The sequence below is a fragment of the Neophocaena asiaeorientalis genome, unplaced genomic scaffold (genome assembly GCF_003031525.2).
Source record: "Neophocaena asiaeorientalis asiaeorientalis breed wild unplaced genomic scaffold, Neophocaena_asiaeorientalis_V1.1 scaffold417, whole genome shotgun sequence".
Taxonomy (NCBI): Eukaryota; Metazoa; Chordata; class Mammalia; order Artiodactyla; family Phocoenidae; genus Neophocaena; species Neophocaena asiaeorientalis.
Genome location: NW_020175387.1, coordinates 1174931 through 1319109, shown reverse-complemented (window position 1 = coordinate 1319109; position 144179 = coordinate 1174931). Strand labels below are relative to the sequence as shown.

The 144179-nt window shown below is 38.0% G+C and overlaps 2 protein-coding genes across 2 annotated transcripts in view; both read left to right on the top strand.

Annotated features, from left to right (window-relative positions):
- Nucleotides 1-13335, top strand: part of ELOC (elongin C) — an 18001-nt gene extending 4666 nt beyond the window's left edge. The window contains exons 2-4 of the mRNA XM_024765750.1: nt 4500-4553; nt 6490-6633; nt 11499-13335. Coding sequence (XP_024621518.1) covers nt 4550-4553; nt 6490-6633; nt 11499-11689 — 339 coding nt within the window. The 5' untranslated portion in view covers nt 4500-4549 and the 3' untranslated portion in view covers nt 11690-13335. The remainder of the gene's footprint in view (nt 1-4499; nt 4554-6489; nt 6634-11498) is intronic.
- A 22082-nt stretch (nt 13336-35417) lies between these two features.
- UBE2W (ubiquitin conjugating enzyme E2 W) lies at nt 35418-111025 on the top strand. Its single transcript, XM_024765740.1, has 6 exons — nt 35418-35465; nt 76619-76710; nt 83806-83908; nt 93157-93312; nt 96523-96598; nt 105578-111025. Exons 1-6 carry the CDS (start codon nt 35451-35453, stop codon nt 105589-105591), a joined length of 456 nt encoding a protein of 151 aa, XP_024621508.1. The 5' UTR covers nt 35418-35450; the 3' UTR covers nt 105592-111025.
- Nucleotides 111026-144179: the final 33154 nt, after the last annotated feature.

Below are 144179 nucleotides of genomic sequence, written 5' to 3'. Positions count from 1 at the left end.
TTGCCTACTTCACTCATTCCCCCACCCCCTCCCCCGTGGCAGTCACTGGTTTGTTCTCCTGTATCCATGAGCCTGTGGTTCGGTTTTGTTGTGTTTGTTCATTCATTTTGGTTTTTAGATTCCACATATAAGTGAAATCATGCAGTTTTTGTCTTTCACTGTCTGGCTTATTTCACTTAGTATAATACCCATGTTGTCACAAATGGCAAGATTTCATTCTTTTTTATGGCTGAGTAATATTCCATTATATGAGTAATCTTGTAGTGTGTATGTGTGTGTGTATCATATCTTTATCCATTCATCTATCGATGGGCACTTAGGTTGCTTCCATATCTTGACTATTGTAAATAATGCTACAGTGAATGTAGGGGTGTGTGTATCTTTTTGAATTAGTGTTCTTGTTGTCTTTAGAAAAAATACACAGAAGTGGAATGGTGGATCCATGGTAGTGCTTCCATGCTGTTTTCCATAGTGGCTGCACCAATTTACAGTCCCACCAGCACTGCGTGAGGGTTCCCTTTTCTCCACATCCTTGCCAAAAATGATGATAGCCATTCTGACAGGTCTGAGGTGGCATCTCGTTGTGGTTTCAATTTGCATTTCCCTGGTGATTAATGATGTTGAGTATCTTTTCATGTATTTGTTGGCTGTCTGTGTGTTGTGTGTCTTCTTTGGGAAAATGTCTATTTAGGTCCTCTGCACTTTTTTTTTTTTTTCGGTACGCGGGCCTCTCACTGCTGTGGCCTCTCCCGTTGCAGAGCACAGGCTCTGGACGCGCAGGCTCAGCGGCCATGGCTCACGGGCCCTGCTGCTCCACGGCATGTGGGATCTTCCCGGACCGGGGCACGAACCCGTGTCCCCTGCATCGGCAGGCGGACTCTCAACCACTGCACCACCAGGGAAGCCCATCTGCTCATTTTTTAATTGGGGTTGTTTGGGGTTTTTTTCATGTTGAGTTCTTTATATATTTTGGGTATTAACCCCTTATCAGACAGATTGTTTGCAAACATCTTCTCCCATTCAGTAGGTGGCATTTTAATTATGTTGATGGTTTTGTTTGCTGTGCAGACGTTTTTTACTTAGTTTGATGTAGTCCCATTTGTTCATCTTTGCTTTTGTTTCCCTTGCCTGAGGAGGCATATCCCAAAAAATACTGCTAAGACCAATGTCAGAGAACGCACTATGTTTTCTTCTAGGAATTTTACGATTTCAGGTCTTACATTTAAGTATTTGAGTTTATTTTTATATATAGTATGAGACAGTAGTTCGGTTTGATTCTTTTGCAGTAGCTGTCCAGTTTTCCCAACACCATTTATTGAAGAGGCTGTCTTTTTTCCCACTGAATATTCTTGGCTCTTTTGTCATAGATAATTGGTCATATAAGTGTGGGCTTATTTCTGGGCTCTCTGTTCTGTTCTGTTGATGTATGTGACTGTTTTTTACATACTGTCTTGATCACTGTAGCTTGTAGTAGTGATTTGAAATCAGGGAGCATGGTACCTTCAGCTCTGTTCTTCTTTCTCAAAATTGTTTTGGCTATTCAGGGTTATTTTTATATATTTTTTTTTCCAGCAGAAAACGTGAGGTTAATAGGTGAGAAATCCCTTATTTTACTTAAATGACATCAGCCTGTACCTATCATTCTAATCTGCTTTTTAAAAAATTAACAGTTTATCTTGGTATTTCCATGTTATTATATACATAGGTTTAACTTATTCCTTTTCACTGCCCCATAATATTTCAAAAGTATAAATATACTATTTTTGTTTAGTATCACCCATTTCCCCTTCCCTCCAAAACTTGGTACTTAGCAAGTTTTAATGTTTTAGTTTTCTTATTACCATTGGGGTCAAACATTTTTAAACAGGTCTAGGAGCTATTTGTATTTTTTCTTCTGCTATTTTTCTAGAGTTCAGTGGGGTTTTTTTTACATTTGGTTCTTTAAACTGTAGTGTGTCTTTGTGAGTGATGTCAGTTAGACATCTAACCTTATTTTTTCCAGGTAAATAACCAATGTAAAAAAGCAAAAAGATACAAAGAATAGATTTGCAGCTGTTGCTCTCATCTACTTAGCTAATCCAAGCAAGTCAGCTGAAAAACTATTAGAACTAATAAGAGTTTGTGAAGATCATGGAATACAAGCTCAACTTACCGAATTTAAAAGGTTTTCTTTGAAACACCAGCAATAACCTTTCAGAAAGTATAATCGAAAAAACAGATCCCATTCATAATGGGAACTGTAAAGTACCTAAAAGTAGACCTAATGAGAAATGTGTAATAACAAAATGTGGACTTGCCCAGCTCCTTAGCAAAAACATGTTTATCACACAATTGTAATTAAAACAGTGGGGATATTGGTCAGGTATAAACAGATTGATGGAACAGAATACAGTCTAGAAATCCATGTAGTAATATAGTATATGATAAGGGTAACATTTCAAATCAGAAAAGGGATGGGCTGTTTAAAGATCTTTTCGGTGTTCAAAGATACTAGGATAAAAACTGATTTCAGTGTAGGCCCTAGGTTCTAAGTATTTGTTAGATAATAAAAATCTAAAAAATAAAAAACTATAAAAAAGTAATGTTTATATATAACACTCTAAAAGCACAGTGACATCAAGCCTTTGTTCATGTCTTCTGCCTGGAACTATTCTCAACCCACTGTTCAACCACTTCCTCTTACCTACCTAATTCATATATACCTAATTCAGTTATGGAGTAGATGTTCAGATGTTCACACTGAGATTTTGTAGCCCCAAACTTAGATTTATATAGGTTATTTGTGGGTTAAGTCCAAATTTAATCATATTTCAAATATTTTTAACTTCCACGTAGGAATCAGTGTTTACTCCTAATGGTTAGTGTTGATTTACTCTTTCTTTGTTAGTGATGGGGAGCTCCCTCCCCCCACCAACCTTAACCCTTGTGTAAATGATGGAATTGATTTACTATATTAAGAAGTCTGTAGAAAAACTGTTGCTATCCAAAGGGCTTCTAAGGTGTGACTTTTCATGGTTGCTTAGCTACTGCTAGTTAGGTAAACAACCTGGATGTTTTGCTCTGGAGATTTTCCAGAGAAAAGTTGGCACTTGAAATCCTTCTTCTTCTAGCTTTTCTAGCATTTTTTTCCTTTTTTTTGTGTTTTAGAAGGAGTACAAAGCAGTATGAACAGAAGAAAATAATAATTACTGATAAATTTTTTAATTGCTTACTACTATGACCAAAAAATGACAGAGTACTGTTTTTAAATTTTAGATAACTATCTAAGGATTTATATCAGCACCTCTCAGCAGTAGTGGAAAAGAAGTTTTAACAGGAGCCAGAATTTGTTACCATGGCAGTATGGAATAATGGAAGGGAGCATGGGCTCTAAAGCAAACCTACCCAGGTTTAAATTCTCATGTTGCCACTTAAGCTGTAGAAGCCTTGAGCAGGTAGCAGCCTCCTCATGTTTTCTCATCTCTAAAATGGGAATGATAATTCCCCTGTGGAAGTGTTGTTTTAAAATAAGACAATGTATGCAACGCATTTAATGCAATGTTTACACTCATTTAGGCCCTCAAATGGTTGGTAAAAACGTTACATTGCCCCTGCTGCCTTTCTCTCACATTAGCCATGGTACTTTAAATACCTCCCTACATGCTTGGGGAGTGTTCTAGACTAACATTTAATTTTTCCCCTGACTCTGTCAACACCTGGAGCATTCAGCCTCTCTATACATGAATGATGTTTTTTAAGGTGAGGGATTACATAGGTTTATTGGTCAGGAATTTCTTAGAGAACAGGATAATTAGGATACACTGTTTTTCTGATAATGACATAAAAAATAATATTCGGATAAAAAAATCCTCCTTCGAAGAAATGCTGTTAAAATACAAATTACTGAAAACATGAGCTCTTTTCCTTTGGTAGTCATTTCTTTCGTGAAATTTAAGATTTCTCAAAAATTAATTTTTTTTTAACACTTCATTGTTAAATCTCAGAACTTTGGTAGCCTCTGTGCAGAAGGGATGGAACAGTAAAATGCATTATAGATGTGTACACTTACATAAGAAGAGGGCAAGCCTCACCTTTTTTATTCACAGGAAAGCTACTTCACGTCCTTGGATTTATCATGTTGTCATTCATTTAGCAGATACTTGCTTTAATGTTTACCAGTATCTAGTAGCTATAGTATACAAAGATGATTAAGGCCAAGGGTGTCTCCTTCAAGTTCAGTTCAGCTCCTAAGGAACAACATATGTGTTTTTAAACTGTTGTCAGAAGAGTTACCTTAAAAAGGCGGGGGGAAAATCTGTATTTAGACTTTACTGTCCTGGAGGTGATCATCTTCTCTCAGATGTTCAGAAACTTGATACTGTTCCATATTGTGGTGGCTGGGAAACTTACATAGCAGAGAGAGAGAGTCCTTGCACTTGTAACACCAAGGACGTATTAAAAAATAATGGGAAAACATGTTATTGTGGCATTAATCTCAATATAGTATTGTTATATTTCAGGAAACTACTAAAGTTCCTGTGGACTCAAAGTAGAATTTCATAAGAACATAATGGGTAAGTTATATAAAAGTCATTTTGTAGTTCAATTAGTTGAAGCTTTCTTCTCAAAGATAGGCCTTTGAAGTCAGTGAATGCAAGTAAGAAAGTAGAGTAGACTGAAATTAGTTGTTTAAATCAGCAGCTTATGTTTATTATATATTTCTGAAAAGCAGATCAGTAACATTATTATGCCAAATTTAATTTGTGATTGCTAGTTATTGTACCTTAGGAAATTAGAAACTCTCCCAACATACATAGAAGGTGGTTTCTCTTGCCAAAAAAAAAAAAAAAAATACTGGAAGTATAAATTTAAATAATTGATAATTTTTATTTTTGTTCTCAGGTTGGCAAAAACTGCTAAAAATCTGTACTCTTGAATAGTCTATAATTAGAAGTTACATGCATCTTTATGAGTCCCCCAGCTTTTTATTATGAAAAATTGCAAGAATAATACACTATAGCCTTCACTAGTTAACGTTTTGTCATATTTGCTTTTCCTGCGTGTATACGTTTGTATGTTTATATACCCACATATACACACATAAGCTTTTTTTTTCTGTTCTATTTATTAATTGTACATGTAATACTCCACACCTAAATGCTTAAGCATGCATCTCGTAATTCAGTCCATATTCAGAATTTCAGTTTTTTCAATAGTGTTCTTTACAGTGGGTTTATTATTTTTAAATCCAGGGTCCAATCAAGGATTTACTTATTGCATTAATTTATCTCTTGTGTTCTTTAAACAGTTCCCTACTTTTGGGATTGGGTGAGGAGTGAGGTCTTTCATGACTCATTTAAATTTAGATTTGTCTGAGTATTTCCTCCTCATTAGATTCAGGTTAAACATTTTTGGCAGTGGTAGTACATAAGTGACTTTGATATTTGTTAATCTCAGTTTTAGGAATTTCTAAATTAATAACAAATGAATGAGTAAATGGATGTTTGTAACTGAACAGTACTTCAGCTTCATCCTCTGTACTTCTCCTTGCTAAGTCTTCCTAAGTTTTTAGAATAAGCCTTAAGATATTTTCTTTCATATATTGATACCATAAAAATTAAAATTCTGTCGGTACAAAATTGTAAAGTTATACGTGTGAGAAAAGATCTTAAAGGGTTGTATAAAAATACATACTCCCTCAGAAAGTTACGTTGAGCCAATTCCTGTGGCTGAAGCCGGCATGGTGGCATTGGGGATAGCTGGTAGCTACCTCACCTCTACTTTGAATTTTTAGAGATTGATTATTTGTCTGTAGTCATTGTTTCAATATTCATGCAATAATTTAAACTGGGCAGTAAAATTTTTTGATCATTTTTTTATGGATCAAGAGTAAAATGCTAAAAAAAAAAAAAAAAGAGTAAAATGCTGAGTAAAGAAGGCCCTAAATTTCAGAATACGGGGCTTGTCAGAAGTTAAGCTCACATGGCATATGAACGTTTATTCATAAACACACTATGCATCTTACTTTAAAAATGAGTATTTCAGGTCATAGAATTAAAGTTTTACTATTTGAATATTTTCTTTTAGTCTTCAAATTTAAATGTGCTGCTGTGTTCACAAATTGTTAATACTTCCATGAAAAATACTGGTAAATTTTCATCTAAAGTAAACATCCTTGGGAGTTCCCTGGTGGTCCAGTGGTTAGGAATTGGCGCTTTCTCTGCTGTGGCCCATTTTCAATCCCTGGTTGGGGAACTAACATCCCAGAAGCCATGTGGCCAAAACTTAAAAATAAAAATAAATAAAGTAAACATCCTTGAATGTAAAGTTTATTCTGATATTGGAAAATATTTAGAGAATAATAAAATAAGGAGTTAAAAAGTTTAAAATCTTGGTGGCTATTACTCTCCAGAAATGTTTCTGCTCTGAGTTATTCAGATACTAACCTTGGTAAACCTGTTTATTTTTAATAAATTTTGTGATTCAAAAATTATCTACTACATACTTTAGATGGAGAAGAGAAAACCTATGGTGGCTGTGAGGGCCCTGACGCCATGTATGTCAAATTGATATCTTCGGATGGTCATGAATTTATTGTAAAAAGAGAACATGCGCTAACATCAGGAACAATAAAAGCCATGTTGAGTGGCCCAGGTAGGTACTTTTCTTTATTTCCTCTTAATATATCCTCACTTTTTTAATGTTTGATGAATGTGTTTTCAAGTTGAATTAAATGACTCATAACATTAAAAGAAAGACAGTAACTGTTCTAACATTAATTACTGCATGGTTATGTTGCATTGGGAAAAAAGTGGCTTCTGCTACTTCCTGTTTTCAGTTATTTACCATAGTTTCAATAAAACCTAATTGATTATTTTGTAATAGGAAGGATCCCTATGTTTCCATGGTCAGTTCACCACAGAAGGACTCTGGTGATTTTTGCTCCTGGTTACATGTAAAGTTTACCTATAGAAGTTATCGCTTCCCACATATCTACTGTTCCCATTCTACCTCAAGAAAATTTTTCTTGAGGGTTGGAATTTCTGGAGCATAGGGTAATTCTGTGTTTAACTCTTGGAGGCGCTGAACTGTCTGCACAGTGGCTGAACCATTTTACGTTCCTGCCAGCCGTGTACGAGGCTTCCAGTTTCTCCACATCCTCCCTGACATTTGTTATTTTCCATTTTTCTGATTGTAACCATCTTAGTGGGTGTGAAGTGGTATCTCATTGTAATTTTGCTTAGCAATTCCCTAATGACTGATGAAGTTAAATATATCTGCTTGTGCTTGCTGGTCATTTGTATATTTTCTTTTGACAAATATCTGTTCAATTTTGTTGCCCAGTTTTTAATTGACTTGTCCTTTTGTTGTTGAGTTTAAGAGTTCTTTATAAATTCTGGACACTTTATAAGTTCTTTATAAATTCTGAACTTTATTAAGAGTTCTTTATAAATTCTTTATACCTTATGAGATAAATGATTTGCAAATATTTTCTTCATTCTGTAGGCTGTTTTTTCTTGATAGTATCTTTTGATGCACAGAAGTTTTTTATTTTGATGAAGTCCAATTTATTTTCCCTTTTGTTGTTTCTGATTTTTGGAGTCCTGTCTAAAAATGCATTGCCAAATTCAATGCCATGAAGATTTACCTTATGTTTTCTTACAAGAGTTGTGTTTTAAGCACTTACATTTAGGTTCTTGATTTTAAGTTAATTTTTGCATATAGTGTGAATCAGCTTCATTCTTTTGCGTGTGGACATCCCATTACTGTTTGTCAGAGAGACCATACTGAATGGTCTTGGCATCCCTGTTGATAATCAGTTGACCATAGATATGTAGGTTTATTTTTGGGCTCTCGATTTTCCATTGATCTATGTATCTGTGGTTATACCAGTATCACGCTGTTTTGATTTCTGTAGCTTTGTAGTAAGTTTTGAAATTGGGAAGTGTGAGGCCCCCAACTTTGTTTTTCTTTTTCAAAATTGTTTTGGCTATTTCGGATCCTTTGCAATCCCTTTTCTGTATCTTTTACTATGGAGATTTTAGAACATACACAGACTTGGAGAGAATAGCATAACACACCTTCCCGTACCCATCAACTAGCTTCAATAGTTAACATTTTGCCAGTTTTGTTTTGTCTATTATCCTAACTTTTTTTAAAAGAGTATTTCAAGCAAATTCCTGACATTAGGTTATTTCACTTGCAAAATCTATGATAGTCCCCCTGCAACCTCCCCCCTGCTTTTTTTTTTTCAGACTATCAGTTTTACTAGAAACAAAGTTATTTGTATAATGTCCACATCCAGGTTATACTTAATCTTGTGTCATCTTGTAAATTCATAATTAGAACTCTAGAGCCTTGAACAGAATCCAGTTTATCTTTCTAGCAAGAATACTTTATAGGTGGAACTCTTGTAGTCCTATTGTATCACGTCTTTTAGCAATGTCAAGACTGATTAGTGGGTTCCATAGTTATCAAGCTGATTTGTCCATGAGCAATTCCCCAGTCAGACTTTCATATAATATTTAGTTTTAGCATTCACTGTGATTATTGCTGAGATTTACTTCATTTGGAATTATAAAACAGAGATTTTCTAATTCTGTAATTTCTTCTGCATTTATTAGTTAGAACTCTCCTATAAAGAAGAACTATTTGGTTACGCTGAAATATAGTCTGTACGGGAAAGAAAAGATAAATGCTTGATTTTTTTTTCCCCTTTACATGCAATTTTTCAGAGTAAAGAATTGGTTCTCCAGCATCCTCCAACAGTAAAGAGTGTTTGTTTTGTTTGTTTTTTTTTGCATATATACTTTTTACTGGATATTTTTCAGTCAGGTGCAGTCATTCTTACTGATGCTCAAACGGCTCCATTTTTATGCCAGAAGGAGCACATCAGGTTGGCTCCTGTGTCCTTTTGACACAGTTTTATTAGCCTTGAATAGCTATACTACTTTCTGTAATAAAAAAATTTCTCAGGTTCATTTTGTACATTATTCCTCAATCCTAAAAACAGCCATTCATTAAAGAGCCCTGGGGTTTGGGGGGGTGGGTTTTTTCGGTTTGATTTTTTAATGGAAAATGGTACTTAGATACCCCACTGTGGGTGCTAGCAATACTCATTGCTCCTGGGTTGAAGTGCTTTTAGACTTTTCTACTGGACAGAACTAGGATGTACTTTAGGGGAAAAATCCCGATGCCAACAAAATTTTAACTGAAAATTGAGATTAAAGGATTTTTACAAAGTCTGATCTCCTTTAATTTAAAAACAAGAGTTTTATCTTTGAAGCATCAAACTTTCGGCACCAAACTAATGTTTGCATGAAAAGGAATGAAGTACTGATGCATGCTACAAGGTGGATGCACCTTAAAACATTATGCTGAGTGAAAGAAGCCAGACACACATTGTTGTATACTTCCATTTGTATGAAATATCCAGAATAGACAAATTCATAGAGACAGAAAGTAGAGGGGAGTTCCCTGGTGGTCTAGTGATTAAGGATTTGGTGCTTTCACCACTGTGGCCTGGGTTCAGTTCCTGGTCAGGGAACTGAGATCGTGCAAGCTGCGCAATGTGGCAAAAAAAACCCCAAAAACATAGAGAAAGAAAGTAGATTGGTGTTTTCCAGAGGCTGTGCAGTGTGGGTTTTATTTGGGGTGGCGAAAATGTTTTGGAACCAGATGGAGAGGATGGTTGCTCGGCATTGTGAATGTACACTGACTTGTACATCTTAAGTTGGTGACTTTTATATGAATTTCTTTTTTTATTATTATTTTTATTGGAGCACAGTTGCTTTACAATGTTGTGTTAGTTTCTTGCTGTACAGCAAAGTGAGTCAGTCATACGTATACATATATCCACTCTTTTTTAGTTTCCTTCCCATTTAGGTCACCACAGAGCATTGAGTAGAGTTCCCTGTGCTCTACAGTAGGTTCTCATTAGTTACCTATTTTATACATAGCAGTGTATATATGTCAGTCCCAATCTCCCAATTCATTCCACCCCCTCTTTCCCACCCAGTAACCATAAGTTTGTTTTCTACATACGTGACTCTACTTGTTTTGTAAATAAGTTCACTTGTACCCTTTTTTTTTAGATTCCACTTGTAAGCGGTATCATCTGATATTTGTCTTTATGTGTCTGACGTCACTCAGTATGACAGTGTCTCAGTCCATCCATGTTGCTGCAAATGGCATTATTTTCTTTTCTTTTGGCTGAGTAGTAGTCCAATATATATATGTACCACATCTTCTTTATCCATTCATCTGTCAGTGGACATTTAGGTTGCTTCCATGTCTTGGCTATTGTAAGTAGTGCTGCTATGAACATAAGGGTGCATGTATCTTTTCGAATTAGAGTTTTCGTCTTTTCTGGATATACGCCCAGGAGTGGGACTGCTAGATCATATGCTAACTCTATTTTTAGTTTTTTAAGGAACCTCCATACTGTTCTCCATAGTGGCTATACCAACTTATATTCCCACCTGTTATACGAATTTCACCTAAAGAAAACACTAATGTTTGTCTAGTGTCAAAGGCTTAATAAGTGCCTATTGGTAATATTTCATACATACATTTAAGAAAGAGTTTTCGTTATTGGCAAACAAAAATTTACCTCATTGCTATGAATTATCTGCTGAATCCTTCTTTCCTTTCTCCGCATCCCATCCTACTCCCAACCAATAGACAATTACTAGAAAACTTTTAAAATACTACATTCTCAGAAAGTACATTTTTCTGCCTTTTATATTCAGTGCACAATGCTCGTGCTAGACTGCCAAGAGAATATTTTATCCCAATAGTAAAGAAATCATAGAGCTAAAGAGATGCTGAGAGATCACTAAAAACAGTTTATGAACTGTTACTAAACAAAGGGAGGAAGTAGCTTATGAGAGCTCATTAACATGACCATATTTTTAAAAACTAAAGGGGAAAACAATGCATTTACTTTCTTGAAAAGATTCTTTAAGGATAGTGTTTTCACTTATCATTTATATTTACATGACAGCATAGCACAGAGCTCCTGCTGGTCTATAAATACTTAATTCCCTAGACTGAATCGTTTTAATAAAGATTTTTTTTATGTTTCTACTCAGAAATCTACATATTTCATTTGATGCTAGTTGGGTTTATCCTTTTTGCATTATATTAGTTTTGCTAGGGCTGCCATAACAAAGTACCATTGACTGGATGGTTTAAACAGAAATTTATTTTCTCACAGTTTTGGAGGGTGGAAATTAGAGATCAAGGTGTTGACAGAGTTGGTTTCTTCTGAGGTCTCTCTCCTTGCCTTGTAGATGACTGTCTTCTTCCTGTGTCTTCCCATTGTTGTCTTACCTCTGTGTGTCTGCAGCCTCATCTCCTATTCTGATAGGGATGCCAGTCATATTGGATTAGGGCCTTAATCACCTATCTCCAAACATAGTCACATTCGAGTATTGGGGGTTAGGACTTAAACATATGAATTTTGGAGGAACACAGGTCAGCCCATGTATCACGAACAAATTCCTTTTCTTTTCCAGGTCAATTTGCTGAGAACGAAACTAATGAAGTCAATTTTAGAGAGATCCCTTCACATGTGCTATCAAAAGTATGCATGTATTTTACCTACAAGGTTCGCTACACTAACAGCTCCACGGAGATTCCTGAATTTCCAATTGCACCTGAAATTGCACTGGAACTGCTGATGGCTGCAAACTTCCTAGATTGTTAAATAAAATAAATTATAATAAACTGTTAACTTTTTTCAGTATTTAATACCTGTAGTTCAGTTAGTAATTTTTTCATATATAGCATGTCGCCTGTGTGCAGTTGAACCTTAAAGTTCGTTGCAAAGCAGATTACCTTCTGTTCTTCTGCATAGCAGTCAGAGTTGAAATCTGTTTGCTACATCAACAAATTAAGGACATTTTCACAAATTGAGAAATAAACGAATATGCCAATTCGTAGGTGGTTTTGCTTTATCCTTTGGATGTGATTTTTAAAATTAGAGCAGTGGTGAAATTTAGGCATAAATTCAACACGTTCTACAGGTAAATAATGGGGCTACATATTTTTATGTTTTTAGTGTTTTTTTAAAAACCTATTCTGATCTTATAGCTGTCATTAGCATTACTAGAGTTATGCAATTGCATATAATTGCATTATAAACATGTTTATAACTTAGCCAAAATATTGATTTTTATAACTGTCAAAGACAAGAGAGTTGAAATTTCTTATGTGTCTTTTGATAAACTGCAGTATTGTTTAAGTATATCTTGTCTTTTTGTTTATTGCTACAATTTAAGAACTTTATTTAAAATCAATTTTGGAAGGTTACTAGGTACAGCTTTTGGAGCAGAGACTTTTTGAACTTTAGCCACATGGTCAGCAAGTAGACTACATGACTTCAGTTTCATGTGCATTTTGGCCAATCCATTGTATAAAGTTTCCTTTGCAGTATTCATTCTTACATAGTCCCTTGTTGTGATTACACTTCTCATTATTTAAATATGTTTTAAAAGACTCACTAGGAACTTTTTCATCTAGATCCTAAGAGCAAGACTTCTCTGACAATTCCAGTCTTCCTCCATTCAACTGAAATATTATAAAATAAGAAAAACGTGGAGAGATGCAGTGCAAATCTAATAATGCACTTTGATGTAGTATATTAATTATCTTCTATTAATTAAAGTATGTCCCACTAGATATGATATCCATAATCTGGGCCTTCTACTGAACTCAAACTTATAGAAGAGGTCATTCAACTTTCACACTAAGACAAAAACTGTTTGAAGAACTATAATAGAGCGTCTCTGCTTAGTCATGGAAAAAGAAGCACTAGAGTTGGGTTTATTATTGTCTCTATCTTAGTAGTAAAACAAAGCTGTTATTATAGGGTCTATAAATTTAAGTCTTCAGCTTACTTCTTTAAGACTGGTTCAATATGGACCAGTTTTTCTGGAACCTGCAAAGACCATAAACAAGATCAATAAAAGTAATTTTTCCTCTTAGAAGACCTAACATTGTTATTGAAAGCAATTAAATATAAATGTTAGTTGCATATATTTTAGTAACATCTTAAGACATACTGTTACATATTTTAGTATAGAATTATCAAGTACTAGAATTATATTCTGCTACTTGGTGACAAATAATGCCAATTATAAACCTAAGTGGTGATCTTAAAGGTCAAGGTGATAGCTAGAATACAGTTTAACTTTGATCCATTTTAGTAGGTTACTTTATATGTTAGGTCCAGAAGTTACCTTAAGTTCAAAATATTGAAATAGAACTGAAAGATTAGGAAAAACTGTATAGCTTGCGGCAAATGATACTTGCATGTTAATAAAGACTATTGACTGAAAGGTTTGATGAACACTTGGTGTTTGATCTTTTTAGCCTTAATTTTCTCTTTTTCTGAGGATGTATGAAACTATTGGCTTCAGGACATCTTGCCATATGATTGAATAGCAGGAATTTTTATTTGGTTCAATTGAAGAGGTGATTTTATATAGCATTGAGACCTTAAATAGTTTTCTGACACTTGGTGATTAGTTTACTTTTTGAATTATGTGCAAATCTACCCAATACTTTTTCTGCACAGAAAATAGTACCACAAAATCCTTTGTTTTATTCAGTTACTATTTCATTTTTGTATTGTCTAGATTATTTTATGCTTTTTAGACTGCTTATCTTTCATGCAATTATTATTGGCAGATAAGTCTCCTTTTGAAGAGCTGTTAATATTGAGGAATACAATCTACTATAAGTAAATTCAGCTCATATTAAAAGAAATACATTTAGAGACATCTTGCTATATATGGAGCTGTCATCTTAGCTGTGGGTCGTTTTGCTAAATTTATCAATTATTTCAAAATGGTGCAGGTATTCTGAGAAATTATATAAAGTTGCTGTTAAAGATTGAAGAGTGTTTAAAGCTAGTAATTCCTATCTGTGTAGAGGAAAATTCATACAAATTAACAAAGCTTGGTTGTATTTAGACTTAGCAGTGCTAAGCTGAGCTTCTGTTTAGTTATATCTAAGTTTGGTAAAACACATAAGATCTGGAAATCAATAGACGCAGTTGATTTTATATATGGTGTTTCATTTGCAATATATAAATCTCATTTAATTCCAGGCTAGTCATATTTGTGCTAAGTCTTTATATTCCTATTAGGCTATAATAAGAAACTCTTAAATATTATATATTACACCTAATGGTTTGTTGGTTTAAACAAATATTTATTAGTCTAGAAGTATTTTGGTATATCACAGCATCAAACTAAGAGTTAAAAAGTATAAAATCTTGTGCTAATAAGCCAAGTTATCTTGAACAGGTGACTGGTTCTTCATTTCACTTCTAGGAAATTAAGGAGACTACACATCAATAGGGTGATGTTTACCACATTTTTTAATGAACGAACAAGATTGTGGATATTGCTTAAATCTAAGATTGTAACATTACAGATGATCAGATTAGAAGAATTATAAATGAGAAAAAATGCCTTTCTTGCTGCATCTTTTAAGTAGCAGTCTATAAATTTCAGCTTTTGCTACTTTTGATTAAGCATTAAATATTACACAGCAGTACTAAATACATTAACTAGATTAATTTAGATACTTGTTTTCTATTGCCTGCTATATAAAGAAAATTCAGTTTTAGTGATGGGCATCATTAACTTCATGATACAAAGGGAAATTTATGTGCAGTTTTCATACCAGTATATGCAATGCCAGGTCAACCGCAAACTCAGTTTTCATTTATGCTCTAATATAGTATTTATCCTGAATTAGCTACATATGTATTTTCTTTATTTACTCCATATTTCTTTATCTGAAAACAGAAGACTTTTGTTTTAATGCCCTATAGAATATTCAGTTTCCTTTCTCCACATTCCCTTAGTTGCCCACCGGCCCCCCTTCCTATACACACACTTATCTTCTTTGGAGAAATGTCTAAGGTCTTCTGCCCATTTTGGGATTGGGTTGTTTGTTTTTTTGTTATTGAGCTGCATGAGCTGCTTATAAATTTTGGAGATTAATCCTTTGTCAGTTGCTTCATTTGCAAATATTTTCTCCCATTCTGAGGGTTATCTTTTGGTTTTGTTTATGGTTTCCTTTGCTGTGCAAAAGCTTTGAAACTGGGAAAATTTTAATGTTGCTTTGAGATAGAACTCATGGTCTTAATCACCATATTGTTCTATAAGTTTTGTGTTTATGTTATTATTCTAATATAGGACACAGTTGCATCAGTATTAGGCTTGTCTCCCCCTCTTTATAGTACTAGATGCTTAGCATCATTTTTAATACAAAAATGTTATATTTATTTAGGTATATATTTATATGCTAACACCCTTATTTGTGATAGCATCTATTGCTTCATTATTTAGAGAAGCATGTATAAGATGACAGCTTATAAGAAAAATTCAAATTTCATGTTTTTTTATTCAACCAGAATTGTCTAAAATATTTTAATTTGAGCCGCCTTTTACATCATGAAGTAAAGCTTGTGATTAATTCTGCCTATGCATACCAACTGGCCCAGATCAATTGTTAGGATTTTTTAAATACATCAGTAGAATTTTAACTATAGGCGTATTAAATGTTGATGCAAACTTATCAAATATATTTTCCTTTTGAATCAGTATAGTGTCATTTCTGCTCTAGAAAACTTCAAGGATCTGTGCATCCATCTCAAGTATAATTTTGAATTGTAAAGTACATTTTCTTCAGACCATCAAAGAAAATTTTTGTTTTTCCATAATTTCACTCAGCTGTTTTTGAAAATGCATGTTTCCTTAGTTTCTTACAGCCACCATTTGAATCAGCCAATATGTTCCTTTTTGATACTTGTTTTTTGTTTTAATGAGGAGCCAAGACAAAAAGTTACGGTAATCCAAGGTCACAAGCTAATTTATGGTGAGATTCTAGATCCAGATCATAGTTCAAATTAGAACAAACATGGTGCTTAGATTCTAGAAACACCCTATGAATGGTACATCTAGAAAAGATGTTTGTTAAGAGTACTGAAATAAATAATATACAGAATATTGAAATGGTGGAATTGGGATAGGGAGTTAATGCATGAGATGGGCTTATAAAGTAACAAATGCCTTTTAAAGTATATAACATTTCTATCCAAATGAACATCATCCTTAGTAGGGCGAGTGTTGCTCAAAAATGTTTCTGGAACTGACTTCAGAGCTTATAATAAATGTTCTTTTGAATAGCCTCAGTGGTGGGAGATGCTTTTCTTTGAATGTTTTGCAACAGTCAATGAATGTTTTTGATCCAAACCTACTGAATAAAGATGAGTGGCCAGGCCAGGTCAGGAAGAAGATACATAATTAAAGGAATTAGAGTAGCTTTCTCATGTAGCCAGTAATCATGCCAGGAGCATGACATGTCACAAAACCAAATTTAAGAAAGCTGCATCAGAGTTGTGATTCAAATGGGTTTTATAAAATTGCTACCTTACAGTGTAAAACATCATCTGTGTTACTTTGTTCAGAGTAGACAAGGTTTAAGCCTTGTGCCTCCAGCAGTTTGGTTTCTCTGCAACATCATATTAACAGACAGTTTGGGAAATTCGCTGGCAGTCCAGTGGTTAGGGCTCTGCACTTTCACTGCGGGGCCCAAGTTCAATCCGTGGATGTGGAACTGGGATCTCGCAAGCTGGGCTGCACGTTCCCCGCCCCCGTCCCCTCCCCCCCAAAAAAAGACAGTTTTTCTGTTACCGGGAAGAGTATGATCTACCTGATAAAGTACCATTCCGCCCTTAAATACTGAAGGAACTCTCCAATGAAAACTTACATTCCTAAAGAGATGAGTCTATGAAGTTACTTTGACTGGTGGAATGGCAATAGTAAAGTCATAAAAAACCAAGAGCTAATGAAACCACAATTTAAGTTATGTGATTGTTCTTAAATGGAACTCTTTTTCTTCTTTTCCTAATGGCAATTTTTGCCTTATCTTCTAAAAATTAGATTGTAAGAAAACAGGAATAAAGAAGGGAATTATTTCATATTGTGAGGGGGTGTTGATCTCATTGTCTCTCCCAGTCTCTAGCAGGGTGCTTTAAACATGGTAGGTGTTCAATAAATCTTGACTTGAAACAAGCTCATTGGTGTGGAAAGGCAGTACCTCAATCATATTCCACTGGATCCTTAAGTTTTATGTCTTAACTAACGTTGAAATAAAATATTTGTCTGAGCCTAACTGCAGATGTCTGCACATCATCTAGTCTGCCATTTGCAGGGGAGAATACTGAATGCGAAGGCAGGAAAGCTGGGTTCAAGATTGTTGTTGCTGCACCAGATTCTTGGTGTTCTCCCATGAAAAATAATAGCAGTCTCTGAACAAACATTTCTCCAAAGAAGATGTACAAATGACGAACAATACCTGAAAATTTGCCCAAGTCATGAGGCATTAGGGAAATGATAATCAAAACCACAATATATTTCACACCCCGTAGATAGCTATAATAAAAAAGATGGACATTAACATATTGACCAGGATGTGTAAAAATTACAACTCAACCTTGCAGGTGGAGATGTGAAATGGTGCAGCTACTGTAGAAAATAGTTTGGTGGCTCTTCAAAACGTCAAACCATGTGACCCATCGTGGTATAGGCCTAGGTATATACTCAAAAGTACCCGTTGGAAGTTTTTAAACATCAAAATAAATAGCCACAGGGCTTCCCTGGTGGCGCAGTGGTTGAGAGTCCGCCTGCCGATGTAGGGGACGCGGGTTCGTGCCCCGGTCCGGGAAGATCCCACATGCCGCGGAGCGGCTGAGCCCGTGAGCCGTGGCCGCTGAGCCTGCGTGTCCGGAGCCTGTGCTCCGCAACGGGAGAGGCCACAACAGGGAGTGGCCCGCGTACCGCAAAAAAAATTTAAAAATATAATGAATAGCCACAGAGAAGAAAGTTATGATTGAAGACTACTCTTTAAAGAAAGGATAGAGTAACATTTTATGAGGTGCAGCTATCCATCCTAAGCAAATTCATAGCCTTTATTATATATGAGAGAATGAGAAAACAAACCAAGCATTAAATTCAAAGTGTTTGAAACTAATGCCAACAAAATCAGGATGAAAGAATTAACAAAAATAGCAAAAACAATTAGAAAATAGGAATTAGTAAATTAGAAGGACATTTATAAATAGAAGAGCTGGTTCAGAGCAGTAGAAAAACATGGGACATATCAAGAGAAAAATGAGGAAGCAAAAATATATGGATGAGATAGAAAAGAAATACTCAACATTTGTTATGAGAAAGTTAATACCCCAAAACAGAGAAAAGCTCTTAAATTATAAGAGATTATTATTTATACCAAATTTTTAAATTGTGATTGAGTGATTTTCTAGGAAAATAGAAATTATGAAAATTAAACCAAGACAAAATCTGAATACATCAATAACCATGAAAGGAAAGTGAAGTAGTTGTCAAGATATTTCTCCCAAAGAACCGTAAGACTAGATTATTTTTTTAATCTTCACGGAGCGTGATTCACAAAGATAGCAAATTTCTAAATTCCTGTTACAAAGTTAGTATAATACTGATATCAAATTCTGAGATAACAGACTTAGAAAAAGAAAATCCTATAGGCCTATACCACAGGTATATAGAGACAACAATCCTAAATAAAATACTAGCAATCAAATCCAGACTGTAGTCAAAGTGTACTACACCATAACTAAATGAGGTTTATTCTAAGTAAACAAGGATTGTTTAAGGTAAGAAATTTTATTGATATAAATTTACTGGAAAAAATGTAGGATCATTTCAATAGAGGTTTAAAAATAATTTGGCAAAATGTCATTTCTACTCCTAATTTTAAACTAATACACTACGAGTAGAATGTTTCATTTATTATTTTAAAGCAACATTAAGCTAAAGTTATCATACTTAACAAAAAACATTTATCAAAGGTGCTCTCATTGAAAATGAGGACCACTTAACAAGTGTGGGTGAGGATGTGGAGAAAAGAGAACCCTCATGCACTGTTGGTGGGAATGTAAAATGATGCAGCCACTAAGGAAAACAGTATGGAGGTTCTTCAAAAATTAAAAATACAACTACTGTATGATCCAGCAATTCCACTTCTGGGTATTTATCCAAAAACAAAACCAAAAACACTAACTCAAAAAGATATATGCACCACCCCCCTGTTCATTGCAGCATTATTTACAATAGCCAAGATATGAAAACAACCTATGTCCACCAAAGAATGAATGGATAAAGAAATTGTAGTATATAAATACAATGGAATATTATTCAGCCTTTAAAAAGAAGAAAATCTTGCCATTTGCAACAATATGGATTGACCTTGAGAGCATTAAGCTAACTTACATAAGTCAGAGAAAGACAAATACCGTACAATCTCACTTATATGTGAAAACAAAAACCCAAGCTCACAGATACAGAAAGCAGATTGGTGGTTGCTAGAGGTGGGGGGTGAGGGGTGAGCAAAATGGGTGAAGAAGGTCAAAAGATACAAACTTACGGGGTTTCCCTGGTGCCACAGTGGTTGGGAGTCCGCCTGCCAATTCAGGGGACACGGGTTCGTGCCCCGGTCTGGGAAGATCCCACAAGCCGCGGAGCGGCTGGGCCTATGAGCCATGGCCGCTGAGCCTGCGCATCCGGAGCCTGTGCTCCGCAACGGGAGAGGCCACAGCAGTGAGAGGCCCGCGTACCTCAAAAGAATAAAAAAAGATACAAACTTCCAATTATAAAGTAAGTCATGGGGATGTATTTACAGCATGGTGACTGTAGTTAGTAATATATTACACACTTGAAAGTTGCTAAGAGAGTTAATCTTAAAACTTCTCATCAGAAGAAAAAAGATTTTTCTGTGTATAGTGACAGATGTTAACTAGACTTATTGTGGTGATCATATTGCAATACACACAAATATCAAATCATTCTGTTTTACACCTGAAAATAATGTTACATGTCAACTATACCTCAAAATTAAAAAAAAAACATGAGAATACTTGCTATCAATACACTATTTAGCATTTCTTGGAAATATCCAGACATTGCTGTAAATTTTTTTTATGTAGGTATAAATACTGGAAGAGAAGAGACAAAAATATCTGCAGGCAATATAGAATCTCACAGGAAAATCCCAAAAGTCTCAACTGAAAGATTCTGAAATCTAAAAGAGAGAAGTAGAAAATGCAGTGGACATTTGTAGAATCTTTTCTTTTCTTTTCTTTTGGCTGCACAGCATAGAAATCCCCATCCTGGGTTTGGGAAATACCCTTATCTAAATTCAGGTGAAGGGGGCATCCCCACACCCTGCTACAGAAATCAAGAGACTTCTTGGGGACTTCCCTGGTGGCGCAGTGGCTAAGACTCTGTGCTCGCAATGCAGGGAGCCCAGGTTCGATCCCTGGTCAGGGAACTAGATACCACATGCATGCCACAACTAAGAGTTTGCATGCCACAACTAAGGAGCCCATGTGCCACAACTAAGGAGCCCACCTGTCACAACTAAGACCCAGCACAACCAAATAAATAATAAATTTTTTAAAAAGAGACTTCTTCCCTGCCTCCTGACTGCCAGGGCACAGGAACATGACCAAGGAACCCTCCACATCCTTCCAATAATTGCCTTCTCTTTTCTACCTAGGCTTTCTGTTGAGAAGTATAACTCCTACAGAAATTGATATTAAGGGTAGGTTGCAGGCAGCAAACCCTCCAGAAAATAGAGGAATCTAACTGTGATTACTTTGCCCAGGTAGGGCCCAAAGTGGTGGCAATTCCACAATACTCATAAATGGGGATCTGAAATCAAACAGCTCAGGAAAGTTAAATAGCTATTCAAGTTATTTCTTGCCTGTTGAGGACAGGGCTTTGGATGATTTCAATGCACCTATGGAAGAATAAGATGGAAGACATCAAGAATTAATGGTGTGAAACACAGAAGACCCCAGAATAGCCAAAGCAATGTTGAGAAAGAAAAACGGAGCTGGAGGAATCAGACTCCCTGACTTCAGACTATACTACAGAGCTACAGTAATCAAAACAGTATAGTACTGGCACAAAAACTGAAATATAGATCAATAGAATAGGATAGGAAGCCCAGAGATAAACCCACACACATATGGTCACCTAATCTATGACAAAGGGATAAAAAACTAAAAATAGATCTACCATGTGACTTAGCAATCCCATTACTGGGCACATATCCAGAGAAAACCGGAATTCAAAAAGGTACATGTACCCCAATGTTCATTGCAGCACTATTCACAATAGCCAGTACATGGAAGCCACCTAAATATCCATCAGCAGAGGAATAGATAAAGAAGATGTGGTACATGTATACAATGGAATATTACTCAGCCATAAAAGGAACAAAATTGGGTCATTTGTAGAGATGCAGATGGACCTAGAGACTGTCATACAGAGTGAAGTAAGTCAGAAAGAGAAAAACAAATATCGTATATTAACGCATATATGTGGAATCTGAAAAAATTGGTATAGACGATCTTATTTACAAAGGAGAAATAGAGACACAGACATAGAGAACAGACGTATGGATACCAAGGGGAAAAGTGGGGGTGGGATGAATTGGGAGCTTGGGATTGAGATATATACACTATTGATAGTATGTATAAAATAGATAACTAATGAGAACCTACCATATAGCACAGGGAGCTCTACTCAGTGCTCTGTGGTGACCTAAATGGGAAGGAAATCCAAAAAAGAGGGGATATATATATATATATACATGTATAGCTGATTCACTTTGCTGTACAGTAGAAACTAACACAACATTGTAAAGCAACTGTACTCCAAAAAAATTTAAAAAAAAAAAAGATGCATGCACCCAATGTTCATTGCAGCACTATTAACAATAGCAAGGACATGGAAGCAACCTAAAAGTCCATCAGCAGAGGAATGGATAAAGAAGATGTGGTATATAAATACAATGGAATATTACTCAGCCACAAAAAGAACAAAATAAAGCCATTTGCAGCAACATGGATAGACCTAGAGATTGTCATACTGAGTGAAGTAAGTCAGACACAGAAAGACAAATATCAGGTGCTATAGCTTATATGCGGAATCTTAAAAAAAGGGGTAAAAATGAACTTATTTGCAAAATAGAAGTAGAGTCACGGATGTAGAAAACAAATTTACGGTTACCGGGGATAAGGGGGAGAGGGATAAATTGAGAGATTGGGACTGACATATACACACTACTATATATAAAATAGATAACTAATAAGAAGCTGTTGTATAGCACAGGGAACTCTACTCAATACTCTATAATGGCCTATATGGGAAAAGAATCTAAAAAAAAAAAGAGTGGATATATGTATATAACTGATTCACTTTTCTGTACACCTGAAACTAACACAACATTGTAAATCAACTACACTCCAATAAAAATTTAATAAATAATTTTTTTAAATCTAATGGAAATAATTTCAGGAAAAATTAAAAACTCATCAGTTGATATTTTGTTCTGAACAAAAGCAAAATGTACTAAACTCAGTTTCTGATTTTATCTTACCACTAGCCTGTACTCCAATTATCAGTTAAAATGACTAAACCCTGTTTTCAATTAAAGAAAACAAAAAAGAATTAACGGTGTGAATTTATAGCCTGAGAAGTGGAATGTTTGCTTTTCTTTTTTATTTTTTTGGCCACGCATGTGGCTTGCAGGATCTTAGTTCTCTGACCAGGGATCAAACCCGTGCCCCCTGCAGTGGTAGCATGGAATCCTAAACACTGGACCACCAGGGAATTCCCTGGAGTGGTTGCTTTTAATGGTACTGGATGGCTTAAAGAAAGAGGACAACCTCAAATCCCACAGATTTCAAGGCATGGTAGAATTCTAGGAAATTTCTAGTATTCTGTTATTTAACCACAGATAGCTTTCTGATTACTGTAAAACCAAACTTGAAGATTGATCCAATAAGCCGAATTAAAATGTCAGTTCAGTTAGTGTCTGGTGGTTATATGTCTACCATGTAAAATTTAAGATATTGATTGAGAAAAGGGTGGTAACCTAAAAAACTGAACAGGGATCATATTGAACCCCTCATGACCCTCCTCAACAGTTAAATCAATCTGCCACCATCTTTTGGTAAGAAGCAAGGACTCCCTTATACCTGGAGATACCTTCTGGGGAGAGGTAATTCTCACCTCACCTGCCGTTATTTCAGAGTAAGAATACAAATGGATCCCTGGGGACTCCCAGGATTCAGCATCAAAGTTAATGGAAGATTACTGCCAACTCCATAAAGACAAGATCACCAGGAGTTTAGATCCCTCAGGAATAAAAGTTTAAGTCACGCTACTGGGTAAAAAACTCCAGCCAGGAAGTTTACTGGCTGAAGGCAAAGGAAACAGTAATGGAAGAGGAAAGTCATAAAAACCTGCTTTGACCTTACTACCCGTTGTAGAAATGACAATTACAACCTTTCCTTTATATTCTTCCCTGCTATGCCCTGTGTATATTTATATGTGTTAACTACTTTCCTTTTTTGTTTTTCCCACCATCTCCTTTTTCCACCACTATTTTATTTAGGTCTTTTGGAGGTTTAACTTTATAATTAGCCCTTGAGGGGATCACAAGAGAACTGGACAAGAAACTGATATTATTTAGAGAACTCAGATTTTTTTTTTTTTTTTTTTCGGAACGCGGGCCTCTCACTGTTGTGGCCTCTCCCGTTGCGGAGCACAGGCTCCGGACGCTCAGGCTCAGCGGCCGTGGCTCACGGGCCCAGCCGCTCCGCGGCATGTGGGATCTTCCTGGACCGGGGCACGAACCCGTGTCCCCTGCATCAGCAGGCGGACTCTCAACCACTGCGCCACCAGGGAAGCCCAGATTTTTTTTTTAATTCAGTAATTGGCAAGACAGTTGCTCCTTTTCAAGAAAAGAAGGGCTAGTGCTTATTTTTCCCAGTTTTACTGAGATATAATTGACATGCAACACAGTATAGGCTTATTTATCCATTCCACTGTTGATGGACATTTAGGTTGTCTCCAGTTTTGAGCTGTTACAAAAAATACTGCTATGAACTTTTTTGTACATGGTTTTTAGGGCTCATATATACACATTTTGTGTAAAAGCCAGAAGTCAATTTGCAGTTTCATAGGGAATGCATATGCTTGGTGTTATACGTTTTCAGCTAACGGTTTCCTAAGGTGGTCGTACCAATTTATGCTTTCACCAGCAGTGTATGAGAATTCCAGTTACTCCACATTCTTACCAACCAACACTCAGTATTGACAATTTTATTTTAGCCATTCTAGTGGAGGTGTAGTTGTATTGCATTTATTTAGATATTCTCACCCATGCACCTGATGCTCAATTAATCTACGACAAAGGAGGCAAGACTATATAATGGAGAAAAGGCAGCCTCTTCAATAAATGGTGCTGGGAGGGGACTCCCCTGGTGGTCCACTGGTTAAGACTCCGCACTTAATAAACTCAAAGTGGATTAGAGACCTAAATGTAAGACCGGGTACTGTAAAACTCTTAGAGGAAAACATAGGCAGCAAACACTCTTTGACATAAATCACAGCAATATCTTTTTCAATGCATCTCCTAGAGTAATGGCAATAAAAACAAAAATAAATGAATGAGACTTAATTAAACTGAAAAGCAATAAAAACAAATAAATGAATGAGACCTAATTAACTGAAAAGCTTTTGCACAGCAAAGGAAACCACTAAACAAAACGGAAAGACAACCCACAGAATGGGAGAAAATATTTGCAAATGATGCAACCAGCAAGGGATTAATCTCCAAAATTTACAAATAGCTCATGTGGCTCAATATCAAAAAAACAACCCAATCAAAAAATAGGTAGAAGCAACTATACTCTAATAAAAATTAATTTTAAAAAATGCACGGAAGACCTAAGTAGGCATTTCTCCAAAGAGGACATACAGATGGCAAAGAGGTACGTGAAAAGATGCTCAACATCGCTAATTGTTAGATAAATGCAAATCAAACTACCATGAGATATCACCTCACGCCAGTCAGAATGGCCATCATCAAAAAGTCTACAGACAATAAATGCTGGAGCGGGTATGGAGAAAGGGAACCCTCCTACACTCTTTGTGGGAATGTAAATTGGTACAACCACTATGGAGAACAATATGGAGGTTCCTTAAGAAAGTAAAAATAGCGCTACCATATGATCCAGTAATCCCACTCCTGGGCAAATATCCAGAGAAAAACATTGAAAGGATACATGCACCCCAATGTTCATTGCAGCGCTGTTTATGATAGCCAAAACGTGGAAGCAACCTAAATATTCATCAATAGATGAATGGGTAAAGAAGATGTAGTACATATATACAATGGAATATTATTCAGCCATTAAAGAGAATAAAATTAATGCCATTTGTAGCAACATGGATGGACCTGGAGATTATCATACTAAGTGAAGTAAGTCAGACAAAGACAAATATCATATGATATTGCTTATGTGCAGAATCTAAAAAAAAAAAAAGATACAAATGAACTTATTTACAAACCAGAAACGGGAATTCCCAGCAGTCAGGGGTTAGGACTGCGCACTTTCACTGCTGAGGGCCCGGGTTCAACCCCTGGTCAGGGAACAAAGATCCCACAAACTGCGAGGCAGGGCAAATTAAAAAAAAAAAAACGGACTCACAGACTTAGAGAATGAACTTACAGTTACCAGGGGGAAAGGGTCGGGGAGCGGGAGGGATAGATTGGGAGTTTGGGATTGACATGTACACACTGCTATATTTAAAACAGATAACCAGGGCTTCTCTGATGGCGCAGTGGTTGAGAATCTGCCTGCCAATGCAGGGGACACGGGTCCAATCCCTGGTCTGGGAAGATCCCACATGCCGTGGAACAGCTAAGCCCGTGAGCCACAACTACTGAGCTCCCACTTCCATGAGCTTTTGCTTAAATGATTCTAAAATTTAGGACCACATTTTCCCTTACCCAAGGATTTTTTTTTTTTTTTTGCAGTACGCAGGCCACTCACTGTCGTGGCCTCTCCCGTTGCGGAGCACAGGCTCCGGACGCGCAGGCTCAGCGGCCATGGCTCACGGTCCCAGCCGCTCCGCGGCATGTGGGATCCCCCCGGACTGGGGCACGAACCCGTGTCCCCTGCATCGGCAGGCTGACTCTCAACCACTGCGCCACCAGGGAAGACCCCCAAGGATTTTTAAGACACTAATTCACTGTTTGCTAATACTAAAGTGGAGGATTCTGATGATAAACTGATTTTGTTCTTCTTGATTTTTTTAAGGCAATATTTACAGTTTTTCTTTTTTCTTTTTTTTTTGAAGTATAATTGACTTACAATATTATCTTAGTTTCAGGCATGAAACACTGTGATTCAAAATTTTTATAGATTATACTGCATTTCTAGTTATTATAAAATATTGACTGTATTCCCTGTGCTATACGATCACCACTCTTTATGTTTAAATTCCAGTATTTTTATTAGGCTATGTCTCTGCACTGATTGAGCTGTATTACCTTTTCAAAATTTTCATTAAAACACACTTTTAACCTTTCCATCAATTTTTATGATAAAAACTTTCAAATGTTGAGAAAAGTTAATAGTACAATGAACATCCATATGCCCTTTACCTAGATTTAGCAGTTGTTAACATTTGCCACATTTGCTTTGTCTACATCTATATCTATTATTTTATCAGTCAGGATTCTCCAGAGAAACAAAGCCAATAGGATATATCCATATCTATCTTTCTATCAATCTGTGGTTGTATATAGATATAAAGTTCTTTTTCTCTCTTTCCTTCCCTCTCTCTATAGATAGGTAGATAGATAGAAATATATAAAACAAGATTTAGTTTAAGAAATTGTCTCATGCGGGACTTCCCTGGTGGTCCAGTGGGTAAGACTCCACGCTGCTCCCAATGCAGGGGGCCTGGGTTCGATCCCTGGTCGGGGAACTAGATCCTGAATGCTGCAACTAAAAGATCCTGCATTCTGAAATGAAGATCCCGAGCGCCGCAACTAAGACCCGGTGCAACCTACATAAATAAATAAACAAATATTTTTTAAAAATAAAGTCAACTGGATTCTAGATGTACTCATCTACAAAGTACAGTTGTCCCTCCTTTTCCCAGGAAATTAGCTCCAAATGACCCAGAAGCCCCTGTGGATACAAAAATCCTCCAATGCTCAAATTGCTTATATAAAATAGCATAGTACAGGGACTTCCCTGGTGGCACAGTGGTTAAGAATCCACCTGTCCCTGCAGGGGACACGGGTTCGATCCCTGGTCTGGGAAGATCCCACATGATGCAGAGCAACTAAGCCCGTGCACCACAACTACAGAGCCTGTGCTCTAGAGCCCGAGAGCTACAACTACTGGGCTCACATGCCGCAATTACTGAAGCCTGCGCGCCTAGAGCCCGTGCTCCACAACAAGAGAAGCCACCGCAATGAGAAGCCCACGCACCGCAACAAAGAGTAGCTCCCGATCACCGCAACTAGAGAAAGCCCACTCACAGCAGCAAAGACCCAACGCAGCCTAAAATAATAAAATAAAATAAAATAAAAAGTAAAAAAAACAAAACAAAACAAAAAAATAGCATAGCACAATATGGATACTGTCGGCCCTCTCTACCTGCAGGTTTCACATCTGCGGATATGGAGAGCCAACTGTACTGTCACAGCAATACCTTGATTAGTGTTTGATTAAATAACTCGGTACTATAGCCTAGCTGAATTGACACATCAAGTTAACTATCAAAATTATCTATGTGGGACTTCCCTGGCAGTCCAGTGGTTAAGACTCCACGCTTCCACTGTAGGGGGCACGGGTTTGATCCCTAGTGGTGGAACTAAGATCCCGCATGCCATGAGGCGCAGCCAAAAAAAAAAAAAAATTATCTATATATTTCTCTATATGTCTATAGCTCTCTCATTATATAGAATACATATACGTGTGTGTGTGAAATTTGCAATTCTCTGAAAGTTGCAGAAATCCTGACACTTCACCCATAAATACTTGAACATATTTCTCCTAAGGACTAGGTTATTCCCCAACATAACACAATACAGTGAGGACAAGTTAATTCAACTGATTCGATAACAGTAAAATTTCCCAAACTGTTCTAATAAATTTTAAATCTAGCATTTATTGAAGATTATTTATTGCCTTTAATTGTTTTGTCTTTTTATTTTTCTTTAATTCCAGAGCCATCCTCCACTTTTTTATTTTTTTGGTCACACTGACATTTTTGAAGAGCCCAGGCCAATTGTGTTCTAGAATGTCTCACAGTCTGGATTTGACTGATTGTTCCTTCATGATTAGATGCAGGTTAAAATTTTAGTCAAAGAATACTAAATGCATAATGCTATATTACCGCCAAATCCCACCAGGAGGCACATAATTTTAGTTTGTCTCATCATTGGTTTCATCACTTGGTTCAGACACTGTCTGCCAGATTCCTCTATTAATAAAGATAAGCTTTCCCCTTTAAAATTGACAAGGAATCTGAGGGTTGATACTTTGATACTTTGTTCCACAACAACATTTCACCTAATGGAATTTGTGTCCATTGATGCTCTTTGCCTGAATCAGTTACTACACTGGTGGTTGTAAAACAGTGATCTTCTAATTCTATCATTGATTCTCTCTCTGTGTTTTTGGCTGCATTGGGATTTCATTGTGCGTATTATGATTTAAGAAGCTAATAGGAATCTTTCTCCACATCAAACCAAAGGTATATGACTCACACAGCCTTCCCTCTTTAAATGCCTAACATTTTCAAATATCCTCCTCTACTGACTCCTTTTAGCTTATGATAATGTTCAAATCACTTTCTGAAAACAAACAAGAAACGAAACTTCTCCCTACTCTTGACCTTGCATTTGTCACTAGTGCAGTCTTATCTCCCTTTTTCTCATCTCCTCCAAGCCTTTGATGTCCCTTTTTTAAAAATATATAAATTTATTTATTTATTGTCTGCGTTGGGTCTTCGTTGCTGCACACTGGCTTTCCCTAGCTGCGGTGCACGGGCCTCTCATTGCAGTGGCTTCTCTTTGTTGCGGAGTGCGGGCTCTAGGCGCGTGGGCTTCAGTAGTTGTGGCACGAGGGCTCAGTAGTTGCAACTCGCAGGCTTAGTTGCTCCATGGCATGTGGGATCTTCCTGGACCAGGGATCGAACCCGTGTCCCCTGCGTTGGCAGGCAGATTCTTAACTACTCCACCACCAGGGAAGTCCAAGCCTTTGATGCCTCTTTATCTTCACTTACCAGTTCGCTCCACAGTTCACTACAACAAAAATTAATCTGATGAAGAGCATTGACGTACTCCACATTGCCAATTCAGTTTTTGTTTGTGTGTGTTTGTTTTACAAATCTTGAATGAATTTACATTATTGATTACTTACTCCCTCCTCAAGACCCTTTTGACTTCTAGGCCACATTTCTCTTAAATGTTGGTGTTCCTTTAGCCACTGACCTCAGCATTATGTTTTTTTTTCTCCCCTAAACTGTCTCTTGGAGTGATCTCTTTATTTTCATGGTTTCAAATGTAATCATTTTACTGAATGAGCTGGACTCCATGTGGTGCTGTCTCCCATTGTCCTTTAAAACCTGCTCCATGGGTTTTCCTTGCCTTGGATGAAATCTCAGGAAGGTTCCAGAACATCTGCAGTCCCTCTGTCAGAAGAACAGTTTCTTTAAAAAAAAGAACAGTTTCTTATCAGTCATTAAAAATTTCAGGCCACGGGCTCCCCTGGTGGCGCAGTGGTTGAGAGTCCGCCTGCCGATGCAGGGGACGCGGGTTTGTGCCCCGGTCCGGGAAGATCCCACATGCCGCGGAGCGGCCGGGCCCGTGAGCCATGGCCGCTGAGCCTGCGCGTCCGGAGCCTGTGCTCTGCAACGGGAGAGGCCACAACAGTGAGAGGCCCGCGTACCGAAAAAAAAAAAAAAATTTCAGGCCATCTAGTATTACATCATAATCCAAAACTTCACTTAAATGAAAGTTCCCCCCTATCCTCTCCCAGCTTAAGCCTGTGGTGTAGAATGTCTGCTGAATATATTACAGTTGAGATGTAGTAGTGGACATCTGTACTTTTTGTCTCTCTTGCATCTCTTACCTCCCCTCACTCTAGTGTAAGAAGCTTCTTTCTTATGGGAGGTCTCATTTCATGTGATTTGAGTGGGGCTGGCTCCACTCCCACCCATGCTACAGCCCAGGCCTGATCAATCAGATCACTGATTGGTTGAGAGATGAAGCTGATTAGAGCTAAGCCAATTGGACCCCCCTCCCAGATCTTTGCTGTTAGAATAATCCACTGGGGTTATGAGCTGGTAGGTTGGATATGAGTCTGGAGACTAGAGGCCATCTTGAACACCACAGAGACTGACAGAAAAAGGGCCCTCCACATCAGCTGAGCCTCTGTTCCCAGGATTTCCTAGTGAATTCATTTGAGATAGATTTTACAAGTTTCTTTTCTTTTTTTTTTTACAAGTTTCATTTTTAAAAGGCATGACAGATGACCTATGGGAAACTTTAAATCCTCAAATATGTCCAAAATGGAATCATTTTTTCTTTCCCTTCTATTTTCATTTCTTCTGTCTATACCAACTCCTTTACTTTCAAATCAGAAACCTTGCATTCAACTCCTTCCTTGTCCCCTATATGCAACAAATCTCAGTCCTGTCTGTTCCCCTTCCTAAATATCTCAAGTCCTTTTTCTACGTTTCCTAGTCCAAGCCCTCATCCTCCATCTGTCAGGCCCTTGCAATAGCCTCCTTTTCTGATTTTTCTTTTCTGATCTGACCTGATCAAATCTGTTCAGAACAGTCATTTCAAAATATAAATCTGGCCTCACCACCTCCCATCTGAAAATAACTCTAATTTGCCAAATGATTTCTTTTTTCTTCCTCTTCTTCTTTTTTTTTTAATATTTACTTATTTGGTTGCGTGGGGTCTTAGTTGTGGCAGGCAGGCTCCTTAGTTGAGGCATGTGGGCTCCTTAGTTGTGGCATGCGAACTCGTAGTTGCTGCATGCATGTGGGATCTAGTTCCCTGACCAGGGATTGAACCCGGGCCCCCTGCATCGGGAGCGTGGAGTCCTATCCACTGTGCCACCAGGGAAGTCCCACCAAATGGTTTCTAAGATAAAGTCCAACCTTGCCAGCCAACAAAGCCTTCCATGGCCAGATCTTGGCTGCCTCTTGTCTCTCACCTCCTTCCATCAATGATTTAAGATATTTCTTAAAAATTTGATTTAAGAACAGGTTTCCATTTTTTTTAAGTGTACACCTGTAACTTATATAATACTGTACATCAGCTATATCTCAATAAAAAAATTGTGATGACAGTACAAAAATTCCCTATATTCCTCATTTAATCTCTCATATTAACATCTTATATTAGTATGGTTCATTTATTACAATCAATGAACAAATATTGATACACTATTAATAATTAAAACCTATACTTAAGTCTGATTTTCTGCATTTTAACCTAATCTCCTTTTTCTACTCCTAAATCCCATTATATTTAGCATCCTGTCTTCTTAGGTTCCTACTTAAGCTGTGACAGTTTCTCTCAAACTGTCCTTAATTTCAATGACATCGACAGATTTTAGGAGTACTGGGACATTGACAGATTTGAGGAGTACTGATCAGGTCTTTTGTAGAATATCCTTATTTAAGATTTGCCTGATGTTTTTCTCATGATTAGACAGGGGTTATGTGATTTCGGGGGTGGGGGGAGACCACAGAGGTAAAGTGTCATTTGCATCACATCTTATTAAGGGTACATACACTCAACATGACTTATCATTGCCGAGGTTGACCTTGATCACATGACTGAAGTAGTGTTCATCAGGTTTCTCCACTGCAAAGTTACTTTTTTTTTTTTGCGGTCCACGGGCCTCTCACTGTTGTGGCCTCTCTGGACGCGCAGGCTCAGCGGCCATGGCTCATGGGCCCAGCCACTCTGAGGCATGTGGGATCTTCCCAGACCGGGGCATGAACCCATGTCCCCTGCACCGGCAGGCAGACTCTCAACCACTGTGCCACCAGGGAAGCCCTAAACATAGTATTTTAAACACATCATTTCAATTTTTTTTTTTCATTTCAAATTTTGATTCCCTCTGATAGGTGCGTGGAATTTGACATCTGGAAAGAAAACTTGGAGATTTTACAGTCTGATTTACTCATTTTATTGATAAGGAAATAAACCCAGAGACATGAAGAGCCTTGACCAAGCTTGCTAATGACAGAGCTGGGATAAGAATATAAGCCTTGGATTCCTGGCCTGTTGCCTTTTCCAATCCAATAACCAAGCTGCTGGTTGTTAAACTGCCTCTGTTTCTCTGATGAGATCAGCCAGTGGGAGACTAAGAATAAACCACTCTGGGGAGACACAGACTCAAGTAAGGACTCGTCAGCTCTGCCTCTTCATCCTCCAACAAGCATATTCTCATAGGACTGCTCCTAACTCACCGGTCTACTGAATCACTAGAACTCAAGCATTCATAAATCACATGACATTATCAATATTGCAGGATTTGTCCATTGATCCCTTTGTGGGTCCTTTAAGAAATTAGACTATTTGGTTTCCCATATTTCTTCTTTTCTGCCAGAAAGTCCAGCTGCTTTTAGTCTCCTGTGTCACAGGCTCTGCCTTTTCCTTGGCAGGGAAGACCTCAGGCACATACACAGCTTGTGTACGTCCTGGTTTTTCTCTTCCAGGAAGATGGAGGTGGGGGTAGTTTGTGAGATGAAGGAGAATCACTTCCTTGAACCTGATGGTCATTTCTAATTGCTATGGAAATTAAAAAATGAACATCATTATCAAATCTAACAAAGACAGCTATTATTCCTTAATATTATCTGATACCTATTTTCTCCTTAAATTTCTCCAGTTGTCTCCAAGATATCTTTATTTTTTAAGAGAGAACTTTTATTGTTTTCATTTTTTGGCTATGTTGGGTCTTTGTTGCTGCTCATGGGCTTTCTCTAGTTGCGGCGAACGGGGGCTACTCTTCGTTGCGTTGCGTGGGGTTCTCATTGCGGTGACTTCTCTTGTTGCAGAGCATAGGCTCTAGGCTTGCGGGCTTCATTAGTTGTGGCGTGTCGGCTCAGTAGTTGTTGCTCGCGGCCTCTAGGGTGCAGGCTCCGTAGTTGTGGCGCAGAGGCTTAGTTGCTCCACCGCATGTGGGATCTTCCTGGACCAGGGCTCGAACCTGTGTCCCCTGCACTGGCAGGCGGATTCTTAACCACTGCGCCACCAGGGAAGTCCTCGTATAGAGTTTATGAGAGCTCCACTTCCTCTCCTACTTTTGGAATTGTCAGGCATTTTGTCTTTTGCCTATCTGATAGGAAGCTCCACTGTGTAAAGAAATGAGATGTGTAAAAAACAAACAAAACAAAACAAAAACTGAAGAAATGAGATGTGAGCCTAGTCCTCAAACACTGTATAATCAATTGTTTTAGATATAAACATTTCATGCTTCCTGGAGATAATTATATGCTCCCACCCCATCTGAAAGTGACTGTTTTAGCTCCTGAGTACATGAGGATCTTTTATGTATCAATGAAAGAATGAAGAACGTAGTGAGGTAATTATGTACTATTTACTATTTCCTGGAAAGATAAGACTGGTACTGACTTTTCCCTCCTATGAAGATCCTCTTTAACACATATAAAATCCAAGGGACCAGATGTCGATTTTACTGTGAGGAGTATTAGGATTCCTGTAACCCTTTCTTCCTTATAGTATTTGTCATGGCAGGTTGTTGATTCTGATGATGTCATAATGCTTTGTTTGTGGGGTCATCTAAAGACACATACCTTAGGAAGAATTGGCTTTTAAACAAAGTGAACCTTAGATGGTAAAACGATCAATTTTCTGAGATCATAGGGATAAAGATCTCCAGAAGAAAATATATCTGGAAAAGCTTTCCTCTTTCATGATATGAGTTTTACTCAGTTGAAATGTAGGCAACACAACTGGGCTGACACCTGATATGTTTCTGGATCATCCTTGGTTGCCGGAAACCTCCAAACATTCCTCAAGGACACAGTCATTTTGCACAACAAAGGGAAAACCAGCCCATTTCTGGCAATCGGGTGGAAGTCTAAGAGGAAGAAAAGTATATCAATATAAATTCCTCTCTAGCGATGAAGAATAGGGTGTTTAATATTATACCATAGAATAAGTAGGGTATTTTAAGGATCTTTTTTCCTTTTTTGAACACATTTTACCTTAGAGAATTTCACAGAGAACATAATGATCTAAAGAGTGGGAAGGATGATATCTTACATTGCTCTTATATTTAAATCTTACATAAATTTCTTAAAAGAACTCCAAGTTAATAAAATGACAGATTTTTAAGCTTTCGTTCTGGTAAACTAAAAGCCTTCTACTCATGTATCAGCCACCTACATTAAAAACAAAAAACAAAAAAAAAAACAGAACAGGAAGTGCAAGCATTTGGCTTCCATTTTCCTTTTATAAACCAATAACATCTTCAGTTCTATGTGGCTTCTGATAAATGTTGGCAGAACTGGTGCACTCCCAGAATAAATTCTGTGTACTCAGCTCTCCCTACTCATATACATCCCTAGGTGGTACGACCACAAAACTGCCCACTACAAAACAGGCTGAAGAGAAATCTGGATGTGACAGAAGGTATGTGTATATTATAGCATGACACTGATACATTAAAAACAATTTCATGTCTAGGGTCAAATCTCTAACCAAGTGTCAGTGCCGTAACACTATAACTATTACTGATACACGTGAAGTTTCAAACTGAGGGGCTAGGGTAACGGGGCAGAAATTGCACACAAACAAAAGAAAAACTTCCAAATGTTCTCTTCCCCTTCAGGCAAGTTTCAGTTCCACAAATCTACCCTTGCCTTTAAAATATCAAAGTGCTGTTCTGCCCTCAATTCTCATCCCGTTGTGCAAGGAAATCTGTGTCTCTCTTCCCCAAATTAGGAATATGAGAAGACTTACAGGTCCGTAAAGACCAGAAAGCAGCCCTGCGGCAAGTTTTATCTTGCCCCAAAGCTGTGAAAGTGGGCATGGTAGTGTGGAAAAAGCATCCGAATGGAAAAAATCTGTAAACCATACACCTGTGGTTGGAAAAACAAAACAGAAGAAAAACCCCAAAACCCACGGATCTGGACATCAGGATCTCGAGGTATAGACAGAAAAAAGAGAACAATCGTGGCTCGGGTCAAAACCCGAGTAGCGTTTCCTAAGCGATCGGGGTAGCGAGCGGGGATCTTAGTGGAGGCTGGGGAGCTGGATGTGACCGAACGTACCGACACCGCCATTCACCGCGGCCGGGTCCGCGCCTCCCCCTCCGGACGCCTACTGCGCCAGCCAATCCCCTCGCGCACTCCCCTTCCCATTGGAGGCCCCGCCCCCCGTGCCCGGGCTGCTGGGCCCCCGCGGCGTGACGCAAGCACGGCAGCTCCGCCCCCTGCGTCTCTGGCCTCGCCGGTCTTGGGGGGGATGGTTCTATCATGGCGTCAATGCAGGTAAGAGGAGTTTGCAGCATCTGGGCGGGCTCCGGAGCCACAGGGAGGATCCGAGCGTTTCGTCCGGGGGGGTGTCTGGGACTCTGGGCACCTGGGCCGGCTCCGGAGCGGCCCCGGTAGCCGGTCCTTCCCCAGCGTCCGGGCGTTGGGAGGGGTGAGAGGCGGCGAGAAGAAGGGGGTTTCTCGGTCGGTCGAAGCGGACACCAGCCGGCCGGGAAGTTGGGGGATAAAGAAGGCTAAAGGGAGGAAAGGGCGAAGTTTGATGTTCGCTCAGGGGCAGTGGTCTCGGAATCATCTCCAGCTCACTCGGACGGCTCCCGCTGGCCTGACCCCCGCCCCAGGGATGTCTTTTCCTCCGCGGTCCCCGGCTGGGCGGAAACAGCTGCTGTCGCCGTTGTCGCCGGGGCAGGGGCGGCCCTGAGAGGGGCTGAGTGTGGGGAGCTGAAAAGGCGTTCCCGGAGAGGGCGGCTGGCTGCAGAGGCGTTTCGCGGCCTCTGTTCAGGCCTCCTACGCCCGGCCTCCCTGGCCTGCTCGGCCCCTCGACTCCCCTTTTGACTCTTAGTCCTTTGCCCCAGGGGTACCTTCCTCTTTCAGCCTCCGCACTCTCAACGAACATACGTCCAGCAGCCCATTTTCTCACTCTCTCCCAAGCTGCAGTTAGCCCATCAAAGTCATTTGCCGCCTAATATGCAGTCTCCCCGAGAGACAAGTCACCAGCTCCCCATACCTCCCGGGGTGGATAGCTCGCCCTCAAATCTTTTTATTTCCTACGGTGCCCCACCCTTGCGGTCGCGGTTAGGCTACAGCCTTTTACCCCTCTTCGCCAGATCTTTAGTGGAACCTTAGTTTGGTAGGAGGTGTTTTATTAACCCGTGTTGTATTTACCTGACTTGGCAATGCGTGGTTTTCTGGTTTTCCAACTTAATAGGCTCCTTTTTACCAAATCCAAGGAGTTTGATTTTTTTTCAGGCAAAGATGGCATCCACAGTTGCAATTTTGTAGAGATTAACTCTGCATTATCTATAGCTTGCATTTAATTTACAGATGAAGACTAGCTCTGTCAAAACATAGGAAGAGAAAGGCAGAACTCCCGTTTGGAGTGTCATCTGAGCGCTTTTTAGAGTTTTAACAACATCTTAAAGAAAGAGACCACGTTTTTCTTGGAAAGATTTTATGCTTTTGTTTCTAGAAGAATAAGCACGTTTCCCTGTCCCTTTTTTCCTCTTTTTAGGAGAGAAAAGTGCTTTTCTTTCATCTCTTCTCTTTTCTGCATCTTCTTCCTCTTCTGTGCACGTATTTGCTTCACATTTACTTCTGTGCTTTTGTGTTGTCTGTCCCCTTTCAGCCTCTCCATTCAAGACTCTTTTTACTTTTGCTTCTCCCTCTGGACTTTCCTGCAGAATAGAAAAAGAAAACTGTATATAACATTCCTAGTTGAAGAGATGTCATGAAGTAATCCAGAGAAAAAACAAGAACAATTTCAGGAAACATTATACTTTACCCTAATCTCCCCAGAGACGTTAGAGAAGTTTCATCATTTGGGCCAAAAAAGGAACTGTAGAACGCTAGTTGAACAGTAGATCGGCTATATGACCAATTTAAGATTATTTGTATTAAAAGATTAAAATCCACTATACTTGTGATTATATTTGGCAGGAGGATTATAGGGATAACTAATTTGCTGATTAGATTTAGACTTTTAGTGTCTGGAGAAGACAGATTTCAGTTTTTAAGAGAAAAAAACTTGAGTCGGTACAAAACAATGTTGACAGTCTTGAATTTTACATGGCGACTTAAGCAATGGAAACAATACTAGGCAGTGCAATACTGCGTTTTTCTGCATCCCAAGTACTACCTCTGACTGTCTTTTCATCCTTTATTCCTTTATGTCTTCTGATTAGAGGAATGGAAAACTGATGTTTCCTATTTTAATTAAAACTAAATTCTTCCTTTTATTTGTATTTTAAAAATACCTGATATTTTCTGGTAGTATCTTTTTTATTAAAATTTTTTTTAATCGAAGCATAGTTGATATACAATAGTTTATGTTTCAGGCGTACAATATAATGATTCACAATTTTTAAAGATTATACTCCATTTATAGTTATTAGGAAATATTGGCTATATTCCCTGTGCTGTACAATATATCGTTGTAGCTTATTTTATACATAGTCGTTTGTACATGTTAACCCTGTCTCCCTATCTTGCTCCTCTCCCTTTCCCTCTCCAGTGTTAACCACTAGTTCTTTATATCTGTGAGTCTGTTTCTTTTTTGTTATATTCACTAGATTTACTTTTTAGATTCCACATGTAAGTGATACTGTACAGTATTTCTTTCTCTGACTGATTTTATTTCACTGAGCATAATACTCTCCAAGTCCATCTATGTTGTTGCAAATGGCAAAGTTTCATTCTTTTTTACAGCTGAGTAATATTTCATTGTTTGTGTGTGTGTGTGTGTGCATGTGCGCACGCCAACATCTTATTTATATGTTCATCTGTTGATGGATACTTAGATTGCTTCCATATCTTAACAATTGTAAATAGTGCTGCTATGAACATTGGAGTGCATGTATCTCTTACATTAGTGTTTTCGTTTTCTTCTGATATATACCCAGGAGTGGAATTGCTGGATCAAATAGTAGTTCTAATTTCTGTTTTCTGAGGACCCTCAATGCTATTTTTCATAGTGGCTGCACCAGTGTACATTCCCACCAACATTGTACAAGGGTTCCCTTTTCTTCACATCCTTTTCTGGTAGTATCTTGAATAATATTTTAATATAGATAAACTGAGCTTTTTGAAACACAACACTTTCTGTGTGGTTATTCTGTGTCTTAGAACAAAATTTTTTCCTGACCATCTTAATGGCAAAATTTAACTCCTCAAAACAAATAAATTATACATAAAACTACAGCTAAATTATGAAATTTGTTCATTCACTCATCAGTTATTTTTTTGAGGGCCCACTATGTGTCTGGTATTTATCTAGGTGCTGGGGATACAGCAGTGAACAAAGGCAGGCAAGATTTCTGCCCTTGTGAATGTAATAGTCTGGTTAGGGGTAATGGATAAGAACAAAATATTTAAGTTAATCGCTATTATATTAGAAGGTGATAGTGCTATGGAGAAAAATTGTGGAAGGAGGTTAGGAAATATTTTTTGGGTTTTAGTTTGAGTGCTTAGGAAAAAATAAGTTATACATGAATGCTGCTCTAACCATGTCCTTACCTAAAAAAGTTTTCAGTAGATTTCTTTATCTTAACCCGCACCAGGATATTATTGCTGATGAGGAGGTTACTTAAGCTGTAAGAGGAACTGTATTTTAAAAACATGCATGTTATACAAATGTAACATAAGACTTGATTACTTACATTGATAAAAATAAATAAATGAATAAAACAAATTAGCCTTTAGGATCATCAGGATATCAAGTAAAGGTAGACTTTGAATTTTTTCTTTGGAGAGTATGTTGTTTTGTCTTTTTAAAAATAATTTTATTGAAGTATAGTTTATTTACAGTGTGTTAATTTCAGGTGTACAGCACAATGATTCAGTTATACATTTATATATATATATATATATATATATATATATATCTGTTCTTTTTTAGATTCTTTTCGGAGAGTATGTATTTTAAAGTTGATGTTGTAAGTACTGCAGTATACTCTATCAGTGCCTCTCAGCCTTTTTTTAGGCTGTGGCACACACAGAAAATACGTTTTGAATTGCACACCAGGGTGATTGTTGGAGGCTAGAAGCACCTGGCCAAGCAGCTCAGAGTGAAACACTGGGGATGAGGATCAGTATTCTGGTACACCTGTAATGCTGGGGAAGCTCTGCTCTGTGGTTTTGCTAGAGTTGTTCTTCAATATATAGTTCAAGATTGTGGTTTTCAGATTTATATGAGCCCTTTGAGATGTTCTTTCCCATTTTTTTCTTTTTCTTTTTTCTTCCTAGAACAAAGTCACAAATCACCAAGTAAGATATGATTAGATTATGTTTTAAGAAACCATTCTTTGAGAATGGTGGGTTCATGGTGATACTTAAAATTGGCGGGAGTTAGAGTAAAGAAATAGATTTACGTTTAATTTTGATGATTCTAGAATGCTTAAAATATTATGTGGAAAGTTGTCGATAACAAATTTTTAGATTTAGCATTTTCGGGACTTAGATAATTTGGTACAAATTTTCTATCCCCAAACTACAAAAGCATTATTAAAGTGAATTTTTATGTGATTCAAAACATTTCTTAAAAGTGTAGCAATATTAGGGTATTCTGTTTTCACCTAAACCATAAAATAGTATTTTTTGTGTTATGTTTCTTTTTTCATTTTGTATCTAATCTTTTTTTTCCCTATTGGCTCATTTCATATTATAAAATAATTAATATTGCCTCCTGGATATTTCTGATTTTAGAATTTAGCTGTTTGATTCAGCCTTTATGTTAGAAGTTTTTAAGTATACCTGGTATGCTTTTCTAATTTAACCATCTAGGTTTACTGATTTTAGGTAATGAACTACTTTTACCTTATGTCTTAAGATCTTAGAAAGTCAGTGTATAGTAGTTGATATTTGTCAATTCCAGAAATAGTGATATAATTGAAAGAAATGGTCAGTTGAATTACTCTTGCAGATTTTCTGCATTATCTTCCTCTCTCTTACTTAATTGGGTCTTAGACTATTGACTGTTGACTTGACTAGATGGAAGGAGATTGAGATTTAGTAACAGGAGATGGATTATGAATGTGTGTTTTTTCTTAGATGAGTTAGAAATAATAAATTATTTTGGATTATTCACAACTCTGCATTGCTGTTTACTCAAATAATTGGTGTAGTGATTGAGAGAGGTAGAGTATGGCCTCTTGCTGACATTATTATTGTAGTCATGTTACCTTGACAATCAGATTTCATATGACTGTTGACATCATTATGAAGGGTTACAGCATAATTAAAAGTTAGAAAACTGACTGTCATCATGGACCCTGAGGCTTACTGAGCACTGGAGACTTGGGGTGTATAGCTAGAATTACAGTATCTGAGAAGGTTGGCTAGTTACTCTGGCTAGGAATGGGGCTGACAGAGAGCTGTTGGAGCAAGTGCTGAAGGAAAAGGGGAACAGCATAGAGTAGAATTGACGGTGTTCTGTGTGAATGAGAAACATAAGTAGATAGTAGACTACATTGTGAACAAAAGCATAAAGTTGGGGTCATCATCTTAATTCTTAAAGCAGTCATTGTGGTATTTTTCTATTAATCAACTACTACTTTACAAGATGCCTTCTATTTTTGTCCTAAAGTGTTGGTTTGAGTCTTTCATTTAACTTTTTAGGTCTCTTCCACTCCTCTGGGCCATAGATTCCATTAGAATAGGAAAAAAAAAATCCTTTCTCACTGTTCCTTAAATGTGCACATAGTGACTACAGTAAATGCTTGTCAGTCATTTGACATAGCAAATTCTGTTTAGAGAATTAATATTTAGTTCTATTTTAGAGAAATCCAAAAAATTTCACAATTTGTTTGGAAACACAAACGATCCCGAATAGCCAAAGCAATCTTGAGAAAGAAAAACGGAGCTGGAGGAATCAGGCTCCCTGACTTCAGACTATACTACAAAGCTACAGTAATCTAGACAGTATGGTACTGGCACAGAAATAGAAATATAGATCAGTGGAACAGGATAGAAAGCCCAGAGAAAAACCCATGCACATACGGTCACCTTCTCTTTGATAAAGGAGGCAAGAATATACAATGGAGAAAAGACAGCCTCTTCAATAAGTGGTGCTGGGAAAACTGGACAGCTACATGTAAAAGAATGAAATTAGAACACTCCCTAACACTGTATACAAAAATAAACTCAAAATGGATTAAAGACCTAAATGTAAGGCCAGACACTATCAAACTCTTAGAGGAAAACATAGGCAGAACACTCTAAGACATAAATCACAGCAAGATCCTTTCTGACCCACCTCCTAGAGAAATCTAGTAAGCAATTTTCTCATAGTAAGGTTGAATACCTATAAAGGAATAACAAAATTCATGTTTATAATTACATGTGTATTCCCTCCAAAGTTTGCTTATTTTCTTGATATATGTGTTTGCCATAACTTTATGTTTTTCAAAGTATTTTCATTTTCTTCCTCTCTGGATTCTTATTCCAACCTTGTAAAATGGGAAGTCAGATAATCCCATTTCATTCTATTAGAGAGAAAGAGTGACTTTTGATAAGTAATCACCTACTTGGGAAGTGACTTACCCCAAATTTCATAGCAACTGAGTAGTGAAGCTGAATTGGAAACCAAGCTCTAAAATCTACTGATGCTGTTAAGTTGGAGGTAATGAACATATTAACAAGTTTGGTATTGTTGAGAAATCATTTGGATAATTATTTAAATCTTCAGTCAAGAATTTAGCATTTACTAAAAAATATTTTATAGCTTCTATAGTTAAGAAAATGAGAGGAAAATATTCCTTATACTTTAAAATATAAAGTCACTTTATCAAAATTTTTACAAAGGTTCTTTATGCATATACTTGTACACTGAGTAAAATTATAATGGCAAATCTTTACTGTTCAAAGATAATCTTTATTAAGGAGAATTTTTAAAGGGGTGATCTGGCATTTTTCTGAAAATATACTTCTGCATAGTATTTATCTAAATTGAGCATTTGTTAGGTGAATTTTATTGCATCTTTATATTACTGTCTGCTTCATTATTTTACCTACATAATACTTTTTCATGTTTGTCAGGTGTTTTAAGAATGTCTTCATTTGATAGCCTTTATTTGGGAATGCAGTTTTTGGAGTACCAACAAATGGTGCATACCTTTGAGTTACTTTATTCTGAGAAAAACTGTAGTTTCATTCAGTTGCTTTTGTAAAACTTCATTAGAAAAACGTGCTCAGGATCTGGAATCAAAAGACCTGGATTCAGGTTCTGTTTCACTACACAACAGTTGTGTTGCACAAAAGTCAGTGTAGTGAAGTGGTTAAGACAAAAGTAGATTAACAGAGAGGTAAACATTTGTAAAACTCCTTTCTTGGTTTCCCTTCCCAAACTTGTTCTTTCTATAGTATTCCCCATGTGGTACATGGCAACTTTGTTCTTCCAGTTGTTCAGTCAGAAACCTCGGTTTCATCCCACTCCGTAGTCAAACCATCAGCAAATTCTATCCAGCTCTACCTTCAGAATAAATCCAGAATCCAACTCTCCGCTCTTCTGCATCATTACCTGATGTAAATCATCATCATCATCTGTCATCTGTATTATATCAACAGCTTCCTAACTGGTTTCTCTGCTTCTGCCCTTGTTCCCTTACAGTCTTTTCTCAACTCATCAGATTCTTTAAAAACAAAAGTCAAATGTCACTTCACTCACATCCTTACTGTGGCTTCCCTGTTTTACTCAGAATATAATCCAAAATCCCTGTTATTGACCATTGCCCCACCCTCCTCACTTCTCTACAGCCTTATGGGCCTCCTTGCTATCTTTGCCCCTGTTATTTCCTCTGCTTGGAGTGCTCTTCTCCACATATCTGATGGCTCACTTCCTTTTTTTTAAATCTCAGATCTTTGTTCAAATGTAGTTTTCTCAGAGAAGCCTTCCTTGATCACCCAGTACAAAACAGTCCTTCCACTGTGGCGCTTGCAGTGCCCCTTTCCCTGCTAAATTTCATCTTCATATCCCTAACATACTGTTAATTAATATTACTATTTCTCCTGGACATACCCCAGTGCCTGGCATGTAGTAGGGCCTCAGAAAATGTCAATGGAATAAGCACAGCTTTTGGATTCAGATAAACTTGGTTTGAATTCTAGCTTCGCCATTTAATATCTGTGTAACCTTTTTTTAACCCATCCTATGGGGTAAAATTACAAATTACTTCATGTTATAGACCTTTGGAATTGTTTGTGAGTTAGATCTTGTAATTCTATAGGCCTCTTACTTTAAACTACCTCTATCAATTACTCACTTTAAAAAAATTTTGATTCCTGGTCCTGTGTTGGCTACCAATGGAAAAAAACAAATTTCCTTTATATGAAGCCTCTCCTTGTATTTACACACCACAGGAAGGAGAGAGGAAGTATGATTTCTAATTAGCATGTATTCTTTGCCAATCTTCTTCAGAATTTGAGAGTTAGCCAAGTAAAATTTTGAGCCTCTTACATCAGTTTTACATGGCATGTTCAGTTTTGTTTTTTTTTTTTGTCCGTGCCACATGCCATGCTGGATCTTAGTTCCCTGACCGGGGTGGAACCCATGCCCCCTGCAGTGGAAGCACAGAGTCCCAACCACTGGACCGCCAGAAAAGTCCCAATTTTTTTCTTTTGTTAATTGAAATATAACTCACATATCATAAAACAACCTTTTTTAAAAAGTATAAAATTCAGTGGTTTTCAAAATACATTCACAGCCATTGTCACTAAAAGAATATACTCACAAAGTCACCCCCAAAAGAAACCCCTTACCCATTAGCAGTCAGTCTGTTCCCAGTGTATCATGTTATCCTGTCTCCCACATCCCCACCTCCACCCTTGGAAGTCCCTAATTTGTTTTCTATCTTTATAGATGTGTCTATTTGGGGCATTTCATATAAATGGAATCATACAGTATGTGGTCTTTGGGACTGGCTTCTTTCACTCAGCATAATGTTTTTGAGGTTCGTCTATATTGTAGCTTGTATCAGTACTTCATTCATTTTCATTCAGTACTATTTGAGTAATAGTCCATTTTATGGTTATACATACCACAGTTTGTTTATCGGTCAATTAATTGACATTTGGTTTGTTTCCTGTTCCCATCTGTTAATTGACTGTTTGTATTATTTCTGCTTTTCTTTTTTTTGAATAATGCTGCTCTGGGTATTTATGAACATGTTTTTGTATGGACATGTTTTACTTGTCTTAGGTATATACCTAGGAGTGGAATTGCTGAGTCATTTGGTAACTCTTATGTTTAATTTTTTAAGAAACTGCCAGATGTTTCCATGGCAGCTACACTATTTTACATTCCCACGAGCAGTGTGCAGAGGTCCCAGTTTCTACATATTCTGGCTAATATTTGTTGTCCATTTAAAAAATTATAGCCATCTTAGTGGGCGTGAAGTGCTATCTCATTGTGGTTTTGATTTGCATTTCCCTAATGACTAATGTTGGACATCTTTTCTTGTGCTTATTGGTACATTTCTTGGAGAAATGTCTATTTAAATCCTTCGCCATTTAAAAAGATAAGTTATCCTTTTATTGTTGAGTTGTAAGAGTTCTTTATATATTCTGAATTTATCAGACGTGAGATTTGCAGATATTCTCCTGTGTGAGCTGTGTTTGCACATTCTTCATGGTATCCTTTAAAGCATAAGTATTTTTAATTATGATGGAGTCCAGTTTATTCTTTGGTCATTTGTACTTTTGTTTTCATATCTAAGAAATCATTACTTAATTCAAGGTCATGAAGACATACTTTATTATACCTCTCTTCTTCTGAGAGTGTTATAGTTTTAGCTCTTACATTTATGTCTGATTCATTTTGAGTTAACTTTTGTATATGGTCTGAGGCATATTTAGCTTTTATAGCATTAATATGGCAGGTTGTTTTCTTTTTGAAGTTGTATAGGTCCAAGATGAGAGTCCATCAGGTTTGATAATATCCTGCTGGATTCAACTTATTTCTCTTGGTGAGTGGAGTTTTTAGCTCTTTTTCAGATAAGAATTTATATTGCAGCCCTACTACTAAAAAATGTGATTATAATCCTGATAAACTGTTACTGAGAATATTTATGTATTCATATATTGGCTTTTATTATAATTGAAATAGTCACACGAACTTTGGTTTTTAGACTTGCAAAAAGCGTTGAGCCATTGGGCATTTTAGAGGTCATCTAGTCCAACCATCGTACCTTTAAATCTTTGCTGCGTTTTGTGATTAGAGCTAGTTGATAAAATGATTACTTTTCTACTGCATGAAAGGAAGCTATATTGAGCAAATTGATATACAGTTTTTTTAGTATATAGATTTGATATGAGAAAAATTGTTATATTTCCTTAAATAGGAAAACCAATTTAAGGATTTTAGTGGAGAAAATCATGTAGCTGGGCATATTGGTGCCATCTTTGCTCTTTATGTTGCTGGAAACCTCAAATTCCTATCTTTATAACAGTTAGTTTGAGCTACTTGATTTGATATTTCTACAGTCTGTCCACATTATTCATGAATTCTGTATTTGTGAATCCACCTACTTGTAAAATTTATTTGTAACCCTAAAATCGATTTCATGGTGGTTTTGTGGTGATTTGTACACATGTGCGGAGTGGGAAGATTTGAGTTGCTGAGGTGCATGTTGCAGCTCAGGTAAAACAGGGCAACTTTGCAGCTGTCATACAGTAAACAAGTGTCCTTTCTTGGATCTGTTTAGTGCCACTTTCTTTCACATTTTTGTGCTTTTAGTGATTTCACTGTTTAAAGTGGCCCCCAAGCATAGTACCGGAGTACTATTCGGTGTTCCTAGTTGCAAGAAGACTGATGTGTCTTGTGTAGAAAATATGTGTGTTAGATAACCTTCATTCAGGCATGTACTGTTGCCCTTGGGTTCAGTGTTACTGAATAAACAATATATATTAAGAACTCTAAACAGGAACGCACACAAATTAAGGTTGAATGTATGCATGTGAGTGGAGGATCACAGAAACCTAACCCTGTATTTCCCGTAGGAACAGTGTTTCACTGTTTGCTAATTAAGTATTTGCTGTGACTTTACAGAATGTAACTACTGTGAATAATGAGAATTGACTGTATTTTGATTTAAATTTCAGTCCACCTTTGATTTGAAATGTACTGAAGCCAGGTTAAAACTGGCAAAATGTAATGTTACTACATTCAGGTTCCTTGTTTGCCTTTTTCCATTTTCTACTGTAGATAAGTACCGTCCCCCAGTTTTTTTCTTGAGTTACCCACACAATCCAAGTTAGTGGTTTTCAATGTTGGCATTATATTGAAGACACCTGGTGAGCTTTAAAAACAACAACTATCCCCGGAGATTGATTAATTGGTCTGGCAGCATCTTGGGTATTGGAATTTTTCTCAGCTCCTTGCTAAGTCTGATCTGCAACCAAAGTTGAGAACTCAGCTACAATGGGAGAATTTAGCTGTGCAAATTATGTAAATTGGATAAGATATAATAAATCTCCAGATTTAGGTTTCAGGAGATGGTAGACATTTATTTCAAAGTTGATACTTCTGGAGAGATCTTTTTAAAAACCAAATTTGAGACTATGAAAATGTTTGTTTCTGGCTGTTTACATGATCACAGTTCTATCAGAGAACATCCATTTTCTGTACATATCAGAGCAAATGTTGACTGCCTTTTCAATTTTTGTGAAATCTCTTGTTTGGTGGCCATTTTATACAATGAACGTATCTGCCCTGAGAGTTCTTTGTGGAGGAGGATTAGTAAACAAAGTACATTAATATGCTGCTGCTGGGTGGTCTTCTAGGCTTAGTTATGAGCTTAGTGATTCTTCTGTGCCAGTTGTCTACCTAGACAAACTTACACATTTTATATCAGAAATCTTTGGAGTTGAATATGAATAATTACAGTCTTAAGAGTTTTTTTGTTTTAGTTTGGTTTGGTTGTTTTTGATTGTTTTAAATAATCTTAGGAGGCCTGTATTAAAATGTGAATAGCCCTTGGAATGTTAGTCTTGCTTTTAGTCTTTTGGCCGTTATTGTTGTTACCCCATGCAGCTCCCATTTTCGGCCTATGCTGAGAGCTTTTTGTCAGTCTGTTAAAATCACTGAGGATCAGGCTGTTTATGATTCTGGGTCCTGGGTCTATCTTTCCTGTCTTTAGGCTGAACTGGACATTACTGCAAATTTGTAGATTCTGTCAGTAGCTATTCCCTGTTATGAATACTTAATCTTTTTACTCACTTTTTAATAGTGAGCTTCCACTTTGAATTCTGGGTATTTTCACAGTTCTCAGTCTTGTCTTTTCATTGTTTCTGAGATTTTTTTTTTAACTTATCTAGCTAACTTACCTAGTTAGTCCTTCTACTCTTTGTCTGTCTTCTTGTTTATTTATTTTTAAAAATTTTTGGCTGTGTTGGGTCTTTGTTGCTGTGCGCAGGCTTTCTCTAGTTGCCGCAAGCGGGGTCTACTCTTCGTTGGGGTGTGCGGGCTTCTCATGGTGGTGGCTTCTCTTGTTGCGGAGCATGGGCTCCAGGTGCTCGGGCTTTAATGGTGTGGCATGAAGTCTCAGTAGGTGTGGCACGCAGGCTCTAGAGTGCAGGCCCAGTAGTTGTGGTGCACAGGCTTAGTTGCGCCACGGCATGTGGGATCTTCCCGGTCCAGGGGTCGAACCCGTGTCCCCTGCATTGGCAGGCGGACTCCCAACCACTGTGCCACCAGGGAAGTCCCTGTACTTTTTGAATTCAGATTTTACTCGAAATCCCCATTAGTTCTTTAAATCTTTATATCTGGCATCATGAATCCACCAAACTTAGCCTCAGTCTCACAGCTGTACACACTTTTTCTTACCTTGTGTGCCCTCACAGCACCTTTTTACCTCTTTCATAGGATTTTTCACTTCTGCCTGTACTTACTCTAAAGGTACTTTATTAGATTTTTAAGTCACTAAGGGCAGTGTGCTACTAGTAGTAAGCACTCAGGTGTTTTCTGAGTAAATAAATAGAACAGCAACTCAAGTAAATACTTTTTTCAAAATAGGTCAGAAGTGATATCAAAACATTGCTTTTTTGCCCTATCTCTGATTGCTTTGATGTCCGTCTTTTGCTTCAGCTTCTGCCCTGGCCCGATTAAAGAAACTGAAGAATTGAATCGAATAGGAAAAAGTATATAGTATTTTAAAATTAATGTTCATTTCCTGTTAATTATATACATCTCTTTCAACTAGATTAATATTTGGTTTGTAATTCTTTCACTTTGGACATAATGCTTCAATGGAAGTCTTTTTTTTTTTTTTTTCCTTATGGTAGGTTTTTTCCTTAAGCTTCGAGTCTACAACGCTTATTTTGACAGCAAATAATTTTAGGTCTTGCTTCATTGAGACTAAAATTGTGTGATTGCTCTCTCCCTAAGTCCAAATATGTTGTGTCTCAGGATACTTCTCATTCCTGAAATTGTATTCCTTTTCTAAATGTTTTATTCCTAGGGTGTGTCTGGGTGTGGATCTGTTTGTGCATGTGGGAGGAGGAGGTATGAGGTTTTATTGGGTGGAGGGGTTTTGGTATAGGGAGTTTGTGATTGATTCTTTCAGATGTAGCAGAGGACAGAACATCTGTTGATGGTCTGTGAAGTGTAGACTGGGCTTACTGATAAGCGTTATTACCCATAAACATAGTATTGACTTAAAGAAAGCCATAAAACATAAGAGTTATGAGTTTAAATTTTATTCAGGGTCTCACTGAGGACTGTAGCCCAGGACATAGCCACTCAGTTAGCTCTGAGGAAACTGCTCGAAAGAGGCAGGGGAGAAGCCAGTTTATATATGATTTTTGGCTAGGAAATACATGCAGTCAAGCATACATCTTGGTAAAAGATTACTGTTAATCACCGAGAACAGATATCTCAAGTGAATGATTTTAGTGCTTTTCTGTGTATGGGGAAGATACAAGCATCTGGGATCATTGAAATTCTTCCTGAGATATGCATCTAACTATTTAAGGGCCTGTTTATCCAGAGCTCAGAGTTCCTTATCCTGTTTTTCACTCTGAATTCCTCTCAGGTTGTACTGTTGGTGGGCACCTGCAGTGGGTTACTACTTAACTCTTGTAGAACTGGGTGGTAAGCAACAAGCACTCTTTGTTCTTTATCTGTGGTAGTGACAGTTTTTTCAAAGTGACAGAGCTTTACTTCAGATTTTTTCAATTTAAATTATAATGGAAGAAATTGGTCAATTTGGAATACTTCTACCAAAAAGCATAAAAAACAACCCCTACAAGGATATAGATGTCTGGCTTAATCCTTGCAAGCCTCTAGTTTTCATAAATTTGATGACAGTGATTGAAGTACCAGAGGAAGCTAAGACAAGTTAATGGTGATGGCTTGGAAAGGATTATCTATGATCCTGAATAGCAAAAGTGGTGTGAATAGGTGTTACTTTTTCCTTTTTTTCTCAGCAACTATTCTAAAATTGACTGTTGTATCTGATTGTGACTGAAACCAGATTTTTCTATTTAAGATACATTGAATTTTCTTTTTTTTTTTTTTCTGGCTTGTGGGATTGAACCCAGACCACCACAGTGAAAGCCCGGAATCCTAACCACTAGGCCACCAGGGAACTCCCCCATTAATGTTTTTTATTATCTTATTTTAGATCCTCATAAACTGGCAAAAATTAAGACTAAATTTTTAAAAATTCAGCAGCCCTTGTTTTTGTAATTGAAAAAAACAATTGAAAGGTAAATTGATAATTTCTTAAACTGACAACATAGGATGCCAAAATTGATTTTTTTTTTTTTTTTTTTTTTTTTTTGCGGTACACAGGCCTCTCACAGTTGTGGCCTCTTCCGTTGCGGAGCACAGGCTCCGGACGCGCAGGCTCAGCGGCCATGGCTCACGGGCCCAGCCGCTCCATGGCATGTGGGATCCTCCCAGACCCGGGCACAAAACCCGTGTCCCCTGCATCGGCAGGCGGACTCCCAACCACTGCGCCACCAGGGAAGCTTGTGATTTTATAAGTCAATCATTTATACTTTCATATTTCTTCATTCTTTATTAGAATGAAACTTGGTATAAATACATTTTATGTTCTCTTTATTGTTTTAATAAACTGAGTTTTGCGTTGCTGTCCGAAAAAAGCGAGTTGTTGGTTTTTAAAAAAAATATTTAAATCCTAATGGCCTTGTATTTCCAGAGATTTTACATATTAATGTTAAAGAAGTTGTTGACTTCTGAGTTTGCATAGAGTGAAAGAAACATACTAAAGGTATTCTTTCTGAGAATCTCAGAATCATACTGTTGCTATTTTTGACTGTGTAAATTTGTAAGCAAAAATTGTTTTAAAGAAGACTTAGAGATTTGAATTGGTCTTTATTTAAAATAGTGGTGTTTATACTGTGTAGCTTTTTTAAAAAAATAAATTTATTTATTTATTTTTGGCTGCATTGGGTCTTCGTTGCTGCGTGCGAGCTTTCTCTAGTTGCGGTGAGTGGGGGCTACTCTTCATTGTGGTGCGTGGGCTTCTTACTGCAGTGGCTTCTCTTGTTGCGGAGCACAGGCTCTAAGCGTGTGGGCTTCAGTAGTTGTGGCTCGAGGGCTCTGGAGCGCAGGCTCAGTAGTTGTGGCGCACGGGCTTAGTTGCTCTGCGGCATGTGGGATCTTCCTGGACCAGGGCTCGAACCCATGTCCCCTGCATTGGCAGGCAGATTCTTAACCTTTGTGCCACCAGGGAAGCCCTTGTGTAGCTTTTTAATAACACATTGTTATTGTCTTTTATAAAACACAAATTGAAACTTCTGAAGAAAATCCGTTTTATTTTGGTCACTTACATACGTATGAGATATTCTGCTGTCTACCTTAAACACCAGTTCTTAAGCATATTGCTGTATTCCTTATGTTAAAAAAATCTTCCCTTCAGCATTAAATGTGATTCTTTTTTCTTACTTTCTAAAGTTAATGAGTCTAACTAGTATTATAAAAGTTTCCACCGACATTATCAAGAGAAAATACTGGTGGAGGAAATCCCTAAAATCACAGCATAGCATAACCAAGCATACACATACTGAGGAAGAACAAATGGCTATATACACTGAATGTAATAAAAAAAGTTGCCGAAGCTGTCTTTTCATTAGGTGGATATTTGGGTTTTGTGAGGTAACTAACCTGGAATGTTAAGGTTAGTAGTTCATTTTATAAATTATTTTATTTATTTATTTTTGGCTATGTTGGGTCTTTGTTACTGCACACGGGCTTTCTCTAGTTGTGGTGAGTGGGGTCTACTCTTCGTTGTGATGCGTAGGCTTCTCATTGCAGTGGTTTCTCTTGTTGTGGAGAACGGGCTCTAGGCGCACGGGCTTCTGTAGTTGTGGCATGTGGGCTCAGTAGTTGTGGCTCCTGGGCTCTAGAGTGCAGGCTCAGTAGTTGTGGCACACGCACGGGCTTAGCTGCTCTGCGGCATGTGGGATCTTCCCGGACCGGGGCACGAACCTGTGTCCCCTGCCTCGGCAGGCGGACTCTCAACCACTGCGCCACCAGGGAAGCCCTGGAAAATATTTTATACTGACTAGCTTTTCCCCAATACTATTTTTTTTTTTTTTCCCCAATACTATTTTTAATTAAAACTGGAAATTTATTTGCCTTAGATAAGATACAAGGTAATGATAACATGAGTTATGAACATATTTGGTTTTATAGTGGTAATTTGTTCATTTGGTTAACAAAAAGTTTGTGCTAAAAACAGCTTTATAGTTTTTTGGAACATTTTTAAACCATTATAGTTATGTAGGGATATGAATATATATAAATAACACTACTCACATTAGATGAGGTTATTATAATATCACACAAGATTTATGAGATAATATTGAGAAGTGCTTAGAACCATAATGAGAATATGTATATCACTTGTAAAATTGCAGAAAAGTAATTATAGGTATATATGACTGAATTAGGCTGACAGTATGTGGAGGAAGCTTTAACTTGTGAAAATTAAGTAGAACCTGGGTTGTGGAATTTTTGAACTAAAAGAACTCTAGAGAGGGACTTCCCTGGTGGTGCAGTGGTTAAGAATACGCCTGCCAATGCAGGGGACACGGGTTCAAGCCCTGGTCCGGGAAGGTCCCACATGCCATGGAGAAACTAAGCCTGCAAACCACAACTACTGAGCCTGCGTGCTACAACTACTGAGGCCCGCGTGCCTAGATCCCGTGCTCTGCAACAAGAGAAGCCACCGCAATGAGAAGCCCGTGCACTGCAAGGAGGAGAGTAGCCCCCGCTCGCTGCATCTAGAGAAAAGCCCGTGCGCAGCGACAAAGACCCAACGCAGCCAAAAATAAATAAATAAATTTATTTTTAAAAAAGAACTTTAGATAATTTAAGTTAATCTTTTTTTTTTAATGAAAAAATGGGCCCAGAAGTTAGGTAACTTGCGTAGGTTTATGATACTTAAGGTGTACCTGCAATTCAAGAAGTGGCCTCCCTAATTTAAAGTATTTGTAATTTGTACTTTTCAGATAAATCTACCTGACAGAATAAAAATGTTCTCAAATTATTTATAGTATCAATTTTATTTATCCAAGATGAGTGCCATTGCAAAACCAGGTTTTATGTTCACTGAAAAATGTTGAACGTGGAATAGTAAAATTTGCAGTGCAAATGCAGTACATCTTTAAGAATACATATTTGTTAGAAGAGTATTCTAACAGTAACCAGATGTGTGTTCCTTTGAGACTAAATCTAGAGGAAGGATAAATCTATGTAACTAAGATCCATCTATTTTTACAGCTTAAGAAGAACCTTATAAAATCTTTTTAAGTCACAAAACTTTAAAGATAAAAGTTGTGGAAGCTGCCTTTTGGTATAGAGTGTTGAGCATCAGTATTTGTTCTAACAGTATGTCATGATCTAATTAGCAGTATTCCTGTTTCCACTTTTTTACCATTGTAAGCTGCATGTGTGCTGCTCCCTCTCCCCCCACACCCAGTTTTGTGTTATTCTTTAGGGTAAGTTTTCAAGAATGCTGTTACTAAGTCATAGAATTGGTATTTTCTAGCTCTCGAAATACTTGATAGTGAATTGAAAGTTGTGAAGGAGCACACCAAAAATGCCAGAAAACTTTGCTCTGGGGGTGCCTACAAAAAGAGGGCCTTGTGAGTAAAATGTGATAAGTATCGCAGAAATAGGAAGAGAGCCAAGTTTGGTACAATAGAATCAAAGGGGGAAAGGTCTTCACATGGAAGATTGTAAGTGATGTCTGTGAAATTAGACCTCCAGTAGGTTTAATAAGCAAGTGGCTTGAACTCTGAGAAGCTTGCAGGGATTGAAGTTTAAGTGAATGTATTAGAGGGGAAGTAGAGGCAGTGGGTGTTGACCGAAAACATGGAGTTGGACAGTGAAAGGAAAGGAAGGAATGGACAGAGAAGATAAATGATGACTGTTTTAAAGCTAGGAGAGACCCAAATGATGACTGAGGGGAAGGGGTTATGGACTGGGAAAGAATGAAGTTATTAGAAACCAGATTATTAACCCTGAGAACAATATCCTGGATGAGTTGATAAGGCATGAGATCCAGAGAGAGAGGTGGGAGGGTTTCAAGAAGGGGAGAGAATTTTCTTTCTCTGGGAGTTAAGTGAAGGACCAGAGATTGACTTTAGGGGTGGTGTGATTTTTATTTATTTTTCTTTTAGTTATTGGCTAAAAATAGGGAAACAAGTTGGCAGTTGCATATTTAGTATTTTTACTTAGAAGGAAGCTTTTCATTAATGAATTTTGGAGAATATTTGTGACACAGTTTATAGATTTGACCTGAAAGAAAGCTGAAGTTTATTATTTAAAATATTACCCCAGGGAATTCCTTGGTAGTCCAGTGGTTAGGACTCTTTGCTTTCACTGCCAAGGTCCCAGGTTTTAAAAAAAAAAAAAAAAAATTCCTCCAAACAAATGAAGTTGATACATATTTTCATGAGCTTCAAAATATTTTTAAAAATTTCAAAATATTGTTAAATTTGCTGACCCATCTCATTCTGACAATCTGAGATAGATATTTAATTATGTAGAAATTAAGCTACAGATTATTATTTATCCAAAGTCACACATATTATACACTCCTGGAAAGCAGGTGTTGAATTTGCCAATTGAATATATCCTTTATAGCACTTGTATTCTTTCTTTTTTGGGGGGCTGCACCACGTGGCTTGCAGGGTCTTAGTTCCCCCACCAGGGATTGAACCCGGGCCTCTGACAGTGGAAGCGTGGAGTCCTAACCATTGGATTGCTTGGGAATTCCCATGCACTTATATTCCTAAGGCTTGAATTTTACTTACATTTTTAACAAATAAGTGACAGATCCTATTATCCTAAATCCTAATTCTTGTCTTTTGTGATAGATCTGCAGTTTGATTTGTAGGTCAAACCAAACTTTGCACTCAGCATATTTATTTAAGGCTTGATGTGTGCCAAACCCTGGCTGTAGTCTACATTTTCTACTACATAGCATGTTTTATGCTTTATGACATTATATTTGTTTCAGCAACTTTATTAATACTTATTAAAGCCTCTGAATGTAGCCCAGCGTAACCAAATCTGGAAGGTATAATAAAAAATTTGTAATTGTACCTTTACAAGGAAAAAACCCACCGCATTTAAATATTCTTCCAGTGTCAGAAAAGGTTAGCTAAAATGAGACCTCAACTCTCATCAGGCTTAGTGCTAATTACTGCTTTTTACCTATAGCATGAAATGTAGTGATCACAAGGGCAGAACAGTAGACTCAGAACTGTATTTTATTTCATTCAGAGTCAAGGTTTCTGGGTAACTTAAATAATTTATTTGGAGCATTAATTTCCAAAACACCGAACAGATAACTTCTGAACTAGCTTGAGAAATTTGGGTTTGATATTTTATTTGGAGCATTAATTTCCAAAACACTGGACAGAAAACTTCTGAACTAGCTTGAGAAATTTGGGTTTGATATTGTATTTGGAATGTTAATTTCCAAAACACTGGACAGATAACTTCTGAACTAGCTTGAGAAGTTCGGGTTGTGAACTCATTGCCTCCTGGAGCTGAGGTAGTTTAAAAAGTACGCATGATGGATCCATTAGGTTCATGGTAGAGAGCATACCCAGCCTAGAGTTTTAAAAGGCCAGGGGACTTCCCTGGTGGCGCAGCAGATAAGACTCTGTGCTCCCAGTGCAGGGGCCCCCGGGTTCGATCCCGGTCAGGGAACTAGATCCTACATGCACACTGCAACTAAGGAGCCCGCCTGCTGCAGCTAAGACCTGGCGCAACCAAATAAATAAATAAACAAATAAAAATAAAATAGAAGGCCAGGCTTCACCTCTGGTTGATTCAGTTATTTTTATCTATCTGAATATTCACGAGAAGCTTGAATCCACAGGTCCAAATCTCAGCTGCCTCCAACGCCACATAGACAGAGACTGGCTGACTCTACCTATTCCTCCTCCTGTATTTGTTTCAGATTAATAGTACCACCATTACTCAAGCTAACATCCTGGAGTCATTCTCATTTTTTCTTTCTTACTCCCCCCATCATTTACTATTGAATCCAGTCTTTTGTATCTCGATTGTTCTCTAGTAATGTCCCACCTCTTTATTTTTCTAAGTAGTTTTCAGTATGGCTTCCTGGCCTTCATTCTGTCTTAACTCCTCCAGTACATCTGCCACACCGTTGTCAGTTATCATTCATTTTATTAAATTTTTATGTATGTTCATTGTTGAAATGTTAGAAAACTACAGATTAGTAAAAAGAAAAATCACTACCCTGAGAAGCTCAATGGATGATGAGATTAAGGGGTTAATTTTTAAATAGTTTGGTTTCTATCTTTTCCTTATAAACATGGCATTTAACATTGAAAAAATAATTCCCTTGTAAAGTCAGTCCCTAATCCTAAACATCTCCTCACAGATATTTCACATATCAGTTATCACTCCCCTTTCCTCTTATTTTTGATTCGTCTCATAAATATTTACTTATGCTAAAGTTTCTTCTCCGTCCTTTCACAACCAAGCTTTTTGAAGTGGCCTTAAAAAAAAAAAGGGTATGATGCATAAAAAAGAATTTCAAAATCATAAGTGACTATTTTAAGGAATATTAATAAAATAATAAAGAATATTAATATTCGTCTAGCTTAAGAGATAAAAGTTACCGTTACTTTTGAAGCCACCTCTGTACCTCTTCTAACTGTACCTATTCCTTCCCAGAGTAAATTGCTCTCCTGGATTTTGTTTATCATCCCCTATTTTTCTTTACTTTTTTCTGACTTTTGTTTAACCTTTTAAGATTAATCCATCTTGATGGATGTAACAGTACATTTTTTAGACTAAGTACTATTCCATGTTACAAAGTCTTTTTTTTTTTTTTTTTTTGCCGTACGCAGGCCTCTCACTGTTGTGGCCTCTCCCGCTGCGGAGCACAGGCTCCGGACGCGCAGGCCCAGTGGCCATGGCTCACGGGCCCAGCCGCTCCACGGCATGTGGGATCTTCCCGGATCGGGGCACGAACCCGTGTCCCCTGCGTCGGCAGGCAGACTCTCAACCACTGCACCACCAGGGAAGCCCTACAAAGTCTTTTATAATTGTTTATTTTACTCCTAATTTATTGTGAACATAGCTGCTTTAAATATTCTAACACATCTTTCCTGATGCACATGTGCATGATTTTCTCTGGGGTATGTATATATATTTAGGAGTGGACTTGCTGGGTTGTACTATGTCTTTGTTCAGTTTTACCAGCTAATATCAAAAGTGGTTATATAAGTTTATGTTCATGCCGATAGTACAGGAGTTCCAGGGATACCACATACTCCCCAGCACTTAGTATTGTCTGACTTAATTTTTGTGAAAGACATCTCATTGCATTTCTATTTCACATTTCCTTGATTGATAAAGAGGTCAGATATCGTTTTTATTTGTTATGGGCCATTTGTGTTTCTTCTATGGAATGCCTATTGACTGTTTTTCAGTTTGGTTATCCTTTATTGATTTTTATAGGAGTTCTTTTTTTGTGTTTTTTTGTTTTGTTTTGTTTTGTTTTTGGCAGTACGCAGGCCTCTCACTGTCATGGCCTCTCACGTTGTGGAGCACAGGTTCTGGACGCACAGGCTCAGCGGCCATGGCTCACGGGCTTAGCCGCTCCGTGGCATGTGGGATCTTCCCGGACCGGGGCACGAACTCTTGTCCCCTGCATTGGCAGGCGGACTCTCAACCACTGGGCCACCGGGGAAGCCCAGGGGTTCTTTTGTATGACTAAATTCTTTTCTCAGTTTAAGATTTGATTTTTCACTTTCAGTGTCTTGATGAACTGCAAAGAGAATTTATCAGTCTTTTTCCTTTTTGGTTTGTACTTTCTCTGTTTTAAGAAATCCTTTTCTACTGTGAGCTCATGAAATTTTTCTAAAATTTTGTCCTAAACTGTTGTCTTCTAAAAGTCTTGCAGTTTAGTCTTTCACATTTAAATCTTTAATCCCTTATGGGTTGAGTTAGGGATCCAATTTCTTCTTTTTTTTTCTTTTAATGAATACACAATTTGTCTTAGCCCCATTTACTAAGAAGCTTTCCTATTTGGTCAACAGTCAAGTTTCCAGATATGTGTGGGTCTGCATCATCTGGGTTATCTCGTCTGTCCCATTTGACCTGTATGTGTCCATATTTGAGTTTATGATGAAAATTTTTTTTTTAACATCTTTATTGGGGTATAATTGCTTTACAGTGGTGTATATGATGAAATCTTGATGCCTACCAGGGCTAATCCTGCTGCCTTTCAAATCTAGATGTCTTTTTTGAAACAATCCAGATGTTAAAAGAAATTAGCAAAAATGTAAGATAAAGCTACTTTAAAAAAATGAATAATTGAAAGGAGTTTTATATTTCACTTAACTTTGCCTTTCCTGATCAGAGTATGTTTACATATGTTTGTATATCATATGTTTACCTTTATTTTTAAGAGCTTATGCTTCTCATTTTGTTTTTTATTGAAGTATAATTGACGTACAGTACTATGTTAGCACAGCATTTAATATTTCTATACACTACAGAATGATAATGGTAAGTCTAATTACCATTTGTCACCATACAATTATTACAGTATTATTGACTATATTCCCGATGTTGTACATTTCATTGCTCTTACTCATTTATTTTGTAACTGGAAGTTTGTACCTCTTAATCTCCTTCACCTATTTCTCGTTCCCCCACCCACCTGCTGTCTGGCAGCCACCTCTTTGTTCTCTATATCTATGAATCTGTTTCTGTTTCTTGTTCATTTGTTTTGCTTTTTAAATTCCACATATAAGTGAAGTCATATAGTATTTGTCTTCCTCTGTCTGACTTGTTTCACTTAACATAATACCCTCGAAGTCCATCCATGTTGTCACAGATGGCAAGATTTCATTCTTTTTTATGGCTGAGTAATATTCTGTTGTGTATATATACCACATCTTTATCTTTTCACCTTTCGATGGACGCATAGGTTGCTTCCATGTCTTGGCTATTGTAAATAATGCTGCAGTGAACATAAGGATACATATATCTTTACAAATTACTCTTTGTTTTCTTCGGGAAAATACCTGTAAGTGGAGTTGCTGGATCATATGATAGTTCTATTTTTAGTTTTTTGAGGAATCACCATGCCGTTTTCCATAGTGGCTGCACCAATTTACATTCCCACCAACACTGCATGAGGGTTCCCTTTTCTTCAAACCCTCCCCAACATTTGTTATTTCTTGTCTTTTTGATAATAGCCATTCTGACAGGTGTGAGGTGATATCTCATTGTGATTTTGATTTGCATTTCCCTGATGATTAGTGATGTTGATCATCTTTTAATGTGCCTGTTGGACATCTGTATGTCTTTTTTGGAAAAATGTCTGTTCAGGTCCTCTACCCATTTTTTAAAAATTAATTAATTAATTAATTTAGTTTTTGGTTGTGTTGGGTCTTTGTTGCTGTGTGCAGGCTTTCTCTAGTTGTAGCGAGCGGGAGCTACTCTTGTTGTGGTGTGAGGGCTTCTCATTGTGGTGGCTTCTCTTGTTGTGGAGCACGGGCTGTAGAGCACAGGCTCGTTAGTTGTGGCGCATGGGCTTAGTTGCTCCACGGCATGTGGGATCTTCCTAGACCAGGGCTCGAACCTGTGTCCCCTGCATTGGCAGGTGGATTCTTAACCACTGTGCCACCAGGGAAGTCCCCCTCTGCACATTTTTAAATCAGGCTGTTTGTTTTTTTGATGTTGAGTTGTATGAGTTCTTTGTATATTTTGGATATTAATCCCTTATCAGATAACACTGTTTGCAAATATCTTCTCCCATTCAGTAGGCAGCCTTTTTGCTTTGTTGTCAGTTTCCTTTGCTGTGCAAAAGCTTCATATTTAGTTTGATGTAGACCCATTTCTTATTTATTCTTTTTGCTTTTGTTTCCCTTGACTGCAGCAACATCCCCCAAAATATTACTAAGACTGATGTCAAAGAGTGTACTCGTTAAGTTTTCTTCTACAAGTTTTTTGGTTTCAGGTCTTACATTTAAGTCTTTAATCCATTTATAGTTTATTTTTGTGCCTGGCATGAGATAGTAGTCCATTTTGATTCTTTTGCATGTAGCTGTCCAATTTTCCCAACACTGTTTATTGAAGAGGTTGTCTTTTCCCCATTGTATATTCTTCCATCCTTCCTTGCGGATTAATTGACCATGTAAGCGTGAGTTTCTCTCTGGGCTCTCTTTTCTGTTCTGTTGACTTATGTGTCTTTTTTTGTGTCAGTACCATATTGTTTTGATTCCCTTATCCTAGTAGTATAAGTTGAAATCAGCAAGTGTGTTGCCTCCAGCTTTGTTTTTCTTTCTCAAGTTTGTTTTGGCTATTTGGAGTTTAGTGTTTCCATACAGATTTTAGATTTGTTCTAGTTCTATGAAAAATACATTGGTATTTTGATAGGGGTTGCATTGAATCTGTAGATTTCTTTAGGGAGTATGGTCATTTTAGAAATATTAATGCTTCTAATCCATGAGAATGGTGTATTTTTACATTTGTTTGTGTCGTCTTCACTTTCTTTCATCAATATAGTTTTCCGAGTAAAGGTCTTTAACCTCCTCGGTTAGATTTCTTTCTAGGTATTTAATTTTTGATACAATTGTAAATGGGAATGTTTTCTTAATTTTACTTTCTGATAGTTTCTTGTTCATGTATAGAAACAACAGATTTCTTTTTTTTTTTTTTTTTTGCCCCGGACACGCAGGCTCAGCGGCCATGGCTCACGGGCCCAGCCGCTCCGCGGCATGTGGGATCCTCCCGGACCGGGGCACGAACCCGAGTCCTCTGCATTGCAGGCGGACTCTCAACCACTGAGCCACCAGGGAAGCCCGAAACAACAGATTTCTGTATATTACTTTTGTATCCTTCAACTTTACTAAATTAATTTACTAATTTGAATAGTTTTTTTGGTGGCCTCTCTGTAGGGTTTTCTATGTTTAGTATCATGTCATCTCTAAACAGTAATGGTTTTACTTCTTCCTTTCCAATTTGGGTTTCTTTTGTTTCTTTTTCTTATCTGATTGCTGTGATAATGCCAGTCTTCATATATAATACATTTTGTATTGGAAACAGTTATTTTCATAAAACAGTGTCTGTTAATAAATGATGAATTTATTTTTAAATAAATTAACAACATTTAAATTTTCACAGTTGTAATTTCTATTGCAGTAAATAGCAGTATATCTATATTTTCCCCCTATAAGCAAAAGCTTTTTGGGTTACTCAAAAATTTATAAGTGTAAAAGGCTCCTGAGACCAAAAAGTTTAAGACCTGTTGCTCTAAAGTAAACATTTAAAATTCTTAATGTATACTTTGTTAAGTACACTTTTAGCTATATTCCACACCTTTTGATAGGTAATGTTTTTGTGATAATTCCTTTTTTTTTTGTTTTGTTTTGTTTTGGCTGTGCTGTGGGGCTTGTGGGATCTTAGTTCCTCCACCAGGGATTGAACCTGGGCCCTTGCCAGTGAGAGTACGGAGTTCAAACCACTGGACCGCCAGAGAATTCCCATGATAATTCATTTCTGAATATGTTCTAGTTTCCTTCTTTGATCATTGAGTTGTTCGAAGGTGTGTTTTAAAATTTCCAAATGTATGTGGGTTTTTTCCAGTTCTTTTTGCTGTTGATTTCTAATTTACTGCATTGTGGTCAGAGGATGCGATTTGTATCACAGTTCTTTGAAATTTATTGAGGTAGACTCTATGGCTTCACACCCAGTTTTAATAAATGCTTTGTAAGTGCTTGAAAAGATTTTTTTCTCTAGTTAGTGGCAGTGTTTTTAAAATGCTCTATTCATCAGTGAGCAGGTAGGAAAATAGTAAATACTCTAGATACTTTTAGGCAGAGAGAGATTTCATACAGGTAATAGGTTACAAGGGTATGGTTAGGACTAGAGCAGCAAAAAGGGTAGAGAGGATTTGAGAGGAAGAGGGAGGTTGTCTAAGGATCTGGGAGTTGTTACTACCTATGGCTGGAACCAAAGAGCCTGCACTTGCTACTAAGCTGCTGGTGCACTGGTACAAGTTACTGCTACTTGGTAGAACCATACACACTGCTGCAACTCAGCGAGAACCCAGGAGCTCAACTTTTGCTGATTTTTCTGGAATCTACAGCTGCCAGCTCTTGACTTCAATAGGAGACACCTTCTGTTGGAGGTGTTTCAGAACCAGGAATAAAGTGGGAGGGGGAATGGCATTTTTCTTCTACTTTTTTTCCCCCCAGTACCTTCTGTTGGCAGAATGGAAGACAGGGGAGTCTGACAGAAATAGTTTACGGGCTTTTTTGTCTGCTTGATCTATCCATTACTTTGAGAGATCTTAATAAAATGTCCTACTATGAAGGTAGATTTGTTAATTTTCCTTTGCTTGTCTATTTTCAAAGGTAAGTTGCGTATATACAAGGTTGTTTTTTATCATTTAAATTTATTTTTTTACATAGCAGGTTCTTATTAGCTATCTATTTTATACATATTAGCGGGGTGTATACAAGTTCTATGCTTTTGATGAACTGAACCTTTTATCATTATATAGTTTGTTTTTTTAAAATCTCTGTTAGTATTTTTGGTCTTAAAGTCGGTTTTACTTGATATTAGTGTAACTTTGTCAACTTTATTTGGCCTGGTATCTTTTCTGTCCTTTGATTTTGAACCTTTCGGTGCCCTTATCTTTTAAAAATCACATAAACTGTATATTGTCACCATCTATTTATCTTTTAATTAAAGAACTTTCATTTTTTTACTGACTAACTGGTATAATGGAATTTCTTTCATTTTGTATGATTTTCATTTATCTTTTTTTTGTATCTGTGTCTTAGTGTGGATTGATTTCTTCTTCCTTTTTCTCATTTTGCTTTTTCCACCTCTCCACATTTGGAACTTATACACTCCTATTCTTTTACAGGTTACCGTAGTTATTTTTGCATTTATTTTGCTGTTATCATTCTAGTTTTTATTTCATACTTTTAGTTACGAAAATTTTAATCATGAGGCAAAGTAGAAAAAAGTACAACATCTCTAGTCTTTATTTAGATTCAACAATTAACATTTTTTGTATTTAGTTTTTCTTTCATTTATTTTTTTGTTTAATAAACATTTTTTGTTGTTGTTAAGTCTTATTAAGAAATAACGCACATACCATGATCATTCAAAGTATACAGGCTAATGGCTTTTATTATTCAGAGTTGGTCACCACAGTCAATTTTAGGACAGTTTAATAAACGTTTTTACTAAAGTATGTGTAATATACAGAAAAGTACACAAATCTAAATCTAGAGTTCACATATTCACAAAGTGAATGCATCCTTGTAACCACCACATGAAATAGAATCATACTCATACCCCAGGAGCCTGTCTTGTGACCACTCCTGATGACTGCTTCCTTTTCCCAAAGGTAACCACTGTCTTGACTTCTAATGCCATAGGTTGCTTTTGCCTTTTTGTGAGCTTTATGTAAATGAAATTATATGATACAGGTTTTTTTAAATGTTTTGTTTGATTTCTTTTGCTCAACATTAGTTTATGGGGTCCATGTTCTGTGTAGAACAGATTCATTTTTATTGCAGTGTATGAATATATCACAGATTACCCAATTTACTGTTGACAGGCATTTGAGTTATTTCTGGTTTGGGCCCGTCATGAATAATGCTCCTATAAATATTCTTCTACGTGTGTTTTGTCGAACATACGTATGTTGGGTATATACCTTAGAATGAAATTGGTGGGTCAGAGCATATGTTTATTATATTCAGGTTTACAAAGTAGCACCAAATTGTTTGCCAATTTACACTTCATCCAGCTGTGTATGAGAGTTCCATTTCTTGAACATAATATACTTGTCAACTTGGTCTTGTCAGTTTTTAATGTTAGCCATTTTGGTAGATATATGTCACTATTGTAATATGGCTTTAATTTGCATTTTTCTGTTCCCCACTGAGGTTGACCCTTTTTTCCTATATTTATTGGTCATTAAGATGCTTTCTGTCAATCATGTGTTCTAGTTTCTCACCAATTTTTCCGTTCAGTTTGTCTTTTTTTAAAAATTAATTTGCAGGAATTGTGATAGCTAATTTAAATACATAGTTATCAAAATCTAAAGTTTTATCAGTATGTTTGCACTCTTTTCAAAATATAAAATGACCTTGGAAGGGTTTAACTCCCATCACGTGCCTACCAGTTTATATGTTGATTGCCCTAATCTTACACATTAGGCATTTCTGGCTAATATACTTCATTGCAAATCCAAAATCTAAAAAAAGGCTTAGACTCACAGATATAGAGAACAAATCAGTGGTTACCAGTGGGGAGAGGAAAGGGGGCAGGGGTGAGATAAGAGGCACAAACTATTACGTATAAAAAAAGCTACAAAGTTATATTGTACAACATAGGGAATATAGCCAATATTTTATAATAACTATAAATGGAGTATAACTGTTAAAATTGTGAATTACTATATTGTGCACCTGTAACTTATATAATATTTTACATCAACTATACTTCAATTTAAAAAATGAAAGAGGACTTCCCTGGTGGTTCTGTGGTTAAGACTCCGTGATCCCAGTGCAGGGGGCCCAGATTCAAACCCTGGTCCGGGAACTAGATCCTGCATACCACAACTAAGAGCCCGCATACTGCAACTAAAGATCCTGCATGTGGCAACTAAGACCTGGCGCAGCCAAATAAATAAGTACATAAATATTTTTATTAAAAAAAGCATAGGAAGAACACTGACATAAATCACAGCAAGATCTTTTTTGACCCACCTCCTAGAGTAATGAAAACAAAAATAAACAAATGGGACCTAATAAAATTTAAAAAGCTTTCGCAGGGCTTCCCTGGTGGCGCAGTGGTTGAGAGTCCGCCTGCCGATGCAGGGGGCAACGGGTTCGAGCCCTGGTCTGGGAAGATCCCACATGCCGCGGAGCAACTAGGCCTGTGAGCCACAACTACTGAGCCTGCGCGTCTGGAGCCTGTGCTCCGCAACAAGAGAGGCCGCGATGGTGAGAGGCCTGCACGCCGCGATGAAGAGTGGCCCCCTAGAGAAAGCCCTCGCACAGAAATGAAGACCCAACACAGCCAAATAAATAAATAAAGCTTTTGCACAGCAAAGGAGACCATAAACAAGATGAAAAGACAACCTTCAAAATGGAAGAAAATATTCACAAATGAATCAACGGACAAAGGATTAATCTCCAAAATATATACACAACTCATGCAGCTCAATATCAAAAAACCAAACAACCCAATTTAAAAATGGGCGGAAGACCTAAATAGACATTTCTCCAAAGAAGACATACAGACGGCCAAGAGGCACATGAAAAGATGTTCAACATCACTAATTATTAGAGAAATGCAAATCAAAACTACAGTGAGGTATCACTTCACACCAGTTAGAATGGGCATCATCAGAAAATCTACAAACAATAAATGCTGGAGAGGGTGTGGAGAAAAGGGAACCCTCATACACCTTCGGTGAGAATGTAAATTGTTACAGCCACTATGGAGAACAGTATGGAGGTTCCTTAAAAAACACTAAACATAGGGGGCTTCCCTGGTGGCACAGTGGTTGGGAGTCTGCCTGCCAATGCAGGGGACGCGGGTTCGTGCCCGGGTCCGGGAGGATCCCACATGCCGTGGAGCGCTGAGCCTGCGCGTCCGGAGCCTGTGCTCCGCAACGGGAGAGGCCACAGCAGTGAGAGGCCCGTGTACCGCAAAAAAAAAAAAGACACATGCACCCCAGTGTTCATTGCAGCACTATTTACAATAGCCAGGACATGGAAGCAAGCTAAATGCCCATACACAGATGAATGGATAAAGAAGATGTGGTACATATATACAATGGAATATTACTCAACCATAAAAAGGAATGAAATCAGGTCATTTGTAGAGACGTGGATGGACCTAGAAACTGTCATACACAGTGAAGTAAGTCAGAAAGAGAAAAACAAATATCATATATTAACATATATGTGGAATCTAGAAAAATGGTACAGATGAACCAGTTTGCAAGGCAGAAATAGACAGAGGTAGAGAACAAACATACGGACACCAAGGGGGGAAGGGGGAGGTGGGATGAAATCGGAGATTGGGATTGACATATATGCACTAATATGTATAAGATAGATAACTAATGAGAACCTGCTGTAGCACAGGGAACTCCACTGTACAGTAGAAACTAACACAACTTTGTAAAACAACTATACCTGAATTAAAAAAACAAAAAGTACTTTAAGAAAAAATAAAGTGGAAAAAAGAAATTTAAAATGGCTTAGAAATCAAAACTTTTTGGAAGTTGACTACAAATTTTTCTTGTGAAACCTGAAATGAGTGGGTATGAGATTGTGTAGTGTTTTTTAAAATTTCATATGCTATAAACATTCACATATTTCAGTGCTAAATACTAATTAGTTTGGCGGGATGCATTGTTATTATTTTTATAAAATCCAGAAAATTCTTAATTTTGAAACATCTGGCCCCAGGAATTTTTACATAAGGAATTGTGAGCCTGTGTTGTTTTATACAGTCACTGTTTAGATTTACTTACATATTTACATATTTTTGCTTCCTATGTCTTCTTGCATCTTTCACCTGTCATTTAGGATTATTTTCCAGAAGGAAATTAAGATTTATTGTTTAGCTGCTTACTGTTGGTGGTAAACTCTGTTCTATCTGAAAATACCTTCTTTTCACCTGTGTTCTTGAAACTGTATCTAGTTTTGCTAGGTGTAGGAGTTAAAATTGTCAATTATTTTCACTTAGATGAAAGATAAAGTTCCACTTGTTTTCTAAATCCTAGTATTATCTGACTTCAATTATTGCTCTTAAAATGATAGCCATGATTCTAATTTTACAACGACGTATCTTTGTAGGTAGGTAATCTTTTATCTCTAGTTTTAAGATTAGCTCTTTTTTCAGTTGGTGTTCTGTACTTTCACAGTGATGTGTGTGAGTTTGGGATTCTTTTTATTTATGCTGTTTGGAATTCATCCTGGACTTGGACTTGAGGATTGATGTCTTGAACAATTCTGGGGAATTCTCATGCATTATCTCTTCAAATGTTGCCTCCTATTCTCTTGTATTCTCTTTGTCTCATGTTTTCACCTCTGTTTCTCTGTTACATACTGGAAAAATTCTTCAGACATCTTCCTAGCTGTTAATTCTCTCTTCACCTGTGTTTAACCTATCCACTGAGTTTAAAAAGGTTTTTTTTTTTCTTATTTAGATACATTTCACATGCCATAGAATTCATCCACTTAAAGTGTACAATCAGTGATTTTTTTTTTTTTTTTAGTATATGTACCCAGTTGTGCAACTGTCCCCATTATCTAATAGAAAATTTTCATCATCCCCAGAAGAAAACCTTGTACCCATAAACATTCACTCTCCATCTTCTTCCCATCTGCTGGCAGACACCAGTCTAATTTTTATGTCTATAGATTTGCCTCTTCTGGGCATTTCATATAAATGGTATCAACCTATATGTGGTCTTCTGTGACTGACCACTTTTACTTACCATAATGTTTCTGAGGTTACTCCATGTTGCAGCATGTATCAGTACTTCATTCTTTTTTTTTTTTTTTTTTATGGCCAAATAACATTCCATTGTATGAATACAACAGATTTTGTTTACCTGTTCATCAGTTAATAGACATTTGGGTAGCCTCTATTTTTTTCTGTTATGATTAATGCTGTTTTGAACATTTGTGTTCATGTTTTTATGTGGATATGTTTTCTTCATCCATTGAGCCTTTAAATCTAATTATATAAGAAATATACTTCTACATTCTTGTTGTAAAAGAGTCATAATATGAAAGTATATGGTGTAAACAGGGGTGTCCTCTTTCTCCTCCATTTATGCTGCTAGGAGGGAACTACTATAAAATAGCTGGATGTGCTTCTCTCTCCCATATGCGTTTATATGACGTTTGTATAAACCTCTTGCTTTTGTTTTAATATAAAGGAATTATATGTATTTTTGAGGCCTTTTTTTTTTTCCATTTCAGTATGTTTTAGGATTCTTCTGTTGTTGTTAGTACACAGAGATCCACATCATTCTTAATGGCTGTGTAGCCTTATTTCAATAGGCCATAATTTGTATAATTATTGACAAACACATATATTGTTTCTGGATTTCGCATACAGTGAAGCAGTCAACATCCTTATTAATTTTTTAAAAAAGCATTTACCGAGGAAAAGCATTTGTCAGGCACAGTTTTGAATGCTAGGATTACAAAGATAAGTAGACCATAATCTCTGCCTTAGGTTGCTCACAGTTATATAAATGCTACAAGAACATTAAGTAAATTAATTGGGGAACTGGTGCTTTTCCAGCTAGGAAGATAGATTTTTATTGCATCAGGTATTTTATGCTATTGTCTTCTGAATAATTTCTCATTTGGTTCTTACTACTTTTTTAAGTATTTTTCTAGATTCTGAAAAGACAAATTGTTGCCTCAGTGGATAGAAGTTATATTCCCCAGGATTTTTTTTTTTTTTTTTTTGCTTCTGTGTGTTGCCTGGGGCATTTCTTCCTTGACCACTTGATTAAATTCTTGCCTAAGGTTCTCAGCAGGAATTCAGACTCAGACCCATGTGGGTGTCTGCTTGAGATTTTGACATTTCATGGGAGACGTTTTTTCTTCCTATACCCATTGCTAAGTTCTAAGCAGGTAAATTTCATTGTTATCTCTTTCTGTGCCGTTTATCTTATTCACTATTACACTGAGGGGTCATAGTTTTATGCAGGTCTTCCGAGAGATTCCTCACTTTCTGGTCTTGTCCCCCTTGGGTTTGGTACCCCCCTTGGGTTTCGTAGAAAACCCCAAAGTGAAATCCAACCCTGATCCTTTGAATATTTCAAAGTTCGTGTGTTCACTTTGTTTTTGTTTTCTGTGGAATTGTTCAGAGTATCTACATTGTGCAGGAAATAAAATTTTGTTTAGTCTTTAAATGCATTCTTCCTTTAGCTTTCAGTATACCACGGTCCTGGTTTTTCTCCCCTTTGATCACTCTCTTTTTGAACACTGCTGTACCCTGAAAGCATGTAGAGATTATTTACATATTTGTCTCTTTTTAGACTGTGGGCTCTTCACAGACAGGACTCATTTAGTCTTGTCATTTTTTTGCATCCCAGTCTGATTTTTGAAAATGTTAGTTTAATTTTAAATTTTTTATTCTTTTGGCCATGCTGAGCAGCTTGTAGGATCTTAGTTCCCCGACCACTGATCCAGGTCACTGCCAGGCCCCCAGCAGTGAAAGTGCCGAGTCCTAACCACTGGGCCACCGGGGAATTCCCCAAAATGTTAGCTTAAAATAAGAATGAACGCCTTGATTTGTTGAAGGCTTTCCATTTCCTAAAAGGGGGAAAAGTTTCAATAAATAAATGTTAGAATTAAGGGCTATAGAAGTATACTTAGGAAAAAAGTATTTTTTCTTAATTTGCATGAATCAAATTCTACCTTATTTTAAAATAAGGTAAAATCATTTCAGTGCCGTGTCATCTCACCCTGAAAGAAGAAAAATGTTGTAATTGTTTAATGTTGTTGGGGGGAAAGTAGTAATTTATTAGTGAAATGATGTTAATGTATATGGTATTCTTATTATTTTTTCTATCACATCCTCCTATTGTTAACCTTCCACCTTTAGTTGATTGTTAGATGAAATTAGAGAAAACATGTTGGACATTTTATGTACAGTTGCATTAGCAATCATTGTTATATAGCTCTACATTTTTAATGTTTTCCCCACTCTTGTTTATATTTCTTCCTACCCTAAATAAGGATTTCTACCCTTTAGAATAGTTTCTCAAAGTGTCAGTTTTAAATAAAATTTTGCAAGATGTGAGGCCTAACTCTCCAACTCCTTAACTTGCTCCATTTTTCATCACATTTTAATATACCATACACTTATTTGTTTTTGTTATTATTTATTAACTCTCTTCTCTCACTAGAGTTTAAGCTTTACAGGGCCAGGAATCTTGTCAGTTTGTCCATTGATGTACTGCCATTATTAGTATCTAAGAGGGATATATTCTCGCCTGGTTTTGATTCATAACCATAAGAGTATCATTTAAATATTTTGTGGCTTGGTTTCAACATATATTAGTGTGGGATGATACTTACACAAATACATTATTTAGAAGCTGAACTGTTTTATATATGAATGAGCTTTCTAGCATGCTATTTAAAATACTTAGTCCAGGGGCTTCCCTGGTGGCGCAGTGGTTAAGAATTTGCCTGCCAATGCAGGGGACATGGGTTCGAGCCCTGGTCCGGGAAGATCCCACATGCCGCGGAGCAACTAGGCCCATGCGCCACAACTACTGAGCCTGCGCTCTAGAGCCTGCGAGCCACAACTACTGAAGCCCGTGTGCCACAACTACTGAAGCCCACACGCCTAGAGCCTGTGCTCTGCAACAAGAGAAGCCACCACAATGAGAAGCCTGCACCCCGCAACAAAGAAGCCTGTGCCCCGCTCACTGCAACTAGAGAAAGCCCACGTGCAGCAGCGAAGACCCAATGCAGCCAAAAATTAAAATAAATTAAAAAAAATTTTTTTAAATACTTAGTCTATTTTTCTTTTTTTAATTAATAACATTTCATTGAGCGTGGTATTCTTCATTAAACACTAATGTTCTCTGTCATACAACTGTAGTAGTACTTTTTTTTTTTTTTTTTTTGCGGTACGCGGGCCTCTCACTGTGTGGCCTCTCCCGTTGCGGAGCACAGGCTCAGCAGCCACGGCTCACGGGCCCAGCCGCTCCGCCGCATGTGGGATCTTCCCGGACCGGGGCACAAACCCGTGTCCCCTGCATCGGCAGGCACACTCTCAACCACTGCGCCACCAGGGAAGCCCCAGTAGTACTTTTTATACAGTCATACCCATCATCCTCGGCTGTCTGAAAAAGCAAAACTTGAACTAATATATAAGCATGAGCTTTGATGAAAATGATCGGAAGCCGAAGAGGTAAAGATGGCATCATTGGGATGAAACACCATGTTTTAGCACTGTGCTGCACATAGTGTGGTCTGTGGACCTCTTACTGGGCTGTGCTTTTCATTTTATGAAGACTTGGAAAAATTGTACCTAATTTCTCCTGTTAATTTCAGTGGGGGAGTATAGTATGGTTTAAGAGCAAATGAAGCAATAAGTGTTAGCCAGTGTTAAGTGCCAGCACTGAAGATTGGTTAGGATTTGTTACACGAAAATAATGTGATATATTCACCAGAATAAGTAAACCCTTTTGCTTGGTAATGTATGGTGGGGCTAGGGAGGGGGAAACAGCAAATAAAAGAGAAAGAAAAGAGGAGAAAGAAAGAGAATGTCAGTGACTAGAGGTTAGATATTATGACAAGTTATTGATAGTCAAAGAGCAGATGACAGTTAAAAAAGTGAAAACTGGGGCTATCAAGCTATCAGAACTATATACTGAAGGATCATGTGGGCTTGTAGACCTCACTGTTGTCTGAGGATGTCACAATAATCATTTTTTTAAAAAAACGTTTTACATCTTTATTGGAGTATAATTGCGAGTAATCATTATTAACAGACTAAATTATGTACAATACACATAATGTCAATGATCTGTATTAGAGTTCAGAGTTTTACCATGTTGACTTAAAATTTTTTTGATATTTAAAAGTGTTAGTCTTCATTTTATCTCATTTCCTGATCATGCCAACACATTCAAACTTGGTTTAACATTATGGGTCTTTGTTGGGACAGGCATTGATATTATCAGTTGGGGGAAATGGAACAGGACTGATTAGAACATAGTGATTACGTGTTTTTGTTTTTGTTTTTCTTTTTTGGCTGTCCCACACGGCATGCGGGATCTTGGTCCCCTGACCAGGGATCAGACCTGTGCCCCCTGCAGTGGAAGTGTGGAGTGCTAACTACTGGACCGCCAGGGAATTCCCATAGTGGTTACAGTTTTTAAAGTGATCTTTAAATTGCTTTTATTCTTTTGTATAAAAACTGTATCTTGGGCTTCCCTGGTGGCGCAGTGGTTAAGAGTCCGCCTGCTGATGCAGGGGACACGGGTTCGTGTCCCGGTCCGGGAAGATCCCACATGCCGCGGAGCGGCTGGGCCCGTGAGCCATGGCCGCTGAGCCTGTGCGTCCAGAACCTGTGCTGTGCAACGGGAGAGGCCACAACAGTGAGAGGCCCGCGTACCACAAAAAAAAAACCAAACTGTATCTTGAGCTTTCCAAGGACTTTAAATCTCAGAAGGCTAAGAGTAATAATATATGTGTCTGTTTTATTCTGTTGGCCTTTTTATGTCCCCACACTTCACCTTTGCTGTGAAGCAGCTACTCTAGTGATTCTTGGAGAAGTGGTAGTGGAGAAGAGGAAACGTTAAGCTCCTGGGCAGCCTTTTCATGTTACATAAATACTCTCCTCGACCCCTATAGTAAGCACCAGTCATAGGGAAGAGGAAATCTCAAGAATAATCCCTTATGTGTACTGAAGGGGGAAAAAGTTTTAGGCACTGAACTTGTGTCACTCTTAAGTGCAGGGTCACACATCCTAGGATGTTGTAGTAGTCTAGAGACTCAGCCATCGTATGATGACGTACAGGAATGCCATTCAGTTTTGTGTTGTTTCCCAACATCTTGTTGATAATAGTTAACTGCAAAATTTGTCAGTGGTTTTCTTACCCCCAAAAGTAGTAAATTTCAGTGGATTCATATCATTTAGCTTCATTTGCATTCATAAGGAAGGAGAGAAAGGGAGGTGCTGGCTGGACTATAGAGCCACTGAAAAGCCAAGCCAGTTCTGAAAGTGTTAAATCTTTTTTTTCCATGGTATTTAGGTATATCAGGATCTTTTTTTACTGAGTATATAAACCCACTTGGATCTCTTAGAAGAGCTCAAATTCCTGTGCGTTTTCCAGACTTGAGCCAATGCAAGATGAGGGCTAGATAGAATTTTTAGGTTTACTCTAGATTTGGGATGCTTTAAAACATTTAGATTCTGGGCCTGGCCTTTTTGCCTGGGGTGCTTTAAAACATTTAGGTTCTGGGCCTGGCCTTTTTGCCTTGGAAGACAGATGTACTGCTGTACACAGTCTGGGAATAAAGTGCATATTTATAGATTGAGATCACGTATCGCCGGGTACGTGTTAAATATTGAGAGAACAATCATTTTAGGCATATTAAATTTACTCAGAAAATTAATTTTTATTTTTCAGGTGGTTCTAGTACTTAAAGTTAGGAAAATCAAACTTTTTTTTTTAAGTGGGTTGTCTACTCTAGCCACTTTTTAAAAAAAATATTTATTTTATTTGTTTATTTGGTTGCATCAGGTCTTAGTTGCGACAGGCGGGCTCCTTAGTTGCAGCTCGCCAGCTCCTTAGTTGTGGCATGTGAACTCTTAGTTGTGGCATGCATGTGGGATCTAGTTCCCTGACCAGGGATCAAACCTGGGCCCCCTGCATTGGGAGCGCGGAGTCTTAGCCACTGTGCCACCAGGGAAGTCCCCAGGAAAGTCACACTTTTATTAATAACATATATCATATATTTTTTTAATGCACAATTTTTCCCCTACTTTAACATATCTGAAATCAAGATATGTCTAATCAGTGGTGTGTAATTGTTTAATTGGTAGCAGTTTTCCTTTCCTAGTATTACATAAAATAATAGTGCGTCTTATGATTGATTGTCTAAGATTCAGAGAACCATGGTACGTTTGTAATATATGTAATTAATTTTCCCATACCTCTCCGATTTAGGGACAGACAGGGTAGCATTTGGCTATGAACCTTTGGAACTGTTAATTTTTCAGCCCCCTTAGCTCCCAGTAGTTTGTAAGTAGTTCTGCTTCTTTACTTAGTTACCTTCTGCACGTTATTTTCCAGTTATCTCAATTCTAGGCTCTCATTTTCACCACTGTCTAGGAAAGCAGCCAATGTTGCCCTGATGGTCTAATAATCTGGTGGTATCACTGCTTTTGCTAGTGTTCTAATGCACGTGTTTCTCATCTACTTTTGCTGAGACTTTGTCTTCAGAGTTAGGAGGTGAATGCTTCCTCATGTGATGATAGCTTTCTGTTGATAGATGCTCCATGGTATGATCTCTAAACAGTTACGCTAGTTCTTCACATTTTCAAGTGAGTATGAATTTTCCTTTATTTTTACATTGAACTCTTTTAAGTCCTCCTTTTTTAGCTTCTGTGTTCATATTCAGGGTTCTTAGAAGAGCCAGAGGACCCTTGAGGGACCTGTTTGCTTACTTAAAGACACTTCCTGCCCTCTTTAATGATTATTGTTCCGGGAAGGATCCCTAAGAGTGAATTCCCTGTTTCTATGAGCCTGCCAGACACACTGTTTGACCTTCTATTCTTTTTTTTTTTTTTTTCCCGGTAAGTTTTATTAGTACACTGGTAAATCATTAGTTTTATTAGTGTGCTTAGTAAGTACTCATTAACCCCCCAAATGTTCGTCCTGCTCTGTCTCTTCATTGCAGAAGATGTGGATGTGCAAGGTAGTTTATTGCCTGATAGCAGAGACAGTAAGGGACTGGCATGAATTGTCTTTTTAATGTAGTGACTCCACCCCTCAATTAAAAAACATGCTCCAGTGAATGTCTTGGATTCTGACCTGTGATACTGAAATTGAAATGATGAAGTGGATGATAGCCCCTTCTAAATGGGAGAGGTTGGAGCAGAGGTTCTGTATTAATCATCTTTCGCTGTGTGACACGTTACCCCCAAATTTAGTGATTTGAAAGAACAAGCATTTATAATCCCATGTAATTCGAAGAGTCTTGAAGCAGAGAGTTGGATTCTGGCTTGAGTTTGCAGGCAGTATACTGGCCCCAGCTGTGGTCATCTGAAATCTTGGCTGGAATTGGAGATTCCAGATGGGAGATTCTTCCAAATCATCCATGGTTATTGGCAGGCGGCCCTAACCTTACCGCGTAGGCCTCTGAATTGGACTGTTCACAATATGGCAAGTGATTCTAGAGAGAATGACCCAGATTTAAATCATAATCTTTCATAACCTCATCTTGGGAGTGATATACCATCATTTCTGCTGTATTCTATCGGTTACACAGACCAACTCTGGTACAGTGTGGGAGGGAACTACACTAGGATGGGAATACCAGGAGGCAGTTACTTGGAGATTGTCTTGGAGTTTGGCTATACCACAGGCCCCTTTCTTTGTAGACCTATAATAAGTAGTGTCAGGGTAGGGAAAACTTTTCTTTTTCCACAGTGCTCTTCACCGTTATCTTCAGGAGACCAAGGAATAATTACACCAACACGATTCTTCTTAACTTGCCTTTATATCCTGTTTCAGTTGGTAGCTATGCAAATCGACCTTCCTTTATATCTTAATTCAATAACAAGGGCTGTCTTCCTTGTCTTAGTAAAGTCTTCAAGATCTGGAGGATTTCCACAGCAGTGTTTCCCAAAATGTAGTCATTGAAAGGAGACTTTTCCAAGATGCCCTACACTGAGAGGATTCCAGTACTTTTGGAAGCCTGTATGTTGTCTTCCTCCCCTTAGAGAATCATTGTGCAAGTTCGTATATCAGAAGTCTCTGAGAATTCCTGCTTTAAAAAAAAATCCTTTTTTCTTTTTGTTGTTGAGCCCAGTGTTTCTGAAAATTTACTTGATCACAGAACCCACATTTGTTGACAGAAGTAGAATAAATCAAAAACCCTCTTCTAACATAGACACTTATCACAAATATAATCCTCCTTTATTCAAAACAAATTGTTTATGCAGCTTTATTTCTACATTTTGGATAATTAAAATTTTTCTAAACTAATTTTCAATTTGTAATTTTTGCATTTTAGAAGGCAGCTGAGGTCAGAAGTCGCAATTAGTTGGTATCTTATTTTCCATATTACTAGCAGTTATGGAATTGCACCATCTGAGGAAGAGTTTTCACTTTTGGCAATTTAAAGAGCCATTGATTCTCAGCAAAGAAGGGAGGAGTTTTCTATTCTGTAGTGTTGTTAGATGGTGGTAAGCTTATTTAAAGGCGTTATGAATTGAAAAGATCTAGAAACATTGCTGTATTGATAGTAATATTTCATTGTCTAGAAAAATCAGAAGCTAGCTTTTAAGTAGAGAGTTGTTTGGAATTCTGAACAGAAGTCCATGCTTGTGTGCTTTAATCCAAGAAAAGATGTTCATTAAGAATTTTTATAATGTTACATGCACTTCTAATAACATTGGTTATTTTGTTTTTAAACCTGTAAATTATGGGCTGCTGTGGTTTTTGTTTTGCATTATTGTATACTGAAAAAGAATGTCCACTGATGATAACAAGGGAAGAACTGAACAATAAAAGCTGTACAAACAAGAATGCAAATACATAGCCATTTGGGGGCATCTAGTATGTGAAAAAATAACTTTATGTATCTCAGGCCCTGGTATGTTATATTCTGGTGTTGAAAGATTAAATTATATGCGAATGATCCTATTTTAAGAAAATAAACAGGGGCTGTAAATTGTAAATTAAAATTATTTTAAACTTCTTCAAAAGACTTTTTAACTTAATATAGTTCTTCTCGAAAGCCTGTCTGTCTGAAATGATGCTTTCTTTAAGGATTATGGAGAACTGTGGTTTTTATAATTGAAAAGCAGTAAAGGAAACCCTGCTAAAACTTTTAAGCATTTATAACCTTATAACTTTAATGGAGTAGTTTTGAGGTTTTATAGGTAGCTGGCTGCTCTTCATAACCACTTTACAACATCTAAGTTTACAAATATATTTAGAAATATTTTGACCATAGATTGTGAGTTATAGGACAGGCAATTAAAAATTTGAGAATTAGGCATGTAAAATATGCCTAATTCTTGTAAGGGGCTTGTAAAGGAAAAGGCATGAGCATTTGGACGAAGTTTAATCAAGGATTTCAGACTGTGTGAATAGAAGTATATTATGTTGTAAGGAAAAAATGTACAAGTTATTATTGATATTCTTTTCTAGAAACGACTACAGAAAGAACTGTTGGCTTTGCAAAATGACCCACCTCCCGGAATGACTTTAAATGAAAAGAGTGTTCAAAATTCAATTACACAGTAAGTGTTTAAGTTTTAAAGTACTTGTTTGTTTTTCTTTTGTTATCAATGTAATGTATGAATATATACTCGTTTTAAAAATACAGAATTATTTTCTTATTTCATCCCATTCTCTTCCACCAAGAGGTAAGTACAGTAAACAGATCTTATTCTGTCCATTTATATATACAATTGTATTTTATAAAAGTTTCCTGCTAATGAGGCAGCGTTTAAAAACTTTGGTCTGACTTTGTTATGAAATGTTCTTCACCTGTAATAGAGCAGTTTGGTATGAGGTTATTTATCAGACTTTTCAAAAACATTTAAGGCTCTGAAGAGAATGACAGTCAAGAGGTATCTCTATCCCTGTCCCCTGAACATACTACGTAGTTGCTTTCTTTACAGAAGGGTAGCTAAATGAATGTCAGACTCTTAGCATTCTCATTTAATAATAAGAAACTTTTCCATGAGGATGAAAAAGTGAAGGGTAGAAGGAGGACATAGAAGTATTCTCTAATTTAGCTCCTTCCGTGGGAGTGGAGCAGAAGTCTCTTCCCAGGTATGTGCCAAGAAGAGTAGAGATATGGGTCCCCTCTGTTAAAAATGAGCATTTGAATTAAAGTGTTTTCAAGAGTATCATCCTAAGATTTCACAACCCAGCGTGGTCTATCCTTACCACTCCTTTGATTTAACAGTTCTGTTAGACAAGGGTAAATGTTCTAAAATGGGAAATTTTTAAGCAATTGACTCTCGCCTTAAAAAAAAACTCCAAAAATGTAAAAGGGGTAGAAGCCAACAAGAAAAAGTTTACTATAGACCAACTTGTAGGACAAATTGAACAATTCAAATATTTAGTGATATTCTGGGTCCAAAGAGCAAAAGTGACCAAAGCTCACACAACAGGGACATATTTATTTTCAGAAGAAACAATTTTGGTTACCTTTGACTTTGACATTTGAGTCAGTACTTAAGACAGGAGCCAAGCTTTAAGAACAGGAATATGAAGAAAGGGTATGTTGATGTTTGAATGGATATACTGATGTTTGAAAATGTAGTATGGGGGACTTCCCTGGTGGTCCAGTGGTTAGAATTCCATGCTTCCACTGCAGGGGGTATGGGTTCGATCCCTGGTCTGGGAACTAAGATCCCCCATGCTGTACAGCACAGCCAAAAAAAAGAAAAAAAGGAAAAAAAATGTAGTGTGTATTACTACATACTGTAGATACTATAGAGTATCTAGCTCTATAATGATCTCTTTGAAACGTTGCTGGGTTCTCAGTTGACTGAGCAGTTTTAGATTCACTGCCAAGTGAGTGGAAGGTACAGAGATTTCCCATGGACCCTCTGCTTCCACACATGCCATAGCCTCTCTAATTTATCAGCATCCCCCACCAGAGTGGCACATTTGTTAGAACTGATGACCCTACACTGACATGTCATAATCACTCAAAGTCTGTAGTTTACATTACAGTTCACTCTTGATACATTCTATGGATTTGGACAAATGTATAGCGACATGTATCATCATCATGGTATCATACAGCACTTACACTGCCCTAAAAATCCTCTGTGCCTCATCTATTCATCCTTCTGTCCCCTCCCAGCAACCCCTGGCAACCAGTGATCTTTTTACTGTCTCCATAGTTTTCCCTTTTCCAGAGTGTCATATAGTTAGAATCACACAGTGTGTAACCTTTTCAGACTGGCTTCTTTCACTTAGTAATATTCATTTAAGGTTCTTCCATGTCTTTTCATGGCTCTCAATTGACTTTTCATTTATCTCAAACGGAATTTAAAATGGAGCACACATTTAGAGTATAAAGCATTTGTTCTATATGATTAAACAAGTGACTGTTTTTTGTTCTATATCATTAAACAGGTGGATTATACTCCATTTTCATCTTTTCCCTCTTTACCTTTGTTAACCTGCCTCAGAATATCCTATAAGAGCTAGCCCTATAGTTTTCAAGGAAGTAGGTACCAATCGTTTCCACTTTCAACCTTTATTTTTTTGGGGGTGGGGAGGAACTACACAGCACAATGATTTATAAAAAGTTAAAGGACCATCTTATGTTTTTAAAATTGAAATATTTGTATAGATATTTCTACCACAAATTATAACTACTGGGACTTCCCTGGTGGTGCCATGGTTAAGAATCTGCCTGCCAGTGCAGGGGACATGGGTTCAAGCCCTGGTCCGGGAAGATCCCACATACTGAGGAGCAAGTAAGCCCATGCGCCACAACTACTGAAACCACGTGCCACAACTACTGAAGCCCGAGGGCCTAGAGCCTGTGCTCCACAACAAAGAGTAGCCCTGCTCACGCAGCAATGAAGACCCAATGCAGCCGAAAGTGTAACTACCAAAATAAACAGCATCTTTGCTACAGAATAAACCTGTCACTTAGAGATGTTTGTCAGGCAAGAATTTTTCTTTTAAAATAATTTACTGTAAATGAACCACAAAAGTTTTATTATCTTTGGACCATCTTCCAGGGTATGAAAATAGACTTATAAAAATTAGATCTTGGGAATTCCCTGGCAGTCTAGTGTTTAGGACTCCCCTTCCACTGAAGCATTATCTCCAAAGTGGAAGAATTACAAATCAAATTTTTTTTTAATAAGTTTTTTTATTTATTTTATTTTTGGCTGCATTGGGTCTCTGTTGCTGCACGCGGGCTTTCTCTAGTTGCGGTGAGTGGGGGCTACTCTTCGTTGGGGTGTGCGGGCTTCTCATTGCGGTGGCTTCTCTTTGTTGCAGAGCACGGGCTCCAGGCATGCGGGCTTCAGTAGTTGTGGCTCGCGGGCTGAGTAGTTGTGATGCACGGGCCTTAGTTGCTCCATGGCATGTGGGATCTTCCTGGACCAGGGCTTGAACCCGTGTCTCCTGCATTAGCAGGCGGATTCTTAACCACTGCACCACCAGGAAAATCCAAACCAAATATTAATCTAGTTGAAAGAGACACATATAGTTAACAGGAAATAAACACTGATTTTAAAATACTGTTGTATATATACCTTTTCCTATTCAGTTCTTTAGTTTCTTTAATCAGGCGACGGCAGAAGCTGAAGCAAAAGATAGACATCAGAGCAATCAGAGATAGGGCAAAAAAACAATGTTTTGATGTAACTACTGACCTATTTTTTTTTGCGGTACGCGGGCCTCTCACTGTTGTGGCCTCTCCCGTTGCGGAGCACAGGCTCCGGACGCGCAGGCTCAGCGGCCATGGCTCACGGGCCCAGCCGCTCCGCGGCATGTGGGATCTTCCCAGACCGGGGCACGAACCCGTGTCCCCTGCATTGGCAGGCGGACTCTCAACCACTGCGCCACCAGGGAAGCCCTACTGACCTATTTTGAAAAAATTATTTATTACTTGGGGAAGTCCCTGACAGTCCAGTGGTTAGGATTCGGCACTCTCACCACCACATCCCAGGTTCAGTCCCTGGTCTGGGAACTAAACTCCTGTAAGCCGTGCAGTGTGGCCAAAATAAAGAAAAAAAAATTGTTGTTTAAGTGGGATTATATGGGATGGGGTATATGGGTAAATGAAGATGATGAAAGCACGTTAAGCTTTTTGGAAGACAGTTTGGTAGCATGTAGACCTTAAAAAATAATGTGTATCATATCCTTTGACCTAATAACCTATACGCTGTCCTAAGGAAGGAACAGAGATACAGAAAGATTGACTTAGAACTAATTAAGTTGGGAAATGGTTTCTCAATGTAGTAAAGTAAAATGGCACCCCTTGAGTTACAGTCCACAGCCATCATATCGTGTAAGGCAAAAATTTTGTGTAGTCATAATTGCCTTTGACCATCCCTTGAGAGAGGCTGTATTGGTATATATCCTGTATTAATATTTCCAACAAAGCTAGTTCTTCCTTCAGAGAGGCATAGATGGCTGTTTCTTTGATTAGGAGCCATGAATGTGTGAAAAATACCTGTTTTAAACATTAGAATCACAGAACAATGGGTATTCACAGGAGGTTAAGAAGTGAGACTTCTCCCATCATCCTTACTCTGGGACGTGTGTGCTTGTGACTGGAATTGTGAACATTGATGATTTGAATGTAATGTAATTTAAGTGTACACCTAATGCAGCTCTACTGGACTTGGAGTCCATTGATATAGAAACTGCAAAATGACTAGAATGAAATGTACCCTAAAAACTTTAACAGTGATTATCTTTGGGTGATTTTTGTTTTATTTATGCTTATGTAAATTTTCTGTAGCGAACATATGTTACTTTTTAAATTAGGAAAACGTTGTTTTAAATTATCCTGCATGATGTTGAGAAGTATGCCTTCTTTGACCTATCTCACCCATATATTGCAAGGTGTCTTTAAGACCTTAAGAGCTACGCTTGGATAGGTCACATGTCAATTTATGGTATATTATGTGTCCTAAGAATTGCCTTATAAACAGAACGAAAGGGCACCGAGAAGTCCTGTGATTTTTTTTCTTGGACTGTCCCAGCATAGTAGGTGGGAGTGGGCAGTGGGGCTAAAAAGGAATGTTCATGGCTAGGAAGGACCTAGTTTGGTGGGGTTTTTTTTGGTTGGCGGTGGGGGTTTTTTTGTTGTTGTTGGTTGGTTTTTTGGCTGCACCATGGCATGCGGGATCTTACTTCCCTGACCAGGGATCGAACCTGTGCCCCCTGCAGTGGAAGCATGGAGTCTTAACCACTGGACCACCAGGGAAGTCCCTGTTTGTTTGTTTTAAATTTATTACCAACCCCAAACTCCCAGTCCATCCCTCTCTCTCCCCCTTCCCCCTTGGCAACCACAAGTCTGTTCTCTGTGAGTCTGTTTCTGTTTTGTAGATAGGTTCATTTGTGCCATAGTTTAGATTCCACATGTAAGTGATACCATATGGTATTTGTCTTTCTCTGTCTGACTTACTTCACTTAGTATGATAATCTCTAGTTGCATCCATGTTGCTGCAAATGGCCTTATTTCGTTGTTTTTTATGGCTCAGTAGTATTCCACTGTGTATATGTACCACATCTTTATCCATTCATCTGTCAATGGACATTTAGGTTGTTTCCATGTTTGGCTGTTGTGAACAGTGCTATGAACATATATAGTTCATATATATGAACTATAGTTTGAATTATAGTTTTGTCTGGGTATATGCCCAGGAGTGAGGTTTCTGGATCATATGGTAATTCTATTTTTAGTTTTTTAAGGAACCTCCATACTGTTTTCCTTAGCGGCTGCACCAATTTACATTCCCACCAACAGTGTAGGAGAGTTCCCTTTTCTCCACACCCTCTCCAGCATTTATTATTTGTAGACTTTTTGATGATGGCCATTCTGACTTGTGTGAGGTGATACCTCATTGTAATTTTGATTTGTATTCCTCTAATAATTGGCGATTTGGAGCATCTTTTCATGTGCCTGTTGGCCATCTGTATGTCGTCTTTGGAGAAATGTCTGTTTAGGTCTTCTGCTTACTTTTTGATTGGGTTGCTTGGTTTTTTGATATTTAGTTGTATAAGCTGTTTGTATATTTTGGAAATTAAGCCCTCGTCCATCGCATTGTTTGCATATTTTGGAAATTAAGCCTTCGTCCGTCGCATTGTTTGCAAATATTTTCTCCCAGTTTGTAGGCTGTCTTTTCATTTTGTTGATGGTTTCCTGTGCTGTGCAAAAGCTTATAAGTTGATTAGGAGGAAAGACCTAGTTTTAAAGAGAATAGGTTTTTTGTTTTTGTTTTTTTAATGCAGCTTTTGCATTATATTTTATTTACTGTGTACTGGTTCTGATGTCAGGAATGTACTAGGTTTTTTGCATATGTAACGTGATGTATCTTTCCAACAATACTCGAGGTGACTTTTTTTAACTCTAGCAGTTAATTTTTTAAAATACCTATTTTACAATTGCAGTAGTTAAAACAGGAGAGGTAAAACAGCTTACTCAGGACCCCACAGCTAATTAAGGGGCAGATCTGTCTAATTTTACTGTAAAATATTGCCTCTTGGGTCTGTGGTTGCATCTTTTATTACCATATAAGGTATTTAGCGTGCATTGTGAAAATGAATGGCCATGTTCTTAAGGGTTTATATGTGTTCCAGCCTGATTGCTTTCAGAGAGTAGGCACATTTATTATTTTACATATTTCTAAGTCCATAATATGTGAGGTGCTCAACAGAACCCCAACAGTATATCCTCAATCTTCCTTTTGTTTCCCTGTATTTAAAATAAAAAGTTTTTATACCCGAAAAGTATAAGATTAAAGGAATTGACCAGGTGTACAATAATTATAAGTAGCATGGATATAATTAGGAACTCATTTTGCTTCTAAATTCTGCCCCGTCATCTTTGTCATAATAATCTCTATTTCTCTACCCGCACTTTTTTTCTTTTTGAAGAACAAAAGATAGTTCTTGTTATAAGAATATAATTATAAACAGATTTATATTCATGATTGTTATATATGAAAACAAAGTAAGCTTACATAGATGCCACAGAAATCTATTTGGGGTTTTATTAAACAATTGAAACATAGTGAGAGACAAAGGAAGGGCCTTCTAGAGCCTTAACTAGCTATCAGAGTAAGTGTACCGATGTCAAGTTAGCTTCCTTTTTCCTGTTTAGCCTTCTGTAGAATGCTGATGAGAAAATTGGTCTGATAGCTACACTTCTCTGTAGTCATTGCTGATACTGATTTCTCTCTTAGCTTCTAAAATAATTGATATCAGAAAGGCAATTGATTAGTTTGATGTTATCTATAAAATCTTTTCCATAATTGTAAAGATAGTCTGAAAAAATAAGGTAACATAAATTGAGTAGGAAGAGTGCAGGCTTTGGTGTCAGCACACCTAAGCTGAGTTTTATTTTGTTGTTTTTTCCGGACCTGGGTTAAAATTTGGCTCTGTCCTTTGTTAGCTGTCTCACCTTGATGTGGCTCTTTAACTGCAGTGTCAGAGAAGGAAACAGGGCCAGGGGTATAAATACCTACTCCTGTAATTGTTGGGAGGACGAAGTGTGTTGTTATACACGAATGACTCTCGTCCCAGTGCCTGGCATAGAGGAATACTCGGTGTTCTCTTTTCTCCTTCTCACCCCAATCCTTTATAACTGAAGTTTAATTTTTTTTTTTTTTCTATTCTAGGTGGATTGTAGATATGGAAGGTGCACCAGGTACCTTATATGAAGGGGAAAAATTTCAACTTCTATTTAAGTTTAGTAGTCGATATCCTTTTGACTCTCCTCAGGTAACAAAATGTTTTGCTTTTTAAATTTTTATTGTATTTTTGGATTATAGCAAAATGCTAAATTAGCGATTTTTGACTAAGTAAAAACTTATAAAAGAAATTCATTATAATTATGTGAATAGATTTGTTCCTTTATCTTATTTATAATATAATCAAGATCATATGAACATTTTACCTTATTGAGATTAGGGCTTTGCTGCTTTTGTGCTTCTGAAAACTTAAGACTGTTTCTTATCCATTCATGTTAAGCAGAAAAAAGGGATGGAAATCTAACACAGGCCCATGGGTTGTGGGAGAACTTAGCATTTGGAATAACTGGAGGCACGTCTTCCTAGATAAGATGATGATAGAATGACATCGTTAAGAGGCAGGTGCTTTTTGGGAAGGAGCACGTCTTTGATTTCGCATTGGCATGCTGTCTTTGCAGCCTTTTAGTATTGCACGGGCAAAATATATTATTACAAGATGTTAAATATCTAGACCTCAGCCCCAAATCTGATCATTATAATTTGAGGCACAGTCAGTTTAGTTAATGTCTTAAAACTTGGACAAGGGATAATGGGGGTAGAGAAAAAATTTTGAGAGCTGCTTAACTGTGGTGAATGATTAATCCTTGGAGGTTAGAGAAAAGGAGACTCTAGGATGAATTCCAGATTTCTGGCTTGGTAAGATGGGTAATGAATTACTGGTAGCAAAATGATAAGACAGGTGCCCAACTCTGTGTAGCATTGCTAGGTAATGAGGTGTTGTGGATAGTGAAATTTCCCAAATAACTTGAAATTCCACATGTGAGGTGCTAAAATATGCTATTTTTGAGGAAAATTGTATTTCATTGCTACTTTAAATAGAATATACCAAACAGCTTAATCAATTCTCTTAGCCATGTAAGAGTATAGATGGAAGTCAGTTATTGTATTGTGCTATAAATAAAGAGATGATTGTTTTAAGGCATAGAATTAAATGGAAATGGACTCCTTGAGTTCTAAAGTTTCCATGTGAGCAGAAAATTAAGAGGTTGGGGGCTCCTTTTTATCTTTATCATAAAAATAAGGCAAAGACGTATGTATTGTCATGACCTCTAGGCTTCTATAATAACCATGTGTAGACTGTAATCAAAAACCAAAGCAGATGTATTCCTTCTTTCCAGAAAATGATCTTCATTTTCTGTTGTTGGCTTTCAGCTTATCAGCATCATCTTACTGTTATTGCTTGAAGGCAGTGAGGTATCCACTTGTCACCTTCAACCTAAGTTCGTTGAAGGTATGTGAGGGAAGAATACACTCACCAGCTCAGAAACTTTGCCTAGGGGACTATTGGAGAAGGCTTACTCTGGGAACTCACAAATTTTTCATCAGAGGGAAATAATATTTCTGTAAACATGAAGCCAAGTGAAAAGTGTTCTCTAAACTCTCAGTTTTTAATTCTAAATCAAATATCAAACTTAACCATCAGTTGAATTCCATCTTTAATATTTCCGTAAGAACCATTGTAATAAATTCTATCATTTTATCTCATATTCCTTTTATCCTCCTTCCCTGGTTGTACTCCTGCTTGCTGGTCTGATTTTGGTGTCCTCCAGGTTCTTTTTTTTTTTTGACATTATTATTATTATTATTATTTAAAAAATTAATTATTTATCTTTGGCTACGTCGGGTCTTAGTTGTGGCAGGTGGGCTCTTCGTTGCAGCATGTGGCCTTCTCTCTAGTTGTGACGAGCGTGGACTCAGTAGTTGCGGCACGTGGGCTTAGTTGCCCCACAGCATGTGGGATCTTAGTTCCCAACCAGGGATCAAACCCATGTCCCCTGTGTTGGAAGGCGGATTCTTAACCACCGGACCACCAGGGAAGTCCCGTCCTCCAGGTTCTTTATTCAGCGCTCCCTTTTTCTTCTCACTTTTTAAAGTCTTTAACCATCTTAAGCCACTAACTCCCAGATCTCCAACTCTGTGTACAATCTCTTTCTGAGGTTTAATTTCACACCCTTGTTGGACTTCTCTACTTGAACACCTCCAGATGTCCAAATTTAACACAGCTAAACTCAGTTTTTTCTAATAACAAAATAAAATAAAAAAAGAATTTTTTCTTGGGTTTCTGTCCACCTATCTTCTCATGTTAAATTTATTTCCTTTCCCTCACTCTTAAATGCAGTTTTTCAGATCCTTTCACAGACTTAAGGCAGTCCACCATTTTTCTTACCTTATCGTCAGCGCTGTGTGGTCCAAGTGTTCAGCTTTTATCTGGACTATTACAAAATAGCCTCTAGTTGTTTCCACTCCTAGCCGTCCTTTCAAAGTGCTGTTAGGTTTATTTGAAGGTGCAGTTACCTCATTGGTTTTCGCACATACATCCACCACCACCATCACCACCCTTGTTGGTAGATCCTGTGATGGTTCTTATTTCCTGTGGAGTCAAATCAAGCTTAGCAGTCCAGTCCCTTTATGGTTGGGTCTGACCTGAAGCATTTTAGCCACACATTACCTCCATGCCTTCTACTGTGTAGTAATACTTGCATCATACTTTATTAATGTAACCATTAAGTAATGTTATCTCTGAAAGTGAAAGATTACACATAGAATGATGTGGAAACCCTAGGGCAGTTGTTCCCAATCTTTTGGAATATGAGGATTCCCTTTTAACATCAGTTAATTTATATATATATATAATAGTCTAATATCCATGATTGAGAAAATAACAGACCACTCTGAGTCCAGTAATACTTTTAAATTATTTTAAAATTCTATTAATCACATCATCTGTATGATTATAAAATAATTATAACATGTCCAGTAATCAAAGCTTGATGTACATATAGATTTCAAGATTTTTCTGATAACTAAAACTTTCCAAAGGTCCATTGCATTGCTCTGGATAAGGGCAGTAAAATTCCCCATTCCCCAAAGATTTTATTTGTTCAGATGTGGAAGCATTGGCTCTTGTTAGGTAATTAGTCTTTCATTTTCCTATGCTATAAGCAGTACTAAATTTACCACTACTTACAAGAGTAGAATTTGAGGACATATCCGTAGAATAAACATCTCATTGTGAAATTATTACTTTTGTGTCAGTGAGATCTTTGCCTGTAAATGAGATCTGTAAGACTATACATAAAATTTATAGGCTGTGTTATTTTCTTCTACTAGTTATAATTAATTTCACATGTATCTCACTTTACAGTGAAAAGGCTACCTATGTAAAACATGGTGTTTGGCCCAATCATTTGCTTTAAAAGAAACAATAACAGGAATAAAAAACTTTCTCAGTTAAAATGGGAGCAGAGATGAAGTACCTTTTCATCACTGTTTTCTAGTAATGTGCACTTACCAACAGCCATACAGAAAATAAAATTCTTTCTATATAGTGTATTCTGTTTCCTTATGCTAGGATACAGGTAAATGGCTGGTTAATTTAACATGTATTGAGCATGAACTGTGTACTTTAGAGATGGCAAAGAGCACAGAAATTAAAAAGGAATTGGGCCTGACTTTAAAAAGCCGATAATCTGTTTAGTATTTGGAGAGATAGACATTTATTCATTCATTCTGTAAGTATTTACTGAGCATGTATCATAAGACAAACACTTTCCTAGGTGCTGGCAATTCTGTGGTGAACAAAGTGGCCCTCCAAAAACCCTCCTTAGGTGGAGTTTGCATTCTTGTAGAAAGGGAAGGACAGTAAACAAAAAGCAAAATATATAAAGTATGGAAGATGGTGAAAAAACATAGAAAAGAGGACTCAGGGTGTTGCAGCATTGGGTAGAGTGATCAGGAAAGATTTCATGAGAAGGTGACATTGGGGCAGAGATCTGAAAGAGGTGAGTGCGTAAGCCACATCAAAGGGGTGAGAGGAAGGGCAGGTGAAGACAAAATGCAATGGTCCTGCATCTGGAGCATGCCAGGTGGGTCCCTGGAGTGTTGTATAATCAAGAAGAGGAGAGTAGGGCCTAGGTCAGAGAGAGAATTGGGGCTGGAAGGTCCATCAGAAATTGGATAGGACATTTATAGCCCATCGTAAGAATTTTGACTTTTACTCTCAATGAGGTAGGAAGCCCTTGAAGATGCTGAGCAGAGGAACGACACGCTCCTGCTTAAAATTAAAAGGAGAAACTTGGCTGTTATGTGGCACATTGACTTCTGGAGGCACAAGGGTACCCCTGTTGCAGTGATCCGGGTGAGAGGTGATGGTGATTTGTACCAGAAGGGTAGCAGTGGAGGTTGTGGAAGGTGGCAATATTTTGGACTTATTTTAAAGATGCTAAAAATATACTTGCCTTGATCATAAAGCTTTAGAAACACTGGGGCAAAAGAGTAATCACTTTCCCCTCACTCCTATTCCCCCTCCTATTCATGCCCCTTTAACACGAACCCTTTTGTTGTGTTGCTTCAAATTCCCTCATTGCAGTGATCCAGAACTTATATTCATAGTGTCCTCATCCTTTTGCTCGTGGTCTGATTCTCCCTGCTTTGGGAAAGCTATCAATATTCATGCTGCTGATACGTATTAGATGACTAAAAGGGGAGAACTGAATTGAAAACTATGCTAAAATTCTTATCCCCAGTCACTTTTGTCAAATATTTATCATTCATTTATGCTACACTACCTATGTCATATATATTATTCATAATTAGATATTTGATTTAGTTTATTAAACTCTCTGCTTGTATGTTCAGTTTTTATAGTTGCCCTTTAAATATTGTCATCTACTGACAATTTTAATCAGAGAAAACATCCCCTCATATTGTCCCCGTAGAAACCTTGGTATCTGTACTGTAGATTGGCTTTATAATTATAGCCTGTTTTGTATTGCTTATTCTGTGTATATTGTATTTTTACCTAGCTTGATATACCATATTAGGTGTCTGACTTTCTCATCACTTCCAGAGCACTAGTCTGAACACATTAGTATGCCTTCCTTGTGGTAAGATCCCAATACTGTGAGGTCATACAGTATTGAGCCTGAAGGCTTTGGAAGTCCTCAGGTATGATTACCATGAATTTCACGTTAGAAACAGCTAATATCCATCCTTTATATTGTCACTGTTGGTGGCTTTCAGTTTAGATTTTTTAGTACCCAAAGGTTACCCAGAGGTTGGCTTGCTTAAAATTTTAGGTTGGATGTGGGATGTGCGAACTTACCTCCAAAATCATATGGATCCTGAGCAGAGTTCTTTCTCCCATCTCACCTGCTCTTGAATTTGAGCCACACGGGTGGGGGATATTTGGAAATTTACAGACACATGAGGACTTCTTCTAATGCAGACTCAGAACCTCAGATGTGGTTCACATGCGTTACAATTAACATCCTTTCTAAAATTGTGACTTTTTTTCCATTTAATAGCTTGTTATTAAAAACCTGTAATTCCATTTTACTCAGTATGGTTTATGCAGTGGGGAATGTGTGCAGTCTCCGGTCGCTGTTCAATCTATGTGACTACTTTGAATCTGAATAAATTGTTTAAAAAATTAATTAGCAAAATCATTCCTTTTGGTTTCAAATTCATCGTATTCAGTTATATTGTCATATCTGTTTTAGATAGTTTATCAGCTATTTGCAATTCCCCCCCAGAAAGGTTTTTGAACTCTGGAAACAGCTTAAAGTCTTTTAAGTTTTCAGAGCCTACTTGGCTGTATTAAAAAACGTGAAATGTGCATTCCCTCCTCTGGCTTGTACTGCATATTAAATAAACAATGATAGTTCAGAGTGTGGTCTTGGGACTCCCCTGGTGGCGCAGTGGTTAAGAATCTGCCTGCCGATGCAGGGGACACGGGTTCGAGCCCTGGTCTAGGAAGACCCCACATGCCGTGGAGCAACTAAGCCCGTGCGCCACAACTACTGAGCCTGCATTCTAGAGCCCACGAGACACAGCTACTGAGCCCGCGTGCCACAACTACTAAAGCCCGTGCTCCGCAACAAGAGAAGCCACCTCAATGAGAAGCCCACACACCACAACAAAGAATAGCCCTGGCTTGCTGCAACTAGAGGAAGCCTGCGTGCGGCAACAAAGACCCAACACAGACAAAAAGAAATAAATAAATTAATTTTTTTTAAAAAAAGGGTGTAGTCTTGAAGAAATTCAGCGTTGGTTACTCTTCTGTCACATGCAGAGAACCAGAATAGCAAAGTTTGCATCAAAACCGTCTGTGCAGACTACTTACCAGTCTTTTACATGAATAAACTGTTGAAACGAGTTTTTTTTTATATTTCGGGAATTCATCTGAATTCCTGAATGGAATTCAGGAAATCCTGGATGGAGCCTGTCCATGTTTAGACAAACTTCTAAAATTCTCTATCTGCCAGGTTGGGTTCTAGGGGTTACCTGTACCATGTACAACAAGTTAGTTCCCCTGTTTTTGGTTGCTAGAAGTTTTAGGCTGGTTGCATTTGTCCTGAATGCAGCAGGTTTAAAAGCCCCTGCTTTTTCTTTTTTTTTTTTTTAAGCATTATTAAGATCTAATTTATTTTAAGTATTAGTAAGGTCTAATTTATTTTTATTTCAGTCCCCTCAAACTTCAAAACTGTTTCTTTCTCCTTGATTTCTGGCTCTCTGCTTATAGAGTGTCTGCTGCTTGTGCCGTAGGTGTCTTCCACTGCTCCCCATCCCCTTTCTTTCTCTTCTCTCCTCCTTTACTTTTGATTCATGCACACTTCTTGGCTCTCAGACCGAGTGATTTAGTTTATAATCATTTCTCTCCAAAAAGAATACTGCTTTCCTTCTGCTTTGTGAATTGGCTAGCCAAAGCACCTCGTGATAACCTTTTGGTTGGCTGTCTGTGTATTTTCCTTGATGGTTGTTGATACATTGCTTCATTTGTGCCAAAGGAAATAACTTGGCAGTTCTTACTTTTTTGGTACCAGAGCACTGTTCTACATGACTTGTTTTCAAAAAGACCTTACTGGAAAAGAAATAACCTTTAAAAATAATTGTGGCCAGGGAGTAATGGGCACTGCTGTGTTCTTCATGAAAATATCCTATTAGTCAAATGGCATTTTGTGGCAGAATGAACACCCCAGGGCTTCCCTGGTGACGCAGTGGTTGAGAGTCCGCCTGCCGATGCAGGGGACACGGGTTCGTGCCCCGGTCCGGGAGGATCCCACGTGCCGTGGAGCGGCTGGGCCCGTGAGCCATGGCCGCTGAGCCTGCGCTTCTGGAGCCTGTGCTCCGCAACGGGAGAGGCCACAACAGTGAGAGGCCCGCGTACCGCAAAAAAAAAAAAAAAAAAAAAAAAGAACACCCCAAAGCAGATGCATATTCTGTGAGATTTGTAAACTCCCACTCTAGACATCCACAACACATTGTGGGAATATCAAATGCATATAATATAATAAACTGTAGTTCACATTTATTAAAAAATTAAAAATAATTGTGGATGGACTCATGGAGCTGCAAGAGCTTTAAGCAGTCATTTCCCTTTGCAGAGCAGCACTTTTTGAGCAAAAAGTGATGAAAAAGGCACTAATTCTGATAGATATAATTGAGATAAATGGTACTTCAAACAGAGCTGTGCCCAAGTCTTTCAGGGGGTCTTCTACAATTGGGCAGGACAAATCACTTGATATCTCTTGTTTTAAGACTTTACTTTTAATTTTCAGCTTTACTTTAGCTCTTTTTTCATGGGAATGGAGGGTGGATCACCAAAATTTAAAGAAAAAAAAAGAAAGAAAGAAACACAAGTATATGAAGTCATTCCTTTGAGAAAAAATTCCTCTTCCTGTCTTATATTAGCTTCAGCCAAGGAAATGAGGCCCATATGTTAGCAGTATATTTGAAATATTTGAGAACTCCTACTTATATGAAAGAGTGCTTTGTTAAATGTAAATATTTGTAAAATTGTAATAAAACCAGATATGTAGGTAGAAATTTAAAAATAAAAGCAAAACCTAGCTTCTGGTAATTTCCCGTAGCGTATCACATATTAAAATATGGCATACCTTATTCTGGCCACCCTTATTTCACTGGCTGTCTTCTGCTCTGTAAAGGAAAAAAGAGGGCTTAGTCCTAGAGCAATATATTTCATCAGTTTGTCATCACTTAAGGTAGGGTTTCTCCTTACTAAGATTCCGCTATATCTGAGTATGAGGTAATTTGCAGGGCTGAGACATACTTACTGTAAGCCTAGTTTGGGAACTATTGGTTTATATTTGATGAGTTTTATAAAAATGCCATCATACCTAGTGAATCAGAATCTGGGAAAGTGGGGCTCTTGAATTTGTATTTTTAACCAGCTCTCCAGGTGATTTTCTTTTTTTTTAAGGGCCAGATAAGGAAATAGGAATTACTCCTAAGCAACAATAAAAATTATATATTATACTGCAGTATAAAATTCACTTAAAAGATTGACAGATTAATTTTTATATCAGAATAAATAATTTATTATGAACTAACATATATCTAAGCATTCTTAAATATGAGACTTTTACTTTGACCTATTATGGGCTATGCTTACAGATTCCTCAGGATGTATGAATTTACTCTCCTGCCTATTCAGATGCTTAGGTAGATATGTTTAAGAAACAGTATTATTGAGACATTGAATTATTAGGGCAAAGGAAGGAAATATTACCTTTCAAATCAGTGCTGAGGCAACATGGAGAAAGGGCAAAACGTGGAAGAACTGAGTAAAAGAAAAGGCAGAGACAAAACAGCAGGTAATTGGGAGACTCATTCAACCTTTGTTTTTTCATCTAAGCACATAGATATTTGCTGATTAGTAAGTGGTAGCTTGTGCCCATCATAATGGAAGTGTGAAGTTAGATGAGTTGGAAGATGTAGCAGTCATTTCCTTTTGCATATAGCACCTTGGATAATAACATTGTTATAGGTGGAAGTGGTGTTCCTACTGCATGTAATTCATATTGTCCTAAAGTTGAATACTTTCGTTTGAAATTTTAGTGTATTTGATTTCTGTATGCAGAGAACAATGAGCAATTTGAAAAACCATTCTTGTAAATATAGTTGTCTTTCACTAGTCTAAAAATACATGGCAATTTAGAAAATTTTTAAAGGAATTTGTGGAAAATATCTGAAATATAAAATAGGTAATCTGGATTTTTTTCCTACTACATGGTCATTCATAATAGTGAAACCAGTACTTATTGAATTGGTAAGAATAAAGCAGTTGTTTATCTTGTTCCTGGCATTGAATTTATTTGTTTTTAATTTGGTTTTTAAAATATTAACTTACCTGGAGAATATTTTATTTTTTGGTAATATAGAATATTTGAGTATTAATGGAATTTTGTTCTTTCTTAGGTCATGTTTACTGGTGAAAATATTCCTGTTCATCCTCATGTTTATAGCAATGGTCATATCTGTTTATCCATTCTAACAGAAGACTGGTCCCCAGCGCTCTCAGTCCAATCAGTTTGTCTTAGCATTATTAGCATGCTTTCCAGCTGCAAAGAAAAGGTAGGACTTTTCAGAATTATTCCAGGTATAGTTCTTCTTTTAGTTTGTGTAGAGAAGCTATTTTAATATATAATTTATTTGAAGAAGGGACTTAATGCTTTCTATTATGAAGTTATAGGGAACGTTTTAGTAATAGATTGGCAAATAATTTGATAATAGAAGTCAGACATTCTGCAGATGTTCTTAAATAATCTGAATTTTATTTCTGTAAGCATGCCCAGGGCAAAAGTGTACAAGAAATTATTGTTTCTAGATTTCACAGTGGAAAGACCCAGGAATAAGCATTATGGCTCCCTTCTCCCCTCTGCTGGCTTCCACCCTATCAGTCTCTTTTAGGGGATTTCCCAGGAACCAGAGCTCTCCTATCATAAAGCCTAGGTTGAAGGAGGACTAGATTACCAGTAGAGTTTTCAGGACTTTTCCTCTTAATCTCCTTTACTAATCTACAGATTCTGTGTCTGATGGAGAAAGGGAGGAAAAGACCAGAAAGAAAAACCATGTGAGTTAAATTTAGAATACCCTTTTAAAGTATCTAAATCCTCTCTGTGTTTCTGGCCCTCTTGTCATTCCTGCTTGAGGGTTAGTGTCTTGTCATTCCTGCTTGAGAGGTTTTAAAGCATCTCTTCTCCATGGGGGTTTCCTTTTGTATTCTCTTTAAAGGAAAAACCGAATTTACCTTAGAGATTAGGGAGCTGTGGGGTTATTCATTTATTTTAGCAGGTTTTTTTTTCTTCTCCAAATTCAACTGTCATTTTTATTAAATTAATATTTAGAAAACATTTAGATAGTATTTCATTTTTAAATGGTAGGTTATCTAGATTTTGAAACACTCTAAGCCACTTGTTTGCAAAGTAAGTTTCTTGGAATGTTAGTTCCATAAGAGGTTTCTTGGTGTTAGGTTTAAAAAAAAATTTTTTTGTTCAAATAAGAATGGGAAATAATAGGTTAAATTGTATATGTATTTTTTAACTGTAGCATAAGAGCCCTTAATATGCAATGTTATGTACAAGAGGAAGAATGAAACTTCTGGCAGTTAAACTGTGATACACTATTAGTTGAAAGACATGTATCCCCATTTAGGAATATTAAGAAAAAAGTGTACATCTTAGAATAGATGAAATAGGGTACCTATTATCTAATGTTAGTATCACCTTTTAACTTGAGCTTCCTCCCTGTTGTTAGCTTTTCTGAGCTGCATTTTAGGCTACACTTGAGCTTTTGTTAATCCCAAGGGCTTGGAAACAAGTTTCATTCATTTATTGCTTCCATGTTTTCTCCTCTCCCTATCTCCACCTCCACCGCACATACAGGCTCTGAACCTTCAGGTGTGGCACAGAGCGGTTTCCAATAACAGGGGCTTCTCTTAATGTTAATGTCTATGGAAAGATGAGGCAGTAACTCTAGGGTTTAATAAGAGAAGTTAAGATTAACACGAGTGGTGTCTGCGCATAGCCCTTACATGTGCCTTTTGATTACTAGCTTTGTTTACATTTAACGGTAATGATTTCCTGTTAAAAGCTAGAAAATTATTACGTTCTCTAACTCCATCCTTTTCTAACCCTCATCTTTCCCCTCACATTCTAGTTGTCTGCTGTTAGTGTTTCTTGCGTAGTTGGTATAAGACTAATCATTCCATTTAAATTATTGATAAACTATATTATATAATATAAATGTAATTATAATTTATTCAACCAAAACGATAATCTAGAAGTCAGAATTCTGGCAGCATTAGTTTTGTGGAAAATGATAAAATTCAGACATTATTAAGTACCTGCTATGTGCTGTTATTACTGTGCTAAGTACTAGATTACTAAGAAGAAGAGGAAACGTGTTTTGGCACTGAGGGGAATCTAGCACCAAATAGGCTTTAAAACGTCTTTTAAATATTCACCGAAAGCTGTTCTATTAAAACAGGTGAATTTTATTCTGTGGTGGACATGGTTCCGTGAGTTTCACTTTCCGTTGTATTCAGAGAGTAGTCAACTCCCTGACTACAAATTTTAATTTAACTGTGGGCATTTTTTAGTCATAACTCTTTCGTTCCCGTTTCTTTTTTCACAAAAAGAAACTTGTTTTTTGAAGATTGGGTTCTGATAAGTAGATGAGTTAATTGTCTGTTAACAGTAGTAGCGGTGTATTCCACACGAACACAGTTTATGACTTTACGGGACAAACAATAGCAGATCGTCTGTTCTTTAAAGTAGACATATAATTTCATGATAATAATTTTTCAGGAATTTTCTCTAACTGTATAAACAGGGTAATCTTGGTATAGTTGTTTAGTGTCTTATGTTCTTCTCTTCCTTTCTGTTAAATTACTGTCATTATTATCTCATAAGAGTTAGATCATAGTTATATATATGAATTTTAGAAGTGCCAAGCGGACTGTCAGTTTTCCTTCCTGCTACCTAGGTAGTCCTGTTCACCATTGCTATTTGGTTGGACCTATCATATTATCTACTAACCTGCCCTCAGTGGCGTTAATACAAATTTGACATGTTTCCAAATCTTTGTAGAGAGGCACATATTTCTTGTGTCTGATCAACATCCAACAGTTTTCAAGAAAATTCTTTCATAACCTGTCTTCAGTGTTGTTAGTTGTAGTTACGGCTATTTCTGATGTAACTCCTTGCAGAGCTGCCATATGCTTCTAATATTGTTCTCGTCAGGGCGTATGTATTGCAGAAATGCTAATGTGTCTTTTCCCCCCTTTGCCTCTTACATACATTTTGGAAACCGAATCCTTTGGTCTCTCCTTGATGATACTTGTTTACAGGAAAACAATAATCCCTTGTGGAGGATTATAAGTTGATAGGGTTTCTCAGACAAACCTAGTTAGGTAGAGTTTTGATTAGCTCACAAAAGTAATTATTAAATTATTTCTAGGGAGATAAGATAAATGAAACCAAAATTCTTTACAACCTAATGCTGCCACTTTAGGTTGATGTCATTGTCTAGTAATCCCATTGGAACCTAACCCAAACCACATATGCACACCTTTTTTTTTTTTTTTTTTTTTTTTTTTAACAATTTCAGTGTCAAGAGGTTACATTGCCTGGAATATATTATTTTTTCAGTTATGACATCTGCATTTATTTTGTTTCTTATGCATTCTGTAATATTTTTGCTAGAGCTTTTATTAAAACTATCTCCCCCTTATGTTTTCCTGTTTTACAACTTCTTATCTATTTAAATTCTTTTTGGTTTCAGAGACGACCACCAGATAATTCTTTTTATGTTCGAACATGTAACAAGAATCCAAAGAAAACAAAATGGTGGTATCATGGTAAGCGGTTTTATTTTAGAATGATAACTTCTCAGTATTTTGGTTTGAAAGATTATATATATGCTTGCTTGGGAAAAAGAGAGATTATATAACTGATGTACTTTTGTAATATGCAGATGAATCTTTAAACTAGTTTAAGATATTTTACGGATAAGTTAGACTAGATTTTTAATGGGGCACATAAAATCATGGCCATCATACAAGTAAAATCTAAAATCGCTTTAACATTCTGCTCTACCATTGTATTGCAGAACAGAAGTCCTTAATAATATTAAGTCAAATTAGAACTGGCCTATTGGGAAACCTGTTACTTGATATAGAAGTTGTGACGCCTTGTGTACTCATTTAGTTATGGTACTGTTGTTAGGGTGGAGGATCACATTGTTAGAGATGGCCCGTTAACTTAAAGAAAGCTCTTCCTATTCTAATAGTTATTCCTGAAAAAATTTGAGGTTCTACTGATTGTAGCTTTATGAATACATATGTTTAATAATTTAATTTCTATTGTTTCTGTTGGGTAATGGTAGCTTAATAATTGAAGGCTGCTAGCATCTTTTCTAAGCTGACTACTGCTTCCTCAAAGAGGTATTTGAAATTAGGAACAGAAGGTTTACATTCATGAGAAACCATAAAATTATGTATAAAAATTATTTTTAAAGTATTATAAAAATGTATATTCTTTACAAATTATTGGTTTAATGTAATTCAGTAGAATGATAGAGTGGGTGCTTTTAAGGTTTGGAAGAAAGATGAGAAGAGCAGTTTGAATTTTGAATTAAAGGATAATGAAGGAGGATATGTCTACCAAACACCAAAAGATAATAATGCAAGAATAGACATTGAAATAGAATTACTCTTTTCGGGCTTCCCTGGTGGCGCAGTGGTTAAGAATCCACTTGCCAATGCAGGAGACATGGGTTCAAGCCCTGGTCCGGGAAGGTTCCACATGCCACGGAGCAGTGAAGCCCGTATGCCACAACTACTGAGCCTGTGCTCTAGAGCAGCCTGTGAGCCACAGCTACTGAGCCCACGTGCCACAAGTACTGAAGCCAGCGTGCCTAGAGCCCATGGTCCGCAACAAGAGAAGCCACCTCAGTGAGAAGCCCGCGCATCGCATCAAAGAGTAGCCCCTGCTCGCCACAAGTAGAGGAAGCCCATGTGCAGCAACAAAGACCCAACACAGCCAAAGATAAACCAATAAATTAATTAATTAGAATTACTCTTTTCTAGGCCTTTCTGTATGTTAGATTTGAATATGTGATAAATAGTGTGTCACAAATCAATGAGAAGGGGAAAAATTATTTAGTAGTAAGTAATCCTTTTAACCTCATATAGAAAATATTTCCTTTGGATTGAATTAATAAGCATTTAAAAAATACAACAATAGAAAAAGTATTTTTTAAAAAGTTGGGTATCAACTCTGGAGGAAGGAAAAAAGAATTTCTGAACTTAAAAGGAATCACAAATTAAACATTTAGATATATGAAAATTTAAATCTTATATAAAAGCATGGAGGTCTTCCCTGGTGCCACAGTGGTTAAGAATCCGCCTGCCAATGCAGGGGATATGGGTTCAAGCCCTGGTCTGGAAGATCCCACATGCCATGGAGCAGCTAAGCCCGTGCACCACAACTACTGAGCCTGTGCTCTAGAGCCTGTGTGCCACAACTACTGAAGCCCGCACGCCTAGACCCCGTGTTCTGCAACAAGAGAAGCCACCGCAGTGAGAGGCCCGCGCACCGCAACGAAGAGTAGCCCCCGCTCGCCGCAACTAGAGAAAGCCCGCGTGCAGCAACGAAGACCCAATGCAGCCAAAACTAAATAAATAAAATTAATTAAAAGAAAAAAAGCACGGAGAAACCTCAAATCCCAGTCGATATAAAGTTAAAAAAATAAAATTGTGAAAGACGTAGCTTGATTAAAAATAAAGACCATTTATAATAGTTGCCTAAGAATAAATTAATTACAAGCGTGGGCAAAAAAGTTCAACACAGTAAAATAACGACAAATTTAATATTTTGAAACTTATTGAATTGGCAGAGTTTTATAAAATGAATGCAGTGTTGGAGGAGGAGAATAAAGGGTAGAATAAAACTGTTTTCAGGGGACATCCCCCATGGTCCAGTGGTTAAGGTTCCGTGCTTCTACTGCAGGGGACACGGGTTCGATCTCTGGTCAGGGAACTAAGATCTCTGCATGCCCCATGGCAAAAAACAAAACAAAACAAAAGACAAAAAACTGTTTTCATATTTGCTGGTGGTGTAGCAAGTTAGTGTAATCCTTTAAGGAAACAGCAGTTCAGCAGTATTTAGCAGTTCAGCTATATTTAACAAGCTTGAAGTTCAAGACTGAACCTTTTGTCTCAGTTGCTAAACTTCTGAGAATCCATCCTTGGAAAATCATCTTTAACACAAAAGATGTTTGATGCATGAAATGTTCCACGGAGCATTATTTATGATAGGCACTTTATTCCTTATCCTCTGTTGTTTCCACTTGTGCTATTTGCCTGGAAGGACTCCTTCCACTCTTCTTGGGAACTCTTTCACCAAACCTTGTTGATTACTCCCTCCTTTAAGGAATCTGATCAACTTTATTACTGTACCAGAATGCTGGTTTTGTTTTACTTTTTAAGATATCCCCAATAATTCTGATATAGCTGGTCACTTGATAACTACTGTTTCAGGGATTCTTAAATATAAAAGGACAGGTTTCCCATGGGAATTCTTTCTGAATACTGAAGGTCCACTGAAACTAAACAAGATCCTACTTGAATTAATTGGCCATTTCCTTCAGTTTACATTTCTGGCTTCTCATTCTTGCACATCATCTTGCCTTTTAGGACTAAATACTAAGCTGTCTCTTCCCTCTGTGCCTTTACAAAGAACCTTTTCAAAAAGAAAAAAACATTCCTTGAGTGTCACAGTCCCCTTTACCTTTGCATAAGTTCTTAAATTCATCAAAAATTAAGATTAGTCAAGCAAGAATGTTGACAAATACAACTAAATCAAACATTTTAAAAAATGTCAAAGTTGCCAAGATAGTAGTCATTCTATTTCAGACCCAACCTCACTAATAATAGAAAAATTCCCCCATTGTCTTTTCCACAGTGTTTTTAAACCATTTTTAAGTCTTTTTGTTAAACTTGAGAAGAAATTGTCTTAGAGTGATGGAATTTTTAAAATATGTATTTTTTTTTTTTTATTTATGGCTGCGTTGGGTCTTCGTTTCTGTGCGAGGGCTTTCTCTAGTTGTGGCAAGCGGGGGCCACCCTTCGTCGTGGTGCGCGGGCCTCTCACTATCGCAGCCTCTCTTGTTGCAGAGCACAGGCTTCAGACGTGCAGGCTCAGTAGTTGTGGCTCACGGGCCTAGTTGCTCCGTGGCATGTGGGATCCTCCCAGACCAGGGCTCGAACCCGCGTCTCCTGCATTGGCAGGCAGACCCTCAACCACTGCGCCACCAGGGAAGCCCCTAAAATATGTATATTTTGAAAGTACAGTTCTCTTTGCCACTCTATCCCACCCCATTGTTAGTATATTCCCATTTTTCCTTTCCTTATTCCCTGGTAGGGAAATTTCAAAAAGATAATCATCTCTTAAGCCCTCTAATGCTGCCTTGTATAGTCAAAAAGACTTATCAGAAGGCCTTTACTTAAGAATACTTCCAGAATTTCTTATTGCTTGCTTTTTTTTTTTTTTTAATATTTATTTACTTATTTATTTTTATTTTTGGCTGTGTCGGGTCTTAGTTTTGGCGCACGGGATCTTCACTGCATCAGGTGGGCTTCTCTCCATTTGTGGTGTGTGGGCTTAGTTGCCCCACGGCATGTGGGATCTTAGTTCCCCAACCAGGGATCAAACCTCCATCCCCTGCATTGGAAGGTGGATTTTTAACCACTGGACCACCAGCGAAGTCCCTTATTGCCTGCTTTTGAATAAGAAAACTTGCATAGTAAAACTGGAAATATAAAAACTCTTTAAAATAAAATATACTTCATAGTAGAAGTTATTTTTCATAGTTAATGGCTTTTATCTATTACTTGTGAAAGCCATACTTTTATAACTAAAGTAGAAGTCTTTTAACAGTTTAAAGGTGGATCATCTCCCAAGTTAGCCAAGAAGTACTAAGAAAAGAGGCTTTTCAAACTAAATTAACCTCTTACATAATGTAAAATGGTACAGGGTTTGTATAGGAATTCATTTTCCCAGTAAACAGATTAAAAGTATCCCCCTTAATACAAATTAGCTGTTTTAAAAAGGCACCTGATTGTAATTCAACTGAATCATGACTATCCTTTTCTAGTTTCCTGTCCCAGGTACAGGTAAATTTTTTTTGTTTACAGATAATCCTGTTTAAAACCTCCTCAGTTCATTGCCTTACAGTGACCGTTCTTATCTCACTGTGTTTTTGGCTCCTGCTTGAATCCTATATGCCTGAATCATTCCTCTCCTGCATTCTCCCTTAAATGGAAGGTTTTGCTCCATGAGTGAGTGTCATACGAAATCAAAGAAGGGTAGTGTTCGTTATACTTTGAGATGATGGAGCGCCCGCTCCGTCATACAGGTGCTTGGGTACAGGGACTCTTCTTGCACTCTTCCTTTACCTTTACAAAGCTAAAGCATTGCAGCTGTGTAGTGTATATTGTCTTCTCCTTTATACATTTCACAATAACAGTTATAAACAATATGAAAAATAGCCCACCTTGGTGTTATAGTTGAATTTGGAAAATCTTACCAAAAAAGGTAATCATACTCATTTAAGCGGAGCACATTAGCTTTGTTTTGGAACTTTTGAAGTTTCAGCTTATGTTTTTCTGCTTAGCTGCTTTAGTTCCAGAAGATCTTCATTGATTATGTTCTCCTTATAACTAATGCCAGTTACCAAGAAATACGGACTCTGGTTATTTTCTTACCATCATCTAATTCTGAAAGGATTACAAGATCAGAGTAGCGTCCTGATGTGACCTGCAGTGCTAAACAAAAAGATCAGAGACTGAACAAAGACTTGCTTGGAGTTGGAAGAACTCACTGAAACACTTAACATTTCAGTTTCTAGAAACCAAGCAGAATTGTAGGCCTCATGTCAAGCTCCACAGCCCCTTTGTGTGGTGCTGACCGACATACTTGGGTCAGCATGGGTCAGAGTGTTTGTTAGGTGTAATCAAAGAGGCAAGAGAGGTTTTGGTTCAGATAGTGAGTGACATCTGTGTACCTCAGAGGGGGCTTCCAGGACGTAGGATGGTGGCATTATTAATGAAGAACAACAAATCTGAAATTGAGTTGATCTCCTGGTTTTAGAAGAGAAGGACTCAGCTGACACACCAAAATTGAGCTGCCAGATACCAGTGTTGGATTCTTGAAAGAAAGCCTCTCTAAGCATAAATTTGTGATCTTCCCCATTGTTAGTATACCTTGAAAATTAGGCCAGTCACACTACCCCACTGTTAATGTCTTTGTATACATCACACCTTATATTGCATTTCTTTTGAGATTCTTCTCTAGAACGCAATAACTTGTTAAAGTGTAAAAAGTCATTGGTAGGTGAATACATATTCCTTGTTGTTAATTACTTGAAGTTGACTATCAACCTGTTGTCCAGAGCTCTCATAGTTTCTGTTCACTAAGGAATTAAGATCATTCCTGCACTGGAATGCAGATATTCTGTGTTGCTGATTAAGGTGGGGGTCCATATGCTTTGAAAATCAGTTGAGCTGAGAATAGGGTTAAAGTCAAGAGGCCTAACCAGAATAGGTATTTGAATAAGACAGCTCATCTCCGCATACAAAAGGCTGAAGAATTCACCAATGATTCAGGTATAGAATCTTCCTTAGAAAACAGATCTGTACCCAGTTCAGTGCACAAATTAATGCTTGAGCTTCAGAGTTCTGTATCGTAAAACACATAATTGTTCTTAAAAAAGGTGAAAAGTATCTTTTTATGAGATCATAAGAATACTTCAGTGAGATAGCCAACTAGAGTCCATTCGTGATACCCATCAGTTTCCTGGGATCAATATTAAACGTATATGACTTAGTTTCTTGAATGGTTGCTTTTCACAGTTGGGAGTACAGATCTGTGGTTCCTGAAGCAGTTTCCTTAAGGTGATAGATAATTGAACAATATAGTTTAAGACGGCTGCTGAGTATGGGCTGCAGAAAAACTAGGCTTATAAGAACTAAATTGGCATAATGTTTCAATACTATGTCCAGTAGACTGATGAGATGGTAATTTGGGGAGGAGTAGAGCAATATTTTTTATAAAACTATACACTACATTCTGGTTCCATTCAGCTGGAACATTTCCTTGTAGGAATATGAGGAGATAGGAACACAAAATTGTCTCAGACTAGTATTAACCAACTCCTTTTCTCCCTGCCTAATAACTATCCGTAGGTTTACCTATGTTAGTTTTGAACCTTTTTATTTGTACTACCTTTTAGGGTTACAAAACCACTTTCTAAATTCCTGAGTCCAAACTTTCACTCTAGTCTAAGTCTTTGCCCTTTGTTTCCTGCGGGATAACAACTCTATTGTCTACTGTGTAATCTTTCTTGAATCAGTTTATCGAAAGAAAACTTTTAATTCCCAAACTGTTGAGACACAAACTTAACTGTAAAGATTTATTTTTGTGTTTCTTGGAGGTAGCATCCCTATCTACTGACCTCTTACTATGTTCCTTTTCTTCTAGTCTTCTTTCCCTGGGAATATCCAGGGAGATGGTTTCCAATATAATGTGATTGTTTTTATACTTTGGGGAAAATTGAATGACCACCTTCTAATATAGTTCTCTCATTCACATTTCTCAGAAGCCCAGTGAAGTTAGCCATGGTAGGTGTCACCTCTCTGGAACTGGTATTTTATGTATTATATTTGAGGGTATAATTTTAGTAGGTTCTTCTGTAGTTCCAGAAAAAATTTAAGTGGTTTATTATGAGATTTTTTTTTTCAGGCCATAATTTTGCCACAAATACTTTAGCCAAGAGGTTAAACCTATTGTGTTCTTTCACCACCTTTTATAGACCTGTATTTGTCTTGATCCAAGATAGGTTTACTCTACCAACTTTTTTTTTTTGGAAGCCAGTCCTAGTATCCAATAATCCTTTTCATATAGCTGGGAAACTATGTTCCTCCTGTTAACAAATGAGTGTTTTGCTTCTTAGTGATTCCCATCTTATTTAGGGAAAAGGTAGACATGGGTTTGGCTCATAACCTGTCTTCATACTGAACTTTTACTCATAGATTACTTATTACATATAGGCATCATGGATATGTAATGTTGTAGTCCCTTTGGGTCCAGCTGTCAGAAATAATTGAAATCCATCTTCAGAACTTATTTAATAAGCTTATTTCTCCAAAGATAGAGGATTCAAAGCAAGTAGTATCATGTTAGTTCTAAACTTCTTTTACCATCTGGCCCAAGATGGGGATGGGGGTTGGGATTGGGAGAATGGCTTCTCATAGATCTCCTAATCATTTTGGTGGTTGGTAGCACATTCGTACAACAGCCTACTATACTGAAAAACTTTCAGAGTTAACAATCTGATAAAGATACATTTATGGTTCCACCTATCAAAGATGATATGTCTTTGGAGATAAAAGCTATCTAGTTAACTAGATAACTTTATGTTTAAGTTGGATTTTATCTGTCACTTTTCTTATTGTAAACATTGTTACGTGGTACGTTACTAAACTTCATCCCCAGTAGTTTGACATACTATACTAGGTAGAGTTTAGTGCCATCTTTTAGCTTAGAGATTTAAATGTTTTAGTATTAATTTCAAGAGACCCTAGTGTTATAAAATACTCTATTGGAGAAGTGATGTTTTAAGGAACCTCCTCATATTCTTAAGCTTATTCTGATCCATGACAAATATATCCTCTTTATTCCAAGATCCACAGTCATTTAAGAGCTACTTTAATGTGACAGTTAGAGGCTGTAAACTATCTACTTGTTCTCTTCTTAAAGATGTTCTTATTTATTTAAAGGATTCTAATGATTTAGATACAGTTTATTTTTAAAATTTAGTCTGTTTCACCCTTTAGATTACCCTTAACGTATAGGATCATAGAATGTTTCACTAATTTGCCCAGCATAGAAATCAGATTTACTGCTTTTTAGCTCTCATTGAGTCTTTATGAATGAGAATTTTATTAGCAATATATCAATCCTAACATGGGATGGTTTGTGTAAAATATTTTGGCCAGTTGTTTAGAATTTTCTTCTTGAGAGCTTTCACAACTTTTGGGTAGTTGCCACTAGTCTTACTTCTTTCTAGAGATTCTTTCTGAAGAATAACCAGTCCTCAAAATCCTTCAAATAGGTTTTGTGAAGTAAATTTTGTAAAATAAGTCATCTACTCCCCAGAATTTATATGTGTTACATAAATGTGTTGAGGCTATCAGAAGGTGTTACTATACCTGTGGGATTGTTTTTTTTTAAATGACCTCCTTTGCGTGTATATGTATACTTGCTGAAAAATTTATTTTCTGAAGAGAAATTAATAACATTTACTACTGATTGATTTAGAGATTGTAACTCATATGTGAAGTTCCTTCTTTCAGTGACGTAACTTGTATTATTCTGTGTTAAGTAGCATAACAGTGTTGGTCAGGAGTTTACTTCCTGTCTCATTACAGTTTTAAATTGTTGCCCGTAAAAGAATTCTCTTATGATTGGTAAATCATGAATATGTGCTAACATATATCAATTTATTATTTGAAATAGAACTAACATACTGATAATAATATCATTTTAAGATTTGTGTAAACTACCATTTCCCTGAAAGAATACAGCTTGATTTGCTTGTCACTATATACTCGAACACAAAATGGACTTTTTTATTTGCAGGGATTGGGGGAGACAAGTCAGAAATGTAAACCATGTTCTTCTTGCTACTTGAAATTATTTCTGTATTAGACTAACTTGCAGATTTTACTTATGCATGCTTGACTATTTTAATTATCTTTTTTCTCCTTTTCTTAAAGATGATACTTGTTGATGCCACTGTTATCATCCTCCTAGCAGAAGATAGTCCTACTGAGAAAATGAGCACTTTGATCATTCAGTCTTTGAACTTTAACCTTTGACTGGAAGTGACCTATAGGCAATGAAGACTACTTCCTTTTACTGCATTTTTACTCGTGTGCATTCTGGGCGCATGTTGATCGCTGGTTCAGTCCAGGCAACTGACATGCTTTTATTAGTCATACAGTATTAATGCAGGTGTCAGGAAATGTCAAATATAATTCCATTTTTTATTTTTATTTTTTTAAGCTTTTGGAAAAGTTCCAGGTCCTCATGTATTGTGCAATAACAATGACTTCCTTGGCGGTTTTGGGACGTTCATTGCCGGCAATGGACGTTGTAACAGGACAAATTTTCATTAACTCCTGCCACCCAATGATTAATGCATGATAGGGCCTATGAAATGAACTTATCATTATCAGTTAGAGTGGGATTATAAATAAAGTGAGGGATCCAACATTACTTTGAAAGTCACCCCAACTGCTTATATTTGGATTGTATGCACTGTGAACCTAAGGTTAACAGCATGAATTAACATGCGTTTTTAAAGGACTGTAATGAAAGATCATTGCGTATTTATTGAATTGTTTATATCTGCTGTCAAATTGTTTTGACATGGATAGTTTTCAAGTGACATTGGCAGAGAGGTACAATATGTTATCCCTATGGTGAAAATGAATTCATTTGTTGTATATAGTTCCTCAGTCTCTGAAGTAAAGGTGTGAGTAATATAGGGTATGAATGGTTTAATCAGGGCTTTATTTTGGAAGTAAGAAAAATGGCAGTGACGAGTAAACTGCTGCAGTCCATGAGTTGGGCTTGTTGTTTGTACGTTAACGATTTTCCCCAGCAGATGACACTCTGCTACTTCCCGCTAGCCGTCAGCATGAGCCCTGCTGCCTCGACACTATTTCATTTATTTGTGTTTGGAAAATCCATAAACATTTTTGTTTGCAGTTTTGTTTCTTTTGTTATGTTAAGTCAAGTTTGAATGTTACAGTACTTTAATTGAAAAACTTTGGTCAAGTTTTTTCTTGTAAATTTTCTTTACTTGTAAGTATCATCTTGTCCTTCAATCCTGTACCCTAAAATAAGAAATACATTTTTGACAGAGGCTTAATGTTTTAACAAAAGAGTGTGGACATTTTTATTTTAAAATTTAGGCAGAAGTACACTATAGAATGGTATGTTTGCTTATTTGTTTCACACAACCATACAGTTTTGTTCTGGAGGGATTTGTTTTGTTTTGTTGTTATTTAAGACTTTGCTTACAGCTAGATAACATTTTTCTATAGAAAAAAAAATTGTTTGAAAGGTCCAACTCTCAGTACCATGTAAGTTAAAGATACTGCAACTAGGTTCTCTTTTTAAAAAGCAATTAATGTATTTTATAAATTACCTTTTCACATATGCAAAATCTGTTTCTACTACAATGTTATTTTTACTAATGCCTATTGTTGCACTCTTTTTGACATATCCTGCAGTGAATATAATGAATCAGTTTGGGCTTAAAAGTGAAAGCCAGTTGGCTAAAAGGTTTGAAATATGTACCCCAGCAAAACCATCCAATCAATAATTGGCAAAGAATATTTTAAAAATTGTTTTTAATCTCTGTATAGATGACATTTTGTAGCTTTGTACATGTTGTTAATTAAGGGCATATAATTTTACACTCTAAAAGTATAATTGTTGAACTCAGGGGTGGGTAGACTTCTAAAATATGTCTGCTGTAGAAATAACTTGAAAAAAAAGTTTAAACTATGGCCAGCCACCAAATTGTGGACACCGTTTATACTGCTGGTTAGCAACTACCAGTGTTTAAACTTAAAAGCATTTTTGTTCTTGACTAGAGATGTACACAAATTCTCACGGTAGTCTCTATCAGTCTTATTAGTTGGCCGATTTAACCAAGACAAAAAAATGTTTTTTGGAATGCTTTGAACTACTCTTAGTTTTTAACTGCTTTTTAATATGAAAATTGCAGCTGTAAATTATGTATTTTTCATATTTTACGTAACTGCTCTAAACTACTGATTCACTTGATCATTCTCTGGGGTGGGGTGAGGGTCTCTCTCCATACTGCTGGTCCTCTTACTAAAATCCTTTTATAAAGAAATGACCTGTGACATTTATTCACCAAAGGAATTAATATACCAGATCAAAGGTTAACAATGCTATCGTATAGATTAATAGGTCATATATAGCCTCAATTGAGTTTTTTAATACAAATAATAGTATTTTAACATACCTCTCTCTCTACATAGAGATACCGTACAATAAATTAAAATGACACAGAGGAAAGCAAAGGAAAACCAAATAATTTTGGTACATTTTATGGTTTAAGGAGAAGATGATAGGATGAAATATCTTGAAATATAGACCATTCAAAATTTGCAATCTGGTAACACCTTATGCATTACTTCCTTGAATTTAGGAATCATTGAAAACTCCTGTGCACTTAGATTTAATTAAGTTAATTTTAAATATAAGTTACATTATTAAAAGCATAAGATGTTTACCTGAGTCATTGCTCAAGAGAGGGCAATTAACGGCTTTGTAATAATAAAAAGAATATTTCTCTGTATTGCGTTGTTGAATGTCAGCCAGAATAACTAAGAAAATGTACATAGGAACATGGTACTTCCCTCTTCCCTGCATTCCCTCTATGAGGCTATCTGCTGCATAGGTCTACAGAATTATACCTTCAGATTTAGGACAATATGTACTCTCTTCTTTTTTATTTATTTATTTATTTATTTTAAGGCCATTCTGGTTTGCCAAATTCTGTTACGGCAGTAGTACATTCAGTTCCTTATTTTGCATGTTTAGATCATGAACTTGGTGCCCTTTCCAAAAAAAAAAAAAAAAAGAAAAAGAAAAAAATTAAGTCAAGTAGGTAATTAATGCCATAGATTTTAAAGAGAGAAACGGTTTTCAGTTTTTTAAGATAAATTTTTAAAAATAAATTTTACGGCTGTTCTCTTAAGGAATTTAATATTCATCTCTAAAGGACTTACTTGTAATGTACAAATTCCTCCTTTTTAGCTAGCAGGGAAATAAGGATTTTTTTTAATCCCCAGAAGAAAATGCTAAAAATAGCTTTTATATAGAGTTCATCTGGAGAAAGATCTTAATACTTATTGTTTTGACTAGGTATGTAAATATTTCGTATAAAGTATCTAGAATAGTTTACTACTTTTTCCCTTCAGAAATTTTAACTATATGCAAAAATATATATCATTAGATTCCTGTGGTAGATAATCATTTCTTCAGATTCTAAAACAGGTATCTAGCGACTGCTTAATTGTTCCCAGATTGCATCAAAGATGAAATGAAATGAGTAATGATATGAAAATGGTATGTAACCACATATTACTTGTTTCTGGTAATCGACTCTTATTTTTTAAAAAGCCTATTGTTTTTGAGAATTGAGGTATTTAAAAACTTGTTAAAGCTTCTTCCTAAAAATAGAAGAGAAGAGCAGGTACTGTGTGTTTAAAAAGAATTTTTTTTAAATAAAGAATTCAGTGTCACTAGTTCTAAGCCTTTATGGTTACTGCTGCCTACATTTCTCAATCTCACTTTTATTTTGTTTTTTTGTACATATTTTAGCTGAATGCTTAAGATTTGTGATTGTGTACATAAGTTTATTTTCAAAAAGAGCTGAGGCTTGACCATATGAGTCTTTTCTGAGGATTCATTGTTATCAGAATCAGCTACTGCACTATTCTGTTATGCTAATGCCTTTGCATGATTAAGATCTGTGAACAAGGTATCTTTTCATCTGCACCTCCTGGCCCTAATCCTCTTTACAGTCTTTATTTTTATTCCACCTTTATTCTTCTTCCTTCCTGCCTCCTCACAGATACCAGTGATCAGTCTTCAGTGTCCCTCTGACCTCTCAGATTTTCTCCCCTCTTCCCTCCCTTCTTTCCTTCCTTCCCTTTCCTCTCCCTTTCCCTTTCTTGAGGTTAGGAAATCTAGAGAAGGAGGATTATTAAAATTATATCAGAAAAAAATTTTAATAAAAAGATTCCATCCTACAAATAAAATAATTTATGATACCTAATCTTAGTCCATCAGTAGATGGCTAAATTTGTTGAATAATTGACTACTTGATAAATAAGCTGTTGTTAGCTATAACTTAGTTCTTAAATAGTGATACTGAGGGAATTTCATTTACTTTTTGGATGTGACTCTCTCAAAGCCTAATTATTGCCCAAATGAATTAAATTACTTATTTTGGTGAAAGTGTTTTTCCATTTAAGTTTCTAAACCATTTTGAGACTTGGAGCTATGTTTTAAAAATAATAATTTGTGGGAGACTTTTACTTTCTCAGCATAAATTAAAGACAGATTTATATACATCATTATCATTAGAGGCCCGTGGAATCTAAACATGTACTTCAAACTCAGATCTCTGTCCTTCAAGTTGAAGTTCTGGTTCTGACTATGGTCCTGATAATTGAGGTGTTTATTGTGACTTTAATTCTCAAATGTTAGCATTGGGACTTATGGTTGGGGATGAATCTCCAAAATTATTACATGAATATCTTTCTTATGAAAAGTTTGTTGTTAATAAAACTGTGATATCTGAAGCCATTTTGAATATGTGGAAGGAATGTCTGAATAGAAGCCAGTACGTCTTCACAAACCTAAAGAACTCGAGTTTTGCAAGTTGAGCGCAGTTGATTGGGAAAGGAGAAATAGTTCTTGTTCTATTTCTTGGCACGTACACCATCAGGGTTTTGAGAAAAGTTTGCTCCCACAGTAATTCTCAGAGCTCTTTTCTCAAAGGCAAAAGCACGGTTTCAAAACTCACCGGGCTGTGGCTTGTTAGATGTGACTTCACGTGTCAGATTTCCTGACGCATCAAATTACTGAATAATCTTGCCTCTCTAATTAAAAACCTGAAACAGGACGAATAAAGAACTTGGTAGATTGTGTCAGATAACCCTGGAAATGCAAGTCTCTTCGTAGTTAATCACAGATTGTTTACATAATGCAAACTGATTGTCAGGCTCAAGGAACATAGTTATTTGAATAGATTATTAGGTCAGTTATCTAGTAGCCAAGAATTAGGTGCATGTTCAAGTCATAATGGATATGTTATTTTTAGTTGGTACCATTTTTCTCTCAATATTCAGAAATACAGATTGTGCATTTTATTAATAGGAATGGAAGCTCATGCTTGAAGATTTGCATAGGGCGGATGTATGTATTTTATAAAATCAAGTTGTACAATATGTAAAGCTACTGCTTTTTAAATAGAATATAAATGTTGACAGATAAATCTATATATTATATATTTTTAAATACATGTATCAAACTTTTGTTAGTTGAATACAAACTACATTGTGTGCTTTATGGAATTCAGTAACTTTTAATAATAAAGCAGTTGTCATTGATTTCTTTTTCTGTAGACTTCAATGCTAAATTGGATAGATATTAAACCTTTTTGTAGTTTATGATAATGTGAAAATTTATATAATAGTTCCTCTTTATAAAAGACTGTGATCTTGAAAGGATTATGGAAATAGTAACATGTCCATTTCCAAAATGAATACAACAGAATGAAGATAGTCACTAAAGCCACTTGTTTTTTTATTTAAAGATCATCTTTGCTTAGTAGTGTAACCTAGTGTATTTTAGTGGTTCTTCGTGCTTTAACTGAGTCCTGATAAAAGACTGGGCATTTTCAGAAAAGATGGAATTGAGACTGGAGCACTTGCTCGGAGTTACCATGACTCTGATGCTTCTGAGCTTCAAGTTGTACGATTCATGAGGACATGCTTTCCCAAGTATACAAACAGATCAACTAGCTTACATGAATGACTGACTCCTGAAGCTATGAGAAGAGAGAAGGAGGTAAGCAGAAGGGGATATCTCCACATCTCAGTTATTCCTGGCAGGAAGAGATTCAGTATGTCCTGCTGCCATTCTAAGTTTTCTTTTCACAAGGGATCTACTTACCCAGGAGCGCTGTACTCCTCACTGGGGCAGCTGTACTACCATAAAGCTCTCTTAGCCCAACAAGCTGTTTCTGCAGCTCTAAACAACTAGATTAGTAGCTGGTTAGATAGATGCAAGGTTCATCTTTCTTTGTACTTTGATGGCACTCTCTCCTTTTATTATAATCCGTAAAATAATTTCTACCTCCGACAGAAGGTATAACTTTTCTTCACTAGTTTAAGCTACTGTGGGTAAGTGGTTTTGTTGAAACCCTCCCTATATTCCACAGTACTTTACATACTACCGTAATACATGGTAAAATTAAACATGAACTGAATAAAAGGGCCAAATAAGGAAAGCTGAAATAAGGAAGTACGGTGGAGAATATCTTCTCATACATGTAGTTGATCAAGGACCTAATGTGGGTAGATATATATCATCAGGCAAGACCCTAATGTGGTTGGCTATATCCTGCAGAAAAGGCAACTTAACGTGAAAAATTTCTTATCTCCACTCTCAGCCCCCCAAATGCCTTTCTTTTATCTTTTTTTTTTGCGGTATGCGGGCCTCTCACTGTTGTGGCCTCTCCCGTTGCGGAGCACAGGCTCCAGACGCGCAGGCTCAGCGGCCATAGCTCACGGGCCCAGCCGATCCACGGCATGTGGGATCTTCCCGGACCGGGGCACGAACCCATATACCCTGCATCGGCAGGCGGACTCTCAACCACCGCGCCACCAGGGAAGCCCTCTTTTATATGGTGGGGTTTTTTAAACTTTTTTTATTGGGGTATAGTTGCTTTACAGTGTTGTGCTAGCTCCTGCTGTACAGCGAAGTAAACCAGCCATATGTATACACATATCCCGTCCCACCCAGGTCACCACAGAGCACCGAGTAGAGTTCCCCATGCTATTACAGCAGGTCCACTAGTTGTCTGTTTCATACCCAGTGGCGCATATATGTCAATCCCAATCTCCCAATTCATCCCACCCCCTCTTCCCCCGCTGGTGTCCACACGTTTGTTCTCTACATCTATGTCTCTATTTCTGCTTTGCAAATGGGTTCATCCGTACCATTTTTTATAGATTCCACATATATGCGTTAATATACGATATTTGTTTTTCTCTTTCTGGCTTACTTCACTCTATATGACAGTCTCTAGGTCCATCCACGTCTGTACAAATGACCCAATTTCGTTCCCTTTTATGGCTGAGTAATATTCCATTGTGTGTATGTATGTATGTATGTGTGTGTGTGTGTGTGTGTGTGTGTGTGCGCGCCACATCTTCTTTATCCATTCCTCTGTTGATGGACATTTGGGTTGCTTCCACGACCTGGCTGTTGTAAATAGTGCTGCAGTGAACATTGGGGTGCATGTATCTTTCTGAATTATGGTTTTCTCAGGGTATATGCCCAGTAGTGGGATTGCTAGGTTATATGGTAGTTCAGTTTTTAGTTTTTTAAGGAACCTCCATACTGTTCTCCATAGTGGCTGTATCAATTTACATTCCCACCAACAGTGCAAGAGGGTTCCCTTTTCTCCACAACCTCTCCAGCGTTTATTATTTATAGATTTTTTGATGACGGCCATTCTGACTGGTGTGAGGTGATACCTCGTTATAGTTCTGATCTCCCTTTCTCTAGTAATTAGTGATGTTGAGCATCTTTTCATGTGCTTCTTGGCCATCCATATGTCTTTTTCTGTTATAGTTAATTGCATTCCTATCCAACTTAGTTATCAAAATGAAGAATCTAACACTATTTACTAGTCCTCTCAGACATTTTTCCGTCCTGTTGAGCCTACGTTCAAACCATCTCTGGAATTTCTTTCCCTTTTCTCCAGTCCCCTTGTCATTATGACATCACTGCCTGGTCCCAATGTTCCCTGGCTGCTCTTCAGCCCTCCACATACCTTGTTCTGTAAGTAACACAAGACCACCTGTACTTTGCTGCTGTTCTCCCCTGTTCCTAGAGTGTTCATTTTCTGCTTTTCTACCTGCAAGGTCCAGTTCAGATGTAGTTACAAAGTTACCGTCTTTGTCCTTCCCTCTTTACCCCCTACCAGTCTTCTATCTGGAACTCTTACACTGGGATAATGTCTCAGTTGTGTTTGTGTATCCAGCATGTGGTACACAGTACATAAGCTTTTTAAAAAAATATTTATTTATTTATTTGGGTGTGTTGGGTCTTAGTTGCCACATAAGCTTTTAATAAATGTTAGTTGAATTAACCTGATTGTGCTTGTATTTCTATCCTAGCTTTTTCAAAGAAACTTAGGCACTAGCAATTTTGAAACATAACATCTAAACCAAACCACCATCTGTGTGAAATGTTATAGCAGAACACCCTACCCTTCCTGTCCCAGAGAATTTGAAAAAAATTGCTTTAAAGTAAGTCATTTGTCATTCTTAATAGGTTTTGCTTTCTTTTATAAAATGCTTTATCTCTGAGGGAAATTGCTTGAATGTATTCACAAATTAAGAATATAATTGTTTTAAACTAAATATATCTAAGGGACTCTGAGATCAATAAAGGTAAACCTGACAGTCACTAAGGTTAAAAATGGACATTAAGCACTTAGTGATGACCTCTCCTATACCAAGAAGGATGGCAGATAAGAGGAAGCATATATCTTCCAAAGGCCTATGATAAGGGCGATAAGAAATAGATAATGCAACAGTGATGAGCCTGAAGGGGTACAGATAAATGGCAGTTTCTGGTAATCAGAGGAGCACGTTGTTTGCAAAAACTGTTGTCATGACTTGAAAAATACAAACTTTGTGGATGGGTTCTAGGCAAGCACAAAGGTAACAAAGTACTTTCAAAGCTCTAGGACAAGACTTGTATCAAGGTCAGCCCAGAGGATGATGTGTCTGGTTCAGAGACTGGGGGAGCAGAAGCCAAAGGCCAAATGATAGAGGGCTTTACGAGTCAGGGTAAGATTGAAATTGATTTTTCAGTTTTCACTAAACAAAGAGATGAGCCTAGCACTCAGAGATGCCTCTGTTCTCAGGGCATTTGTCAGTTGGGAGGGAATTAGGAAACTGAGCCATTGTGTGGGCAATATCACAGGGAAGTTTGCCCAGAAAACAAAGCCCAGGGTATGCCCCAAATGAGTCTGAGTCACTATACCAACATCCCACCCATCAAAACTAACTTAAAGAGGGTGGGCCCAGTTTCCTGGGAGCCCAGCTGGCCGGGCTAGTCCTCCAGCAAAAAAAAAAAACTAAAAGCCACAACCCGGTAGAATTCTACTCCCAGAGTAAAGGTCACTTGAGGAAACAGCCCTGATTCAGACTTGCACCCTGGAGTGGTTTGGGGAATGTCAGGCTGTGGACCTAGATTAAGAAGAGGTCCGTGACCGGCTGTGTCCTCAGGAGGTGATCAGAAGCAACTGAAACTCCTCTCTGGAGAAAGCTATTCTCTTTGTAGGACTCAAATTATTCCTCCAAGTGATTTATTTCAATACAGTGATCAGTACACAAGGACTATCTGGGAAACAGGACATTGTGATAAAAAAACAGAAACAGCAGACTTAGAAAGCATTGGAGGTATGCGGTAGGGAGTGACACAGTCTGACGTGGTTTACTGCTCTGCATGCCACACTGTGTTGGGAGTTTCTCAAGAACAAGAACCTGTCTTGTTCCACTTTATACTCATTCAAATATTGAGTGCCTCCTGGGTCCCAAGGAGCTTATGATCTGGCAGGGAAGGACAGTGGTGTCATAGGGTAATAAGAGAATGCTGAGTGAGCATCACAGCAGGACCAATCACAAAGTAGATAACTAATAAGAACCTACTGGGGGCTCCCCTGGTGGCGCAGTGGTTGAGAGTCCGCCTGCCAATGCAGGGGACACGGGTTCGTGCCCCGGTCCGGGAAGATCCCACATGCTGCAGAGCAGCTGGGCCCATGAGCCATGGCCGCTGAGCCTGCGCGTCCGGAGCCTGTGCTCCGCAACGGGAAGGGCCACAACAGTGAGAAGCCTGCGTACCAAAAAAAAAACAAAAACCTACTGTATAACACAGGAACTCTACTCAATACTTTGTAACGACCTATACAGGAAAAGAATCTAAAAAAAGAATATATATGTATATGTATATATATATATACATATGTACAGCAGAAACAAATGATTTACATTGTAAATCAACTATATTCCAATAAAAATTAACTAAAAAAACAAAAACCAGGAACAATCAAAGCTGACTAAGGGAGTCTGGAAAGAATTCCAGCGGAAGTGGAGAGTATTTGCCAGGCGTATGAGATAAATCACACAGCAAATGCAAAAACCCAGGGTGAGAGAGAACAGTGTTTGTAGCATTCAATTTGGATGAGGGAGTGGTGGAAATAAGTCAAGAGATAAAACTAGAGCTAGAACATGAGAGACCAGGTTATAGAGTTTTGATTTTATCTTATGGGCATTAGTGACTGACAGATTTGCACTTCAGAAAAATTAACCTTGGCCACAGGTTGGAGTGTGTGTTTGGAAAGGTCACAAAACTGGCAGAGAAAACAAGAGGCTTAATCCAGACAACAGATGATGCTGACGTGAATCGATTGCAAAGTATTGGCATAAATATAGACATACACATCAATGGAACAGAAGGGAGAGTCCAAAGGTAGGGTCAGTTGATTTTCAACAGAGATTCCAGGGCACTTTTAGAAGAAAAGAATATTCAACACGTCGTACTAGAACATTTGAAGAGCCACTTGCAAAAAAGAAAAATCCCACCTCATACCATATACAAACATTAACTCCAGATGAATCATAGACCTAAATTAAGAGTAAAAACTGTGAAACTGCTTTAAGAAAACGAGAAAATCTGACATCTTGAATTTGGCAAAGATTTCTTAAGTATGACGCAAATTATTGAAAACAATTGATAAAAGAAGATGCTCAACATCGCTAATTACCAGAGAAATGCAAATCAAAACTACAGTGAGGTATCACCCCACACCAGTCAGAATGCCATCACTAAAAAGTCCACAAACAGTAAAAATGCTGGAGAGGGTGTGGAGAAAAGGGAATCCTCCTACACCGTTGGTGGGAATGTAAATTGATACAGTCACTATGGAAAACAGTATGGAGGTTCCTTTAAAAAGTAAAAATAGTTACCATATGACTCAGCAATCCCACTCCTGGGCATATATCCAGAGAAAACTAATTCAAAAAGATACATGCACCCCAGTGTTCATAGCCCCACTGTTTACAATAGCCAAGAAATGAAAGCAACCTAAATGTCCATTGACCGAGGACTGGATAAAGAATATGTAGTGTTTACACACACACACACACACACACAAACACACACCACAGTGGAATATTACTCAGCCATCAAAAAGAATGAAATAATGCCGTTTGCAGCAACATGGATGGACCTGGAGATTATCATACTAAGTGAAGTAAGACAGAGGAAGACAAATATATGATAGCATTTACATGGAATCTAAAATATACAAGTGAAATTTACAAAACAGAAACAGACTCATAGACAGACATAGAAAACAAACTTATGGTTACCAAAGGGGAGAGGGTGGGGGGAGGGATGGATGGATGCAGAAGATGTGGTGTATATATATACACAATGGGATACTACTCCACCATAAAAAAGAATGAAATTTTGCCATTTGCAACAACATGAACAGACTTGGAGGGTTTTATAAGTGGAATAAGTCAGGCAGAGTAACACAAATACTGTATGTTATCACTTATATGTGGAATCTAATAAATAAGACTGGTGAATATAACAAAAGAGAACAGACTTACAGATACAGAGAACAAACTATTGGTTACCAGTGGGGAGAGGGAAGGGGAAAGGGGCAAGATGTGGATAAGGGATTAAAAGATACTACTATGTATAAAATAAGCTACAAATTGTATGGCACAGGGAATATAGCCAATATTTTTTAATAACTACAAATGGAGTATAGTCTTTAAAAATTGTGAATTAATATGTTGTACACCTGAAACTTACATACTGTTGTAAATCAGCTAAACCTCAATAAAAAAATAAATCAGATAAGTGTTTGCCAGAGGATATGGAGCAGTGGGAACAGGCATGAATAAACTTTCAGAGGTGATGGATATGTTCTTTATCTTGATTGTCTTGATTTCACAGATGTGTATGTATATAATTATATATATACACACATATGTATGTATGTATACGTGTGTGTATGTGTATATAAACTCATTACACACTTTTTTCTTTTGTTCTACATTGGACACTTTAAATAATTTTAGTTCATTGAACATCTTACCTCAATTAAACAGAATTATGAGGCTTTCAAATAAAAGATAAAGGATGATGATGGCCTAAAATAGAGTATGAGAACATAGACAAATTTAACTGTAATCAACTTGCTCAGAATCACAGCTGAAAAGTGATAGAGCTTGAACTTAAACCTGAGTGACTGACTCCAAAATTTTCATGCCCTCAGTCAATATGCTTATACTTCGAATGACCCCCGCCCCCATATTCTTGGGTTGGACAACTGAGTGGAGAGCTGTGACCTTCACCGAAACACAAGGAGGAGAAGCAGATTTGGGAGAGGAGATATGTTTATATTCCCCATAGCACCAAGTATGGTAGCTTATATAGTCAATTACTGAGAGGAGATGCAAGCTGAAGTTTTTAGGTGACAATGATAATGAAATATTTAGTGTGATATTTTCTTAGTTCATGAGCTATTATTGCCTATTGTCAAAAAGCTGGAAAGGAATTTAATATTTTCTAGTCCAGTAAGCTAACCAAATGAATTATTTCTCAACGTCTTTGAAGCGATCACTCCTGACTACCTTCACTGATGGGAATTAACCTAACTCAGACAATTATTGCACTTTTGAATAAACCTTATTATTAACAAGTTATTTCTTCTGAACTGAAATCTGTCTCCATGTTGGACTGATTTGTGTTGAAGTCTTTACTCCCAGTACTTCAGAATGTGACTGTATTTGGAAATAGAGTGGTTGCAGATACAATTAGTCGGTGAGATACTACTGGCGTAGAGTGGACCTTAATCCGATATGAGTGGTGGTGTTCTACGTTTGGAGCAGACCCAGAGACACACACGGGGAGAACACCAAGGATTGCCGGGAACCACCAGAAGGTGGAAGAGGCAGGGAAGGAGTCTTCCCTAGGGCCTGTGGAGAGAGCACAATCCTGCTGACAGCTGATGTTGGACTTGTAGCTCCAAAACGGTGACAGAATAAACACCATCCAGTTTGTGGTCATTTGTTACAGCAGCCCTAAGAAACTAATACACACTGCTCATCTCTTTTTTCTAGTTCTGCCATCTGGAGACACATAGACTTAATCCTAGTCCCTTCTCCAGATGTTTCCAAATGTTTTGAGAACATATTTCTCTTTCAGGAAAACATCTCCCCCACTGGCATTTTACATGACACATTTTCATATCCTTTTGTCATTCTTTTGTAGGGTCAAGATTTTCAAGGATGCTTTAAAGTGTGGTAACCAGAATTGATCTTACTCCTTCAAATACTCTGATAGACAAAGAGAATGGAATTTACTCTCCGGTTTAGGTCAGAGAATTTTAAGCTGTTTCTCACAGCTCTAGGAATTCCTTGGAGGTACCTCAGGGACACACTTGAATGTATTTCATATTGATGTTCTGCATATGTTTGCATTAGGAGAAAGGGTTTGCTGTTTAGAGCAAATTTGGAAAACACTGGTTTAGACACTGCTTTGAGTAACACCTGTGATTGAACTCACTTTTTTGGGCAGCCACATCACACATGATTTTGATTGGTAAAGCTATGTTTTTCATTTTGCTTATATCTGTATAGGTTTTTTTTAAAAAAATTATTATTACTGTTTGGTCCCAAGTAAAGTATGTTACTTATTCGTGTAAGGCTTCATCTTGTTTAGTCCTGCCATTCTATTGAGACTTGTGTTTTTTGTTTTCTTTCTCCATCTTGCAACATACTTTCTGCCTCCTTTTCGGTATCACCTTGAAGCATTTGTTCTACCTCTTTCGATGTTTAAACAAGCAGAGGACAGCAGCTTACAGAATCCTATTTAGTATCTGTAGCTCAGTGTATTCTTTAAACTGCTATCTAATACTTTTCTGTCACACATTAAACTATCACCACTCAGACCATATTTCTGTCTAGCTTTATCAAAGAAAGGAGATGCCGGTTTTCTGGTGCAACTTGTTTTTGGTGAGCTTATGCTGGTTCAAAATGATCAGTCCTTTGGTTTCTATTTGAATTACTAAATTCTACATATTGCCAGGCAATTTCTGATCTATTGAAATGTATACATTCCACTCTAAAAAATGTATCTCGAGTAACCAAAAGGTGAGTGTGTCACCACGGGGGTGCACTGCTCCCATCTCCCTTTGTGAAATAACTTGCTGGTCAGGTGCAAGCAGTGCAGTTAGCTGGCTTCCACCAACTGTAGCCCTTCAGGGATAATCTGCCTCTGTTTTTAGAGCCAGTCACCCTTTTCCCAAGCATCCGCCAGCCAGTAACTGAGCATGTGGAGGCCTGGCCCCTTCAGCTCAAAGTGGGACTTCTCTAATAAGTAATCCTTGCTCTAGGTCTTCCCATTAGGGTGGTGAGACTTTGTCAGATCTGCCCCTCTGCATCTCACGCTCTCCCTACCCAAGTCTGCTTCCTACTCCCTTTCCCTTCACAGGTTTCAGATCTGCATCATGGCTTGGTTTTCCCAGCCCCATCCGTCTTTATCTTTCAAGCATTACACAACCCCCTCCCCTCAACAAACCTCTCACACCCGTAACTCAGTGTCTGCTTCCTGCACAACCGGAATCAGCAGAGTTGGCACTGGGTGTTGTCAAGAAGATGATAAGATGGAGTTTTGCGACCCGGTCACTCACTCGCCCTGACAGTGAGGTGGTGACTTGGAAGAATGTTCCACTGGAGGAGACTGCCTTGTACAGTACAATGGTTCAAGCCTTTGGAAAATATGAGAGAACAATGAATATAAGGACAATGGAATTGGCTGGTTGTTAATAGATTGTGTTGACCTCTGTCTTGGTCACTTTGGGCTGCCATAACAAAATCCCATAGATGAGTGGATGAAACAACAGAAATTAGTTTCTCACAGTGTTGGAGGCTGGGAACTCTAAGATCAAGGTGTTGGCAAAGTGGATTTCATTCTGAAGCCTCTTCTGGTAGGCAGCTGCCATCCTCTGCTCACATGATCTCGTCTTCATGAGCTCACAGAGAGACAGAGAGAGCTCTGAGAATATTTAAGATCTACTCTCTTAGCAACTTTATATATATTTTTTGGCTGAGCTGCACAGCCTGTGAGATCTCAGTTCCCCGACCAGGGATTGAACCTGGGCCATGGCAGTGAAAACCCAGAATCCTAATCATTAGGCCACTAGGGAACTCCCTATAATATGGTATTATTAACAGTAATCATGCTGTACATTTAGATCCCCAGAACTTATTCATCTTACTGGAAGTTTGCACTCTTTGACTAAAATCTCCCCATTTCCCCTACCTCCAGCCCCTAGTAACCACCAACATTCTGCTCTGTTTCTATGAGTTCAGCTTTTTTATATTCTACATTTGAGTGATATCATATCATACAGTATTTGTTTTTTTCTGTCTGACTTATTTCATTTAGCATAATGCCCTCAAGGTCCATCCCTGTTGAAGCAAATGGCAAGATTTCCTTTTTTGTTTTGGGTGGAAAAGATTCCATTTTATAATATGTATATATAAAATCTCACAATTTCTTTGTCCATTCATCTATAGAGGGACATTTATGTTGTTTCCACATCTTGGTGATTGTGAATAATGCTACAGTGATCATGGGAGTGCAGATATCTCCTCGAGATCCTGATTTAATTTCCTTTGGATGTATACCCAGAAGTGGAATTGTTGGATCATGTGGTAATTCTATTTTTTATCTTATTTTTTAAATAAATATATTTATTTTTTATTTATTTATTTTTTGCTGCGCTGGGTCTTTGTTGCTGCACGTGGTCTTTCTCTAGTTGCAGTGAGCGGGGGCTACTCATTGCAGTGGCTTCTCGTTGCAGAGCATAGGCTCTAGGCGTGCAGGCTTCAGTAGTTGTGGCACACAGCCTCAGTAGTTGTGGCACACAGCCTCAGTAGTTGTGGCACACAGGCTTAGTTGCTCCATGGCATGTGGGATCTTCCTGGACCAGGGCTCGAACCTGTGTCCCCTGCGTTGGCAGGCAGATTCTTAACCACTGTGCCACCAGGGAAGCCCTTTCTTGAGGATATTTATATCTGTATTCATCAGTGATGTTGGCCTGTAGCTTTATATGTTGTAGTGTCCTTATCTGGCTTTAGTATCAGGGTAATGCCGGCCCCGTAAAATTGAGTTTGGGAGTATTCCCTCTTCAATTTTTGGAAGAGTTTGAGAGGATCAGCATTAATTCTTCTTTAAATATTTAGTAGAATTCACCAAAGAAACCATTTGGTCCCAGGTTTTTTTTTTTTTAGTTGGGAGACTTTGGTTACTGAACCAATCTCCTTACTCATTATTGATCTGCTCAGATTTTCTGTTCCTTCATGATTCAGGTCTTGGCAGGTTATATGTTTCTAGGAATTTAACCATTTCTCCTAGTTTATTCAATTTGTTGGCATATTATTCTTAATAATACCCTACCCATATCTTGCCCCTCCCCCTCCCTCTCTCCTTTAGTTTGTTCTCTTCATCTGTAAGTCTGCTGCTTATTTTGTTATATTCACTAGTTTATTATTTAGATTCCTCATAAGTGATAGCATACAGTATTTGCCTTTCTCCGACTTACCTCACTAAGCATAATACCCTCCAAATTCATCCATGTTGTTGCAAATGGCAAAATTTCATTCTTTTTTATGATTGAGTAGTATTCCATTTTGTGTGTGTGTGTTGTGTGTGACATCTTCTTTATCCATCCATCTGTATATGGACACTTAGTCTGCTTCCATATCTTGGCTATTGTAAATAATGCTGCTGTGAACATTGGGGTGCATGTATCTTTTCTAATTAGAGATATATACCCAGGAGTGGAATTTCTGGGTCATATGGTAGTTCTACTTTCAGCTTTTTGAGGAAGCTCCATACTGTTTTCCACAGTAGCTGCCCCAATTGACATTTCCCCCACCAGTGTCCATGGACTCCCTTCTGTCTACGTCCTAAGGAGTCTTAATTATTGTAATAATGGTCTAGATTTGCAGCTGAAGGGGCTTGAACTTCAGAGAATTCTGGAGATGGTTAGAACATAGAGCCCCAAAGGAGTAAAACAGAAGCAACCAATGAGGATATTGCTCATTATATATCATTAAATGAAAGCGAGAGTAAACCTGATGTACAGCATAGTGACTATAGTTAAAAATAATTATGTACTTGAAATTTGCTAAGTGTAAATCTCAAGTGTCTCTCACACACACAGACACACACACACACATACAAATGGTAACTATGGGAAGTTATAGATATGTTAATTCGTTTGGTTGTGGTAATCATTTCACAGTGTATACATATCAATGTATCAGAACATCACGTTGTACACCTTAAATATATAACATTTTATTTGTCATAAATAAATGCAAGAATTGTTGAACAGGAGGCTGAGCTCGATTAAATGTGGTCAGCTCGATAAAATTACATGACTTGCCATGTTTTCAGACAAGAAACACTATTTAGACCCAGGACCCATGGACTGTAAGGCTGGTTCCAGCCCCCAGAGGAAGAAACCTGCAACACCATGTCAAGTAGCTACTATAACGATGCCCCCAGTTCTTCACCGAAGTTACCTACAGTTAGTTAGTCAGGTGATTATACAGTGAGGAAAGGAGGATACCCAGACATTTCTTGGACTGCTGGACAGAAGAAGCCTGAAATATCATCATGGCTCCCCTATCAGAGAGGTCATACATGGGGGGGTCAGGAAATAAATAGGGTCCTTGGCAACTTCTAGTTTACAGTGGGTCCACTGGGACTGTGACCCTGCTCTGTGGTTACTCCCCCATACCTGGATGTATACCTGGGATTGACTTAGATGGCAGTTGAAGTAAACCTTATACGAGCCCATCAGGAGGGGTGCGGTCAAAGCCACCATATTGGGTAAGCACAAGAGGAAGCCACTGCTACCATCCCCCACCACTTTGCCAAAGTAGAATGTCTTTTTTAAAAGTCACAAACTTCTTCAGCCAAGATGAAGTAGCCAGGATCAATTTAAAGAAGTAAAAGAACAGAAAAGAATGGAAAGAACTAAAAAGCTAGACGAAATATATGAAACAACGGTTTCCAAAACATGGACTCTCAGGCAAGAAAGGACGTGTTCCTGAGAGAAGGGAAACGGATGTGGCAAACCCTACACTCAGCACAGCTTTCTGCCTGGCGAGTGTTTCCAGGCTGCTGTGCAGAGAGGGGAACCAGGTGGAGCCCAGCCGCCTCCTGATGTGAGGAGACAAAGCTGGAAGGCAAGGGAGGCCCAGGGTGACGAGAGTTGTCAGGTCCAAGCTCTGGGGAGCAGAAGCGCCGTGGAGAGAGCTCCAGTACCACTTGCTGGTGGCAGCCAGCAAGTCCTCAGCGTGTGAGGAACCCATCTGGGGCTGGGGAAGCAACGGCCCAAAAAGAGCAACTCCCAGAGATCATGAAAAGCTGGGAAGAGTTTGTGTTCTCACCAGCCAGAGTGGAAAACCCTGTAATTCCTGGGCATAGGGTGGAGTATTCAAGAGAGCCTAAGTAGTGAGGAAAAATGAATCCCAAACTCTGTGCCCACCACAAAAAGCCCAAAAGGCAAGTGTCAAGAGGATCAAACTCTTTCCAAGCAACTTCATTGCATTACAGAACAAAGCCGTAGAATATTTGTAGAAATATATATGTGTGTATTCTCATTATTCTCATTTTGATGCTCCCGGAATTACATCTGTAGCTCAGTCTTCCTCTATTCACAAAGCTGAACAGATTTTCATGAGCTCGTGGATGCTGCCCAGAGACGGAAGAGATAATATCTCTGTCTCTTTAAGAAAAAATTATAACTTCTTTCACTATAGCATTGCTGAGTGTTAAATCAATTCAACTCAGTCTCCTTCCAGTAAGATTTGGAATGGAGCCAGAATTCATATTTTAGGGGAATAAAGCTCTCCCAGACGATTCTGACGCAGAGCCAGAATCATCTGAGGATGAGTGGTTTAATGCATTTCCAAGTTTCTTAGGTTACGAGCGATGTTATTTCTCCTTCTTTTCCAGAAGGACAGAGACAAAGTAATTTTCAGCTGTAACTCGGTATCAGGAGTGTAAATACTTGTCTGGGAGAATAATACAACAAGGAAACAACAACAATATGTACAAACTTTAATTCTCTTGCAGAAAGAGAGGAAGTCATTTAAACTGCTAACTAAAAATTAAGAGGAAATACAATTCCTATTTAGAATCAATATGGGATTTTAGTTGAGATTGTTTTGAGATCAGTGACAAATCTCCCCAGTCATCAAAAAGGAATTTCAGATTATTTTTACACTTGATCTTAGCCAAAAGTCTGAGAAGCAATTCAGATAATTTTTAATGTTTGCAAACATCCTTCCCATTTCTCCATGTTTCGAGCTAGACCCGAGCTTTGTATTAGGGCTATTTCTGTTTGCAAGTAAAACTAACTTAAGCTAAAAGGGATTAGTTGGTTTATAAAACCAGAGAGTCAGAGGTGGCACTGGCTTCAGAAAAGCTGGAAACAGGGCTCAAAGGTGGTGGTAGTCAGGGCTCTGTCTTCCCCTCCCAGCTCTGCTTGGCTTTTATTCTACAAATTCTCCCCAAATGGTGAGCAAGAAGGTCACTGACAGCTATACTTCCCAGCTTCGCAGCCCCAAGAAAACCCTTTCCCAGTGTTTGTAAAGCCATCTTAAAGTGGACTCTGCTTGTTCTTTTTTGGATCTTATGTCTGCAACACCCCTCAGTCATCACTGAGCCTGGGGGTACCGGGTACTTTGACAAGTCTGGGTCTCGTGGCTGCCCCTGTGGCAGTGAGTTTACAGCCCCATCAGGACCACGTGAAATTGGCAAGGAGTATCCCAGCACAATGAGGATGAGGTTGGGGTATTGAATGGGCAGAAGACATCTACCTACAACGGTCCACTGCCGGATGTTCGTATTGCCCAAATGGCAGATAGCAGATTGCCATTTGTGTGTGTACTTATCTAAAATATTCCAACCTGTGAGGTTGTGTATGAATATGAAATATCTGGCGAGTGGGGAGAGACGTAGCAGCTGAGGAAAGCCCTGCCATCCAGGTTTCAGTGGCTTATGTCTAAGCTTTTTTTTTTTTTTCCAGGTATAATTGACATATTATATTAGTTTCAAGTGTACAATATACGGTTCGATATTTGTATATATTTTATATATTCCAAAATGATAAACACAAAAAGTCTGGTTAATATCCATCAGCACACATATTTACAAATTATTTTTCTTGTGATGAGAAATTTTAAGATTTACTCTTTTAGCAGCTTTCCAATATACAGCACAGTATTATTAACTATAGTCACTATATCGTACATTACATCCCCAGGACTCGTTTTATAACTGGAGGTTTGTACCTTTGGACTCCCCCTTCACCCATTTCACCTACCCCACCTCCTCCCTGCCCCCGGGCAATCACCAATCTGTTCTCTGTCTGAGTTTGGGAATTTTTTTTCGTTTCCTTTTTTAGACTTCAAATATAAGTGAAATTACATGGTATTTCTCGCTTATTTCACTTAGCATAACGCCCTCAAGTTCCATCCATGTTGTCACAAATGGCAAGGCTTCCTTCTTTTTTATGGTTCAATAATATTCCATTGTGTATATGTATATATACCACATTTTCTTTAGCCCACTTTTCCCACATTTCTACACTTCCCCTAGGCCTTTTGTACCTTATATGAGCATTTTTTCACTATTGGAAAGAAAATAAATATTTGCTAAGTGATGCTTAAATGGTGATGGAAAGTTAATTTTTTTCTTTTATTATGTTTGTTGGGACTCAATCTACTCAACTTGACAGAGTAAAACCTGCTCTCTGGCATTTTGTTAACAAAGTCAGTATTAACCTATATTTTATCATCAATTGTATTTTCTATTGAGGAATGTTTGAAAGATATTGATAAGAGACATCATAAGAGGTATTGATAAGAGATGTTTCATAGAGAAATTCATTGTATATTTTAGACGTAAATTATATGTATTTGTCCTCAATTCACTTGAATTCTACTATTTAAAGCGATGGATATGGGACGTCCCTGGCTGTCCAGTGGTTGGGACTCCACGCTTCCAGTGCAGGAGGGGTGTGGTTTTGATCCCTGGTCAGGGGAGCTAGGATCCCGCATGCTGTGTGGTGAGGCCAAAAAAAAAAAAAAAACAAAGAGAATGGTTAGGTGTCTAATACACAAACACATTTATGATTACCATTATGGGATATAAATGATATATTAAGTTGCATAATGATTTAAGTTCCATTCAAGCAATAGATTTGAAGGTAAAAATGGTATGACATATAAAGTTCCTGTATGTAATATGTTAAAATAGAAAACTAATTATGAGCTTGCATAGAATGACGTGTCACTTACAATGGATTTATTTCAAGGATCTGACAATTCAAAGACAAAGGGCTGGAGGTGACCTGTTATTCAACACTTCAGTAAAACCAGCAAAGATACTACTAAATGCTAATTCAAGCACATTTTCAAGTTTTTACTGTTTTATAATAAATCTTAGACAAGATAGGTTAAATATAGGATGCTAATTGAATCTTATAAATTATTAAAACTGTGCTAAATATCCTAGAGCTTACATAAAATATAGCTCTATGATAGACACTAGACAATATATTACTTGAGTACAATTGAGAATGACAGGATTTGTGCTAGAATTAGTAACCTAGAAGTAATTTTCAAAATTCAACTTATGATAATTGAGATTATATAAATTATGCATCATTATCTTCACATAGCAATATAGTGGGGGACTTCCCTGGTGGTCCAGTGGTTAAGACTCCGAACTTCCAATGCAGGGGGCACGGGTTTGACCCCCGGTCACGGAAGTAAGATCCCACATGCTGCGCAGCATGGTAAAAAAAAAATAATAATAAAATAAAATACTAGAAGGGGAAGTTCCCTGGTGGCCTAGAGGTTAGGAGTCCAGGCTTTCACTGCCATGGCCCGGGTTCAATCCCTGGTCAGGGTACTGAGATCCCGCAAGCCACACAGCGTGGCCAACAAAAATAAATAATAAAATAAAATAAAATATTACTAGAAGAAAGTGATTCTGTACGTATTAGAAAAGTCAGAAAAACAGAAGCTCACTGTAGTGAGCACCAGGTGATTATTAGAAGACGTTCCTAATCATCTGATTTTGAGATGTCGTGCTCAACTATAAAAATGGATAACTTGAAACTCTAAAGCTTTTATCTTGGTGTCAATATTTAGGATCCTTAATAAATAAATCAGATGATTTACAGTGATTCATAAAATAAATAATTCAGCATATCAACTAGATTAGTATTAACTTTTAAGAAGAAAGAAGGAAAAAAAAGGAAAAAAAAGAAAGAAGGTAACAGACCAGTTAGAAAAGTCATAAATTCCAAGTCTTAAAAATAATTTTTTCTCTTATAACTTTTAATACAGTTGGCAAACTGCTACAGGTGCAGGAAAGTAAAGTGCAAATAATTGTAAAGATAATAAAACCACCCATAATTCCACTTCTCAGAGATAACTTTAGCCTTGGATTGAAATCAAGCATAAAAAAGCAGTGTGATTCAGCATCTTAGGTCATAGGAGAATGTCACATTAAGACAACAGTGAGGGACTTCCCTGGTGGTACAGTGGGTAAGACCCTGCGCTCCCAATGCAGGGGGCCTCAGTTCAATCCTTGTCAGGGAACTCGATCCCGCATGCATGCCACAACTAAGAGTTCGCGTGCCGCAACAAAGAAGTCCACATATTGCAGCTAAGACCTGGTGCAGCCAAAAAAAAAGAGAGACAACAATGTGATATTAATACCACTATGCACCACTTAATTAGAATTAGCTAAAATCCAAAGCACTGACAACACCAAATGCTGACAAGCTGTGGAACAATAGGGACTCTCATTTATTGCTAGTGGGAATACAAAATGATACAGCCACTTTGGAAGGCAGTTTGGTGGTTTCTTACAAACTAAATAACATCTTACCATATGATCCAGCAATCACTCTTCTTGGTGTTTATGCAAAGAAGTTGAAAACTTATGTCCACACAAAAACCTGCTCTTGAATGTTTAGAGCAGATTTTTTAAAAAATTTTTATTGAAGTATAGTTGATGTACAATATTGTGTTAGTTTCAGGTGTACAGCAAAGTAATTCGGTTTTATACACACACACACACACACACACACACACACACATATATATTCTTTTTCAGCTTCTTTTCCATTACAGGTTATTACAAAATATAGAATATAGTTCCCTGTGCTATACAGTGGGTCCTTGTTGTTTATGTATTTTTTTTAGCATTATTTTTTAAAATTAATTTATTTTTGGCTGCGTTAGGTCTTCGTCGCTGCCCGTGGGCTTTCTCTAGTTGCAGAGAGCGGGGACTACTCTTCGTTGTGGTGCGTGGGCTTAGTACCTCTGTACCTCTGTACTAAGAAAGGATAATAATTACTTACTTTAGAGCATTGTTATAAGACTTAAATCAGCTAATACATTAAAGTGCTTCTAGTAAATTATCTATAAATGTCAGTCATTATTAATTCAACCTGCTCCTTCCTCATTAAGATGCGTTAAAGAGTTCTCATTCAATTTTATAGTATTCTGTTTTAAGTTTTGGTATTTTAACTTTACTGTAATCATCGTGTATGAATTTCCTGTGGCTGCTGTAACAAATTATCACAAACTTGGTGGCTTAAAACAACAGAAATTTATTATCTTACAGTTCTGAAGTCAGAAGTCCAAAATCAAGGTGTTGGCAGGACCATTGTCCCTCTGGTGGCTCCAGGGGAGAACGCTTCCTTGCCTCTTCCACCTCTTGGGGTGGAGGGCGGGGCAATGTCCCAAGTGTTCCTTCGCTTCTGTATACTGTCTTCAGTGTGTCTGTTCCCAAACTCCCCCAACCCTTATAATTGCATTTAGGGCCCACCCTGATAATCCAGGATAAGTTCCTCCTTTCAAGATCCTTACCTCCATCACATCTTTTGTTATAAAAGATAATATTCACTCTTTAGGGATTAGGACAAAGACATGTCTTTTCAGCAGCCACCATCAGTCCACTACGCATGGCAAAGTGGGCTGCAATAGCCTTTTGCCGTCTTGTGTAGGAACCCAACACCACTTAGCATATTGTTTCCCTGAGGGAATGAGATTGACATTTCATAGGCCAAAGAATTTCTACAAGTAAACATTTTCTTAATTTTTTAAAAAGTATTTGAAATGTTTTACTGGTTTAAAATTTTTTTTTCAAGAGTGGTAGGTGCTTGCTGAAGATGTTGAAGAGGTGTCTATGTTTTGGTACACAAACCACACTTCTTGAAGCTCTCTGCATATCTCTTCTCAGCGTTGTTTCCTCAGCTTCAATGTCATTTCTCTGACATTGTTGTCTAAACCAGCACCACTGCCCTGGTCCCAGTCTCATTCCCAGTCACCTTTTTATTCCTTTCATTGCCTTTGTTTCTAGTCGTCTGAAGTTCACCTTCTTCCTCCCCCGCCCCACCCCTCCATTCCCTCCTGTTCTCCATATACACATATAACCTGAGCTCACCCTCTAATAGACAGGACAAAATACTACCCTTATGCTGTGCTAGAACTTGTTTTTTTTTTTTTTTTTTTTTTGCGGTACGCGGGCCTCTCACTGTTGTGGCTTCTCCCATTGCGGAGCACAGGCTCCGGACGCGCAGGCTCAGCGGCCATGGCTCACGGGCCCAGCCGCTCCGCAGCATGTGGGATCCTGCCGGACCAGGGCACGAACCCCTGTCCCCTGCATCGGCAGGCGGACTCTCAACCACTCCGCCACCAGGGAAGCCCTAGAACTTGTTTTTATTTCCCCTCCATTCTCCTTCCCTCTCTTCCTTCTTCCTTCTGATTTTACATATTCCTTCCTTTCTTTTCAAGTTCTTTGTCTACTTGCTTATTACTTGTCATTGTTTTCCTCCCACCTGGAATATAATTGTTCCTCAGTACATACTTTTCAAATGAATGAGTGAATGAATGAACTAAGGTAAAAGTTTCTCCCTTCCTGTCCCTTTTCTCCCAGCCCTTGAGGGTAATGAATATAAACAGTCTGGTCCCTATGTTTTTAGCTACTTTTCTACCCTTTTACTATGTAAATATATACACACAGCCTGGGCCCACTCTCTAATGTATAGCACCAAATGCTATATACAGTGCTGTGGAATTTGCTACTTCTTTTCTTTAATTCAAAAATGGAACATGGGGTAGAAGCAAGAAGAACTACAATCCTGCAGCCTGTGGAACAAAAACCACATTCACAGAAAGATAGACAGGATGAAAAGGCAGAGGGCTAAGTACTAGATGAAGGAACAAGATAAAACCCCAGAAAAACAACTAAATGAAGTGGAGCTAGGCAACCTAAGCTTTAAATGACACAATAGACCAGATAGATTTAATTGATATTTATAGGACATTCCATCCAAAAACAGCAGATTACACTTTCTTCTCAAGTGCACACGGAACATTCTCCAGGATAGATCACATCTTGGGTCACAAATCAAGCCTCAGTAAATTTAAGAAAATTGAAACCATATCAAGCATCGTTTGTGACCACAACACTATGATATTAAAAATGAATTATAGGGGAAAAAAATGTAAAAAACACAAACACATGTAGGCTAAACAATACGTTACTAAATAATCAAGGTATCACTGAAGAAATCGAAGAGGAAATCAAAAAATACCTAGAGACAAATGACAATGAAAACACGACGATCCAAAACCTATGGGATGCAACAAAAGCAGTTCTAAGAGGGAAGTTTATAGCTATACAAGCCTACCTCAAGAAACAAGAAAAAATCTCAAATAAACAATCTAACCTTACACCTAAAAGAACTACAGAAAGAAGGATCTTGGTGCTTTGTGACCACCTAGAGGGGTGGGATATGGAGGGTGGGAGGGAGGGAGATGCAAGAGGGAAGAGATGTGGGAACATATGTATATGTATAACTGATTCACTTTGTTATAAAGCAGAAACTAACACACCATTGTAAAGCAATTATATTCCAATAAAGATGTAAAAAAAAGAAAAATAGGCAGCCGTAGACAATATGTAAATGAAAGTGAGTGACTGTATTTTAGAGAAACTTTATTTACAAAAACAGGCAGCAGGCCATTTTTGACCCATAGGCTATAGTTTGCTAACCCTGCTTTAAAGCATTGAACATAATTTTTAGACATTGGGCTGTCAATAGTCCTTTCAAGATGACGTTTTAGATCTTAGAATTAAGAAAATGGAGTAAAAAAAAAAAAAAAAGAAAATGGAGTACGAGAGACCTACAAAAATAGGGTCAGTTGGTGGAATGTATGTCATTATACCTTTGACCAAACCCGTAGAAAGTAGAACACAACAGTGAACCCTCATGTAAAGTACGGACTCTGAGTGGTAATGCTGTGTCGGTGCGGCTCCATCAGCTGTCACAAATGTAAACAGGGTGTTGGTTCAGGTGGAGGGTGTGGACAGTGGCGAGGCTGTGCGTGTGGGGGGCAGGGGTACATGGGAAACCTCTGTACCTTCTGCTCAGTTTTGCTGTGAATCTAAAACTGCTCTAAAAAGTAAAGTTTATTTTAAAAAATTGTCCACTGATGATTAAAGATGGGGGTGGCAGGAATTAGTAATGTAATGGCCTTTCTTTTTTATTTTTTTTGAGATTTTTTTTAACATCTTTATTGGAGTATAATTGCTTTACAATGGTGCGTTAGTTTCTGCTTTATAACAAAGTGAATCAGTTATACATATACATATGTCCCCATACCTCTTGCCTCTTGCGTGTCCCTCCCTCCCACCCCTCTAGGTGGTCGCAAAGCACCGTGCTGATCTCCCTGTGCCATGCGGCTGCTTCCCACTAGCCTTTCTTATTTTACCTGTAGTCTTCCAGTTCCTAGCTGGGAACTGGAGGCTTTAGCTCCACCTACAGGCAGAGTCCCTCTGTGTGAATTTCAACCATGCCTAAATGTTTCCCCAAATGTGCTCCATGGATGTGCTCCCTGCCAAAAAGGTCTTAGAGTCAAATAAGTTTGGGAAACAGAGCATAACCTATCCCTTCTTGGAGACTTCATCTATATTGACAGAAGAAAGCCTCTGAGAAAGTCTTCACTGAAGAAGCTTCTTTAACTCTGTTGAACTCACAGCTTCTTAGACATTTAATCAAAGAATCCATTCCTCACATGACATCTATTAATGTCTGTTGAAATGATTCCATGGAATTATAGTACATGCTTTCTGGATCAGTCCTATTTATGGTCTGGAATTTGGTCAAAAGATACCATACTCGTTATTGTTAGTCCTGTTTTCGACTGGTTCTGGCTTTGTATTCTGAATTTAGGGGATCCAAGGATAATTCTGACAGTATCCATTGAGCCTGCTGCTAAAAGAAGTGCTGGAAAAACTCACCTGATAGGATCCAGTGATGAGTGTTTTAATTCCTTTTGTTCTATAAGGGGGAGACACAGATGCTTACTCACTGGATAAAAGTGGAAAAATGGCACTAACTTGGGAGTGGGATTGGAGGGCTTAGATCATTTCTGACCTAAGGGTGTTAAGTAAGCAAGCAGCTGGCTTCAGGCAATTGACTGAGCCCGCAGCCTAGAGACAGAGTGGTTACGTTTCAGGCTGCCCATTCACAAAGCCCTAGCTGAGGGCTCAGTAGGTCTGGAGATCCAGTGCCTCTTCTGCTCACTCTTTTCTGGGCACAAGGGTGATGTCTCCTTAGTAACACTTGTGCTTACGGAACTGTGTCCACCCAGAGGGGTACATTTAAAACATTCTCATAAAGGAACTTGTAACATAATAAGAAATATATATTTGGTCTTGGCCCCAAGTTTCTGACACAGAGCTCCTAAAATCCTTGTTATTTCCTGAATGATAGGGGTGTAGGATCATCTTTTATTATACCATTTAGTCTTTCCTGACACAAGGGCTTCTAAGTTCCTTGGAATCTCCTGAGTGAAGTGTGTGTTTTTTTGGGGGGTTTTTTTGTCTGTTAATGAGATGACTAGTAGCTGGAGCCCCTAGATAACTACAGGAGGTAGGTCGGTCACCAGAAAAACCAAGTCTTGGCTAAAGGTTTAGAACTTTCAGCCTCGTACTCCCACCTCCATGTTGGGGAGGGTACAGCCAAGAAGCTACTGCAAGCAGGCAGTACAATGTGACAAAATCTCATCTTGTAGATCGGTGTCCACAGCTTCTTGAAGAACCTTTACTAGAATGGAGTGTGAGAGTAATTTAGGGGGAATGTCTGGTTTTGAAGGAGGCAGAGGGAAGAGCCTGTTTGGGTTCAGCCAGGACCCAGAGCTCACTATTGAACTGTGGACGAAGAAGGTCACCTGCCATAATAAACAAAGGATATTCTGGCCATCAAGCAAGTCCTCAGCCACTGCAGCCATCCGCCCCGCCCTCCCACGGGATTCAGGATGACAAAAGCGGGATACTGTCCCTAGATAGTTAAACCTGTCGACTGAAAAAAAAAAAAGCACAACCTAAAAGCTGAGAATTGTGTTTTATTTGGCAGACAAAACTGAGGACTTAAGCCCAGGACACAGTATCTCAGATAGCTCTGGGAGACTGTTCTGAAGAGGTAAGGGGGGAGCCAGAATATATAGGAGTTTTTGCAACAAAGACCAGGTAGTCAGAACATCAAAAGATTACTGTTAATGAAAGAAAACCAGATACCTCAAGTTAAGGAATGCTTTTCTATATATGGGAAGATGCGAGTCCGGGCTCACTGAAATCATTCCTTTGATGTGCACCTCAGCTCTCTGGGGCCAGTATCCTGTGTTTTCTCACCCTGAGTCTCCTCAGGGTGCACTATGGGGGGGTTGGTGGTGGCTGCGGTGTTGGATGGCAGGCATCCTATTTCCATCCTGAGTTCCCTCAGGGCTCACCATCAGGCAGCTGTCATGTGATGGCTTGATGGCTGCAACATCCTTTGTTTACCGAAATGGCAGGCAACATTTTTTTCATTGATAAGGTCCGTATTCAAGGAATAATTTAAATGAACTCAGACTCTTGCATCTTCCTGAACCACTGGACCACCAGGGAAGTCCCTGTTTTTCTTTAATTAACAGTAATCTTTTGACGTTCCCACTACCTGGTTTCTTGCAAAAACTCCTCTATATCCTGGCTCCTGCCTCACCTCTTCAGGGCAGTCCCTCAGTCATCTGAGAGGCTGTCTTCCAGGCTTAAGTCCTCAGCAAGTCCGTCAAATAAAACGTAATTCTCAACTTTTAGGGTGTGCATTGTTTTAATCAACAGAACAAGGACAGATAACTATACTTGACCTAGACACAAAGCAGGTTGTTTTTGAGGGAACAGCCAGCCTTGTGAACTGGATAATAGCCACTACAATATCTGTTTACCCTGAGAAGGGAGACGGCCTAACTCCCTCTGAAAACACCAGTGGAACACTCCAGATGAAGCAGCCGATATGCTTCATCTGCAAACCACGTGGGACTGGCTTCATTATAGTATACTCACCTGCTGACTATGCCCGTCACCTGAGTCATGGTGAATGTTGTGGTTGAGGGGGCCCCTTTTGCCTTGGCACCTCATGTAACCTTAGTGTTGCATAATCGAGCAACAGTCTGGAATTTGCTACCTTAGCTTCTCCTCACGGGTCTTACAGATGCCTATAAAAGCGTTAGGTTAATTAACAAGAGAATGGGGAGAGGCAGAGGGGAGAGTCAAGGGACTGGTGTTAGGAAGATGAAAACTTTAAAGTTGTTATTAAGAAATAAGGTGAATAAAGGAAATATTGATGGGATGAAACAAAGAGACGAAAGAGTCATGGAACTCATCCCAGTAGGGTGGAAAGATTTAGATGGTTATTTAAAAATGGGTCGCATAAAACTGACATTGATGGGGTTAAAACAGATCTTACCACTGCACTGTCAAAGGTTGGGCAGGCCAATGGGACTCCCAAACAAGTCAGCTTTATTTACCCAAGTTTGGAGACATTTTAAAAACTGGAAAGCAAAGTTTACAATGAGAAACCTGACCTGCAGCCCCTTGGGGCAATAGTCAGATTAGTTAAGATAAAGATTGACAAAAGGGTCAAGGTCCCTTGGTTCAACTCCCTTTGCTGGGAACCCAAAGCCGTACACACAAGAGTGGTAAAATATGGTCAGAGGATGCAGAAGAAGTTTCCAAGTCCTTGATATGGGAGCCCCATGCACTGAGCCCCAACCATATTGGTGAAACCCTGCCGCTTGGGCCACTTAGATTGAGAGAATGAAGAAATGTGATTGCTGTTTTTTTGGCTGTGTGGGGTCTTGGTTGCTGCGCACGGGCTTTCTCTAGTTGTGGCGAGCGGGGGCTACTCATTGTTGCGGTGCGCGGGCTTCTCATCGTGGTGGCTTCTCTTGTTGCAGAGCACGGGCTCTAGGCACGTGGGCTTCAGTAGTTGTGGCACACGAGCTAAGTAGTTGTGGCTCACGGGCTCTAGAGTGCAGGCTCAGCAGTTGTGGGACACGGGTTTAGTTGCTCTGTGGCATGCGGGATCTTCCTGGACCAGGGCTCGAACCCGTGTCCCCTGCATTGGCAGGTGGATTCTTAACCACTGCGTCACCAGCAAAGTCCCTGTTTTTTTGGTTTTTTAAAATATTTCTTTATTTATTTGACTGTGCCGGGTGTTAGTTGTGGCATGTGGGATTTTGTTTTTTCAGTTGCGGCAAGCAGGATTTTTAGTTGCAGCGTGAGGGATCTATTTCCCTGACCAGGGATCGAACCTGGGCCCGTTGCATTGGGAGCAGCGTGGAGTGTTAACTACTGGACCACCAGGGTAGTCCCTGATGATTGGAATGTTTAAGTGGGTTTATGTAAAGAAGTTGTGTCTCCTTTACCTTCCACAATGTTTGGTCTAGTGGTGGTCCTGCCAGTGTGACTCTTGGAAGGTCAAGGGCACCCTCCTCAGTGCAATTGCAGGCAAATTAGGGAGCTAGAAGCATAGGGTCCCAGAAGGTTGGAATGGCTCTGAGGAGGAATGGAAAACGCCATTCAAACTCAGTAAAGTTTGGTGGTCAAAGTTGGGATGAGGAGGTTGGAGCAGCCAGGCTTTGAGGTCACAGTGATTTATTATCCACGGACAGCTGGGACTGCCCTAAGGGAAGACATCTGGAGAGATGAGGATGCAGGGCAGGTGCATCCCTGGGCTTAGAGGCTAGAAGGTACTGGATAGAAGTCATGTATCAGGTCTTAAGAAATGGGGTATGTGTGTGTGTGTGTGTGTGTGTATTGGAGGGCAGGTGGCAGGATGGAGGTTAAACCCAGCAGAACCTTGTGGGGATCCTGGGCATGGAAGCCTTTCTCTGTCTCCCGTTTCTTGTTTGTAGGGGATAGGCTTTAGCCTCCATGAACTTTCCTGAGTTCCAAAGGTTCAAAAACTTGCTAACACGGAAGGGAGGAGATGTGGAGACAAGGGAGGAACACTCAAAAGAAACAATAATGCAGCCTTGGGGCAGGGTCCTTGTCCTGGTCCTCAAGGGATACACATGACAATATCTTTAAGCTCTTCTACATTCCTAAAAGCCCCAACAAATGGAAGATGTTAACTACTTGATGAAGCATTCTTCATTCCAGAGAAGGTCACAGTTTGATAACCTTGAGAACCACAGAAACTCATCAGGAGACCACCTGAGGCCAGATTAAAGGAGCACAGGCCCCTGCACACAGTCTGATCCTTATCAGCAACCCCACCCTCGAACCATTGTTATAAAACTCCTCACCATATCCCCCTGGGTTGGAACACACAATTTTTGAGGGCACAAGCCCGCTATGCCTCCCTTTGCCTGGCAAAGCAATGAAGCTATTCTTTTCGACTTCACCCAAAACCCTGTCTCTGAGATTCGATTTGGCACTGGTGCACAGAGGCCAAGTTTTCAGCATCAGAGGGAACCATACTGGAACTTGGGCTGATGACGCAGACAAATCCTCTGGCCCTACACAGCAGCGGGGGTCCAGAGTGGCACCAGACAATCTTAACACCCCAACAGATGTCACTGTCACTGGCAGGTGGAGGGGAGGAAATAAATCTTTTCCCTCTACCCTTCTAAGTTCTCAACTGGGACGCCTCTAATAAAAGACAGATTAACAAGAGAAAAGCAAATTTATCTGATGCAAACTTTATGTGACACAGAAGTCTTCATAAGGAAATGAGGACCCAAAGAAACAATTAAACTTGCGTGCTTTTAAGCTAGTTTTGATGAAGAGTGGAAAGTCGGGGAAAGATGTGATGGGACAGAGGTTATGAGGTCAGTGGAATAAAGCGGCTGAAACTCAGCAAGGCCTGTTCCTGCGGATTCCTCTCTGTGTCCTTCCATCTTTGTGAGATAAGGATACTCCTTCCCTCTGGGTATAGAGGGAGGACACATCTCACGTATGACCTGTTTCAGGGGAAGGTCAGAAAGTCTTGTACGTGCTGTTTCTCAAGTTCCTTCAGCTTAAAATATTCAATATGCCAAGCTTCCATATTTTGGGGTAGCCCCGGTCACAGACATGTACATTGAATTAGTAAATGAACAAGTGACTTGCGTCTGCCGGTGATACAGGGGTGGGGCTGGGAGAGGAAGGAACAGCCTGTGCCCTGGGTGATGTGCACTCCTGACATTGTCGGCCTGACCTTGTCTGGCCTTCTGCTGGTCCCTCCCTGGCAGCGTGGCGCACTGCCAACTGCATAGAAACACAGTGTGACTAAATGTACAATCGCACGTTACTGCCTGGGCCTCTCCTCCAGCGTCCAACCTACCCCTTCCTCTCTTCTGCTGCTGCAGCTGCTGACTGCCTAAGTTGCTCGAAGCCTCCCCCTTGACCTAGGGAGGAGAGTGGACTAGAAAAGTGTATGAAGTCCTCTGGAACCTGGTTTCTGTGATCTCCATCATTCAGGTGTGCAGCTGTCTTCAGTAGTTGAGGGAGGCGTTTGATGGGTGAAGAAGCTGCCTTGATTCACGCAGACCCAGGTGTTCACGGAAGGAAATTTTCAATGTCACCTTTATTTTAACGCAAGAGCAATAGAGTGAAAAGACAAGGTAATGTATTTCAGTGAATGTGCGGAGTTTTAAATGTGACCCTAAAGTTCTTTCACATGCCTGCCACGGAGGGTCGGAGTCAGGTCTTGCCTTGAATGTGGGCCCTGTGACTATTTGACCAACAGAATATGGCAGAATTTGCAGCACATCTGCGCCTGCTTCTGGGCCCAGGCCTTAATAGTGTCCTTGACTTCCTGTTGTTTGGAACCCAGCCACCATGCTTTGAGGAAGCCAAGAAGCTCCACAGGCCACAGGTAGGTGTTCTGGCTGACAGCCCCAGACGAGGTCCCAGTAGATGGCCAGCATCAACCACAGGTGTGAGTGAGTGCGTCCTTACGTGATTCGGGCTCCCAGCCTGTGAGCTGCCCTAGTGGATACTGCAGGGAGTAAGGACAAGTCATTGAGCCTTGCCCAAAGTGCCTGAACTAAATAAACCACTGCTGTTTTAAACCACTAATTTGGGGGATGTTTATTGATTCACTTATTTACATGCTGCACTGCTTGTGGGATTCTTAGTTCCCCCGACCAGGGATTGAATCCAGGACAGGGCAGTGAAAGCACCAAGTCCAAACCACTAGACTGCCAGGGAATTCTGTGGGGATGGTTTATTATAACTACAACATACTACTAATTCAGAATGTCATCAACAGTTACCAAAGAGATGAAAGAATGAGAAGGTATAAATAGCTGGAATGTTCAGTTTTTGTCTTCCTTTATAAATGGGAAGGGAGAAAGAATAATGAAGTCTTTTGAAAAGGGGATGGGGGTGACAATAAGGAAAGACAGACGACAAGGTGATTGCTAAAGGAGGTCTTTCAAATCAGACACAAAATAAGTGTTGGAAGAAAGCGTTGAACTTATTTAAGAAGCAACACCTGCCACCCCCCCCACCCCCTGTGTTCAGAGATGTTACACACTAATTCCATTGCAAGGAAATTTAAATAATTATAAACAGGGCACAAAGAAAAGTATCAGAAATTTAGGGTAACAATGGTGGAATAAAGCCAAATTATAAATTCCTTCTCTGAAATTTTCCCCACACTATCAACCAATTCTCTGGTTCTCTGGACACCAACGTAATGAGAAAACTGTTTTTCTTTACTATTCATACCAACATTTCTAATACCAGATGTATGGATTTCTCTGGGTCTGGTATTGTCACCATAAGCATCTTTGTTGCAAACGTTTTTACGGCACAACTAGTTGGCCATAAGGCAAATTTGCCATAAAACATAAAATCATGAAAAATAAAATGGGACATCAAAGAGGACATAAACATCAAACATGAGAAATGAATAACAAAATGAAAAAGACTTTATTGCAAAATACAAAGTAGTTGTATTTAAAACGTGTGTAGATGCATGGCAATACTTCACAAATAACTGATTTTATTTTCTAGGTTGTACCTAAGCACTTGCCTTCCAAGTGTTTTGTTCAGAGTATTTTATACTATTTTTTTCTTCTTGATTTGTCTCCTTGTTCAGCATTGCATCTTCCTTTTTGCTAATATTTCTTCCTTCATTAAGAGAGGTATCAAAAAAAAAAACAAAACAAAACAAAAAAAAAAAAAAAAAAAAAAAAAAAGAGAGGTATCAGTTTCCAAATACTAGGATGCATATTTGTTTTTTTTTAAATCAACTTTTATTCACGCATGCCAAGATTACATTAGATTTTTTAAAAAATTTATTTATTTATTTAGGCTGCGTTGGGTCTTCATTGCTGCGCGCGGGCTTCTCATCTGTGGTGGCTTCTCTTGCTGCGGAGCACGGGCTCAAGGCGCACGGACTTCAGTGTTGGCAGCACGTGCAGGCTTAGTTGCTCTGCCGCACGTGGGATCTTCCCAGACCAGGGCTTGAACCCGTGTCCCCTGCACTGACAAGCGGATTCTTAACCACTGCGCCACCAGGGAAGTCATAGGACGCATGTTTGTCAGTGCATATTTGTGTTGTGAAAGTCTTCTACACTGTTGTGTGTTCTTGGCGTGTTGTCACATGTCCGTTGACAGATGTTCCAAAGTTCTGAGAGAAATGTGAGTTCAACTCTGCACCTTTGGGGCCCTCGGCCTCTTTCTTCTCCAATATAGTGTGTTTCAAAATAAAAAGTCAACTCTTGGGGCAAATCGTTGTCACCTGTCAGCTCGATAAAACCATCGATAACGTCACTGACTGGAAGAAATGCGAACACTTAGTGCATTTAATTTTTGTGTTAAATTCGGCACCTGTTTCATAGTGCAACTTTTCTCCAATATCAATGATTTTGTGGTAAATGTTTTTTGCCATACGAAATGAACGGCCAGTTATAGTTGTATTCAGGTATATGGTAGAGAAAGCGATGATACTTGCTTTCTCAAATTCGGTCATTGAGGATTCAGGATCTAATGTGGGACATAGATTCATTAAAATCTGCTGTAAGTCTCTTCAGCTTTCCCTGGAAGTAAAACGAACAGATGAGGGATGCTGCCATTTGTTATTAATATATGTAAGGTATATAACTGATAGCACATATCTGGACTATATTTAAATGTTCCATCACATGCCCAATCCTTATATTTCACCAAATCATCTAACCCAGATTCTGTGCCACATATCAAAATTTTGCCCACATAGCAAAAAATTTTCACCATTTTCAAGAAACTTATACTCATCAGGAATTGCATAACCATTTCTTTTTTGGGGGATAGGAGGAGTTGATTCCTCTTTTGCCTCCAACTTCTAATATTGCAATGATAAATTTGGTAAAGATGGCATTAGAGAACCAGCTGTTGTATCTAAATTAGTTAAAAAATCAATACTTTATTGATTATTCAAAATATTTATTGAGCAATATGTTTGATAAGACTTAGAAGAACCTCTGTACACTTTATTAAATAAAATTTTGTTTCCTTACTCTTAATGATTATATTTGCAGTGAAATTTACTTCTACTGCTTTTTAGTACAGTGTTTAGGTAGCTGATACTCTAGTAACTATTTTGACCTCATTATTATGAAAAAAAAATTGAGTCCCAAGCAACTGATTTATTAGTGAGCAGGCAGATACACTGGAAATTTCCGGAATGGTATTCTAATATAGGTAAAGGACAGGGAAGTGTTTTTTATCACACATTTGTCTATTCACTCATTTCCCTGTAAGTTTCATGGGGAGGAAGACTTTGCCGATTATTTTCATTGCTATATATCCCTGGGCTGTGACTAGTACTTGGTATATAGTAGGTACTCAGTAGATGTTTGTCAAATTCACTAATCCATTCATTCAGCCAGCATTTGTTGATCACCACAGGCACTGTGCTAGATGCTGGAGAGGAAAAGATGGGGGAAATCTTTGTTCTTGTCTTCAAGGAGCTGAGGTATACTGGAAGAAACAAATAATGTGTAGTGATAAAAATATGTTTAGATATATATAAAAGAGAATAACATACAGTGGGTGCTGGGGGACGAGATGAATTTTACAGGAAAATAGATGTCAAGAAGGGGTTGTTATAAGAAAAGAGAGGACATAGCTGGAAGAGAAATCATGTTTTGTGGTTCTAGAATCAGTCCTATTCAAATTGCTCAAACCTGACCCTGATGACTTTGACAGCATTATCCTTTTCTGATGGTTGAATATTTGACTTCAATGGTTCCTGGTAAAGACACATTGATAAATCTGTTGCTTTGTTTTAATCAGCTTCTAATAGGACCACACCTCTTTAAATACCTATTTTTTTCAACTCCTACACAAACATCTCATTTTAAAGTTAAATCCCAAGATCATAGATTGACATGTGGATTTCCATGCCACTCAGGTGATTTCATGTCCTGATGCTATGTACACACCTTGAGCAATTGAAAGTGCTGATTCAAGCTCCAAAACAATTTTCTCTCTGATAAGTATGGCTTCTAAAAATTCATTCTAGAGACTTCCCTGGTGGCGCAGTGGTTAAGAATCCACCTGCCAATGCAGGGGACACGGGTTAGATCCCTGGTCCAGGAAGACCGCACATGCCGAGGAGAAACTAAGCCGGTGCGCCACAACTACTGAGCCTGCTCTCTAGAGCCCGAGAACCACAACTACTGAAGCCCGAGCACTCTAGGGCCCGTGTGCTGCAACTACTGAAGCCCATGCCCGCGCACCGCAACGAAGAGTAGCCCCTGCTCTCCACAACTAGAGAAAAGCCCGCATGCAGCAATGAAGACCCAATGCAGCCAAAATAAATAAATAAAATTCAAAAATTAAAAAAATAAAAATTCATTCTAAGGGTTGGTGGGTGGGCCGGGACGCTGTGGCCCCAGGGCTGGGGGCGCCCAGGCAGGTCAGCTGGAAAAAAAATAAAAAAAAAATAAAAATTCATTCTATTTGGGGTTTAAATGTAACACGCCCATGGTCTCCTAGTTAACAAGTGGATAACCAGAGACTTAAAATCCGTTATAAGAAAAGTTACAGTGGAGATAAAGTTTTCAATTAACTTTAATGACCTGAATAAGAGGGAATGACATTTCTGAACACTTGAGAGTCATTTCTAAAAGCATAAACTCATCTATTTATTCCAAAAGCATTTACTTCCACCCCCTAGCTCTTGGATGCTGGGACTACAAAGATGAATGAGCTACAGAGCCTGGCCTTAAAGAATGTACTGTTTGGCATGTGGAATCAGGCTCAAAAACACTCTAATGTACCTACTATGTCAGAAGAGAGAGCAGAACAGCACTGACCTGCTCAGAGGAGGTAGAGAATGCTTTCAAGGAGGTGATTTCGGAATGATCTGAAGGACGACTTGCTCATTGGGTGAAAGGAGGATGGAATGCAGGGCACAGATGTGGGAGGCTTGTCCTTTGATACCGCTGGTGTGAAGGGCATGTACTCTTTCATTCAACAAGTATTTGAATGCTAGGCTTGAGCTAGAAGTCATTAATCAAGGACTGATGCAGATTTAGGGAGGATGCACCACGTTAAGTTTGAGGGAATTGGCAGAGGTGAAAAGAGGGAAGGAGCATAGGAAAGAGTTCCAGGAGGAAAATGTAGCAGGTAGCTGATCTCTTTCCATGGGAGATTTAGCGCATGCCAGGTCCTACTTAAAGGGCTTTATACATACTATCACATGTAAATACATGTTATCACATGTTATCTCCTGTTGAACAAAAGAATAAACTGACTCATTGGGTAAGTAACATGTCCATGGTCTCCTACTTAGTAAGTGGATAACCTGGCCTGGTTATCTGATTCGAACGCCCTTGCTTTTAACCACTGTGCTATACTGTCTTCCCAGCTGTTCAGGAGAACTATCGGTTTTACATGATGACTGAAATCACAGGCCTGGTAGACATTTCTCAGGCGGAGAATCGATACTGGGAAGCAACCCTGGGAATAATAATGCGAATGGATAAATTTGTGAAAACACAGTAATAATTCTATTTCTACACTTACTTT

What these genes read in the sequence shown, in the direction of transcription:
- UBE2W (XM_024765740.1), top strand. An exon ending in GTTCAAAATTCAATTACACA is followed by an intron (nt 76,711 to 83,805) that starts GTAAGTGTTTAA and finishes TTTCTATTCTAG; the next exon opens with GTGGATTGTAGATATGGAAG. An exon ending in ATCCTTTTGACTCTCCTCAG is followed by an intron (nt 83,909 to 93,156) that starts GTAACAAAATGT and finishes GTTCTTTCTTAG; the next exon opens with GTCATGTTTACTGGTGAAAA.